Source organism: Salvia splendens, chromosome 6, assembly GCF_004379255.2.
Source record: "Salvia splendens isolate huo1 chromosome 6, SspV2, whole genome shotgun sequence".
In the NCBI taxonomy this organism is placed as follows: domain Eukaryota; kingdom Viridiplantae; phylum Streptophyta; class Magnoliopsida; order Lamiales; family Lamiaceae; genus Salvia; species Salvia splendens.
This window is the reverse complement of record NC_056037.1, coordinates 36,720,216-36,845,142: the sequence shown is the minus strand read 5'-3', so window position 1 is coordinate 36,845,142 and position 124,927 is coordinate 36,720,216. Positions and strand designations below refer to the sequence as shown.

General features: G+C 38.8%; 10 protein-coding genes and 1 long non-coding RNA gene across 12 annotated transcripts; 8 read left to right on the top strand and 3 right to left on the bottom strand.

Annotated features, from left to right (window-relative positions):
- The first annotated feature begins 10,316 nt into the window (after positions 1–10,316).
- Positions 10,317–13,130, top strand: LOC121809774 (zinc finger protein CONSTANS-LIKE 14-like). Its single transcript, XM_042210574.1, has 4 exons — positions 10,317–11,293; positions 11,598–11,798; positions 12,473–12,699; positions 12,793–13,130. Exons 1-4 carry the CDS (start codon positions 10,532–10,534, stop codon positions 12,893–12,895), a joined length of 1,293 nt encoding a protein of 430 aa, XP_042066508.1. The 5' UTR covers positions 10,317–10,531; the 3' UTR covers positions 12,896–13,130.
- Positions 13,131–13,208: 78 nt separating this feature from the next.
- On the top strand, positions 13,209–14,435 carry LOC121809775. Its single transcript, XM_042210575.1, has 2 exons — positions 13,209–13,349; positions 13,605–14,435. The coding sequence occupies exons 1-2, from the start codon at positions 13,338–13,340 to the stop codon at positions 14,292–14,294; spliced, it is 702 nt and encodes a 233-aa protein (XP_042066509.1). The 5' UTR covers positions 13,209–13,337; the 3' UTR covers positions 14,295–14,435.
- Positions 14,436–25,879: 11,444 nt separating this feature from the next.
- LOC121808082 (leucine-rich repeat protein 1-like) lies at positions 25,880–27,653 on the top strand. Its single transcript, XM_042208422.1, has 7 exons — positions 25,880–26,099; positions 26,173–26,305; positions 26,387–26,458; positions 26,841–26,984; positions 27,062–27,133; positions 27,218–27,289; positions 27,370–27,653. The coding sequence occupies exons 1-7, from the start codon at positions 26,036–26,038 to the stop codon at positions 27,440–27,442; spliced, it is 630 nt and encodes a 209-aa protein (XP_042064356.1). The 5' UTR covers positions 25,880–26,035; the 3' UTR covers positions 27,443–27,653.
- Positions 27,654–27,713: 60 nt separating this feature from the next.
- On the bottom strand, positions 27,714–34,050 carry LOC121808081 (uncharacterized protein At2g33490-like). 2 transcript variants are annotated; one of them, XM_042208421.1, is made up of 12 exons: positions 33,968–34,037; positions 33,765–33,892; positions 32,925–32,997; positions 32,120–32,194; positions 31,608–31,669; positions 31,463–31,531; positions 30,897–30,925; positions 30,572–30,779; positions 30,212–30,484; positions 29,975–30,028; positions 28,370–29,376; positions 27,714–27,958 (listed from the first exon to the last, which is right to left on the bottom strand). In XM_042208421.1, the coding sequence occupies exons 2-11, from the start codon at positions 33,873–33,875 to the stop codon at positions 28,393–28,395; spliced, it is 1,938 nt and encodes a 645-aa protein (XP_042064355.1). In that variant the 5' UTR covers positions 33,876–33,892; positions 33,968–34,037; the 3' UTR covers positions 27,714–27,958; positions 28,370–28,392. The 2 variants fall into 2 exon arrangements, with proteins under 2 accessions (XP_042064355.1, XP_042064354.1); XM_042208420.1 differs by having other exon boundaries at positions 33,765–34,050.
- A 13,435-nt stretch (positions 34,051–47,485) lies between these two features.
- On the top strand, positions 47,486–53,140 carry LOC121809342. Its single transcript, XM_042209920.1, has 2 exons — positions 47,486–47,675; positions 52,785–53,140. Exons 1-2 carry the CDS (start codon positions 47,529–47,531, stop codon positions 52,896–52,898), a joined length of 261 nt encoding a protein of 86 aa, XP_042065854.1. The 5' UTR covers positions 47,486–47,528; the 3' UTR covers positions 52,899–53,140.
- A 2,913-nt stretch (positions 53,141–56,053) lies between these two features.
- Positions 56,054–57,227, bottom strand: LOC121809341 (NAC domain-containing protein 83-like). Its single transcript, XM_042209919.1, has 3 exons — positions 56,866–57,227; positions 56,501–56,760; positions 56,054–56,350 (listed from the first exon to the last, which is right to left on the bottom strand). Exons 1-3 carry the CDS (start codon positions 57,038–57,040, stop codon positions 56,117–56,119), a joined length of 669 nt encoding a protein of 222 aa, XP_042065853.1. The 5' UTR covers positions 57,041–57,227; the 3' UTR covers positions 56,054–56,116.
- Positions 57,228–57,232: 5 nt separating this feature from the next.
- Positions 57,233–57,936, top strand: LOC121809343. The gene is made up of 2 exons (XR_006052249.1): positions 57,233–57,370; positions 57,560–57,936. It is a non-coding gene; the product is annotated as an uncharacterized LOC121809343 (long non-coding RNA).
- Positions 57,937–66,169: 8,233 nt separating this feature from the next.
- Positions 66,170–69,633, bottom strand: LOC121809397 (serine/threonine-protein kinase PBS1-like). The gene is made up of 5 exons (XM_042209989.1): positions 69,015–69,633; positions 68,179–68,381; positions 67,484–67,673; positions 66,897–67,288; positions 66,170–66,816 (listed from the first exon to the last, which is right to left on the bottom strand). Exons 1-5 carry the CDS (start codon positions 69,133–69,135, stop codon positions 66,370–66,372), a joined length of 1,353 nt encoding a protein of 450 aa, XP_042065923.1. The 5' UTR covers positions 69,136–69,633; the 3' UTR covers positions 66,170–66,369.
- Positions 69,634–78,706: 9,073 nt separating this feature from the next.
- LOC121807331 (exocyst complex component EXO70B1-like) lies at positions 78,707–80,798 on the top strand. The gene has a single exon (XM_042207553.1). The coding sequence runs from the start codon at positions 78,738–78,740 to the stop codon at positions 80,691–80,693; it is 1,956 nt and encodes a 651-aa protein (XP_042063487.1). The 5' UTR covers positions 78,707–78,737; the 3' UTR covers positions 80,694–80,798.
- A 9,412-nt stretch (positions 80,799–90,210) lies between these two features.
- Positions 90,211–118,038, top strand: LOC121809213 (glutaredoxin-C3-like). Its single transcript, XM_042209752.1, has 2 exons — positions 90,211–90,737; positions 117,815–118,038. The coding sequence occupies exons 1-2, from the start codon at positions 90,272–90,274 to the stop codon at positions 118,036–118,038; spliced, it is 690 nt and encodes a 229-aa protein (XP_042065686.1). The 5' UTR covers positions 90,211–90,271.
- A 1,994-nt stretch (positions 118,039–120,032) lies between these two features.
- On the top strand, positions 120,033–121,721 carry LOC121809212 (serine/threonine-protein phosphatase 7 long form homolog). Its single transcript, XM_042209751.1, has 5 exons — positions 120,033–120,661; positions 120,733–120,820; positions 120,899–121,345; positions 121,426–121,547; positions 121,595–121,721. The coding sequence occupies exons 1-5, from the start codon at positions 120,033–120,035 to the stop codon at positions 121,719–121,721; spliced, it is 1,413 nt and encodes a 470-aa protein (XP_042065685.1).
- The last annotated feature ends 3,206 nt before the right edge of the window (positions 121,722–124,927 follow it).

The following is a 124,927-nucleotide window of genomic DNA, read 5'->3' as shown; positions in this document are numbered from 1 at the left end:
ACGAGGACGAAGCCGGAAGCTCAACAGCGAGGTCTCCCCTACGCCGAGGCGAGCATACGACGGTTGGCCAGAGGATCGAGACAAGACACACAATGCGCGATACTCGAATCCACAATCAACTACAAGAAGACCTAATCAACCACATGTGGGCGAAATTGGGCAACGAGTAGTGTCATTTTTAATTTTTAGGATTTTAATTATGTAATTTTTAATTTTTAGGATTTTAATTATGCAATGTTTAATTTTATTTGTCATTTGTAATATTTATTGTGGGTTTTAAATGAATTTTAATATTATGGAAATGTTTTTGTGTAATTGAATTTTATATTAATTGTGCTCGTCCTTGCGGAAGAGCACAGTTGTGGGTGTTGTGCTCTTGCCAGAGAGCAGGCATGAATAGTACCGCCCGGGCCCACAACCGTGCCGCTGGCAAGAGCACGGTTGTGGATGCTCTTAGGAGTAGCAATTAAATTTTAATTATTAATCAATGTTATTTATATTTAATCGATCTGGTTAGATATAAATACTCTTACTCCATTATTAGTTTTACTAGTGTTAACACCCGTGCTATGCACGGGCCAAACGATTTTCGAATAATGATCTTGAATAAGAAGGAATAAATTAAAAAAAAAAAGAGAATAACATTGGTGTTTATGATAAAAAAAATGTGATAACTAAATATGTATAAATAACATTATAACAATTAATAATATTACAAAGAATAAAAAAAAAGGAAAACGTACTCCTTCTAACTGGTACTGTTACCACCCGTGCAATGCACAGGACCAAAAATTTTCAAATACTGACGATGTATTAATAACTACATATATATTAAAATAAAAAATATAGAGAAAATAATACATAAATATTTTTACGGATGAGATTATCAATGTATATAAAAAAATATTCATATCATTATTAAGAACAAAAAAAATTGTGCTTTCCTCATGATACTGTAAATGAACCATCTCATATTCGGCATACAATTTTATACAATTTGAATGAATAATATGAGTGTAGCAATATTAAATAAAAGAAATAACAAAATAGGAGATGATTGGATGAAATATAATAAGATATACAAATAAAGAAAAATATAAAACATAATCTAAAAGAAGAAAAAGCAAATATTTGAATGATAAAAGAGTTCATGATTTCGTTTGATTAACAAAACATAGTTATTCATAACTGCAAACAAAAAAAACGTACAAAAACAACAACAATTCAATAATACATAAATTTTGAAAAATTTAAAATTTAAAATTGTTTATAAATAAATAGGAACAAACATACTTAAATATAACTATGAAAAATAACATGACAAAAGATAAAATAGCCCAATATAGTTAACATACATGGTCCAATAATTCTTAAAAATAGATCCCTAAAAACAGGATACTCCCGATATAGTTTACAATTATCTCAATATAGTTAACAATTCTTAAAAATAGAGCCCAAATGAGTTCAAAAATATTATCCCAAATTTACATACAATGCTGATCCAATAATAGTTCCACAATATCCCAAAGAGTTCAATTAAATTACTAAAAGAAACCCACACAAAAAATAACATGAAAGTCCAATATCTTAAATTCTCTGAAATGACCCAATCAAAATTGTCTCGCACATTTGAAAAGCCCAACATCACACATATTACGAAACCAACCGATTTTATCCAAAATATTGCACTTAACATTAACTAATTACAAATTATCAGATTAATTAAACATTTTTATGATCTAACAACATATTTTAAGAAAATATATATATACTTTCTTCTGCATTTTCACACGCCGCTTAAGCACCGAAAACCCTAGATCTGCTCCCCTGGTCGCCGATTCCACCACCAAATCGGAGAAAAAGTCGCCATAGACTGCGACTACGACCACACCCACCAAAATCGGTGACGCATTATCTTCTAATCGGTTCTGCCATCGCAAAATCATGGCCAATGCACAAAACTCACACACTCCTTCGACAACGAAAGCGTTTCACACGACGGTGAAATCATATTTTCGACGAACCAAAGAAGGAAGCAATTTTAGGTAAAATTGAAACAGTTCATAAATTTGAAAAAATATCACAAATCGTCAATATTTATTAAGTTTTTAATTATTTCACTAATAAATTTACATGTACAGAGCAAAAATGGATTGTTATCGACGATTCAAGGTAAAGAGGATAAACAAACGGCTTCTCAAAATTTGGCTGTGAGCCTACAACAGATCCAACAACAGATCACAAAGGAGGTCGAAAAACCTACAAAAATTAGGGCGAAATGTTCTGGTCGAAGATTGAAAATTTTAATTCGCTCCAAATTCGCATAAAATTCAATGGATCTACAGACCTAAAAGGTAAAATGTCCTCACAAACTTACTGTAAACAGCCTTACGGTTTATAGAGATATTGCTTATAAACGCTTTTCTAAATGTATTTGGATGTATTATTCTTGATATAAACTATACAAATTTGAGTATTTAGAATGTGTTTCAAACACAGTTTGGGAATTTTTATTCTATACTAACCAACTTCATTTACTATTACAGAAACAGATAAAAAACATCCTTATGAATAGAAGTCCACCAACAATGAAAGCAATAACCAAGGAAAAAAATTTCAAAACCTAATAAAATAAGTGTCCTTAATTTTTTAAATTAATGCTCGAAAATTAATGATCACATGTACTGCAAAATGTAATCTGTTGCACACTTAAACACCCTTTAAGCTTCGCAAATTTCTTTAATTTCTTCATAGAGGAAAAATATTTGAATCAAACTATCTCAAAAATGGAAAATAGATAGCTAAAATAGATATTTACTGGATATAGTAGATTTTGCTTCTGAATATAGTAATATAATTATCAATCACTTCCATTATTTTCAATCAAGATTTAATTATCAATCACTTCCATTAGTTTCCATTAGTTAATTAATGTTGTAACTTGTTTAGTATTACAGTTTAATCATTCCAGTGAATGAATGCAGCAACATTTTTATGCAGGAATGATCTTAAACAATTTCAAGAAGCATGGAATCCAAAGAACACATATTGCATGGAAAACTGGAATAAGAGGTGAGTATGTACATTTTACATAAAATCAAATGCAGAAAATACTGAAAAACTAATGAATCTACATTCTGAATTTTAAATGCAGGGAGAAAAAGAAAAAAATAACTCCTTTGTAGAGAAGCGCAAAGTCTCAAGAATAACAAAAACGGAAGGAATGGCAGATTGAATGTTGTAACTTGTTTAGTATTACAATTTTATCATTTCAGTGAATGAATGCAACAACATTTTTTTTGCAGGAATCATCTTAAACACTTTCAAGAAGCATGGAAACCAAAGAACACATATTGCATGGAAAACTGGAATAAGAGGTGAGTATATACATTCTACATAAAATCAAATGCATAAAACAGAAAAACTAATGAATCTTTATTCTAAAAAAAAGATAAAAATAACTCCTCTGCAGAGCAGTTTTATTATTTTAGTCAATGAATGCAACAACATTTTTTTTGCATGAATCATCTTAAACAATTTCAAGAAGCAATGAAACCAAAGAACACATATTGCCTGGAAAGCTTGAATAAGAGGTGAGTGTGTACATTTCACATAAAATCAAATGCAGAAAATACAGAAAAACTAATGAATCTCCATTCTGAATTTTAAATGCATGGAGAAAAAGAAAAAATAACTCCTCTACAGAGCAGTGCAAAGTCTCAAAAATAACACAAATGGAAGGAATGACAGATTGAAGGTAAGAATACTAAATTAATGGTGAATAGTGCCGAACGCAACAACAAAATGAAAAATCTGAAACAAAATAAATGAAAAAAAGAGTGAGCATTCACAATAGAAAAGATAAAGATGAAATAGGAGATAGAGATCATGGAGAATATGAATTAGGGAAGAACTAAACTGAAATTTTTTCTGTGGATGATTGCTATCTGATTCTGAGAAGATAAATGAAGTAACTGATTATGGAAGTGGTAGGAGAGGGGTATTTATAGGGCTTCCTTCTTCAGCATGGATAACTGATAAGGCTCGTTTCATGCACCTATTTTATATATAAATTCTGTGTTTTCTACGGTGCTAACATGCATTTATAAGTCCAGGTGCGCGAATTATCTGTCAGGCTGAAGAACGAAGAACAGTTACCAGGGCAGAGAAATAGAAGAGAAAAAGTGAAGAAAAATGAGTGAAATCCTCGAGGGCACAATCGTCAAATCAAGAAGACCGTTGCCTTAGGGATTCGAGCCACGCCTATAAATACCAGGAAGATTGCGTAAAAAGGGAGACACTTAGTTAGAAATTTTCCTTGGTTATTTCGGTTCACTCTCTAAATTCACTTACTTAGCTCACACACTTGGTTCAATGGGAGACCTGGGGTAGTTAGTTGGTGTTTTGTTTTGATCATTTGGAAGGTGTAATACCACTCCGAGAAGGAGTGAAGAAACAATTTATTTTCTGCATGTACTCTTATCTCGCCGATTTCCTTGCCGGAAATTCGGCGATTGTTTGTGACTCATTTACAGTTTATGGTTAATCCAGTTCCGTTTTCAGTTCTCGTTTGATTATGATGTTTACTGCTCTGATTTACTGTGTTGGATGCTTTTTGCAATTGGTTTGTTGATCTGAGTTGAGATCGGCGTTGATCGGAGTTGATCTATTGAATTGAGATTGAAGTGGAGTTGGAATGATGTTGAAAGTTGTGGATCTGGTTTGTTTGGTGATGATTCTGGTAGATCTAGCTTAGATTTCTGTTAATTGTTCGAATCTGAAGTACGTGTGTTTGGATCTGCATGGAAAACTCTGTTGCTGGTTATTTACTTAGTCTAGTAGATTAGATCTGATAGCTGGTAGTTTAATTGAAGTGTTTATCGTTCAATCTGAAGTATGCTTTGTTTTCATGTTCTGTTATGTTTATTTTCGTGCTTGCTTGTTGGAGAAGATGAAGTTGATCAGTAGTTATAGTCGAGACGCTTTAGTTTTTAAATTGCAGCTTTCTGTCAGTAGCCAAATAGAGAAATCTGATCTTGTCGTTTACTTTGCGTGCTGTGTGTCTAACTGTTTTAGGAAACTCTTTTACTTGACCCAGGAATTTGGTGAATACTCTCGAGTTGCTCTTGGATACGAAACATGCATGCATTTATGTTTTACGTACTTTCAGTTCTCCAGATCTGGTAGTTAGAATAGACTAGATTTCAATGCCCAAGCCTAGTAGTTAAAACTCAATCCTCGTGTTGCGTGGCAGCAGCCAACCATCCAAAAGTTCTCTCAATGCATTCTAACGCTTCCATCCTCGTGGATTCGATCCCGACTTCCCTATACTAGCCAATAGTGTAGAGGATTGAGGTTTTGAAGCGGAATTTGCTGTGACAACGACTGCATTCTGAAAGTTCACGATCTCCTAGACCTTGTGCTCTAGCGAATCCTTTTGACCTAAGAATTTGCATTAAATAAAGAGCTCTTAAAACACACATCCGATCACCAAGCATTCTCTTTAATAACAAACAATGCATGTTCCCCATAAAAACATCATCACGAGTGATCTTTCAGATAATAATCAGAAATAAATAATAAAATAAAATCAAAAAATAAAAAGAACACCGAAATATCTAATAGAACTATTCTAACAACTAATAATATCTAATATAACTATTCTAACAATTGGTTAAGTAGAAATCATATATTAAAATATATATGCACAAATATATGAGTTAATAACACTTAAATAGAAATCATATATTAAAATAACAAGTCATAAATTTAGCCCATTAAATATTATAAGTTTCCATTAATATAACATAAATTAATGCCCAATTCATTCTCTAATTTTTTAACCTATTATTGTGTTATTTATATAGAACTTAATAAGTCCTATATCAAATCTAAACCCTAACTAATAACAGCAGCCTCTACTGCTCTTCAGTCTGCAGAGAAATGAGGGAGAAGAAGAAGATAAACAGGTGTGTCTCACTCCTCATGGCGCAATCATCATCCAAAAAACATAAATGTCATAGCAGGCGTGGCCTCCCTAAAGCCTTCATCATCCAAGAAGCATAAATATCATAGCAGGCGTGGCCTCCCTAAAGCCTACTCTACTGCATAACAAAACAACAGATCTGTAGAAATAAATTTATCAAGGTACGAAATACACTATCTATGGTAAATGGATGCAGATTAATCGATTTATTTACTAAGATTTCTATCATATATATCCATATTTTTCAAAACTTAGTTAACATTTTTTTTTTCAAATAGTGAGAATCTGAAAATATAAAAAATAAGAAATTCAATAAAAAACTTCAAATCTATTTTTTTTTCAAATCAGTTTACTAATGAGTATATCATTGCTATAAATAATGACTAATGTATATCCAAAACAAAAAAAAATTGTTCTTTAGATGTTAATGTTATAGATCACTATATTGTCTATTGTCTGCAAATTTTTGTATCTGAATTTAGGGTGTTAACAGCTTGACACTCTTTGAGATTTTTTTCAGGGACAAATTGGAAAGGGAAGTAAAACAGCTTGACACTTTTTGAGATTTTTTTCATGGACAAATTGGAAAGGGAAGTAAATCTTGGATGATAAACAATATTATTTCATAACTTCATTAAGGTAATTAATATTTTACAGTTTCTATTGTCATTTAGAAAACGAATTTCAGACATATTTTTTTATTCATAAAATTAAACGGTTTTAAATATCCATTTAACTTATTCCAATTTTCTTTTTCACAAACAAAAATTATTGGAAACTGAAGAGTGAATCATCAGCCGTTGAAGAATGGAAAAAATAGATTATTGTAATAGAATAATGATATTTTATATCAAGTCTAGAGAAGCCAATAGGAATAGGCTGCAATCCTACAGAGGATTATCGATCCATACAAAACTAATCATATATAAGATTCACATTAAGTAAACTAACTTTTACAATAAGTTAATAAAAATTAATCCAAGATGTTGGCAAAATTTTATGATGTTTCCCGCCCAAATATGGGCCCAGTAACCTTTCTGTAATTTTTCCAAACAAGACTCCCTTTAGGGTATCTACTATAGGGGCGGCGCGCTGGCCGCTCCTTTCCCGCAGCCGCCCCGCCGAGCTATAGTGGAGCGAGAGGCCGCCCCGAGCCGGACGCCATTTCCGGGGCGGAACGCCCATCGGCGAGTTTAGTGCGAGGACGCGCCGGTCCCGAACCTCCGGAGCGATAGGCTCGCCGGCCTATAGTGGGGCGGCGGTCGGTGCGCCAGCCGCCCCCTTGAATTTTTTTTTTTCGACATTTTTTGAGAGAGGAGGGGAGAAGGGAGAAGGGAGAAGGAAGAAGGAATTTTTTTTAATACACGTTTTTTGTTATTATTGATTTAATTGGATATAAAATTTCGGGGCTATTGGAAGTGTCCGCCTATAGTGGCGGAAACCTTTTTTCCGGGCGCGGACAAAAAAACTGGGGTTGTGGACAAATAAGGGGGCGGGGCTATAGGGGACGTTTGTCGTATAGTGGATACTCTTAGGGTGTCCACTATGGGACTGCCGCGCCTATAGCCCCGGCGGGGGCGATCCCGGGGTGACTTATAGTGCATGCGACGTCCGCCCCGGGGCGAACGTGCGAAAGGGGGCGGATAGTCATGCGGCGAAACCATGGCGAGGACGCGCCGGTCGGCCTTTCGCCGCGCCTATAGGCGCGCCTGCGCCCCTCGAATTTTTTATTTTTTTATTTTTAAATTAACTATATAAATACCACTCCTCCACCACCCATTTTTCACCACTCTCCCTTCCTTCACTATCTACACTTTCACTCTCTAAAAATGAACGGTGGAGACGACGAATCACCCGGCTCACAGGAATCGGGCTATGGCGGCAATCCTTCACAGCCGTCGGGATATTGCGGCTATCCTTCTCAGCCGTCTGGATATGGCGGCTATCCGTCTCAGTCCTCGGGATATGGAGGGTCTCCGTCCCAGCCGTGGATTTGGAGTCAATCTCCCCCGCCGCGGGCATCGAGTCCCAACCTTCCTCCATCTCAGTCGTGGAGGTCTTCTCCAACACCCCAACCTTTTCAGCGGAATCTAAGTCGCTCGGCGTTTGGAGATTACAGACTCAACCTCGACGCGCTTAACCAGCTGCGTCCGGAGTCCCATTTCCTATCTAGCTAATCTACTTACACCGAAGCAGATCAAGACGCTCTGGATACCATGATGGGTCTGCTCAGTTCCAGCATCCCGGATACGCCTGCAGCACGGGTGGAAATGCCCGTTCCGACCCGAAGCAGTGCCAGGGGCGGTGGTGATAGGGGCGGCGGCCGCGGTGGCGGTGGCTCAGGCAGCGGCGTCGGCAGTGGCGGTGGCGAGGGCTCCAAACGGGGCAAGCTCTACACCAAAGCGGAGTCCATTGCCGTGGCGAGAGCGTGGGATGCCATCACATCGGACCCCATAGTGGGCACCGATCAGACCGAAGGGAGCTTTTGGAGGCACGTCCTGATGGCATACAACGAGTTCAAACCTGCCGGCGCCCGAGAGCGCGACCCAGAACAGATCCGCAAAAAGTGGTCTAGGATTCTACCGGCTACCAAGTGGTTCGCGAGCATATACCAGAACAACCTTTTACAATGTGGGAGGAGTATCTAGTCCTCGCGGATTGTCCGAAATTCAAGGACATCTGCGCTCAAGAGGTCACTGGAGCTCCTGGGCCGAAGCGTACAAGACACAACCTTGCCGGGGAAAACAGTAGCGGAAGCGGCTCGCACTCGTTCGAGCAGAACGACGAGCAAGTCGAAGAGCCCGCCGCTACACACACTAGGCGAAGACGCCCCCCCGGGACAACAGGCCTCTATCCTCAGCGCCAGAGGGGCTAGAAGTGCCTCCCGCCTATCGTCGGCCGCGTCTGGATCCCGCATCCCGCAGCCCTCCCCATTCCCACAGCCCATGGTTCCTGGTCCCCACGAGGTCTTGATGGAGAACCTAGATGTGCAGTTGATGCAACAGCTGCAGGACGTTTGCAGCAAATACCTAGCCGCTGATGACCCGTATATCAGGAATATATACCAGAAGCTCATCACTCGAATTGAGCGTCGTCTAGGGTTGGCTGATGATGCTCCTGGGGCAACCGCTGCCGGCAGCAGCGAGGGAGGAGGAGGAGAAGAAGAAGACGAGGAAGCCGACTCCGACACCGAGTAGACGGTGGCGGAGTTTTTATTTGTATTTTATTTTAAATATTTGTTGTATAATTTTACCATTTTCAATACAACGAATATTCGGTCTCAATTACCTCGTTTTCTAATTATTTACATTGCGATGATTTTAATTATACTTAATTGAAACTAAAAACATTTTAAAATGAAAATTGATTATAAAATTTGGGGGCTATTGGAAGTGTTCACCATAGTGGCGGAAACAAATTTTTGGGGCTGGGACAATAAAATTGGGGCTGTGGACAAAAAAGGGGCGGAGCTATTGGAGTGTCCGCCTTATAGTGGACACTCTTAGAGCATCCACTATAGGCAAAAGGGGCCGACGCCCCGGAGGGGGCGGTGACGGGGCGGTCTATAGTGGCCGGGACGTCCGGCCCGGGGCGGACAGAAAAATGGGGCCAGGACGGGGCGGAAGAGGCTTCGGCGACTAGGGGGCGAGGACGAGGCGATGGCGGTGGCGGGGGGCGAGGACGGGGCGATGGCCGGGCGATCTATAGTGGGGCGACGGGCGATAGGCGTCCGTCCCCTTTGATTTTTTTATTTTTTTTTTACTTTTTTCGAAAATCACCCCTATAAATACTACTCCTTCATCATCCATTTATTACTCCATTTTCACACACTTTCCCTTCATTCACTATCTACACGAGGCCGCAACCGACCCGTACGTCAAAAATATATACTCCGACCTCATACGTCGGATCCAGCGCCGTCTACGCTTGGCTGATGAGGGTCCTGGGGCAGCGGCGGCAGCGAGGGAGACGTAGAAGGCGACGGAGAATTGGCGGAGGAATCGGACGACGCCACCGATTAGACGGTGGTGGCATTTTTATTTATATATTTTTACGTTCGTTGTATAATTTTACCTTTGCCAATACAACGAATATTCGGTCTCAATTACCTCGTTTTATAATTATTTCAATTCTGGTGATTTAAAAACGAAACCTAAAAATTAAAATGAAAATTGATTATAAAATTTCGGGGCTATTGAAAGTGTCCGCCTATAATGAGGCAGTGGAGGAAAATTGATTAGTATAGATTATAATTATTATATTAATAAGTCCACTGTGCAGAGTGAATAATTAATTATATTAATTATACATATAAATAACTACTCCCTCTTCGTCTTCCTCCTCAACTAGCTGCAAATTCTTCCACCAACACTCTCAATTCCAAAGCAAATCAAAGTGCTTTTGCAAATCCATCGATTTCATCTATGTTCCTTCATTTTGTGTCCTTGTTTCGAGGTTTTGGCATAGATCTATTACTGCAAAGTCCACTCTAATCGATTACTCAAATCTTGCGATTCGTCTTTGTTTTTTTCTCGAGAATTAGCGATGGTTTCGTGCGATTTCTGCGGCGAGCGGCAGGCGGTGGTCTACTGCCGCGCGGACAGCGCGAAGCTCTGCCTCTCGTGCGACCACCACGTGCACTGCGCGAACGCGCTCTCGAAGAAGCATCTCCGCTCCCAGATCTGCGACAACTGCGCCGCGGAGCCGGCGTCGTTCCGCTGCTCCACCGACGGGCTCGTGCTCTGCCAGGACTGCGACTGGGACGCGCACGGCAGCCTCCTCGTGGCCGCGGCGCACGATCGGTGCCCCGTCGACAGCTTCTCGGGAGTTCCGTCGGCGTTTGAGCTGGCGGCGGCCTGGGGGTTGGAGATTGAGGAGAAGAAGCCGGCGGAGTACGAGTGGGGAGGGCTGCTGGATGAGCTCATGGTGCCGAACGCTAGCTCGGTGATTTATTCCGACTGCGGCGGCGAATTGGTGAAGAAGAAGAAGAGGAATCCGAGCTGCGGGAAGCAGAAGCAGGTGATTCTGAAGCAGCTGATTGAGCTTTTAGCGGACGGCGGCGGCGGCGGCGGCGGCGGCGGAGATGGGGAGGATGTAGGACCGGGTACGCCGAGCGGCGGTGCGTGGCGGCAGGAGAGTTTTTGCGGACAGTTTGAAGAGCAACCGCAAACGCTAGAGGAAAAGCAGCAGGAATTGGCGCAGGGCAGAGGGTTTACGTCGTTGCTAATGATGCAGACGCCGGCCAATCAGAAGGAGGAACGCAACATGTTGTGGAACACCACAACCGCATGTGATCATAGCGCGCAGGTATCTTCTAGATCTGCTTTTATCTGCCTTTGTTTATTAGTGACGACTTTGTTGTATGCTTATGCTTCTTTACCATCTCCAATTAAATTGGAATCTGATGAAAAGTTTTCAGATTGTGATGGTATTTGAAGCTGCTAAGTTGCATATTATGCCAATTAGACCTAGTTAGCACCAATGTTGTTCAGAATACTGATTTTCAAAGTGAAAGAACATTGGTGCTAACTATCTTACTGCACATGGATGTATCTAATTATCTACTATTATCTCCGGTGCATTGATAATTTTGCTGTGTTTGCTTCTCCAGATATGGGACTTCAATCTGGGACAATTGAGGGGCCATGAGGAGTCTAGCCCTGTTGAGCTAGAATTTGGTGGGAACAACATGTACACTATGAAAAGTTATGGGGAACTACTGAAAGAATCATCCCTAGCCAAGAGAAGAGGGGTGGACGTCTCTGGAGTGAACTGTTCTATTGCCCAGGAAGATAATATAATCCCCTTTAACGTAAGCATTTTTACTCGATCAATCTTTCATCTATTGTTGATGTCCATTGCTCATAAGCATTTGATGCTAATAAGTAGACAATGCTGCCTGTGCTGTCCATTTATTTTAGTCTAGATTTCTGAATGATCGTGCCTTTTGACAATTAGCATTTCTGAATGATCGTGCCTTTTGACAATTAGCATTTAGACTAGGATATATGGTCTGTTTTTCTAATTCATCCATGAACATTACAATAAGAATAAGTGCTAGCATGTTGTTTATCCTTGTCATTGTAAGGTCATCTGGTTATGTGTTTTATATTTTGACATAAGCAAAGAGTGAAGATAAGAACTATGCAAAATCTGGATGTGACTGCCAAATCCTAGTTTCTTCGAATCGTGGTCTTTGATATGCTTGCTAATGGCCGAAAATTGTTAATGCATGCCATTTTTCCTGTTTTCCTGTGACAAACTGATGCTAAACTATGCATCTTGGTTTGTTATGAAATGACATCAGTATAACAGATACCCAAAAGTATCAATAAACTCTTATTCTGCTCTTTTTTTATTTGCTAACATTGTGATGTGATCTTGGAAAAGTGGTGGAATTAGCAGAAATAAAATCATCTTACATTCCTATATTCTTTCTGCTTAAGTTTTTAAAAATTTAAAGTTCTGTATTGTTGTCTAATGTAGAGTGCCACCGATAACCAGACGCCAAGTCAGGGGCCTGCTACATCAGAGAGCAATAATGTACCTGCATCAAGGCCCGAATCCGGTTCCATGGATATTCAGTTCATGAGTCAGTCTATCGTAATGACAAATGAAAGTGCGGCTGCTATGTCAAAGAGTGACATCGAGCTTCTGGCAAAGAATAGAGGCAATGCTATGCAACGATACAAGGAAAAGAAGAAAACAAGGAGGTATAGCTACTTCCTCTCATTCTTTTTACCACAAAGAAAATATTCAAATCCTAGGAAAATTCCATTCTGATATATTATGACATTCTTGTGCAGATACGACAAGCATATAAGATATGAATCAAGAAAAGCAAGAGCTGATACTAGGAAGCGAGTGAAGGGCCGATTTGTGAAAGCTCAAGAAGCACCAGCTGGATGAGTAGTGTTCATAGTTGACATCTAATTTTGTCTGTATGTATGTACTTAGGTGCTGCTTAAGATTATATGTATAATCACCTAACCATCGTTCCGCCCTTCCAAACAAGTTGTTTGTTTTTTTCGCTGTTTTCATAATTTTATCGTGTCGGATTAGGTTGCGATAATAGAGCTAGTGTCAGTCCCAGTTATGGGCATGAGTATGAATATGAATATGATGATTCTTGATTTGGAGCCAACTTAGTTCCAATTTCATCAGACATGTTGTAGTTTCCAACAATCACCCCATATATATTGTAGCTTGAAATTGTATATCTCTCTCCATTTATTTGTTATGGTTGAAGCTTTCTCCTGTAACTATCTTCTCTGTCAATGGTGAATTTTCCCCAGCTTCATTAATGCAGATACAGGAATCCCATTTCTGCATTTAGTCGAACGGCGTCGACATGGGTTTGGAGGTAAGAATTGAATATGCATGATGGTGGTGTATTTAATTTGACATGAAATCTGGTAAGTGGTTTGAAACTTCAAAACTTAGTCATCAAGGCATTCAACAAACTACTATAAATGAGCCTCCCCCATAAGTATCTTGAGAAGCTTTCCTTTTCCTAGAGGTGGGACTTGGGAAACTTGTGACCCCTCTCTCTCTCTCTTCATGTGACTGCTTTTAAAGGCATTTGATGATCTATTTCTGATCCATCATTCATCTTCAGGTACAGGAGAGGATGAGGGAGATGCCATTGTATCTTGTCAACAACTTTCTGGGAGTGAAGATGAAGAAAGGGTTCATAAACTTGTGCAATGGAGAGAGCTCCACCTCTGTTCTCGACGCCCGATCGGCTTGCTTGGCCGAGGGCGAAAGAGAAAGAGAAGGAGAAAGAGAAAGAGAAGGAGAAAGAGAAAGAGAAAGGCAGCCAACTTTGGAGGAGATGATCTTGCAGTTGGAGATGGAGGAGAAGATGAGCAGAAGGAGCAAGGTAGAAGCGCACAGGATGTCGTGTGTGAGCAGCTGCGACATTCTTAGAAGCGCGAGGAAGGCGCTGGATCAGTATCCCCGATTCTCGCTGGACGGGAAGGACGCCATGTATAGGTCATCCTTCGCGGGGGAGATGGAGGCAGAGAAGAGGCGGAGGCGGCTGCCAGCGGTGGTGGGAGGGGAGAGCGTTATCTGGTGCAAACCCGGGGTAGTGGGGAGGCTCATGGGGCTGGATGCCATGCCGGTCCCCTTGAATACGAATTATAGGAGGGAGAGGCTGAGCGCTATCATAAAGCAACAGAAAGAGGCGGAGGCCGAGCGGCGGTGGCGGAGGAGAGGGGTGGTGGGGTCTTGCTCCAGAGCTGGATATTGTGTTGTCAAACCAAATAGTGAAGGTTTGCTTCACCACAAGAGATGGAAGGGATAACTGAGTTTGCATGAGATAATCAGACGTTTCCCTTTTAGTTAGATATCATCCCATGTTAGAGTTTTCTTATTCGAAAAATCCAGTACTTAATAATTGTTGAAATTTTTTACACTAGACCAATAATTAGTTTTCCCACAAAAACTTTGTTTCCAAATTTCGCAATATGTTATTTAGAAATTTAATCACTACTTAGAAAATTAATTATTTTAATAATTAAAATAATTAGTAAGGTAGCCGCGTGAAGCTATAAACCAAAGGTGATTAAAAAGAAGTTCAATTAAGAAGAAAGACTCTCATTGGTAATCAATAGTTTTTTAACAATTTTTTAGGTTTGGTTGGATTGTACAAATGCTTTTTTTTGTTAATTTTATATATATATATGTATTGAATGAGCGCATTGGGCATTGCCAACTAATTTGTAAATGAGTTTTTAAAGTCCCAAAATTAGGTAATAGTAAGTAAGGATTCTCATTGTTTTTATCGGCTACCAACGAAAGTGCATTTACTAACCTTTCACAATATTCCACTTGATATCCCCTTATTTAAAATAAGACTCTGTTTTTCATTTAACTTTATCAACAAATACTTGTTTTTATGAAAAATCTATTTATATGCGAAATTTATTATACAAAATCCCGGAAAATTGACTTTATTAAAAAATTTATAAAATTAGTTTTTTTATTAAGTTGGGCTTTACAATATATAGAAGATTCCCGAATTTGGGCTGGTTTGGGCTTATTTGTGAAAGATACCGCGCCATTTTTTCTCATTCAATCAAGTAATCCACTTAATTAATTAAAATAGGGGTGGACAAAATATTCTGTATAATAGAGAATTAATTCAAATTGAAATATGCAATTCTATTCAGATTTTTGGGAATTTTGGATCGATATATATTATAATGCACGCCAAATCAACGATAAATTCAGTTGGTGGCGATAAATAATAGACTACTATTTCACTTATTCTATAACTATATAAGACCATCCACAACGCGTCTCGCGCCGGGCTCGCGTCTCGTCTCGGAGAGACGAGACCCCCGCGAGACGCATTGCAGCGGCCGTCTCGTCTCCAGCTCGCGACCGGCTCGTCGCGTAGCTCGTCTCGGAGAGACACGAGACGAGCTGTCTCGCCACGCGCCCGAGACACGTGGCACGTCCCCATGCGTGCGTGACGCCCACTCGCTGGCCCGCGAGTGGGCGTCGTCACTGATGACGCAATAATTCATTTTTTTTTAAAAAAAATCGATTTTTAATAAAAAAAAAATTTTTTTTTTTCAAACGGTAATATTACCGTTAAATATTTATTTTCATTTTTTAAATTTTTAATTTTTTTACTCTATAAATAATTCTATTCCATACTCATTTCAAACTGCAAGTAGTCCGCCGCGAAGTGGAGCGCATCCATCTATACAAGAACGGTTGGCTATTCGGGCAAGGACACGCGACTCTAGCGCAACTGCAAGTAGTCCGCCGCGAAGTGGAGCGCATCCATCTATACAAGAACGGTTGGCTATTCGGGCAAGGACACGCGACTCTAGCGCCCACACCCAACTCCAAGAGGATCTAATTGAGCACATTTGGGAAAACTTTGGCGGAGAATATTAAATTATGTCATTTTTATTTTTTTAGAATTTTAATTATGTCTTCGCTTTTTTAATGTTAAGTTGTAATATTGTTTTAATTTTAATAAAGTGTGTTTGTTTAAATTGAATTGGGTTTAAAAAAAATTATAAATTAAATTGAATGAATAGTAATTAAGAGACGGTATAGAGACGGTTAAGAGACGGAGCGTTGCAGCCTCCGTCTCTTAGTTAAGAGATGGAGGAAAAAAGGACAGTGGGGCCCTCAAATAGTGCTCAAATAGTAGTTAAGAGACGGTTTAAGAGACGGTATAGAGACAGCGTTGTGGATGGCCTAATGCTTATTAATGTTATAGTAATGATTATTTTGTAATTATATATTCACTCTCAGCTTTGTGTTTAACACATAACTAATTTTTAACGCAGAATGCTGAATTAAAATGTAGTATGTCATTATAAGAGAACACCAAAGATCGTAGTTAGTTCACTATAGCTATAGGCAATTCATATTTTAAAATGACCTAGTTCATTTTTAAATTGTTTAATTCATCTTGAAATTCAATTTTTCGATAATGAACTAAATTGAAGGAATTATGACTTAGTATTTATTTGGTTCCGCGTTATGCACTTGAGGGGTGTTTTAGCTTTAATACAAAATGATTATTTTGTGATTGTATGCTAATAGTCATGTAACACATAGTATAATGATTTGCCATATATCAGTAAAGTGGGAGACACAATAAAGTGGAAGAGGATATAATAATAAATCAAAGATTCAAAGTAGAGTTTTGGAAGGGCGGGAAACAGTCATTTGAACAGTAATAATAAGTTCAATCATCCATTGTTGGAATTTCACCCTTTTATAAAGTACACTTTTGACTCAATTCCAACCATCACTTTTAACATTGATACTTTATTTAATGCAATATATATATATATATAGGGTCATGATCTATAGCAAGTGCCCCTTAACCCTATAATTAGAGAATAAATCATAGCCACAAGATCAAAAAAATCAAGGGCTAGTATTAATTTTCGAATTTAAGGAGATATTAACTCCCTCAATCATAAATTTACTCCATAATAAAAAGGCGGGGGTATTATGGTCATTGCACATCCAAAATTAGGTCACGTCATTGGCAAATTCAATTCATTTGAAAAAGAAAATGCGTTCTTCTCCTCTTCTCTCCTCTTCCTTCTTCTCCAAAATTAAACCGCGATTCAACCTCATTCAAAATTGAGTAGTACCTCCGACATGTTTGCTCAACTCGGATACAAAAACCGTTGGAATTGGTATAGTGTGCATGAAAGGGAAAAATGAGGTTTTGAGGAGAGAGAGAAAATTGGAATACGCAAAGATTAAGAAGACAGAGTATTGGTGCAGCTCAATCCTCAACGCCCATACCAGATTAATGTTTTAATGTTTTCATGAAGTGGTGAAGTGCGAGTGTTGCGGGCTGAAAGAAGAGTGCACAGAAGACTACATCAACGAGGTGAAGGCCAAATTCGAGGGGAAGTGGTTGTGCGGATTATGCTCGGAAGCGGTGAGAGATGAAGTGAAGAAGCAATCCACCATATTGGATGAAGCTCTCAAAGCTCACATCTCCTTCCGCCGCAAGTACAAAGCCAACCCCGCCGTACTAGTCGCCGACGGCCAGATGCTGCGCCGGAGAACCCATCACCATTAATTACTTACATGCTCTACTTTCTTCTTTCAAATAATACATACTAATATCTTATGGTAATTTCAGTTTGTACACTCAATTCAGTTTTTTGTCTTTTTTTATGTTTTCATGTCAAATTGTTTTATTAGCTTCATCAGATTCTCTACCTCTTAGCTTCTTTACACTTGTGAAGCGATCTTCCTTTTGGTACAAAACTTGGCCTCCTAATTTTGATCAAGAAAAGGGAAAGGTGGGTGGAGAGAATCTAATTTTACATTAAACTACAATCTCAGAAACCGTTTATGTAATAAACATGCTAAGAATGATGTGTTTTGTAAACAAGAGTGATGTGTTTTGTAAACAAGAGTGAAGTAAAATCAGGATAAGAGTGATGTGTTTTGTGAACAAGAGTGAAGTAAAATCCGAATAAGAGTGACGTGTTTTGTGAACAAGAGTGAAGTAAAATCTGAATAAGAGTGACGTGTTTTGTGAATAAGAGTGAAGTAAAATCCGAATAAGAGTGAAGTGTTTTGTAAACAAGAGTGAAGTAAAATCCGAATAAGAGTGAAGTGTTTTGTGAACGAGAGTGAAGTAAAATCCGAATAAGAGTGAAGTGTTTTGTGAACAAGAGTGAATGTTTTGTGAACAAGAGTGAAGTAAAATCCGAATAAGAATGATGTGTTTTGTGAACAAAGTGAAGTAAAATCAGAATAAGAGTGATGTATTTTGTGATCAAGAGTGAAGTAAAATCCGAATAAGAGTGATGTGTTTTGTGAACAAGAGTGAAGTAAAATCATGCTAAGAGTGATGTGTTTTGTAAACAAGAGTGAAGTAAAATCTTAATAAGAGTGATGTGTTTTATAAACAAGAGTGAAGTAAAATCATGCTAAGAGTGATGTGTTTTGTAAACAAGAGTGAAGTAAAATCATGCTAAGAGTGATGTGTTTTGTAAACAAGAGTGAAGTAAAATCATGCTAAGAGTGATGTTTTTGTAAACAAGAGTGAAGTAAAATCATGCTAAGAGTGATGTGTTTTGAAAACAAGAGTGAAGTAAAATCATAATAAGAGTGATGTGTTTTGTAAACAAGAGTGAAGTAAAATCGTAATAAGAGTGATGTGTTTTGTAAACAAGAGTGAAGTAAAATCATGCTAAGAGTGTTGTGTTTTGTAAACAAGAGTGAAGTAAAATCATAATAAAAGTGATGTGTTTTGTAAATAAGAGTGAAGTAAAATCATGCTAAGAGTGCCCACAAATGGCGTTTTTAAGAAAAAAAAAATCATGCTAAGAGAGATGTGTTTTGTAAACAAGAGTGAAGTAAAATCATAATAAGAGTGATGTGTTTTGCAGTTTATTAAAGTGTGAATGGGTGCTGTTTTTTCTTTTTTTGGGAGTAACCATAAAAATATTTATAAGTAACCATAAAAATATTGTTCTCCGCCTATTTCCGATTAAGCGTCATTTTTACAACAAAACTTGTTCCAATAATGTCAAATTTCAAAATTTGATAAAAAAAAGTTTTATCATATTGAAGGATATAATTATCTTTTTCAACTATTAGCCCAATTAATATCTTAAAATAGACCCCATATTTTACTTGAATCAATCTTGATGTGACTAGCCTCCCAACTGTATATTTATTTGGACAATGAAATAATAGCTAATTTAGCTTAGAAAATTCTCAAGTCATACATGTTGCCCAAAAAAAGAAAAAACAGCATCATTCACACTTTAATAAAATTTACTTCACTCATTCACACTTTAATAAACAGTACCCACTCTACGGCTCCATCGACTTCGACTCCAAATCAACACAGACAGATGACAGGCTCACCGACTCCAAGGAACTCGAGATCGAGATCTCCCCACCGCCGTCCGATTTGAGCCCCGAGACACTGGGCACGTTGTTGAAAGCCGACAGACAGGTTAGGCTTCTGCCCGAGGCAGCGGGACATCGCCATCATCACATCCATCGGTGCCGATCGTCGATGGTGCTGATGCAGTTGATCACCTGCGGTTCGATGCCGTTCAGGGACTGTGGGACCGGGAGCGACCACGGGATGGTCGGCGGGCCGCGCAAGATGAGGGCGCCACGTGGAAAACTGGAGGAGAGAATGAAACCGCGTAATTTGGTCCCAATATTTAAATTTGATAATGTAATTTCTGAAAATACCCTTATATTATTAAAATAAATAATATTTGTTCCATTAAGATGTGTGGCTGAGATTTGTTCTCTAGTTATACACTTAAGATTGGTTATATCTTGATCACTAACATATATATATATATATATATATATATATATATATATATAGGAAAATGATCAATACAAAACTTGATCTCAATACAAAATCCAGACCAAATCCTGACCATGAGATTTGACAATCCAATGGTCAATAATTAAACAAAAACACGGAGGGTCATTGTAAAGCAGTTTTAGGTCATATTATAAACTTTGGATTTGAGGTCATGTTAAGATAATTTCATGTCATCCTTACTATAATGACGTAAAAATAAGCTTACAATGAACTAAAAATGACTTTTGTATGCTTGGTTCTGCATTTTTGTATTAAGAATGCTTTTGCATGGATCAAAACCCTATATATATATATATATATGCCTCCCCATCCCTAAAAGAATGTAATTGATCTCTACTTTATATAAAGAGACATGGAGTATATGTGGTGATTAGTATCACTTTTTATGTTAGTTAAAGAAAGGTTGTATATAATGGCCATACATCCTTCTTTTTATCTTTTAATTTCAACTATTCAATGTGATTTTAAATACAAATCAAGGTCCTAATATTCAGCAATTTTCTTAAAAATTAGTAGCATGTAAATGGTAATATTTCGGTGCCCGATCTCACGCAATGATACGTGGCTTATACAATGGCTGATTTAATGAGCCGATTGTCTCTCCACCACTCCACCTTCACGACCACCTAATTTTCTCTTAGGATCGTCCAGAACCACTATGTACGTATCCTAATTTGCAGATTTTTTAAATTTTTATGAGAGCCTAATTTTCTTTAGGGTTGTTCAAAAGCGCTATACAAGCCTGCCTCTTGATTTGCAAATATTTTTAAGATGTCTAACGTGTTGTTTTGGAATTTGTATTCTTTCAATGCATTGTGAAGTTTTAATTTATATGGTCCATATGTATTGTTACAAAGAATAAGAGAAACTAATGTTGGGTTGTTGAGGGGTTGAATAAGACCTTTTTTGCATCTAGAATGATTACACAAAAGCAAATTGGTCAATATGCATAGATTGTCCAGTTTCTTTTAAGAAATATATCATGATTTGTCATATGTGGATAACCCCACTTATTTATTTGCATGCACATGCACCATAATAAACATTTCTTTTATGTGTATGTGTAATACTGTACATTTTATTTAATGTTAAAGAAAAGACTCAAATTAACAATGATAGTGAACATGGGTACAAGACCATTAATAAGAATTTGTTATAACAATAAAAACCATAAACAATTAATAATAAAAGCAAAAAATCAATTTCTTACAAATCCTGAGCTAGTTGAGGGACACTCGATAAAGTCAGAAGCACTCAAGCATTTTTTTGGATTTTCTAAAGCAATTTCACTACTTTAGATGAGACAGTAAAGTGAGAATTAAATCCAAACTTTTCCCATAAGAGTAGTATTAAATACATATCATTTCCCTATTGAACAAAAGTTAAAATTATTTGGTCTCTCACGTAGTTATAATTAAGATTTTAGATCCCTAGTTGTATGGATTTAATGTAACGTGTTTTCCATTATTAATTCCTATTGTGATTTATGAACAAAAAAGGATGAATGGATGGGTTAGAGTGTGTGACTGTATGTCAATTTATACTTTTTTAAAATATTTTTTTTGAAAAAAAGACAAATTAGTATTACAAAATTGTCATAGTTAAATAGGAGTACTATATAATTAAATGCTTATGTCAAATTATTGAATCTTAAAATGAAATCCAACTTATGCAGATATGGAACTAACACAATCTATTGCAGAGTCCCTATAAGAGCATCTCTAATGGTGGCTAGCGGACCGGCTAGCCGATTCCCGGCGCTGGCCGGTCCGCTCGCCGAACCATTGGATTCGGCTAGCACCAAATCGGCAAAAAAATCGGCGAGCGGACGCCGATTCTCGGGCGCTGGCCGATCCGCTCGCCTGTCGGCTAGCCGCCATTGCAGGCTCCTGATCGGCGAGCGATCGGCCAGCTCAAATTTTTTATTTTTTTAAATTTTTAGAAACACTATATATACGCGATTTGCACGTCATTTTCATTCGCACCACTTGTTTTAACGAGTTTTCTTTCCATCTTAATTTCTGTACAAGAGCAACAACGGGAAATGGAGAACAACAACGAGTATATTCCAGTGACGAGCGGGTCTCAAACTCCCACAGTACCCATGGGAGGTGGATGGGATCCGATGGCCGGGTACTACAACATGTACCTTTGGCAGTAGATGATGCCCGAGATGGCAGCCGAGGGTGGTATGCCGGGATGCAGATGATGTCGGGGTGGCAGCCGGGGGGCGGGGGGACAATGTCTATTCCCCCAGTTTTAATTTTTTGACTGCTTCTTCGCACACATCGACCCCATCGGAGACGCAGTTCACTGGGTGTGACACTTTCTCCTTAGAAGAGTTGGGGATATATCTCAAGGATGCGGACACTCCCGTTCAAACGGGGGGAGTAGGGCGGGGTCGGGGCGCACCAAAGAAGAAGAAGGGGAAGGGCAAAAGGGTGGTCGGCGAGTCGTCGCAGCCGGCTGATGACGACAACCCAGCACGGAGGAAGTGGACGGATGCGGAGAACGTCGCGCTGTCCAAGGCTTGGGTGAGTGTTTGCGATGATCCCCTCCATTCGAACAATCAGAGGATCGTCAACTTGTGGGCTAAAATATCAGCAGCCTACAAGGCATTTTGCCCGGAGGGGAGGCCACACAGCGGGGAGGAGTGCCGGAAGGGGTGGGACCGAATCAGGGCTGCGGTCTCCCGATTTTCGGGCTTATACACCAACGCCCTCCGCATGCAGACCAGTGGCCAAACTGGCGAGGACTGCAGGAGGATAGCGGAGAAAGCCATCCTCGTGCCCAGGCTTTATGAGGAATTCACCTACTGGAACTGCTATGAGGTGTTGATGGACTCCAAGAAGTTTCGGGCAGGTGTCGATGCTGGCTGGCCGAAGAAGCTGCGACTGAACTATGCCGGTGATTACAGCGGCAGCAGCGGCGGTTCCCGCGACCTCCCCGAGGATGTTCAGGAGTTCCCGTCCCCTCCATCGTTTACTTACCGCACTCGCCCGGTTGGTCAAAGGCGGGCACAACGGGTAGCGAGGGGGGTCGCCCAGGGGTCCCAGGAGGTCCAGTCGGCATCCCCCCTGTTGGCACATCGCCAACCGAGCTCGCCTTCTTTGTGCGTCAACAAACGCGGGCTCAGATGCTCAAGATCTTAGCTGAATGGAGGGCGGCAACTGACCCGTGGAGAAGAGGTTTCTTCACTCAATGCTCGAGAGTATGCGGGTCGATTTGGATGCCGTCTCGGCACAGTTGGGGGGCTCAGACGCGGGCTCAGATGCCGCAGATTTGGGGGTCCCGGATAGCGGCGACAACGGCGACGGTACTATACCCTAGCCCCTAAGCTTATTAAACCCTTAGGGGAAACAAGAAACGTGTGTCAAACATCATAACATGGTACATCTTATTTGTATGCATTGCAGTTCACATATTGTGCATTATATAGTTAATAACATCCATTACTCGTGACAATTTGGTGAATTATTCGTATCGTTTTATAATTTGTTATTAATGCGTACGTACTATACCCTAGCCCCTAAGCTTATTAAACCCTTAGGGGAAACAAGAAACGTGTGTCAAACATCATAACACAGCACATCTTGTTCGTATGCATTGCAGTTCACAAATTGTGCATTATATAGTCAATTATATCCATTACTCGTTACCATATGAAGATTACATACGTGTCTACGTACTATACCCTAGCCCCTAAGCTTATTAAACCCTTAGGGGAAACAAGAAACGTGTGTCCAAACATCATAACATGGTACATCTTATTCGTATGCATTGCAGTTCACATATTGTGCATTATATAGTCAATTATATGCATTACTCGTGACCATGTGGTGCATTATTCGTAGCGGTTTCCAGCCATTATTAGATTACTATTGTACCCTCATAATGCACAAAATAGGACAAATAATGCAACATGAGATTAATTACCCAATGTTGATCTTGACCGTCCATTTCTCTAATCTAATGGCTGATATTAAGAAGGAAAAAGGAGGAAATATAGGAAAAGAAAATGAATACATCCATATATATATATATATATATATATATATATATATATATATATATATATATATATATATATATGCCTCCCTATCCCTAAAAGAATGTAATTGATCTCTACTTTATAATTTATATAAAGAGACATGGAGTATATGTGGTGATTATTATCACTTTTTATGTTGGTTGAAGAAAGGTTGTATATAATGGCACTACATCCTTCTTTTTATCTTTTAATTTCAACTATTCAATGTGATTTTAAATACAAATCAAGGTCCTAATATTCAGCAATTTTCTTAAAAATTAGTAGCATGTAAATGGTAATATTTATTATGCGGGTCGATTTGGATGCCGTCTCGGCACAGTTGGGGGGCTCAGACGCGGGCTCAGATGCCGCAGATTTGGGGGTCCCGGATAGCGGCGACAACGGCGACGGCCACGATGAGTGAGGCGGGGGCTCGTGTGTGGAAGAGTGTTTTCTTTTTTTTAATTAATGTAATTTTTTTAATTTAAATATTATTATTGAATTTTTCCGTATCTGTGTCGTAAATTTAATTCCGTATTTTGTGTAATTGTTAATTATTTGTTTATTGTGGCTAGCCTATCGCTAGCCTATTGCTTGTCCAGTTGCGTTGTACTGATGATGTAGCAGAAGAAGTTTTAGTCCTGATGATGTGACATGAGGAGTTTATGGCTAACCTATAGCTGGCCTATGACTAGCTTAAAATCATTGCAGATGCTCTAACAAGACGTTAAATTAAATCATTCCAAAATGAAAGAAAATTTAGTTTCAAGTTGGAGACATCAAAACAACAATAATAAAACAACTATTACAAAACAAACAAGTACATCCAAACTTACCAATATCATGACTATCAAACTTATTAACTACAATTTTATAAAAAAAATTTCTCACTTGGAAGTTAAAGGAAAAAAAATTGAATTCAACTTTAATTATTATGAAATTCATATATGTACATGTTGCTAAGGAATCACAACATTTTTTATTCGAATCTCAGTCCAGTATTATTTATGAATAAAAACTTAAATCTTTTTTTTTAAAAAAGAAAAACATGCTCCTTAAAAATGAAGAAAAGGAAAATTTGTGTTGAGACTTGAGACCAACAACTGCATGATTCTTACATAATTATATTTTGCACTCTAAATTTGGTAAGCAGTTAGCCATACTTTTACTCATATACTATGGGTGACACACGTGTGCATCTAATCATATCAGTAAAAAATTGATAAATTGCAAGCACATTTAAAAAATAATAATACTACTAATAAAACTATGCAGCAACATACAATTTTTAAATAGATAGTATGCATTAATTAACAATTCTAATTAATACTCAAACAGAACTATTTAATTGTTTTTATTTTAATAATTTCATAATAGTTTAAAATCTAAATTATTATAGGAGTATGTGATTAATTGCTAGTGAATCTGAACAGGCTAGCTAGATTATATTCACTGCTCCTTTCAACTGAAGAGAAACATAATTAAATGTACAAAGAATCTGAAATCATTGAAGTACTATGCAGTTTTTCAGGGAAAATGGTAAAAATAAAAAATAAAAAATAAAAAAAATCTTAGATTGGCAAAAATAAAGATAGGAAACTGCCAAAGCTCTGCTGTGATTCCTTTTCTTTCGTCATTTTTCACTGTATGGTAAAAAAGCAAAAGAAACTCATACTTAAATAAAGCATGCTTCTTTGGAAACAGATCCTTTTGTATTCTTCAACCACTTGCTCCTCCACATTAAAAAAAGGTCCAATTGTTTTGCCCAAATTGGGAAAAAAGGTTAAAAAGTTAAATCCCAATTAACAAAAAATGAGAATATGCACAATCTTGAATTGGTAAATAAATAGCCATCTATTGAGATTTTTGAGGCCACCAGTAATAATTTAAAAAAAAAAAAAACTCAAAACACACACTAGGGTGTGTGTGAGTGATACACAGCCCCACAGTCACAGTGAACAAACATATACTGTGTGTCGTTGGCTTCAAGAATTGACTAATCCTTTTTAATGGCTCTATAAATTACCCAGCATGGATTAGGATTCCTTGCCTTTATATTCCTCTCTTTCTTCCCAACACAAAAATATAATAGTGACACACACCAGTTCACACTAATCTTTTTCCAAGAATTCAAGAATTGAAGCTACACATGGCTCTGAGGATTCCACTCCATCTGTTTCTCCTGATAGTGCCCATATATGCAAATTTAGAAGGTAAAGATTCAATCTTTATGCAAACCATGTGCATTTGGTTGATGATTTTGATGTTTATTTCTGTTGGGATTAGGGGATGCTCTTTATGCATTGAGGAGGGCTGTGAATGACCCAGAAAATGTGTTGCAAAGCTGGGATCCTACCTTGGTGGACCCCTGCACTTGGTTTCATGTCACTTGTGATGCTCAAAATAGAGTTACTAGGCTGTAAGTACACCCTCTCTGGTCATGGGAGTTTTAATTTCAAGAAAAAGTTTTGATCTTTGAGTTTGGTTTGGCAATTGGCAGTGATCTTGGAAATGCAAAGCTGTCAGGGAAGCTTGTTCCTGAGTTGGGGAAGCTGGAGAGGCTTCAGTATCTGTGAGTGTAGAATTCTTGAATTCATTTTTTAAAATAAAATTCAAGCATGTGTAATTTTCTGGAATTTGTTTGTTCAAGATGATGGATGAATATGCTTCTTAATTAGACCCTTGAATTATTAGAAAGGAGTGTGATACTGTTAAGGGGTTATTAATTATGATTATAAAGATCATTAAGATATTAACAGGAAGAGCTAATACCTCATATTAGTACAATTAACATGTTTAAGATAAGATATAAGTACTATATAAGAGTGTTTGGGAAATGGCCCCCCAATGCAACATTGATGGATGCAGTGTAGTGTTATTATCTGATAGGTATGGGGTCAAATATAGCATTGATGAAGCATTCATTTGATGGGAGTTTTGGTTGGTGGTTGTAGGGAACTATACATGAACAAGTTGATGGGGCTGATTCCAGCTGAAGTGGGACGGTTGAGGAGTCTCGTGAGCCTCGATTTGTATAACAATAACCTCACTGGCTCCATCCCTCCTTCACTGTCCAATCTTTCCAATCTCAAGTTCTTGTGAGTTTCATCAATCCAATCTCAACCAATCACTAGTTGTTTATGCTTCTAACGTTGTGAAACACCGGTGTGTTTAGGCGACTAAACGGTAATAGACTGAGCGGGAGGATACCGAGGGAGCTGACCAAGCTTGGAAACCTCAAGATTCTGTATGTGGTAACTTTTAAAGCTGTTCAAGACACAATGTCTCTAGTTTTTTCATGGATTCTGAGCTGGTTTCCTTCTTTCTGCAGTGACGTGTCGAATAATGATTTGTGTGGTACTATTCCCACATCTGGCTCATTCTCAAAACTAACAGAAGAAAGGTACTGATGCAGCATTTTTCATGTTTGAGTGAAATAAATCTTTGAGGTTGTGTTTCACTAATTCTTCATTTTTGTTGCAGTTTTATGAACAACTCAAGACTAGAAGGGCCTGAGCTGATGGGGTTCGTGAAATACGACGTCGGAGGGTGCTAAGGAATCTGTATAATTATTTGATAGGACTTCGAAAATGCCATTCTAGTTTCTAAGAGTAGTAAAGATGGCCTTGAATTGTCTAGTTTGATTCTCATGAGACCACTTCTTTACTTGTAAGATGCAGTTTAGGAATCTTGTAGATTCTATAAATATATATCATCTCATGAATTATGTTCAGTTTGATGAATAATAAATCTGATGGATAAACAAATGCTGCTTACTGTTGAACATTTTAAAATAAAGTTGAAGCCCAGAAACTGCATTTCTTGTGTAGGAGGAAAACTAGCTCCATTTATTGGACACCATTCATTTCAAAATTTGTTACTCATTCGTTATGTTAAATTCTGGCCGTCTAGGCAACGAACAACGACAAGTTAGCAGTTTCGACAAAATTTGTGGTGCTTTTTACATGACTAGCAAAATTTCAAGGACTAAGAAGAAAGCTATTCACATGGTCTGTTCGCGGAGGAACGCTGCAGCTATCCTCAGTCTCAGGGTGTATGCTCTTCAAATTACCTGTTGACATTCAAAATCAAGAATCATGATATGAAATTAATATTTCAAGGATCAGAAACTTAGCATTTTTCATAAGTTGATGCTATGAACAATACTTCTTATGCCGGTTTGGCAGCCTGCAAATCTCATTTCATACTTGAGTTTCGCAAAATATAAATTGCATTCGACCATATGCTTGATATGAAAATAGGACCATGATTCGCAATGGAAAGTAGTGTAGACAAGAGCATGCACAAGAGGATATATTGTAACTAAATGACATGATGTCGAAATTGTATTCAAGGGCACATTCAACATGCGTCTATGGGTCGAAATCGATATAAATAGCAAATTGCAGAACAAGATCAAAATGCCAATATACAAATAATTTAAAGATGCATGATGTAGCTGAGATGCTAATTTTGCAATTACCTTCGATGTGACTTGCTGGCTAATCACCTAGATGCTGGTTGAGTATTTGTCAAGGAAACTGATGCTGGGGGAGGTGAAGAAATATCTTCCTTCATCTTCAGTTGAGACCCTTCTAGAGGAGAACGCAAGGCTGATTCCAATGAACCTCCAACCGGAATTGAGTAGCTGCGTGATAATCCCTGAGGTGGGGTTGGGAGTTTGGATGCTGCTATAGACGATGTTGACACGCGAGAGGCAGACAGCTCATTTCTTTTCGATATTAAGGGGCCCGAATGAGCAAAGCGATTGGGGTGCCTTGTATCAGCCATATGGGCTGGTGGTCGAGGAAGCTCATGAAGTTCACTTATTTTAGGTGTTGAGACAAAAGTAGATGGAAGAGGTGAAGACGGTTTTGGGTTTGATGTTGGCCGAGGCATTGGGGTGCGCAATAAAGATCCAGAAAAAGAGGGAGGGAAGGCCGATGAGACAATGGGACCACTGGCTGTTAACTTTGGCTTACTTGGCCATGGCTTTCCAAATATTGGGCCAGAGAAAGCTTGTCTTTTAGCTTTCTTAGCATTGGACGCCAAATTTGGATCTAGTTGAGTGAACGAACGGGCTTCTGATAATGGAGGGGGCAAGACACTGGCTTTCATGGTGGTGTTACTCTCTTTGAGTACTGATTGTGTGTCTAAGATGATGGGTCTGGACAATTTATTATTTGCCCCAAATCTTTCATACTTGTTCTGATAGAGGGGAGATGAATGCCGAAGGTTGGAATCTGCTAGTCTTGTTTGAGGAGCTTCACTAAATAAATTCCCAGATCTTGGAGTCTTTGTCTCGTCTGGAGTGGGTAGTGCATAAGAAATGAACTTACGCGATGGAGAAGGTCCCATCTGTGTCATTCGCTCAGCTGAATCAAGTTTTCTTGGAAAGAGAGGTGCGGATTTGCTCACTGCTCCTGTCCCTCTTTGGAGGAGAGGTGCGGAAAGTGAGTAAACATTTTGGCGAGGACCTTGTAAGGGCTCCTGCAATTATCGACAGAACTACGTCATCTAGGGTTGTTAATAAAAGTAATGAAGACCCAAACAGAACTACAATCTAAATGCATACAGAAAATGAAACTACATCCATATCCACAGTCATGAACTTCAGACAGTCGTTCTTTTGACCCAAACAAGTAGATCCAGAAGTTCAATTCACAATTCATCGGGACCAAATCAATAGATATACCCTTATTAGTTATAAACAGTAACAAAAAATTGCATGAACCCTGGCATGATTCCTTTAGCTTATGCGTTCAGATTATTTAAATCATTCAAGGGGTTAATTACTAAAACAGTAAAACTAACCACAATAAAAGGCCTTTTAATCACAAACTTGAAAATGCTTTGTTTAGTTTCCACTTATACATCCAGACATAAATCAAATTTCATTACAATTAACAAAGCAACTTAACAAAGATAAAAATTGAAAGAGAAAAAGAAAACGAGAGAACTTGAAGAATCAAATGCATTGAGCGCCATATGTGATTTTAAGTATTATTCACACAAAGTATCCTGCCACAGTCAGTCAAGTAGGAGACAAGCTACACCATTAGCATTAGCACAGGACAAGAATCCTTACCTTTGCGGGGCCCAATTTATGGTCAGGAGAGAATGTCACATCAGACTTATCCACCTGCAGAAGGTAAAGTCATTGTGTATGTGAGTAACATACAAAGCTATATTAGCGTAATTATGAATAATACTCTTTAGACAAGCAAACAAGTATAACAAGGGCCAAGGTAATAACCATTTTAAAATTCTTTTCTTTTGAGTTTTGACTAATAGGAGTATTATTTTACAGCAGAAGATGTATTACCTCCATTGAGTTTTCTAATGCATGGACTTCTTGCTGTTGAACATTTTGTCGATAATCAAAACTCAATTCTGTGTCATGCATTTCAGAACCATCTTCAGTATCATCATCCTCATCACTTTCATCACCATCATCATCGCTGTCGTCATTAAGAATTTCACGTCCATCATCTTGGATTCCGCTAAAATGGTAATCAATATGTAGCTGCTCAGCAAGTAAACTGACATGTGGCTCAATTGCCTCCAAAGATCTTGCTGCCCTCTTGAAGAAGTATAACTGTTGTGACAGTGAAGGCTCGCTCAAAAATAAGCTTATGGTAGGGAATAAAAAATCTTGAACTTACAATGCAGCAAAGAGAACAACCTGTGCAGCATGATGCCGAGATGCCTGTGTTAGAAAACTACGGGATTGCCCTTGTTTTAGGGATTTCATGCGAAAGACAAAAACATTTGCCTCCTCGTCATATTCATCATGGGCTTCTTTTAGCTGAGGAGAATGAAAATGTTCACTTTTACTGTTCCTTAACCTTACTTTTTCTTTTTGTTTGTTCAGCAAATCATCATATAGTTCTCTGCAAAGTAATGTTTCACAGTAAAAAAAAGAATTGATCAAATGGTGTAATCTTGGAAAAAAGACTGAACAAGTAAACCTCTGAAGCAGATAAAACAAAGAAAGAAGTTAGTTTGACCTTTTTTCATCACATCGCTTTTTCATCTCCTGCACAAAAGGGAAAAAGGACCAAGATAAACAGCTGTAGGTATAAATTTCAAGCTAAAAAAAGGGTTTAAAGTATATAATCGACTGGCTATTAAGTATTAAGCCTAGATGCTACGAGTTACCACAGTACATAATCTAGATAACACTGCTGGTCACCAAATTCTGTCACAACTCACAAACAGTACGCGGCTAAATACATCCAAGAAGGCATACATGGCAGATAAAGAGATATAGCTTACCTAAGTATTAATAACATGCTTCCAGCAATATAGGGGATGGATCCAAGGAAAGTATGATTCGTCTATCTAAAAGAAAAGTATGTCCATTTTCAAAGCACAGTGTCCGGGGATTCATCCATTCTCTATTTCAATATATACTCCAAGATCATACTTTAGGGAATCGGACTGAAAAAGTTCTGAACCAATACAATGAACGGAGCAGCTACTGATGTACAATTTTAAGAGGGAAGTAACTATTAAGAGGGGGACCAGAAACAAGGAAAAACTAGACCATAATAAATTATCTATTGGGGCATACCTCTACTATCTGAAGCTCATTTAGAAGAGACTCTGATGGGATTGTGATTGTCTGAAATATATGTGACCTCTGAAATGCCAGACAAAATATTAGTGGAAAGGCTCAACATATGAATAGAACTAATGTATAGGTTATTAAAACTCACATAACCATCAATAAGCTTCTGAAGTTCAAACTGTACTTTTCCTAGCATTAATAAAACCTTCCCTGTAAAACAAATGCCATCGACTATTTTGAGGAAAGTGTGCCCGCACAGTAATTAAGTGCAAATAATAAAGATTATAAAAAACAGCAGTGAGAAAGAAATCTAACAGATCCGCTACCAGCGCATCGGATGAAACTAGTTCAGTAGATGAGTAAAATGATACAAAGTTGGCAGTCTAATAAGGTGTGCTATATTTCCTTAAAGACAAAACTAAATTAGTTTATAGAAATTTAGTGATGCTACTAATATGTGAGAGAGTTTGTATTCACTAATTCACCCAGAAAAAAATGGAACAATTTGAACTGGGCCTATCTCAAACTGAAGGTGATGACATATAAATATGAAATAGATATTAGTTTTCTTTCAGGAATACCCACATATACACAACTTATAGTTACAGCCATAGTATAATACACTGACCAAAAATTATCTTCAATGTTAGAAAAGCTTACCACTTTCTTCATCATCATTCAGGGCTGTTTTTTCAAGAAGACAATCACCCATCTCCCTTAGTGATTCCGAAAATTCTGAAAGTGCAGGGAGTTTAAAAAGAAGATTACAAAATGCTTATAGAAATTATAATATGTGAAAGAATACCAAAAATCTAAAGGAGAACAAATCATTCAAAGTTTATCACATTAAACATTCCCAAGAAAACACCATATAGAAGCAACAGCTCATAAAAGAGATCATCTATATACATACTGGTCTTACCTACTTAGAGAATGGAACTGAAGTATGAACAAATGGGAGTACTAATGTAACTATGAATAATGCAATTTCATGCTAATTCAGTTCAGTAAACAATACAATCATTTCCCAATAAACCATCAAGGTAACAGTGGCCAAGTATAGAATAATGAAATTGCATGCCTCACGGAGTAGACATCCAGATATAGAACCTTTACTTAAATTTATCCTTTTTGCGAAAAGGAAATAAAATTGCAGAATCGAAGAAACAGCGATGCTTAGGGGAAACATATGGAACAAAGTTAGACATATGAGAAGTAATGACATGGCATTTCGACGAAATCCCTAAAAGAACTTAAAAGTATACTAAAGTACTCTTCCTTGTTCCTGATGCTGAATAAAAAGTAGCATGAGTTTACCAAGTTGCATTAGATATGGACAGTGATATAAATCGTTAATAAAGCAAACATTTCAAAATCAATGACTAATGGATGATCATCAAATTCATAAAATTCCAATGTGCAGCATCTAGAGCACAAAGTGTTCTTTTTCCAATCATTGAGATACCATATACACTGTTTGCAGTTGCGGCTGCAGCAGACAGTAGCCTATCGTAGCAGTCTCTCATATCAATCATGTCCTGGTAAACACATCAAAATTTTCATATCAAATATAGGAATCCTGGTGAGCAAAATAACCACAAGCAAAAAGAATGAATGCAACAAAAACTTTTCTGGGATGGACGCAAAAAGAATACCCACCAATGAATCTAAGCACTGTTTTTCATCACAAGGCCCAACAAAGTGATAAACCACGAATCTAACTAAACACATGTGATGGTTCATCAGCTACAGTTTTCTCCTAAATCAATCAATTTACGGAAATGCCACTGATAATCTACTGTTTTGTTTATTCATCTAGTCTTTCCCCAAATAATCTAGTAAAAGAAAATTAGTTATTAACTCTGTACATAACGGAATTCTTATATCTCCTTTTATTCTATTCAATCAAAAACCAATTCAAATCAATATATTTCCATTTTAAAAGCTGGTATCAGCTTCCTTCTTCTGCCATCTATTGAAACTTATGGACAGACAATAAAGAAGCCATTCACATACCTCAGTACAACTCAAAACACATTCAACAACAATCGTACTTGAGATTGCGGATATTAACTTGTGATTCCAAATTAATGAGCACACAACATACTTTATTAGATCGTTGACCGGTCAAAGTTCGATCCATCAAGTTCGGATTTTCGGAATGCTATGGCAAGCAAAAACAGTCGTAAACAACAAAATTCTCGGACGCCTGGAAATAAATCTCGCAAATCCACATCCACCGCAATTTCCACCAAATAATGCACATCAACCCAGGAATGGAAAGACGTGTGTAGCACAAAAGTACCTGTGTAGCTCGAGCGTGCTCATCTAGAGACACGGATTGGTTCTGCTTCTGCGCTCTTCTATCGTGCCTATGCGAAGCGAATTTTTGCAATTTCTTCAGCGATGTCTTCATTTCGTTCAGTGTTTTGCCTAAAAATAAGTGCAATCAATGAAGCTTCAATCAGGAGAAAGTGAAGGAGTAGAATTGGTAAGTGATGATGAAACCCTAGATCGAATTGAAGGTGTGGAGAGATAATAATGTGGAGAGGAGCGAGAAGGCAGTCGCCATTTTTGGTTACGTCAAAGCTATCGAGGAACACTCGGTCTTTCTATTTTTAATTTAAATTCCTTTTTTAAGGTTTTCAATTTTTATTTTTATTTTTATTTTTAATTTAATTTCAGATGGAATATTGATTTTTGAGGATGGAATCATCCACATTTTATTTTAATTCCACTCCTTTATGAAATACACGTCACTTTTCAATCATTTTAGAAAATTTTGAACATCTAAAATCCCATTTCTTATTATCTCTTTCGTATTTTACATATTTACATGCTCCGTATCTTATTTCATTTTTATAGTAGTAGTAATTTCTTATTGCCCGTATTTGTTGTATTAAATAGAATTAAATATATACTAATATTAAAAAATTTAATTTTATTAAAATAAACTAATTACATAATTAAAAATATAATTGTATGACAAGAGTTTTAATAGAAAGTTGATTAATGTATAAAACAAATAAAGACAAGGTAATTAGGGAATTATTAGTGGAATATGTGTAACAACCCGAACTTTCGTACCTTATTATTATTATTAGCCTAAAGATAAATAATAAGTGATCGTTGTAGTATTCGAAATCTGCCATTTTCATGTATGATAATTTATCTTGGAATTATAAATAATCGTCGCTTCGTTCTCGAACGAATATTTCAAGTAAAAAAAAAAAAAAAAAAAACTAATAACACCAAATAAAAATTTTAATGTCCGATACATCCAACAAAAGTCCAACAAAATTTAATTTATACATCGTATGGAAGCGGGTACTTCAACATGGACGGCCACAAACTTGAACCGATTATACCTACATCAAATTAAATGATTAAGTAAGCAAATACTCAAATAATTAATAAAATAATAATAATAATAATAATTATAATAATAATAATAATAATAATAATAATAATAATAATAATAATTTAATCAAACTTGGTCACCAAGTTTGTAAATCAAGTATTTAATGATTCTTTGATATTTTCCACATCCTTCCCTCTCTCCCATGAATCTCTCTCCCACTCCCTAAATCTCTCCCACGTCTAAACCAAATCATCTTCCTCTGCACAATCAAATTTCTCTTATTTGTTCTCTGCAATCAAGAAACCAAGCTTCATTCTCTCAAGAAATCAAGAACCCAATTCGAAGGAGGGAGCTATCGGTTATTCTCTCAAAATCCATTCAAGGTATACTTCTTTTCAATCGAGATAAATTACACTTAGTAAGCATAGTATTTTCATACATCAACCTCGCATCTAACGTAATCAATACTCCACAAGAACCGAACAATACAACCGACACCCTACGGCAATTAATCGGAAAATATGAATTAGCATAAAAATGGGGTAAAGAACGCATCTTTGGGGTTGGTGGCGAATCTGTTCGGGGCTGTTTCGGGGTGATTCGGATTGGTTTTGGGACGAATCGGGGGCTGCGGAGATGTTTCGGGGCTGCACGACCACCGACGGAGCAGCGGCTCCTGGCGGCGGCAGCAGCAGCCTGACCCGGCGGCTGAGAGGCGACGACAGAGCAGCGGCGCGTTGCTGTTCGACTGACCGGTACAGCAGCAGTGGCGTTGCGTCTCCCCGGCGTCTGGAAGCGACGGCAGACGAATCTGGACGGCGACGGAGCAGCGGACCGACAGCAGCAGCCTGACCGGTGGACGCCGAGGACGATCGACGGTGGCTGGACGCTGAGATCAAATCAGTGGCGAGCCCCGTGCGGTCAGCAGCGACGACGACGACGTCCTCCGGCAAGTCGTGGTTTCCGATCTGGAATTGAGTGAGGGAGCCGACGGGAATTTGGAATTTTCCTTTCATTTGACCGAAAGATAGGGAGAGAGAAAGAAGAAGGGCGTGTAGATGATGGAGTGTGATTTGGGCTCATTTTTTTTATTTTGGGCCTCAAAAAAAAAAATGATGTTTTATTTGTTGGGGCTTGTGTTTTTTATATGGAATTGGGCCTCATTAATTAGAACTTGATGATTTATTAAGGATGGGCTCCATTTAATGGTTGGGCTTTAATTTGTAGTTGGAGATATAAGGTGGGGAAATAATTAAGTCTTAAGCTTTTAATTAAATCTTTGGGCCAATAACTAAATAATTTTTGAGTTAAAAATTAAATTAATAGTGACGAATTATTTAGTTAATTCTCGAAATAATTCGATGTACAAATAATTTATCCCAAGTCTTGAAATAAATATAACTGCGAAGGGAAATAGTTGTGATAATTTAATTATGCGCTTAAATAAATTTTGGGATTTTTGTTCGATATTATGATGGAAAATACGAGGAGCTAACAGAGGAATTATGGGCGTAAGCGGCCGACCGGCATCGCCCCGCGACGCCTCGGGCGGCCGCTAAGGAAATGGAAGGAAAGAGGGAGCCGAAGTTCTTAAGTCACAGAAATAATTATGTTTAATAAAGAAGTGCTATTAATTAAATTTCCCAATTTAATTAATATGCAAGTTTCTAAAATTTTCTAACGGTGAACAAATGATAAAAGAAATAAAGTAGGGGCATGCATTCCTATAAGTATGTGAATTTCTCGAGTCTTATTAGTACGTTGTGTTGTTTCAAAAGGTTATCTCCGCAAGTAAGGTCAGAGTAAGAAATTCAAGTTAAAGGAACTAAACGATCAAGGTGAGCTTTCTTATACTAAAATACAAATCGTATTTTGTGAAAACACAAACACATGTTCGTGGATGTTTTAAAGATGTTGTCTTGCCATAAATGTTTTGTGTATGATGCCTATCTGTTTGGCTAAGGCCAAGTGAATTATGAATGATGATATAAGTCGAATTCGGGTCCCAGTGAGGGTGGTGTCCCCACTCGGACTAGTGTACACAAGCTCCCTCTGCATGTTGGGCAGAGCAGGTGACCGAGGAAGGTGGCCACCTTCCCGGCACAAGGATACCTCTGACATGTTGGGCAGAGAAGGTGACCGTGGAAGGTGGCCACCTTCCCGGCACATGTATGTAAGGTGACCGTGTGAGAACACCATCTCAACGGCACAATGTGATCAGATATGGCTAAGTACAGGATAAAGGGACTGCAGTCCAATGTGATATTTTTAGTAAGCTCGGGTCTTTTCAACAACACCCCGAGTGTTACTATGATGATGGCTTGACAATATTTTCAAATGTATATGTGTAATTTTCAGCAATGTGTTCACTGAGTACTTTTTGTACTCAGCTCTGCATATATTTCTAAATAAGCAGGTTGAGCAGCGAAGTGGTGGAGGAAGTGCTATTGAGACAAGAAATTTAATTCAGTCATATTTTGACTCTCGGAGGTTCATGTCTTCACACATGGAACCGCGGTCATTTGCTTCCGTTGTGCATCTTAAAAGACTCAAGTCTATTTTGTTCAAAACTCTGATTTTAATTCGAGCTATTCCCGTTTGTTTCGAGCTATGGTCGATTTGTGTTGTTTTCCCCTTTCTTCCCCGCTTCTTTAATCCTCCCCTAGTCGCGGTCAACCGGGTTTTCTATCCTTAGAAAATGCGGTCGTGACAGAGTGGTATCAGAGCATTCTTCCTAGTTCTGAACCCGAGAGTCTTCTTTGAAAATCTTTGGTCTAGCCTTGTTCCACTAGACTGTCTAATCGATGAAAATGCTCTTAGCACTCCCACCAATCGCACTCAACGAGGAAAACGGTAACTTATTCTTTTTCAAAAGAAAGTCAAGATGTTTAAAAGTTTGAAATGGAGAAATAACTCATGCAGTTAATTTGAGTGAACAGATGAAAATACTGAGTTTAAAGAAAGAGTTGATATTTCTTGATTTGGTAGCATGCTTAAAGAAAGAGTTAGTATGCCTTTTCTTTGCTAAAGACTGTGAATGCATGAATAAAGAAGTAACTTTCGTAAATGGAAAAAGATACTGAAATATGAAAGTTTAAAGTATACGAGTCTGGTTCCAATTGTTGAAATGATGTCTCTTTTTGAGTTTGTGAAATGATACTTGTTTTTTGTAGTCATTGAATCAGGTTGTTAGATTGGGGAAATCAAAATTTCCAAAGAACATAGAATACTTAGATATGCATTCATTCTAGAACACAATATGAACTCGAACTTAGAAGTACAGTATGAACATTTCTCGCTTTCCCGAGCGACGAAAAGAAAGTATGCGATAAGAAAGAAACTTCGTCACGAGAAAAGAAATCCAGCATAGAATAAAACAAAATGACGTTTTACGAGGATGAACGTTATGACGAACCAAGAGTACCAAGGAGTTATAATTCTCACAGATGGTCTTCTGACATGATCGTAAGGTGAAAGTAGTTTGTGACCAAAGTTTCCCATAACTCAGTTACCATCCTCCATAAAGAGTTAAACAACGGAGTATCACCGTCGTAGTTAACCAAGAAGATTCATCAGCAATGCTTACTGGGATTCCCATGAATTCCATTTTCTCGCACTCCCTTGATCAAAATACTTTTTGTTGAATTAAGATCTTAAATGACTTCCTTTGCAAGGTAATGTGCCATTATTTTCCATCTTCTATGTCAAGGTTGTGAATCACTTTCAGTTTTGAGCTTGCTCCCTCATGTTTTCAGATAACCTCCAGTGACTACGGTCCTTCTTTACTCACTCTGTATAAAAGCAATACTTTGACTCTCTGAATTCTTGCCAACAAACTCCTATTCTAGGAGCTGCTTTATTTATAACCTTCAGAATGAACATGTTTCCGTAAACTATTGCCTCTTCAATGATAATATTCTTCAAAGATCATTAGTAGACCTTTAGTGTTTTCAAATGTGCTTGCTGACACTCATTAATTTATAAAGAATAGTCACCTCTTCTTAATCCCACTATAATTATTCATTCATGCTTTGAGCTCTTTAGCAACTCCAAGTCTAAAGTAATTTGCTCTCTTCCCGAACTAGTTTGCTCTGGTTGTCTTCTCTGCTAGTTAATTTCCGTTATTTGGTTATAAACTTTGTGAATTCATTAACATGATATAGTATCATGATGTTGTTGACCCAAAAGGGTAGTTCCTTGTTATTCTTCTTTCTCAAATCCACTTGAGACCAATCATTTTCAGTCTTACTATTTTGGAGCAGCCATCTGGTGAGACCTTAAACCTCGACCCTTTGTGTTTTCAGACATACTTATTGATAAGCTTTTTGTTTTACATGAGTACTCTCATATTCTAAATTCAAATATGACTATTGTCTCTTGATTTGAGCTTTTCTGCAGCTCCATATGTAAAGCCAGCATATTGCTTCTCCCTTGGCTAATTTCCTCTTGTTGCCCTCTTTATTAGTTAGTTTCCCTGAATTGCTTACAAACTCTAAAATTTCCTTGATATGATCTTCTATCACAGTGTTGTCGAGCAAATTACGATTGTTTGTTTTTCCTATTATTTTCAAATCCATTTGTAACCCTCCATCTCAGGTCTTCATGTTATCATCTGGAGATACTGGAAACTTTTCTACTTCACTGTTCATTTTGATTAATTTATTGGCAACTTATTATTGACATCTGCATTCTATTCATCATACCCCACTTTTGCAATTTATTCCATCTAGCAAGCTCTTCCAACAATAAAATTCCCAAGCTCTATGGGTATAGCTCAAGCCCTTTGAAATTGTATCTTTTCTTTTCTGGAAGTGAGCATAATGAGTCAAATTGAGCCTAGTCTTTGCACTTCATGAAAACCTTTGTTGCAAGCTACTGGTGAAAGTTTGTGGTGGCCCAAACACTCATGTAATTGAAATAATTATAATCGTGTTATTTTCATGGTTACCTTGGAGCCTACACAAAGCAAGAACGATTCGAATATTTCTCTTGGAATCCCAAATCCAGTTCCTATCAAAGTTAAAACGATTAGATCAACTCTATATTTCCTCGCGTGAGACCCTCAAGAAAGCGCGAGACCGACAAAAATCCTACGCCGATGAGCGTCGAACCGAATTGAAATTTAACATCGGAGAGAAGGTCTTCTTGAAAGTATCCCCTTCCAAAGGAATAAACAGATTTGGACTCAAGGGAAAGCTGAAACCACGATTTATTGGACCCTATGAAATTCTGGAGGAAATGGGCCCAGTAACATATCGCTTGGCATTACCACCCAACTTTGGGAACATACACAACGTATTCCACGTCTCCCAACTTCGAAGATACGTGTTCGACCCAAAACATGTGATTCACCACGAAGGAATCGTTTTAGAACCTGACCTGAGTTACGAAGAAAAGTCAGTAGAAATACTAGATTGAAAGGTGCAGCAGCTTCGGAACAAGTCGATTACAACGATGAAAGTTTTGTGGAAAAACCATGGACAGGAAAAAAGCAACATGGGAGCTAGAAAAGAAAATGAAAGAGAAATATCCCGAGCTTTTTGTCTACATACTTTCTAAATTTCGGGACGAAATTCTTTTAAGGGGGGTAGAATGTAACAACCCGAACTTTCGTACCTTATTATTATTATTAGCCTAAAGATAAATAATAAGTGATCGTTGTAGTATTCGAAATCTGCCATTTTCATGTATGATAATTTATCTTGGAATTATAAATAATCGTCGCTTCGTTCTCGAACGAATATTTCAAGTAAAAAAAAAAAAAAAAAAAACTAATAACACCAAATAAAAATTTTAATGTCCGATACATCCAACAAAAGTCCAACAAAATTTAATTTATACATCGTATGGAAGCGGGTACTTCAACATGGACGGCCACAAACTTGAACCGATTATACCTACATCAAATTAAATGATTAAGTAAGCAAATACTCAAATAATTAATAAAATAATAATAATAATAATAATTATAATAATAATAATAATAATAATAATAATAATAATAATAATAATAATTTAATCAAACTTGGTCACCAAGTTTGTAAATCAAGTATTTAATGATTCTTTGATATTTTCCACATCCTTCCCTCTCTCCCATGAATCTCTCTCCCACTCCCTAAATCTCTCCCACGTCTAAACCAAATCATCTTCCTCTGCACAATCAAATTTCTCTTATTTGTTCTCTGCAATCAAGAAACCAAGCTTCATTCTCTCAAGAAATCAAGAACCCAATTCGAAGGAGGGAGCTATCGGTTATTCTCTCAAAATCCATTCAAGGTATACTTCTTTTCAATCGAGATAAATTACACTTAGTAAGCATAGTATTTTCATACATCAACCTCGCATCTAACGTAATCAATACTCCACAAGAACCGAACAATACAACCGACACCCTACGGCAATTAATCGGAAAATATGAATTAGCATAAAAATGGGGTAAAGAACGCATCTTTGGGGTTGGTGGCGAATCTGTTCGGGGCTGTTTCGGGGTGATTCGGATTGGTTTTGGGACGAATCGGGGGCTGCGGAGATGTTTCGGGGCTGCACGACCACCGACGGAGCAGCGGCTCCTGGCGGCGGCAGCAGCAGCCTGACCCGGCGGCTGAGAGGCGACGACAGAGCAGCGGCGCGTTGCTGTTCGACTGACCGGTACAGCAGCAGTGGCGTTGCGTCTCCCCGGCGTCTGGAAGCGACGGCAGACGAATCTGGACGGCGACGGAGCAGCGGACCGACAGCAGCAGCCTGACCGGTGGACGCCGAGGACGATCGACGGTGGCTGGACGCTGAGATCAAATCAGTGGCGAGCCCCGTGCGGTCAGCAGCGACGACGACGACGTCCTCCGGCAAGTCGTGGTTTCCGATCTGGAATTGAGTGAGGGAGCCGACGGGAATTTGGAATTTTCCTTTCATTTGACCGAAAGATAGGGAGAGAGAAAGAAGAAGGGCGTGTAGATGATGGAGTGTGATTTGGGCTCATTTTTTTTATTTTGGGCCTCAAAAAAAAAAATGATGTTTTATTTGTTGGGGCTTGTGTTTTTTATATGGAATTGGGCCTCATTAATTAGAACTTGATGATTTATTAAGGATGGGCTCCATTTAATGGTTGGGCTTTAATTTGTAGTTGGAGATATAAGGTGGGGAAATAATTAAGTCTTAAGCTTTTAATTAAATCTTTGGGCCAATAACTAAATAATTTTTGAGTTAAAAATTAAATTAATAGTGACGAATTATTTAGTTAATTCTCGAAATAATTCGATGTACAAATAATTTATCCCAAGTCTTGAAATAAATATAACTGCGAAGGGAAATAGTTGTGATAATTTAATTATGCGCTTAAATAAATTTGGGATTTTGTTCGATATTATGATGGAAAATACGAGGAGCTAACGGAGGAATTATGGGCGTAACTGGCCGACCGGCATCGCCCCGCGACGCCTCGGGCGGCCGCTAAGGAAATGGAAGGAAAGAGGGAGCCGAAGTTCTTAAGTCACAGAAATAATTATGTTTAATAAAGAAGTGCTATTAATTAAATTTCCCAATTTAATTAATATGCAAGTTTCTAAAATTTTCTAACGGTGAACAAATGATAAAAGAAATAAAGTAGGGGCATGCATTCCTATAAGTATGTGAATTTCTCGAGTCTTATTAGTACGTTGTGTTGTTTCAAAAGGTTATCTCCGCAAGTAAGGTCAGAGTAAGAAATTCAAGTTAAAGGAACTAAACGATCAAGGTGAGCTTTCTTATACTAAAATACAAATCGTATTTTGTGAAAACACAAACACATGTTCGTGGATGTTTTAAAGATGTTGTCTTGCCATAAATGTTTTGTGTATGATGCCTATCTGTTTGGCTAAGGCCAAGTGAATTATGAATGATGATATAAGTCGAATTCGGGTCCCAGTGAGGGTGGTGTCCCCACTCGGACTAGTGTACACAAGCTCCCTCTGCATGTTGGGCAGAGCAGGTGACCGAGGAAGGTGGCCACCTTCCCGGCACAAGGATACCTCTGACATGTTGGGCAGAGAAGGTGACCGTGGAAGGTGGCCACCTTCCCGGCACATGTATGTAAGGTGACCGTGTGAGAACACCATCTCAACGGCACAATGTGATCAGATATGGCTAAGTACAGGATAAAGGGACTGCAGTCCAATGTGATATTTTTAGTAAGCTCGGGTCTTTTCAACAACACCCCGAGTGTTACTATGATGATGGCTTGACAATATTTTCAAATGTATATGTGTAATTTTCAGCAATGTGTTCACTGAGTACTTTTTGTACTCAGCTCTGCATATATTTCTAAATAAGCAGGTTGAGCAGCGAAGTGGTGGAGGAAGTGCTATTGAGACAAGAAATTTAATTCAGTCATATTTTGACTCTCGGAGGTTCATGTCTTCACACATGGAACCGCGGTCATTTGCTTCCGTTGTGCATCTTAAAAGACTCAAGTCTATTTTGTTCAAAACTCTGATTTTAATTCGAGCTATTCCCGTTTGTTTCGAGCTATGGTCGATTTGTGTTGTTTTCCCCTTTCTTCCCCGCTTCTTTAATCCTCCCCTAGTCGCGGTCAACCGGGTTTTCTATCCTTAGAAAATGCGGTCGTGACAATATGAAATGTCTAAAAGATGATTTATGGAGTATAACTTTTATTAATATGAAAATAATTATATAAAAAATCTAAAATTATAAAAATAATTCAATACCATTACGTCTTTGTTAGCCTCCTCATGGCATTTGTTCAAGCGTCCACAAGCAGAGCTGTAGATGGAATTGTTGTTGTTGTACTGCTCAAGACCACAATTTAATCCTTACTTTTGCTATTTGTCGTCTTTATTCGAATCAAATAGCGCATGCTTGGCTTGAAGCTCACGTTTTAGCTTTAATACCTCGGACCACGAGTCATCATATGTTGATATTGGTTGTCCGATGAGTGCTTTGTGTGCTAAGAGCTTCAAGATACGAATTCTCTCCCAAGTTTTGACAAACTTGAAAGGTTTTTGGTTATCTTTTTAACAGACGAAGATGATTTTAAGATATCAACATTATTTGTACCTTAGTCGTATAAATTTGTGGATTTTCGGCCCTAACCGAAATCAAAACATCTTAAATCTTAAACGTGAATAATAGGGCACTTTCCAAGGATATCGAGTTCTTCAATTCAACAACAATCTACCAAAAATATTTTCTTTTTGTTGGTTTCCAACAACCGCACGTAGACACCAAAATTGTACAAGAAATTTCCTGCAAACCTTTGCAAAATTGTTTTTTCAAACTTGTAAATAAAGTATCAGGTCCAAAGTTTCAGGTACGACTCCTTTCTAAGCTTGACTGAAAGTTTTAAAATTAATTAAAAAAAGTAATAGGCTAGATCTTCAAATGCATCCTAATAATAACTAAAGATGTATCATCATTATTTTAATGCAGTTGACTTTGATCAATTATTACTCAAATAATAACTTAATATTCAGCAATATTTTATAATATAATGTGGAAATGATTATTCCACTATATGGTCTCATATGTTGACCGACATGCAATAATATTTGGCGCTTAAAATATTTATAGAAACACATTCTTCTTCTTAAAAAAAATTGCAATTTCGTTACCCTGATTTATTTTAAAACTTTGTTAGGGAATGGGATTGCTCAGGGGATTTTATTCGAGATTATTTATATTTTGTAACTATAAATATTCAGCCCTAGCTAATTATAATTGTGGCCAAAATTCAGTGAAGTGAGGTACAATATCATTTATTTGTATTTCCATCACATATATAAATAAAAAATTAAAAACTATCATCGATACAATTAAACAAATTCCTGAAAAAACTTTGAATTTTTATGATATTATAGTTTGGCCGAACATTATTGATCACGCCTAATTTTGTTAACCGCTTTAAGATGTTTTGCAATTTCGTTCAACTTTATTGGTCAAAGCATAATTGTATTAACCGTGTGTCCGTGTTCATAGATCATAGATTATTTCAGCGGCGGATCCAGTTAAGGAAAAGGGGTACAATTGTATCGCTAAAATTGTCAGTAGCCTACTGGCAAAATTTTCATTTTCCTAGTGCTAGACCCGAGTTCAAATCCCCTTGTGCTCTAATTTTTGGCTATGCATACTTATATTTATGATTTGTGTTTCTAACTAATGTATCATTAAATACAATAATTTATTATTGTCTTTTTATTTGTTTCAGTTTTTTTACGTATGAATGTATCATAGGCCGTAATCATTCAAGTATTATTTATGTCAGGGACGGATCCAGGAATATAAATGAACGGGGCATAATTATATGTATTGGAAATTTGAGAATTTGAGAAGGGGCAAATATAAAGAAATTTCAAAAAAAAATTACAAAATTGACAAAATAGCATATAGTAAAAATTAGGGATGTCAATGCAGCCCGCAACCCGTGGGCTGACCCGAATAACCCGCCAAATTTATAGGGTTAGGGTTTAAAATTTCTAGCCCGATAAAATTACAACCCGATTAGCCCGCACCCGATTAACCCGCAACCCGTTAGGGTCAGACCCGAAAACCTGATGGGCTGGCCCGAAAACCCGATAAAATTTCTATTGTTCTATTTATTTGACTCCTAATTGGACAATTTCATTGATTATTTTTATAATATAGATAACTAAAAAAATAACATTCAATTTTATATTAAACATATAAATTATATATTAAATTTTTATTAATATAATAATAAATAAATAAATTAGAAACTTCTAATTCATTAATAAATATTTAAATTTGTAAAACATGTTTTAAAACATGCTTTAAAATATTTAAATTTATGTTTTATTTTACACAAATCTCAAATATTAGTATTTGATCATGTTTGTGTTTGAGTTTAAGTATATATCTCAAATTTATCATAATTAAATATTTATATTTTATAAATATAACTAATTTTCGTCATTATTTATTGGATTGATCGCATGTTAATTTTATCGGTAGCAACCCGATTAACCCGCTGGGCCAGCCCGAAACCCGAGCGTTTAGGGTTAGGGTTGAACTTTTATAACCCGAAAAAATCTCAACCCGATTAGCCCGCACCCGATTGACCCACAACCCGAGTAGGGTTGGCCCGAAACCCGGTGGGCTGGCCCGATTGACATCCCTAGTAAAAATATTTGAGGAGGGGCATTTGCCCCACCTTATATTAAGGTGGATCCGTCCCTGATTTATGTGTCTAACTAATACATATATTAAATATAATACTAATATATTATTTGGCTTTTCATTAAACGGGGTTGGATATAATCTTTACTACTATTTACGTTTTTTAATTATGATCATATGTTTTATTCAAAATTTTTAAAAACTTTTCCCGAACTTCTAAAATAAATTCTCCATTATATAATAATAATAATAATCTATTTTTTAAATAGTGAAAATTTTTCAAGTAATAAAACACAAAAAATTATGTTTTATATTATATAATAATTTAACTCACTTGAAAATAAATAATTGAGGTAATAGAAAAAAATAATAATTAAGATAATAGAAAAAAATCGTTTGAATATTAATTCTCTAAGTTAATGTAATTATTTATCGCACCTCCAATCTAAAATTTCTGGATCCGCCACTGGGTTATTTGCAATTTCATTGAACTCGATTAAATAATCATGCCTATTTTTTGTTTCTATTTTGAATGAAACTAAGTACTCCTAGATTTTTTTAACTGTAAACGCATGACGGCACGAGATATTGAGAGAGGTCACGAACAATTAGTGTGAGTTCATATATAGATCAATCGAACTCTTTCACCTAATAAATTACTAGTTTTTTGGGGACTGATTCGCTATTTAGATTTATAATAATGGTATCATAGCCATAGCCAACCTTAGAGGGATGTCGCTACAAAAAAAAAATCGCGATTTAGTTACGGATAATTCCGTCACTAATCAGTGAAATTTCTCCTCTAAACATAATTATTGACGGATAAAGTTATCGACGGATCTGTCAATAACAAGCTTGTCACTAAAAACTTTTAGTGACGGATTTGTCCGTCACCAAAGTTACTAACTCACTCAATGACGGAAAAGTAGGTGGCTGCCACATATTAGCGACCGACTTATCTTATCTGATACTAATTAGTGACTGACGAATTTCAGTCATTATCTGTCACTAGTTCTGGAGCTGTTTTCCGCCGTCACTAATGAGCGTTTTTTTTGTAGTGTGTCTTCATAAAATTTGCCTCAATCAATAAAAACATTGAGTCTTATGGAGGTCGATGTAGGACCAGCAGTGACCAACGATGATATTTGGTTTTTGGAGGATCAATGTCGGATCAGTCATGTCCAATAAGGACGTTGGGTCTTGTGAGGGATGTAGGGGTAGTGGTGAGTAATAAAGACGTTAAGTCTCATCACTTATGGAGTATTGAGCATTACAAAGTAAAATTATAAATTCGGGTACCCGAACCAGACTAATCAAGTATCTTCAAACCCAAAAATCGAAATTATTATGTTTAAGATTTATTCTATTCATATAAATAATATTGTGACGAGTATAAGAGTTCTTAGGGTGGTGCTGGTGGCTCATCGGATGGGCCATGAGGTGCCATATACAAATTAAATGTTTTAAACTCAAGCCCATGATTTCAAACATTTGGGCTTCGGCCCATTAAACTAAAAAGCCTATGAATGTGTTGAGATGCATACATAGGAACGATCTTCTTCTCTCAAAACAAAAGAAGCAGCTATGTCGACGGCGTGGGGTGCATTTTTTGGGACCAGAGTGCTGGAGCTGGTGAAGAAACACGATTCCGGCGGCCTTGTTTGGAAGAGAATAAAGCTCACTCCCACCCGCAAAGCCAATGCCAAGAAACGCCTCCGTCGCGTTTGGCAGGTTCAACTACTTCTCCTTTGTTTTTCAATTCAACCAAAATCATCTGCTGTGAAGAATGGTTTCAATTAGGTTTTGTAATTTCTCGAAGAAAGTAATGCTCTTTTATTATTTGAGCTAATTTCTACTCTGCACACGAGCTGTTCGGTGGAAGTCTTTATAAATGACTTCACATAGATAATTTTCTAGTGTTTTATTTTTTGCTTATGAAATTAGGAAATGTGTACGTTCATCGGCTATTATTAGATTTTAGATTTAGTGAACTACATCACTAGTTGTTGCAAGGAAAAATTCTATTTTTGTTCTTGCATGCTAATAGAATTCTATTTTAATGAAGGGCTTTAGTTTTATTCTAACTCAGGGAGTGACGCATAACCGTTATGCGTCTTTATTAATGAAACGTATTACAGTTATGCGTCTTTAACCAATGACGCACAAATATTATGCATCTTTGTGTAATGACGCACAAACGTTTGGCGTCTTTTAATGTGGCGCACAACTCTTATGCGTCGTTATTTAATGACGCACAATTCTTATGTGTCTTTGTAGAATGACGCATAACGGTTATGCGTCTTTGTAGAATGACGCATAATGGTTATGCGTCATCTAGTCGGGTTGTAAGGGGGCAGAACGCTCACAACAACAGAAGCAGCGGAGCACGCAGCAGCCGCGATTTTCAACCGATTCCGGACGTTTTCCGACGGATTTCAACCGTTTCCAAACATATTTCGTTATTGTCTTCAATTTGGCTACATTCATCATTTATTGCTTAATTTGTGCAGGTTTTCCCTAATTTAGCAAAGTTAGGGTTTATTAGAAAGTGATGAATTTACGGTCGATTTTTGGTGTTTTGTTGCCTATTTGTGTCTTTCACATGTATATAATTCAATGGGTAGAAGTAAGTGATTCAATTTTTGTAATTGCGTCCCTTTTTGTTAAGATAAAATTTGAATCTTTATTATGTTTTCAAATTGGAATATAGCTTGTTGTTTTTCAATTGAAGTTGCAATTTAAGTTGGATTGTTGAGTTTTTATGATAAAAATTGAATCTTGGTTATGTTTTACAATATTTTTCAAAAAAAATTTGGGTGAATGTTTTGAAGCAGATGGCATCTTCAAGCTCCGAAGAACAATTATGTTATGGACCTAAGGATCCATCATTACTCTTTTATCAAAACGAACACATTTTAGCCTCATTGTTGACAAATGGCACATCAAATGTTTTTAGAGTTCGTCGGACGGAAAGTAAGGTTTGGGAAGTGCAAATACATGAAAATGTGAAGTATTGGCTTGATGTATGGGGTTTCAAGGGCGTGTTGGAATGTGAAAGGCCGATGAGGATGGACAACGAGCTTATCACTGCCTTGATCGAGCGCTGAAGGCCTGAGACACACTGTTTCCACCTACCAGTTGGAGAAGTTACCGTAACCTTACAGGATGTGCAAAGTCTGTGGGGTTTGAGAGCATACAGTCGTGTTTTCACTGGTCGTGACTACCCTAACGGATATGAAGATTGGCCCAGCAAGTGTCGAGATGTGTTGGGATGGATACCTGACGGAGAAACAGAAACGAAGCAGGGCGGTTTGTTAATGACATGACATCTCTTATGTTTCTTTGGTAACTTTAGACATTAATTTTATGTATAGGTGGCACGAAGTTACAAAAATTGGATAAGAGATGTCATTAACAAACCGCCCTGCTTCGTTTCTGTTTCTCCGTCAGGTATCCATCCTAACACATCTCGACACTTGTTGGGCCAATCTTCATATCCGTTAGGGTAGTCACGGCCAGTGAAAACACGATTGTCTGCTCTCATGCTCTCAAACCCCACAGGCTTTGCACATCCTGTAAGGTTACCGTAACTTCTCCAACTGGTAGGTGGAAACAATGTGTCTCAGGCCTCCAGCGCTCGATCAAGGCAGTGATAAGCTCGTTCATCCTCATCGGCCTTTCACATTCCAACACGCCTTTGAAACCCCATACATCAAGCCAATACTTCACATTTTCATGTATTTGCACTGCCCAAACCTTACTTTCCGTTCGACGAACTCTAAAAACATTTGATGTGTCATTTGTCAACAATGAGGCTGAAATGTGTTCGTTTTGATAAAAGAGTAATGATGGGTCCTCAGGTCCATAACATAACTGTTTTTCGGAGCTTGAAGATTCCATCTGCTTCAAAACATTCACCCAATTTTTTTTTGAAAAATATTGTAAAATATAACCAAGATTCAATTTTTATCATAAAAACTCAACAATCCAACTTAAATTGCAACTTCAATTGAAAAACAGCAAGCTATATTCCAATTTAAAACATAATTAAGATTCAAATTTTATCTTAACAAAAAGGGGCGCAATTACAACCCGACTAGAAGACGCATAACCGTTATGCGTCATTCTACAAAGACGCATAAGAATTGTGCTGCTGCGTGCTCCGCTGCTTCTGTTGTTGTGAGCGTTCTGCCCTTACAACCTGACTAGAAGACGCATAACCGTTATGCGTCATTCTACAAAGACGCATAAGAATTGTGCGTCATTAAATAACGACGCATAAGAGTTGTGCGTCATTAAAAGACGCTAAACGTTTGCGCGTCATTACACAAAGACGCATAATATTTGTGCGTCATTGGTTAAAGACGCATAACTGTAATACGTTTCATTAATAAAGACGCATAACGGTTATGAATCACTCCCTGAGTCGGAATAAAACTAAAGCCCTTCATTAAAATGGAATTCTATTAGCATGCAAGAACAAAAATAGAATTTTTCCGCTGTTGCAATGATAGGCATTCAAATTGGAGAAATGAATGTGAAGATTGAATGCATGTTTTCTTTTGAATCATGGACTGTGCGTTGTATGCTGACTGTGTTTGGACATTTAAAACTAATGTTTGGTTAGTGTAATTATGTTCTAGCTGGCCGTCAGATTGATTAAACTCATGATGAATTTACAACAATGCTTCTGGGAATTTGAGGATATTTGAAAACTAAGTCCTGCTTTTCATCATTGTTCGTCGAAAAATTATGTTGTAATTTTAATTACCACTGAAAGGAAACAGTCTGCCATAACATTTATGAATCTTCCTATTCACAGACAGTTAGAGAACTTCAAGAAGTGGTTATGGTTTCCCATCCTTTCATAATTCTGATGATAATAATGATTATCTATAGCCTGAGAACTATTTGCCTGGTGATCGTTTATCAGTTGTTATATTTTCCTAGTTTGTTCCACCAGGTGTGAGGGTAAAATGCCACACAGAAGTATAGTCGAGGCGAAATGTCATACAAACTATGTAAATCAATATTTGTATTGCAAAAAATATAAATGTTTCTAACGGTGGGATGGGGGGCTACAACCTCCCCATCGATTCATGAGGCATTGCCCCTGACCATTAGCTTATTTTCTTGATTCTACAAAACATTTTATGTGTTTTAGTTGTATTTGTAGATATCTTCTTGCTTCACCTGAGTACTGGACTTAATTATTTGCTATGCACTTTCATGTATGATGTTTTTTTGTATGTAATATTGATTGGTATTTCTCTTGAATGTAATTTCCTGTTTCAAGCTTTTGTTGTGAATTCAAGGGACTAAAAAAACCTCAGGAACTAGTTCTAATATTATTGAACTTAGTTAAGTTAAGTGGGTGGCTTAAACCCTGGATCTCATGTCTGTGCTTAGGTATGTTCAGAAGTCGGTAAATTAAGCTTTAGTAGTCTATACCTGAAGTCTACTTGTACTATTCAAGATTGAATAAACTTGAGCAGCACTAGTGACAGAGAAACAATGAAAGAAGAAGACTTATATCTCATTTGGTATTGCTGGAAAATCAAAGTAACAGAATCAATAATTGAAACAAGCAGAAAAATGCCAACTTTACATGGTCGTGCTGCCCAATTAACTATAGTGAAGTAGTGAACACTCAATTCAAATTCTGTTATATCCAATGACTCACACTATTTGACACCAATAGATATTTGACTCCAATTACAAGGTTGGTCTGCTGATAAGCATATAAGATAGGAAGCCCTAACTTAACCCAAAACCATGGTCAAAGGTAAAGGGTTGACTCCCTATTATATGCTATTCCACACTTTCGTGTGAAACCGATGTGGGATCGTATCAATCCATCCCTCTTTTAAACCGGACGTCCACGGACGGCACACGCCACGGGCCCACCATCCGCTTTACGGCCCTTTTTCCTTTCGGGCCCACGTTTCTTCGGTGGCACCCCTTGGTCACACCTACGGGTAGCCCCTTTCCGTAGGACATCCGGATCCACGTTCACCGCACCAAATTGATAAGCATATAAGATAGGAAGCCCTAACTTAACCCAAAACCATGGTCAAAGGTAAAGGGTTGACTCCCTATTATATGCTATTCCACACTTTCGTGTGAAACCGATGTGGGATCGTATCCGACGTGGATCCGGATGTCCTACGGAAAGGGGCTACCCGTAGGTGTGACCAAGGGGTGCCACCGAAAAAAACGTGGGCCCGAAAGGAAAAAGGGCCGTAAAGCGGATGGTGGGCCCGTGGCGTGTGCCGTCCGTGGACGTCCGGTTTAAAAGAGGGATGGATTGATACGATCCCACATCGGTTTCACACGAAAGTGTGGAATAGCATATAATAGGGAGTCAACCCTTTACCTTTGACCATGGTTTTGGGTTAAGTTAGGGCTTCCTATCTTATATGCTTATCATCTGCCCAATTAACTATGCTGAACAAGGGTGGGCAAGGACATCAACCCCTAAAACATAATTCAGGTTCTAATTTTCCATACATATTGGAACAAAAAAGTAAGGTAAAGAAGGTGGTCAGAATATCAGGTTCTCTATTTAACTTCTGGCTGCATCTTCAGCTTTCCCACACACCAAAAGTATTTTTCTTCCCCTTTCAGATAGCCTAATGGCATCACATAAAGCACCACTACCCCTCATTTGAACACTGAACAACAAATAATTAATCTCCTATTGATCTGTAGGAACTAAGTAATGATTTGTTCTATTTTGCAGTAAATTTGAGTTAGATTTTCTTTCTTTGTTTTTGTTCTAAGTGTTTAGGGGGAAGTTGCTCATGTTATTTAGTTTTAATTTGAGTATCTTCTTTTCAGAATGAGGCTGTTTTGCGAGCATGCTCCGAGACACCTCCCCAGGAAGTAACACAGGCCGAAGGTAGCAGAAATATCGCAAAGGGTAGCCAAAGCTCCCAAGGTCAGACGAAATGAGTAAGGGCCCTAAACAAGCATGACAAGGGTACTAGGAAAGTAATGCCATCTTTGTGCCTCAAAACTGCATAACAAAGCTTCGATATTCTTGATTTTTCGTTTTATAGCTTAGTTTAAGTCAACAACATGCATCAGCTTGTAGTATTTTCCATCTATGCCTTCTTAGGTCTTGTTTTCACTTGCAACCAATAAATTCTACAGCTACTCACTATCTATTTAAATTGGGCTGCCTTTTCTAAGAATTCCGTGATTCATTTGTGCATTGACTGCTAGGGCTTTACTAAAAGATGCCCCTTAAGCTGAAGCAACCTTTAGATATTTACATGCTGCACTTACAGTCACAGGAAGAAGGAAAGTTCATCATCCAACCGAATAAGTGGTCCGTTTTAGATATGACATAGTCAGTGCTGATGGATATAAAACGACCGAAAGGTTAAATTCCATACCAGTCCCTTTCTTTCCAGAATGCTGATGCTAACAGCTTTTATAGTATTTGCTTTGGGTAGACTTATATGTTGATGAAGATTGAAGATGGCCCTTTTATTTGAATGTGGGTAAAGAAATCAGATGTCTCTGTTGCAGAGATTCTAAGCAACCTTCATAAAAACAACTTATTTTTGAGCAAACAAAAAACACTAGCTGTTTGAATTGTTCAACTTGCATAATTGGAAAATTATGCACATTCCTTGTCTGCAACTTCATCTTTATAATTGACCAAACTGCCCCTTCCCCCACATCTAGTGGGCCTACCTTTTATTGCTCTGATTGACCTAATATGGTGGTGCTAGTTTTAATATTTCATTTATGTTTGTGCCCCACCACTAACCTCCCTCCACGTCACACACAGTTAGTCAGCTACACGAATTTTCTTTTCATGATATTATTATTATTATTTATGGTGAAACACCATTTTATAAACACTACTGCCTGCCTCTGTCCGAATACATGAAATTTTGTGTAATGTTGTTTTGTGTGTCACGGGAGAGTGATTAGTGTTTTCATTTTCAGAAATGAGTTATATTCGTTGGGACAGAATAAAAAGGAAAGAGAATCATCTTTGTTGGAATAGAGGGATTATCATTTGTGGAGGAAAGGGCAGTTTGGTAATTGATTACATTTCCCTACTTTTTACAAAAGCAATTGAAAACGTTATGTGGATAATTTGCAATCAAAATGCCACATTTCCTTTCTATCTTTCAATGAGAAAAGACATGAAAATGAAATGTATGGAAAGTGATAATAAACTTATAGAAAGGGTGACGTGAAGAACTCCAACAGCATTAGATAATTCTGCACCACTGTCACAAGGAACTTTGGTCGGCAATTTTAATACTTTGGTGTTCTGTTTTTATGTGTTTTTTATAGTATATTTTTCATTTTTTGCTTTTTTTTTGGGAGATTTTTCTCCCCTTAGTACAATTTGCTTAATAATTGTGATTAATCCCTCCATCACCCACTTGTCACTTACCATTTTCCTTTCATTGGTCTCATCAATCATAAGCCCTTCTGAAACAATCCAAATTATCATATAACATGTCTACTTTGTGACACTGACAAATTTAAAAAACGAAACCCGTGAGAGGTGAAAATTCTCGATCAACCTTCTAAGCAACTAGTAATTTTTTTACTAAACGACCTTAAAACAACAACCTATTCTTTGCTTTTGACATGAACATATCTTGGCTCCCTCTTCGTTTCATTTTGTCATAACCAACCCAACCGTTCACGCCCGGTGATAAGTTTCCAAAATTGATTCTTTGGTGCAAGTATGAGTATGACTTCTGATAAGTTTCCAAAATTGTTTCTTTGGTGCAAGTATGAGTATGACTTCCAAGCATCGTAGTATCAATTTGCACGACATAAAGAAAAAGGTTGAGTTATAGCCTTATAGGCATAGTTATTCTGGGTTATGAAGTTGATTAATGGAATTTTCCAGCAATATTCATGAACCGACAATGGAGTCAATCGATGTGCCTCACAACGTAAAAACACTACTAACGTTAAGATGCTACTAACGCCACGCGATTGTTAATGTATGAAGGGAGTATTTTGGTACTATAATATAAAAATATATTTAAGGTGTGTCAACTACTACTACTATGAGGACTTTGCATGTCCGATGCTTGTACGTAACGTAACAAACTAGACTATTGTATTGAATTCATTAATCAATACTACTAGTATATTATTATAAGGTGCAAAACACAAGAATTAAATTAAACTTTGCCGTGCTCAATTTAGATTTGTGTACAATCAAACATGGCCCAAAGAATTGAAATAAAGGATGGGTTAGCCAATCAAAGTGATTAAATAAAATGAAATAACTTGTGGGAATTGATTGCCTCTCTACTCACCTACTGGTCCTCTGTTTTCAAAGTTTAGTTATTTCTGTTCCCCTAATAAAAGAAGCTTCATTTCCTTACTAGAATTTTCAAATATTTCGGAATCCCAAATTAATATTTGATCGATTCAATGTGGGATTTGATTCTTGAAATGTTTGCCCTTTTTAGGTTAGGTGCCATGGAATCCAATGCAAAGGTTATGTAACATACAATTTTCAAGGATAAAAAAATATTTAGGGAAATTTTAAGAATTTGAGAGAGTATATAAAAAAGAATTTGGTGAATTGGTTAACAAAATGATATGGAAATTTTTGAGTAGTGAAAAATTAGCTACTTTTTGCTACTCCATTTTACATGCTTCAAATTTTTTCCCTATCTTTTAACTTTTGCCCATTCTTGAATAATGTTTTTTGCTTATGCATGGCGAAAGAGTTGAAATGTATTGATAAATTACTAGCTGTTCATATTAACACGACCTCTTTGAACTATCAATTAGAGGAGAACATTCGCAAAATTTGTTTTCGATTGAACTGTATAATCTTTATTTCGTATTCAAAATGTTAAAAGAAGAATTTTTCTAGTATGATTTATATCAATAATAAAGCCTTTTGTACAGTAATTTAAATACAAAAATAATAATAATGTTATAGGAATAAATTTTTTTTGCAGGGCTGACTTGTGTCCGTTAATTAAAAACGTCTTACCAATTAAATTACGTTTTATAATGAGTGGTCTATGTGACTTAATCTGAAGCACAATAATGATGTAATTAGTGGCTAATTAGAGTCCTATTTTTGATGGAGTGCAAGAAAGTTGAGAGAGATTACTTGATTAAAAAAGAAATATTGGGAGGAAAAGAAAATCTATACACTTAAATTAATTAGAAGACTGCTTCCTAGTAAAAGTAGACGGAAAACTACTACAACTACTCCGTTCTTCTTCTTCAATCTCCGAAGAAGAAATCTGCGTGATCCCACTCGATCCAGAGCTACAATTACCGTTCAAATCCGCCCTCTCCTTCGCCATGAAATCGTAGAACACCGGCGCCGGAGCTCCTCCGGCCTTGCTGCCCCTTCTCTTTAAAAATACTCTGCAGAGAACCCAGCTTTCCTGTAATAAAATTAACGTGTCAGGTTAATTGATTCGTATTCCTTTTCGAGATGTCCAAGTTAATTGATTCATTTCCTTTGAAATTTTTTTTTCTTCTATTTTAATTTTACAAAAAGAAATGTCTCAATTAATGATAGAAGAGAGGCTGACCTTGGGCGGTGGGGCGACGGCGGTGGTGAGGAGGCGGTACTCATGCATGATCCAATCTGTCCGGCCGCCCTTGGGCGGCTTACCTCTGTAGAAGACAAGTGTTTTCTTCATCCCGACAACTTGGCGGCTCGTGCCCACGATTTGCTTGTCCAAACCGGTCGCTTTCCAGTAGCCGGACACGGTGGCCCGGTTCGACCGGTTTCCGGTCGGATACTTTGCTTCTTTCGTGCTGAAGAAGTACCTCTCCTTCTCTGAATCTCCTGTAATAATGATAATGATGATGAGGAGGAGGATGATTAGACAGTTTTAATTTATTTATTTTGAGAAAAAGAGGAGTAATAATGATTTATCAGATAATTAATTACCTGGCAAATCCCAGGGGTCGGCCTTGCAGACGTCGAATTCGGAGATGATGGAGGCGGGGATGGGATGGGATAGTACCTTGCGCTTCAAGTATTGTACCACGAGCTCTTCGTCCGTGGGGTGGAACCGAAATCCCGGTGGCAATCTCAACACCTCATGTTTTGTGACTTTCTCCATATTTCTCTAAAGAAGAAAGGGTTTTGACTGATCAAAGCCTTTGGGTCTCAAAGTTTTTAGTGTTGTGAGTAGTTGAAAATGGTCATGCACAAAACATTCAATATATGTTACTCCATCTATTACAAGAAGAAGAAGAAGAAAGAGAGAAGGGGGGGCAGAGAGGGTTGTTTGGTGAGTTAAGATTTAAGGGGGATAGTTGGGGTGCTTTATAGTGATGGGGGGTTGGGTTTTGAAGGGAATAAAATAGTGTGAGGGATGCATATGGCGTGAAGTAGACTCAACCAAAGTTGGAGCTACCCAATAACATGGTTTGTTTTCCTATTCAAAAAGGTTTCACATCTCTTCCTTGACCAAACTTTGCTTCTTGTATTGGAGTGTGTTTGGTGGGATAGATTTTGCCGGAATTAGCTTATTAATCTTGACCAGATAGTGTTTGGTAACCAAGATTGATAAGAAATCGGCTTAAGTTTAATTCATTGTTCCTCTTCTTGTGCTTAATAATCTTATCTCAATGTACAGAGAGGGAGAAGGGGAGTGACATCGAATGGTGGACGGAAGGGGGTGGTGAGGACAAGTAGGGAACTGAGTTGCGTGTGGTCTGAAATGCAGTGACAACCTTAACATGATCAGAGGCGGTGAAAAGTGAGCAACGATGGCGAATCATGCCCCGTGTGTGCAGAACTAAAGCGGCGCTAGGGCTAAAATCTAGTTGTGTGCCTAGTTTGAGCAAAGCTATGCTAGGGGCTAAACGCCTAAACCTAAGTTATCTCGATTTTATTCTAGCAACGTTAAAGTAGAGATTAATATGCTAAAATGAGTCATTTTAGTTGGGACAAACCAAAAATAAAAGTGAATCAGTGGGCGAGAGGAGTAATACAATAACTTATATTTTATCATGTCTATCTTGGGTCTTTAATAGTGTGGGTAGGGAAGGTGTGACACTCTTTATTCAATAATTAATGAGATGAATTAAATGGTAGTAGTAAATGAAGGACAATGGTGGGGGTATATTGGGGAATAGAAGTGCACCCTTTATTTTGTTGTTGCGCAAACCCAATTACCAAATTACAAATTCCACTAGATTTGTCAAAATGATAAGAGTATTTATTTTTCTTCAACAAAAGTTGGAATCAATTTGGGGAGCAGCAACTGTAACTTACGTAAGATACTTGCACAAAAATCGTCCATTTGGACTCATAACTATTCTATTACTATTGTCTATTTAGGGCACCAATAATGATGACATTTTATACTCTACAAAACATGTACATGTACATGTTCGTCGTGTAAATAGTTGTTACGGGTATTTAGATGTGAAATAATTACATAAGTTGGTGATGGAATCATGGAACCAATGGCGGATACATGCTTGAGCAGTGAAATTTTTCTGCGGTCAAAATTTTATTTTATTAAAATGATTTTTGATAGAAATCGAGCTTGCTTTAGTGTTGTTTTTACTTTAATAAAATATGTTTCATGATTTAAAATTTTCATTTGATATAAGGAATACATACATATATATGTTTAATTTTCATTTATATTCGTAAATACGCTGATACGATGTTGGAAATGAGACACGCACCCTTAAAAAGGACTTATAAGGGGGAAGAGTTATTCATACTTAAATAGATGAACTAGGACCATCACCAAGTTGATGTGAGACAAGATTTAAGAGTTTTAACCGAATGAATGTACTAAATTTTTTTAATAACTCTAGTTAGGCCGAAAAGACCAAATATTTGCTATGAATTTTTAGGTTGGCATGTATATGTGATCTCTTGGAATATGATAAAAGTTTTTTCTCACAAAGAAATACTGTTGTAAGCAATTCCACTTTAGGAACATATAATTGATTCATGATTCTAATAAGTGACAATCCAAGATAAGAAAAATAGCTGTAAATACAATAAGTGATTCGTCGACAAATATTTAGTGTGCACGTCATGATTTACCAAGTTATAACATTTTTCTAATTAATAAAAATAATTTTAGTATATAAGTAAAATTTTGATTTTTCTTACAAAGAATAAGGGCAAAGGCAATAATATGCTTTTCCAAGTTGGGTCCTCTTGAAAATGACAATGCGTTTAAGATTCTTCACAAACGGTCTCCCCTTTTATTATCTTATCTTTTATTCAAATGGTGGAAAAGAAAGGGTATTTTTTTTGGGGAACTTTGTTCCCTTCTCCCTTTGCAATTATTGAGTGCACAATAAACTCCAACAGTATTTATAAATCATTGTATTTAGAAAAAAAAACGTTTGGATTTGGGTTTAAGGTCAACAAAACACTAGTGAGAAGTGGTTATAGTGAAATCACTTATATACTATAGAAAATCATCCTTGTTGGACCGATTTCCAGTTCTAGATTTCGTGGAATTAATGTAGAACTGGAATGAGTGGTGGATCCACATGGAAGCGAGGGGTACGTCTGTACCCCAGGAAAGCTCAATAATGCACTGAGACCCATTTAAGACAAAGAAAACTTGGTGATGTAGTGGTAGACCTCTGTATTCGTGTAGATTAGGGTTTGATTCTTGTTAGTGCATTTCCATTTTCTTTTCTTTTTTTCGTTCCTTTGCTTTTTGAAAAAATATTTTTTAATTATTATTAGCTTGTGAATTTAGTTAATTATATAACTATTTATTCTAACTTCAAATCAAAAAATTTGAATACGATTGGGACCGCCGGTCTTTAATTGGAGCGGGTCGGTTTTCATCTCCGTCAATATCCCAAGTGCATCCACAAAGACGGCAGCCACGTTGGACCGAAGAAAAAGAGACAAATGAGGCGATAGCCCATCTCAAGATTTCACAAAATCTTCTTGTCTCACTATTCTCCATCACACTAGCATTATTTACAAACAGACGACAATATGAAATGACTTACATGCCCTTGAAAGGGTAAGTCATTTTCATTCTTATAATAATTATTATGTATATTATTCTTATTATAAATATATATGATTATGATGAAAGTCTGAACTAATTTTCGGCGTCAAACCACTCAAACCTTCATTTTAAATATCGTTGAGCACATTGTGATTTAATAAATTGTCCATGAGTTTAATGGGTAACATTAGATTACAAGTTGGAGATGTGCAAATGTGGATATAACACACTTTTATAGTATATGATAAACCCAAATTATTTTTAATCTTTTCTTAAACCCCTTTTAGTTCTCAATACCTCTTAGCAATAGTGGTGGGTCAGTGATAATGAAATTAAGATAGTTCTCATGTACATTTCTTCTACTATGAATAATATATCATGTACTGATTAGATATTTGAGTAAAAATTAAAAGCTCTACAAATATTCATAAAAGTCAATGATAATTAAGAAGGCTAAGCTAATATTGTGAATTCCTTTTATACAAAAAGTACAAAACTAATCATTTGAACTAGTTACAAAAAGAATACATGACTATCTCATGGGTGTTCATAAGATGCAAATTAATCACATAATATTGTATAAAAATATTTTTTTAAACATATTATATAAATAAACACCAAATTGGCAGCCAATGAAAGTTGTCTACTCCACGCACATACTAAAACAAATTAGCAACCAAGAGAATAATAATGTCGTCGATTGAGTGAAAGAAAGCACGATTATTATTTTTTAAAATAAAAAAGTCCCACATTAAAGTTAGTGAAAAAGCATGATCAAATTCTCCCTCTTTTTTAAGGAAAAAAATTAACCATGTAGTTGAAACAAGAGAATCACTGATGTCACGGGAGATAAGAACTCTTGATGCTCATCTTTTTTATCTTTGGAAACTTACTTGATAAGCAACATGCATGTTCAAATATTTGCAAACAAAATTTCATTTCTAATTTAAGGGATTATCACTATCTAATCTGTCTTTATATTCTTAAACTTTGGTAGTAGTTGAGACGCAAACTAACAAAAGTGGCCAAAAATTCTTCGTATACTAGACAAAAAAAATTACTACTTAAATTGTGGTGGGATAACATTGATTGGATCCCATGTCACTAGTGCATTATTATAAAGTTTTATTATACTATGATACAAAACTCTCAAGAAAACAACTTATTGACAAGGCAACAATTAATCTAATCTAAAATTAAAACAAAAACAAGGGGAAAAAACAAAGGTGGAACAAATTGTCGCTATCCTTCAATCTCCTCCACCAGAGAATAGCAACCTCAATGCAAGTCAAAACCGAATAACAAGTTTCAACAAAATCTCAAAACAAATAACGAGTGTCGTATCCCCAAGCATAAAATATTGACCACACATATTGAGCGTCGCTTATCCAAACATAATAAATTTGACCGTAAAATTTAGAAATTGTTCAAGGAGTATAAAGCCTTAAGAGCGATGCCTAATATCGATGCATTATTATAAAGTTTGAGTAATTTTGAACTTTGAAATGGACCATAAGTTTTCGGTTAAATTTTAGCACTAAAAGTTTTTGTTATATATGTTCAATGAATAAAACTCACTAACAAAAGAAAGAACAAACATCAGCACGAATATTATGAATAATTTTAGGGATTTTGGGATGGAAAATAATTAACTAGGTTGAAATGTAACAACGTGGGACAGGTTGTCATGTAGTTGAAAATTGGCAAGGGTTATTGGTTTCGTGGGGAAAAGGGACACTCTCCATATTCCTATTTCCCGATTCTTTTTTCTTTCTTTGAGATATTATACGAATAAAGTTAACTTATGAGATGATAGAAGTTGTATTCTTAGGGACAAAAGGTGATTCGCTCACCCCAGGCGCCTCCATAACCCGGCCCGACATCGCTATGGAGGGGTTCAAACACGGTACCTCAGCGGCCCATTAGGTGGGAGGAACTTACACTGGTAACCAGCACACAAGGAGCCACCACAGTGGTGAAACTCCCACACTGCGGCTGCCAGCATTCGATCCTGTCTGTTTGGAGGGAGAGAGGCAAAAAGTATTAGTATAAATTTAGGAAAATGCTCATAATATTTTTGGGGAAACATTAGAGTGAGAATCCCACAAGCAAAGAGCACAAAATCACAAAAGCAAAGAGCAAATTGTCGATGGAGAGAGAAATTGCGGCTGAGGGTTTCCATTTACATTTGTTGGTTTGGAGGGGTCAATGGAGTTTGCGTATGGGTTGTTGAAGAGAGAAACACAAACATGAAGAGCATTTTAAGGAGACCAACTAAAAGAAAGAAATGTCAAACCCCATCTAATTATTTGTCTTTTCAATCTCCCTCATGTGAAAAATTAATTAAAAAAGAATAATAAAAAACAAATTTCTAAGAAATATTATTGATTTGAGGTGAGGCCCGGCCGACGCCCCTGTTTGAAGCCGGAGAGTAAATCAGACCTCCGGAGGGGTACGTACAAGGCGTGTATCGTATGTGACACTTACCCAATATGACATGGTATAGGGTTGTAAAAAATTAGCATATATTAATAAGTCAAAGTAACGTACGACTAAACTTTAACTTTGTACACACAAAAATACCCTTCCACCAGCTGAGACAATCATAGATTTTGGTATGATTAACTAGGGCAACTAAAGGATTGTAGGGTCTCAATTTAATTGAAGATATTATTGAGTGAAAATTGCACTAGTAAAAGAGAAAATGATGCGCAAAGAATGTCAATCAGTTAAGCATAATGCTCTTTCCATTGTGTTATCATTACTAGTGTTTCACTTTCCACAATAATTATAACCTCACAAAGAATAAATGATAGTATTTAGTTGGTGGTAGGAGTGGCATATTTGAAATTTTGTTTAAAGTTTACAAATAATTACCATGATTTTAAGTCTTAAAATTATTCGAACACTTAAAAAAAGCATCAACTTACTATTTTACAAGTAATGTTTTTTTAATTAGAAAACCAATTTCATCTGCAAATATTCATTAACTAATAATCAGCAAAAGTTAAATATGCTAAAGAAAATATAAATAAATTAGGAAGACAAAAAAAATGATAAACAAGAACAAGTAAACCACTAAAATAAGGAAATTCTAGAAGGATGAAAAACATTTAATTTCTAAAGTCGTAATGATGCTTTGTTGACCTAAGGTAGCTCTTTATTTTATTTTTTTGATTGAGGCAACGCATTCATGATTATTTTATTTGTAAACATGTAGTGGTAGACATAGTTTAGACAACTAGTAATTTTGACAAAATACATTATTAATTCGTATATAGTATTCGATTTATTGAGTTATTATTATATTTCTATATTTAATCATGATCAGGATTATGGTTCGCTATTTTCGTTTTTTTTTATTGTAAATTGCATCCGATAATTATAAAGTGATATTCACGTCTTTATATCGTCCTACACATCGTTTCGAACTGGATAAACCAATCATATGTTTATCCTATTATACTCATGATTACTTTTGCATTCATTTCTTAACGTTATGCAGCAAATGGAAAGAAAATAAACTTTCTAGGAACGCAATCATCAAAACTTATTAACAACAAAAGCAATATTATTCAATTTATTTATTTTTCAAAAAAAAGGAAAACAATAAAAGTCCCAACATTAACGTACTTCAGTTGTACTGCTAACATCATTGTGTACCTAAATGATTCTTATGAAGCAACACATTTCTTCTGATTTCAGAAAATTGGATTGAAACTCCTAATTATCACAAAAACGAAACAAAAGAGTTGAGTGGCTAATTTATTACATTACCAAGTAGCAAATATTGGTAATCTGTAACAATAATTCGTTTTCATAAAGTTTTGTCGTGATGATGCATTAAAAATGAAGTAAATTGATACTCGAACAATATTTCTTGTCTGATTACTAAGCAATAGTTTTGTTAAGTAAACAAAATTAAAAAAAAAATTCAATGACCCCTCAAAAGTGAAATTTGATTAAAATTCAAGTAAGTTGTATAGGAATATCTTGAAACCAAACATTACTGAGGAACGTTGCATTGCATCGTCTTGATTAAATTTGAATTATGATTAATCTGTTTTAATGTATTTTAATTAAAATAATGCATTATGCATTCAAATGTTTGCCAAAATTATTCAGTACCTTTTGCCCTTGATGGAATAAGTAATTAAGTGGTTACAAACAGGGGCGGACGCAGAAAATTTTGATTGTAGGGGCTTCACTATACTATCTCCGTCTTTTAAAAATAGAAACTATTTCTATTTTGGTTCGACACTTAAAATTAAAAAGTTTCTATTTAAAGAAATTTTATTTTTCTCTAATGAAATAGAATTCATTCTCCACTAAGAATACTTCAATCGCTTTTTCTTTTTTTATCTTTTCTTTTTTTAATAATTGTTCAATAAAACATGTGCGGTTTCAAAAATTTCAATTTTTCACGAAAGTAGTATGCACTCCTATATAAATTTAGTTACAATTTTATACTTAATCCGTCCAATAAATATGAAACATTTGCTTTTCATCACGAGATTTTATGTAGTGTTGTTTTATGAGTTAAAGAAGAGAGAATAAAGTAAGAGAGAGGGAAAAGTAGAGATAAAATTATTTCTATTTTAGGAAACATTTCATTTTGAAATGGGACAACCCAAAAAGAAAAACGTTTCATTTTTAATGGGACAGAGAGAGTACGTAAAACTAGTTCAATACATAAATCAAAATGTTACCATAAAGTAGTAGGTAAAATTAATTCCGTATAATAAATCACAATATCCTATATAAATTTAGTTACAATTTTAATGCACATTTTTTCATATTTTCATTTACTAATTTCACATACTAATTATTTACTAATTTCACATAAGTACATATGAAAATTTATGAAAACTAAACAAAATTTTCCATAATTTAATCGACAATCATTCAATTAAAACTAAGTAAATCAATTTAAAATTTTATGCCCATTAGACAAAAATCTAAATTAACAAATCACATTTTACTTTCTATAACTAAATTAACACAACACATTTATTTCTCCATTATTAACCAAAGCCACATTTAAAAAGTACGACATGACAACTCCCGAGATAATAAATAAAGCTTTTATTATAATAATATTATATTAATTTGATTAGAATTGTCTTCTTCCTCGCGCTGCAGCAGCCATTGTTATTTTTTTTCCTCTGCAACTTTTTGTTCACATGTTATTTCAGCCCTCCCCATCATCTAATTTTCAAAGATTCAGTCTTCAACATCATTAATTTGGTGAGGGTTGGTGATGGTTATCGAAGATTTTGAAAATTTTCGAAGTAGAAAAAATGTTAGAAATTTTTTTTGGGTAAGGGCTTAAGCCCTCCCCCACCTCTTACTAGGTCCGCCCCTGGTTACAAATAAAATATTATAGTAGTAGTTAATTCATATTGGAATTATCATTTATAGTATGTATTTTGGTAACATAATTGTACAAAATGTTTCAAATTTGTGCAGAAGAAAATGGTTATTTGTCGAAATTTATAGAAAGGTATTCCTATACATAAATCTTGCAGATTATTTTACCTGATTTTTATCTATAAAAAAATTGAAATTGATGTTCTAGTTCTAGAGAAAATATTATTTAAGGTCGAGTAGGTTTCCTTAAACGGCCCAAAAATAGCCAGGCCCAACACCCACGGGCAACTTTAATAAGAGGTTCATTTCCTTTTAAATATTTTCAAGAATTTTTATGCTTATTGAGAAAATATGATTCTACCTTTTGATAATATACTCCCTCCGTCCCAAGCTACTCGCACTTATTTCCTTTTTGAGCGTCCCAAGTTACTTGCACTCTTTCCATTTTTAGTAAAAATTTTCACCTACAGCCGTCATTTTTGACTTTTCTATACACTCATTCCTTAATCTCCGTGCCGAAAAGGAAAGGAGCGAGTAGCCCGGGACAGAGGGAGTATGTTATTGTGGATTTAGTCATTAGATGATGGTTATTGTGAAATTTGGATAATTTAGGTTAGAACTAGATCTCATTTTTTTCGGATCTTGTGAATCCGGACCAAATTCGAACTCAAATAAAATTTTTTGATTTGGATACAGATGTGGACTATTGACATTCCCTACATAAACTATAGATATACAGAAGAAGTTGAGATACTACAAAGATAAATTCTCCTATGTGTAAGGATCGTAAAATTGAGATATCATATTACCAATAACCTCTAAAAATCACCTAAATTTGGAGATCTAAAAACTTGAAAACATCACACAAACTTATCCACAAACACTAAATCTTTAATTATTATCTTTTTTTTTTTGCAAAATCCAAAGTCCAAAGAGAAGCAAAAATAGTGGCATGAGACATGAATATCGAAAATTTACACTCTTTCATAGGTGGTGTATCAATGGAGAGATCTCTGAACCACTATGAAGGTGTCGAACACATCGGGCAAGGAGGCGACGACGATGAAGAACTAGCTGTTGTTCGCGTCGAAACTACCACCTTGAGCGCTTTGACGCCTCTTTTCTCTCCAGTTCTCGCCCCACATTTTCGCCTCTGCAACAGCTCGTTCCCTCTCAAGGTCCCGGTTCAACATTTTCGCTGTCTCTCTCGGAGAATCGTCCCTCTCGGACCCTCCCTCCACGTCCCATTTCCTTCCGGACCCAGCACCCTCCTCGTTCCTAAGCAGCTTCCCACCTCTTTCTTCTCTGTTGCTGTGACTAGGATCGTACGAGTGGTTTGCTAGGTAAGAAAGGGCCGTCACCACATCACCGATCAAGGGACGAGCAGCAGCCTGTTCCTGGGTGCACATGGACGCCACGGCCAGGGCTTGATAAAGCCCACGGATCGGGAATTTCCCTTGCAGCCTCGGATCTGCCAACTTCACGTACCTTTTACGGTCGTTGAAAAACGGCCGCACCTGCACGAAAACACGCTAATTCACTAGGGAACGGGAGAATACAGAGCTCGATGTATAAAAAGGGTAGGGGATGGGTTTACCCATGCAACGAGGTTCTGTTCACCCTGAGGTCTGGTGCTGTCGATGGCTTTACGCCCCGTTATGATTTCTAAAAAGACGACTCCGAAGCTGTAAACGTCCGACTTTACTGTCAATTGCCCCGTCATAGCATATTCCGGAGCACAGTAACCGTAGGTCCCCATCACCCTGGTGGATACGTGCGACTTGTCTCCTGTGGGGCCAAGCTTCGCCAGTCCAAAGTCGGAAAGCTTTGGAACAAACCCTTCGCCGAGTAATATGTTGGACGACTTGAAATCTCTATAAATAACAGGAGGATTCGCCTTGTCGTGGAGATGCTCCAATCCTTTGGCTGCGCCGGCTGCTATCTTCATTCTCGTGCTCCAATCAAGGGGCTCTTTGTCCGGTGGAAGATCTGCATAATTGTTCTCGACTTTCTAAGAGAGTAACGATAATGCCTTTGAAAGGCGTTAATAATACATGTTTATATGCAAGCACAGGGAAAGCCTTATGCTTGCTTGCTTCACAACGAGCAATAGGCACGGGATTTCTCAAAACTATTGCAAAACAAAATCGGACAAGAATATAAGAATAGCCAAGGAAGCCTTACCATGGAGATGGTCTTCTAATGATCCCAGCGGCATAAATTCATAGACGAGAAGCCTCTGATCCCCATCAGCACAATAACCCAACAGATTAACCAAGTGAGGATTGTGAAGAAGGCTGAGCATTAGAACCTCAACGAGAAATTCTCGATTACCCTGAAGCCCGTTTCTATCTAACTGCTTAACAGCCACAACCTGCCAAAGCATGTAATGCAATGAAAATGGAAACGTCTTATAGAAAGAGATACCTCTCAACCACACCAAGTCACCAACAACAAATTTACGCACAAAATTCTGATTCGTTCAAATTTATCCCACTCTTTAGAAGTATAGGTTCAAGAGTCTAGCAACGGCAACGCAAGGCTTACTAGCCCGTGAAACACATAGACTTGCATACAAACAATATCCTAACAATGTTAACCCTGATCTTTACTTGAATTCGAGAAAATGTAACTAGGCTGAGCAATTTCCTAAATTTTAAATAAAGAAGCTAATAGAAATTCAACTAACGAAACAGTGATTCAGCTATAGGATATCTGTGATAACAAACAACACCTCCAACTTTATGACTATTTGGTGCAATATTTCAAATGATGAGATAGTTTTAACAAGTAACGGTCTCATTTCAACCAGAAAGTGATGCTATTTTATACCATGATTTCAGAAAAGGTCGATTTGCAGAGATGATGAAGAACTTTACCTGGCCATTATGAAGTCTCCCTTTGTATACACGTCCAAATCCCCCCTCTCCTAGGAAAGACTCTGGCCTGAAGTTATTTGTCGCAGCAGCTAGTTCGCGAAAAGTAAACGTTTGTGCAGCAATCTGAGAGTCAGGCAAGTCCTTCAGTCCCGATGCCTCCCTTCTCGGGCCAACATTGCTCCTCGTCTTCAGCCTATCCCCCCCTGCAAAGCACAGTCAGAACCGCCATTCGTCCATTAGAACACACAATTTAGGGCCAGAAACAACCACACCAGTAGCCAAAATTCAAGATTAAGCGTTCGTCCAATTCTACAGAATAAACGAACAACACTAACTCATCGCAAGCAACACAGTCAGAAATGCCATTCCTCCATTAGATGAAAAATTGAGGACCAGAAACAAGCACACCACATCGAATTCCACAGAATAAAACGAACAAGGCCAACTCAACGCTACAGATATGTCTTATTAGCATCTAAATGTGAGAAAACAGAGGCCTAATTTCCTCCAACATGCTGACTGATCAAGAACTGGATATCATATCGTGTCATATGCAACAGCCACACAATCAGTTCTCTAGATTTATATCAGATCAAGATAGGGATAAAACAAAAATCACAGTGCCCATTGAGATCTAATTCAATAAGTTGCCACTGTTTCTACTCACTCCTATCATAGAGTTATGGGGTCTACAAAGAAACAATTTGGATAAACAATCAATACAAATCATATGAAATCATAGCAAAAAAAGAAATCAACTGTTTGTCAACTCAAACTACTGAGATCAGATCAAACCACAGAATTACACAAATAAAATCAAGAATTGACACACTAACCAGAAGATAATTTTGATATATTGGAAGGGACAGCAATTTGAACTTCCTTGTGATCATCTCTCTCTTTATTGAGATTGGGCTTCTCATCATCTCTTGAATCAAAACAAGGGAAACAGCCCATCTCTCTCTCTCTCTCTCTCTCTCTCTCTCTCTCTCTCTCTCTCTCTCTCTCTCTCTCTCTCTCTCTCTCTCACACACACACACACACAAAGATCAAATCTTCCTTCAACCCTTGTTTTCAAGCAAACCAGATTCACACCAACAATGGATTAACTTCTCTTCAATCAATCCAATCCCACCATAAATACCCCCCAAAAATGAATTGGGTGTGGTCCGAATTCAATAAAAATCCAAGCTTTATGTGATCCTTTTTCTATAGCACAAAAAGGGAGCAAAGATTAACAAAAGAGGGGCAACAAGATGAGAAGACTCAAGATTTTAAAGTTAAAAAAAAAAAGATAAAATTAAGGAAAAAGAGTCGAGAACAAATTTAGGGGATTTTGCAGTAATTCAGTTTTGACAGATTGTAGAATCTAATTGACAAATTTAGCCGGCTTTGTCTTCGGCTTCACACACACACACACACACACACGCACTACGGCAGAAGCACTCCACCACCCCTTTGACTAAATAATTACTCCCATATTTATTTTTTAATAAATATTGTTTGTTATTGTAAATTAATTCTTATATCGAGTAGATTCTTAACAAAAAAAATTGCACAAATTAGGTGATGAGAATCCATTTAATTTCCGAATTTATGTAATTATTCCTAATTTACATTTACCGATATTGAGGAAATTTGGAAAAATATACGATTTCGTATCCGAATTCAACCGATAGTGGAAAAAATTTTGTGGACCTAACAAAAATATAATTGAGATTTTTATATAAAGAAGTAATATTTATATAATCATATGTGTGTTAAAATAATCGTGTGATAACTGTTTATTACAGTTGCTATTATATCTTATGGTTCTGTTATCAGTCACAATTTTTATCTATTTAAAGCCATTAATTATGGTAGCACACATTCCCGTAAATATATAATGTTATTCTAAACAATTATTTATAACATTACTTTAAGGGATATTATTAGAGCATCTCAAGTTGTTCTGGACATGCAATAGCCCTCACATAGTCTTGTCACTGTCACATCATCAGCACTAAAATCTTCATGCCACATTATCTGGACATGCAACTGGACATGCAATAGCCCTCCCATAGTCTATCCACATCACTAATAACAATTATATAATTTAATTTGCAATCGTAGCAACATACGGAATTTAATTTACGAGACAAATACAGGAAAATTGAATAATACTATTAAAATTTAAAAAAGTATAATATTTTTATAAAAATTACATTAATTTAAAAAAAGTACAAAAATTAAAAAGTACAATAAAAATAATTACATAAAAAATCACTCCTCGCCGCCGTCCTCGCCTCCGTCGTCGCCCAGCCCTTCGTCGTCGCCGCCGCCGCCAACGCCGCGGCAACTCCCGCCAGTATCCCTCTACAACCCTTCCAATTCTTCACGCATGCTCCGGAGCAATACGCGAAGATAAGCCTTCTCCTCGGGGTCCACCGCCGTCCGAAAGTCGGCTAACGTCTTCACCATTTGAGCGCGCGTTTGTTGACGCGCGAAGAATTTGAGCTCATCGGTGGAGCTGCCGAGGGGGGATGCCGACTAGACCTCCTGGGAACTCGGGGTGCCCCCCTCGCATCCCGTTGCGCCCGCCTTTGGCCAACCGGGCGAGGTCGGCGACCGAACGAACGAGGGGTCGGGACCTCCTGGGCCGTCTCGGGGAGGTCGTGGGAAGTGGGAACCACCGCTGCTGCCGCTATAATCACCGGTATAGTTCAGTTTCTGCTTCTTCGTCCAGCCAGCGTCGACCTGCCCGGAATTTCTCCGACTCTTTGAGCACAAGGTAGCAGTTCCAGTAGGTGAACTCATACTACTTCCCGGGATCCGGGTAGGCTCTCTCTGCAATCCTCCTGCAGTCTTCCTCTCTTTGGCCACTGGTCCGCATGCGGAGGGCGTTGGCGTACAAACCAGAAAATCGAGAGATGGCAGACCTGATTCGGTCCCAGCACTTCCGGCACTCCTCCCCGGTGCGCGGTCTCCCTTCAGGGCAAAATGCCCTGTAGGCTGCGGCTATCTTGACCCACAAGTTGACGATCCTCTGGTTGTTCGAAACGAGAGGATCATCGCAGACACTCACCCACGCCTTGGCCACCGCAACGTTCTCCGCGTCCGTCCACTTCCTCTGAACCCGGCTATCCTCACCCGGCTGCGACGACTCGCCGACCTTCTTGGCCTTGCCCTACTTCTTAGGGCGCTCCGACCCCGCCCTACTCCCCGACTTTGAATGGGAGTTTCCGGAACCTCGTTAATATCAAAACCCAACTCCTCTAAGGAGAAGGTCTCATACTGCGTGTACTGTGCATCTGTTGGGGTCGATGTGTGCGAAGAACCGGTGGAAAAATCAAAAGCCGGCCAATAGACGTTTTCCCCCCAGGGCGTCGCCTGCGGTGGTGGCATCATCTGCTGCGCCGGTGGCTGCATCCCGGGTGCCCACCCCGACATCATCTGCATAGGGGGTTGCATCGGCGGTACCCCTGCCAAGCCGGCACACTACCCCCGGCGGCCATCGGTGGCATCATCTGCTGCCACGGGTACATGTTGTAGTACCCGGTCATCGGAGGCCAACCACCTCCCACGGGAGTCGAGGGAGTCTGAGACCCTCCCCCGAGAGTCGGGGGAGTCTGAGACCCGGTCGTCACTGGAGTACCTTCGTAGTTGTTCTCCATTTCTCGTTGTTGATCTTGTACAGAAATTAAGATAGAGAGAGTACTCGTTAAAACAAGTGGTGCGAATGAAAATGATGTCCAAAGCGCGTATATATAGTGTTTCGAAAAATTTAAAAAAATAAATAAAAATTTGACGTCGGTCTGACGCCGATCCGGGGCCTACAATGTCACCGTGAGGATCGGCGTCAGCCCAAGAATCGGCGTGGGCACGCCGATTTTGACGCCGATTTCGCCGACGCCGCTCACAATGGTTCGGCGTCAGCACCGGCGTCCGCGAAAAATCGGCGTGCCGGTGACGACGCCGCCATTGGAGATGCTCTTAGTCAACAATTTAATATTTTTCCCAAATAAAATCAAACTAAGGCAAACTTACTGTAATGCCTTAGTTCACGATTTTTGCAACTAGGTTTTGAATTCGTGAAAATTACTAGTTCTGCCAAATTTATGATTCGATTGATCAATAGCCTTTCATTAGCTAAATTTTAATTTTTTTTAAATGATATAAACATTAAAAGATAAAAATAATAATATGAAATTCCATAAAAGTTCATGCCACATTCTCATATTTTATAAATTTGTCTATTTTACAACTTCCATGTAAATTAATTTTATTTTTTAAAGTTTATGTCATTTTTACCAGTGACTTTAAACACCGAACCATATAAATCAATTAGAAGCACTTTATAATCATTTTTATAAGTGAAATGTAGTCTTAATTATTATTCCAAAAAATCACTGTCGCCTCTCTTTCTGCAATTCAAAATGAGAAACTAAAAATAGATCAAAAAATAATACAACCATCACACACCAAAATAAAGAAAATTCAAACATATATCTCAATTACAAAATTGTACACACTATTCCAATAAATGTTGTATTATTGTTCAATCAGTGTTATAATTAAGGGTTAATGATAAAGTTTTGGATGAATTTGATTATTACTGTGCTCTATAATCAGTGATTAAATTGAACCACTATTCGATCGTGTAATGCATGTAAGAAACTAAAAATATATAATAATTGTACCAATGCGTTACACAATTCGTGCAGTGCATTAATTGATTACCCCATCGAAATAATGCGTTAATAATGTTTCACCTAATTAAGTCAATTAAATTATCATTATATGATAAATTAATAATATTTTTTTTCTTTTCTTGTGAGTGTTTGCTTTTGTTTATATTCAAATATCATTAGTATTTTTCATTTATTATATTTATATTTGAACAATTATTATGTTGCTTCTCATTTTTTACTTGAGAATTTATCAATCGACAAATGTAAGTAAATTATATATATAATGAATTAAATGATTGTGTTAATATATATTTGGCTATCGTTATCCATTTAATAAACTCAAAATGTATTTTTTGAGTTAGTAGTTAAAAACTAGGCACTACCTCTTATTATATTTCCTTCAAACTATCAACACAAAATCAGGTGGGGTCAGAGTATCGACCAGCCCAATAATTAACTCCATTTAAAATCTATTTTTGAGTTGAAAAAAATGATAAAGTGGAATGAATATACGATGGGAATGGAAGAGTATTTTCGTGAAAAAGACCTTAGTTTATAGTGCGCATTTCACGCTGCAAATAGACACTATTTTAAATTTCCAACCACTTAATCACCATTCATTTTCTTTATTTTCAAAAAAATAAATCTTCTTTAAATACCATTCGTTACGCTAATGCAATTCATATCATTCAGAAAAAGGCGTTTTATGTTGGCAATTGAAACTAAAAATATAAAACATAACTGTCCCAAATCGGTGTCAAGATAAAACTGAAACTAGTATATAAGTCTCATGGGCCCCTCCTCCTATCACCAATTGGTTTTAGGATGGAACCCATGGATTTCTATCATAGTATCAGAGCGGGTCGCCGACTGTGGGTCAAATTTAACTGACCCAGCAGTATATCTGGGCCGAAACCGAAAAAATGACTGACCCAGCAGTATATCTGGACTTAAAAATTTGGACCAATTGAAAAAAAATTGGGCCGATTGTCCAATCGATTAGAAAAAAATCCAACCCCTCCAAGCTTCACCTTGAAGGGTTTGAGGGAGGATGTTGGCAATTGAAACTAAAAATATAAAATATAACTGTCTCACATCGGTGTCAAGATAAAACTGAAACTAGTATATATGTCTCATGGGCCCCTCCTCCTATCACCAATTGGTTTTAGGATGGAACCCATGGATTTCTATCATTTTATTCCAAATAAATAGAGAGAGAATTGCCTAGTGTGTTACCTAAATTATTCATGGATAAATATACGAAGTTCCATTGTACTCCATATTATTAGGTTGCGTTTGGTTCATTAAAAAAATGTAAAATGTGAGATGCAATGTAATATTGATATTGTAAAGGTAAATTCGTCACAAGCAAAGTTTTTGAATAAAAATAACTAAACAAGAAATAAGTTTAAATATGATCGCTAATTACAAATAAACATGACAATCGAACGATCCCTTCCTTTATGAATTGCAACGCTAGGGGTGGAAGGACAAGAACATAATAAGACTACTCAACAACTTGAAAGAATAAATAAATCTTGTCGGTAGCAAATTGGGTAGTGGAAATTGATGGTAAACAACTTATTAGATTTAAACCACACAAACACTAATGTTATTCCACTTTTTTATTTTGTTTTTAGCAAGGGAATAATAATTTTAGTAGAAGAATAGTGATTAATTGATAACTTCTCTCGTAGTCTACTTCGTTGTTGTTTTTTGGGTTTACCACTCTCATATTGTTAAAATATTATTATGTAAAAAAACCATAATTATGTATTTATTTTCTAACATGTTGACATATAGATTATCCAATGAGTATGGACAATCTCTAATCCATGCAACGTGCTTCTATCATTTATTTAATGAAATTTGAATAATTCACAATTAACTAACCACATTGCGTATATATTAATTATCTTCCTAAATCCTAAGTCCGCGTTGACAGCAAATTTCAAAATTGTAATATTACAACTTTATAAGTTTTCTAAAATTTAGTCTAAACATACATAGGTTGTTACTATTCAATCTTTTTACTTTATGATTTGTATTAATTGAATCTCTTATCCATTTTCTTGTTTATTAAAGTATGCTTGATTAGTTTTTTTCACATTCTATTTTTCTTTTAAATTATTGAGTGTTTGAATTATTCAAGAATGTTGCATTTTTATTTTTATTTTTTGCAAGGGATATTGGTACATATATATAGTTATGTATGCATGTATTTTTTCTAAATTTTTAAATGTACGAGCGTGCATATAATGGAATGTATGTTTGTACACTTTATTGTAAATATTAGTACTACTATATTGTTGTTAGTACATGTCATTTTACTTATTGTTTGAGTCCACTTTGGTATGGTATCTATATCATTTTTTCAATTACTACAGGAATTGAAAATATCCAAAGTGCAAAAATAAAATAACGAATGATATTTATTTGCAAATATTTCAAATAATTCATGATGTAGTAAGAATATAATAGTAATACAACCAACCTAAATAAAATTGATGTTATTCAATTTAAAATTTATGGGCATTATAAACATACGATTTATGTAGTCTTAGTTTAATTAGGATTGTACTTTTTAATCACTACTAACACGATCACAATAATTCCGAATTTCGGCAAGAATATTGGATATAAATATGTCTTGGTAAGTTGACTTTATTTATTCTTCTTCATTTGAAAGAGGCACCTTTTGTTGGAATGGTGGAGCTGGAATATTTTCTTTGGAGGAAGAAACTAGAAAAGGCCACAAATATTTTAAAAGTATATTCTTCGTAAGAAACCTTTATTTTATTTAATTATAAATGTGGGTAATATTTAATCGATATAAAATAAATTTGAAGTTTACTTTGTCTCCAACCATCCATGTTGCAAAAAACACTTTTCGTCACATGTATCATGTTAGGGAGTAGATGAAACAACTTGTCACATTATGATGTATTTAAATTATAGAGTGAATCTCAATTTTTATTTGTGAAAAATGAGGTTTTCACATTTTATATGTTTCTAGAAAATGAAAAATATCACTATATGTCCCTTTTTTTCTACTATTTCGCATTTCAACCTATTAATGACCTATCTTTTCTTTCTCTAAATATTTTAGGTTGAAAATTTTACTACTAGTAATAAGGATATATGGATTAATAATTAATTATGGAAAAATAAATTAGATTTATTTTATAATTATTGAAATGAACAAAGTATTTTACTGATTTTATCCACAACCTTTAGCAATTCAATAATTTTTTCTAGTTACCAATTATGTCTCCATCTATTTTTTAAATAATTTTTTCAGAAATGAAAAAAAACGTAACATCCTTGTATTTAACATATTTCTGGAAGAAAATAATAGGTTATTCTGACATATCATGTGATGACTCAACGTTTGGTGTGAAATTTTGATGATAAAATATAGATACATGTTAAAAAGATTGTGATAGAATTGACAAGTTGAGAAATTAGGATATCAAAAATTAAATATTGAAATAAGATTGATACAATAACTATAAATTGGGGTGGGAGCAATCTTCTATATATCTTTGAACAAATAGCTAATCTTCCTTATCATGAAATAAACATAGTATATTCAAAATAAATCAAAACACAATCTAATATCTAGGTCGTAAATTATTTTGAAAAAGTGCCTATCCCCAAATATTAATTATCTCCCCAAAGAAAACTCACAAATTTCCCAAAATTGCAAAGCAAAGATAGCCTAGGAAAGTGGGGAAGAACTTAGGACAAAGAAGAAAAAGAGTGCACTTGCAATTTGCAAATGTTGCCATACATATATTTGTGTTTAATAATGTTAGGCATATTAGTTAGCATGGCTAGGGCATTGGTACCAAACCGTACGGTACATCAAATGAGGTAGGAGTTTATGCATATTGACAATTTTGTATTTATACAAGTGGCCCTTGTCCCTTCTCAAGAGGTCCAGATGTAGATTCAGAAAACATAACTCGTAGGGTCTGACACAGTAAAAAGGTCGTCGTTGACGTCGAACAACAGGAGTGGTGTGTCAGTTGTCACTGATAAATGATAATACATTAACAAACGAAGAACGAAAGTGAACCTCAACCCGAATGATCGATGATAGGATCGATCGATGCAGACCCCACCTAAATCTGTCATTCCACTAAAGGCCTCATCGATTTTTGTAAATTGACAAAAGATTGAGAATGAAAAAGTTGATGTATTTGAAGTTATGGAGGGGTAGATATTGTTCACCGTGTGATATAAATGAATCATCAATTTAGTGTCTCTATCCATGTAGGGCTAAAAAGACACAAGAAAGTACTCTCCTTTGTAAATTTTACCATAATTGAGTAAATGAAGGATGTACTCTGTTTCTTAACTTGTTTAAAACTTTTGTGTTTTTGTTCATTCACGTGGATGGAATAAAACATTTAAAATAATTATCGTATGTTCAAAATTTATTATTTTATTCTAGTACTTTTTTTATCATTTGAGCAGTTCTAATTTTTTTTTAAATATTACTACCATATTTTTGTAAAATTAACGTTGACGTGTGATGATATATGCAAGTTTTTTCGTGACAAAATAATTTCAGTTATGCTATATTCTTGTTAATTTTTCGTGGTTCAGAAATATAAAGGTTATTATGTGTAAATCGTTAAAATAAATCATGAAATAGTATCAATCTTTTATGTCTTCTACTTTTAAAATCTGAAAAATAAATATATAAGATGAAACTTTCACAATCATCTTATTCTTTCCTTTTTTGATGAATTACGCGATGATGTGACAGTCGATTTAAAAATTAAAACACGCGGTGTTCGGCAAACGACATGTTTTATCCACGTGTTTTAAATAGGTTGTCATATCAACGCATAATTTGCCCAAAAAGAGAACGATGATGAGAAAATTTCATTTTATGTTATATGTTTTACAAATTTTAAAAAGTGTGGGAGAAACCAATTATTGGTAGTTTGCCTTATGTATAATTGCAAATATATGTTGTGAATTTAATCAGCCCCATTGAATGGATTGACAATTTGATAGTATTTTGGTTAGCATTCACAAGGCCGTATTTGGGCCTATCTGACTAAGCCCATTTCTAATTGGGCTCTTTGGGCTATGTAATATTTACATTTATAAAGTTGATAATATACTTCTTCTACTTTTAATAGGTCGAGGATTCTTATTACTGAATGTGAATTTAGAATTATTATTTGAATCTCTTCAAACAACATAAAGATAGACACTTCTTTAAAGCTCGACCTGATGTACGGGTTGTGGGGTGTGTTGCGGGATTGCTAGGCCGAGAGTTACGCTTGCAATTAATAATAAATAACCTAAAATAATCGCAGTTGTTGAGTCCTTAAGAAATTATGTTTTATTGAGTTGGGTCATTATCAGTTTGACTTGATAATTATTCAACTTTCACGATTTGCTATACATATTTTATCTTTGCAAATAATATTTTATTTAATCTTTCTCCGTGATATTTTTATTAAGTAATTTGTTTACACTATAGAACCAACCAATCCATTTGAATATGCAAGTACAATTCCAATTAATGATAAAAACATGAATGATTAGTTGTTTCTAGGGTTGAAAATGTGAAGTTGTGGTTGCCCACACTCAGACTCAGTGAAGTCGTGGTGAGCACCACCAATCACTAACCTACCAAAATCACAAAACAATACTCATTTAATTTTTTAATTCAATTTTTTTAAAAAAACAATATTCAGTTGTAACGTATTTGTATCTTTCTCCAAAAATCATGCATCTCCCTACACCATCTTTTCCCTCCGCTTCTCTTCTCATTAATTACACAAAACAAAAACGAAAAATAACGGAAATCAGTTACTATTAACACAAAAAAACTCCCAAAAAGAAAAAACCCCGCGAAAATCAATGGAAGAAGAAGCACATCTCCATAAACACAACAGCTTGAGCAAAATCTCCCAAATCACAATCAGTCCAAAGCCTCAGAATTCGGTGGATTTATCCAACGACGATGCATGCGACGATCATTCCGCGCATCACAGCCATGAAATCGCAAAGAATGTCGATCAATTCATCGATTCGATCGCCGCGATTGAAGATAAATCGTCGCACACGCCGGAGATCCCCGACTTCATCGAGACCTTCTCGAAAATCATCGAATCGAGAGTGAAGAAGTACAATTCCAGCGTTGCAGGAGCCAGATTCGGTAAAATGGCCGAGGATGATATGATGTTCATCCATTCGGTTAGACGGATCTCGAAATTGACGAACGCGTTGAGCGAATTTCCGCCGGATTCGAGCGTGAATCCGTCGATGAATCAGACGAGTGCGGCGCTGCAGCGCGCGATGGTGTTTCTGGAGGAGGAATTCCGCTCCTTGTTGGAGGAATCGAGCAATTCAAAGAGCGATGACGCTGATAATTCGCTCAGATTATCGGTCTGCAGCTTGAGGAGTCAGGGGGATTATTGCGAGAAGGAGGATTCTGCTCCGGCGGAGGACTATCCTTCGTATTCGGAGGAGGCGGTGGCGAAGATGCACGAGATCGCGTCGACGATGATCTCGGCGGGGTACGAGACGGAGTGCTGCCAGGTGTACTACATTTCGCGGCGGAACGCGATCCGGAAGCAGATGGCGCGCCTCGACTACGAGATCATGTGGAACATGGACGACGTCGCCAAGGCGGCGTGGGAGACGCTGGAGGCGGAGATCTCGCGGTGGATCAACGTCGTCAGATCCTGCTCAGATCTCATCTTCCCCGGCGAAAAACGCCTCGGCGAATCCGTCTTCGCTCACTACCCTTCGATCTGCCAGAGCTCCCTCAGCAACATCATCCGCGGCGTCGTAATCCAGCTCCTCGATTTCGCAGAGGCGACGGCCATGGCGAAGAGATCCGCCGAGAAGCTCTTCAAATACCTCGATATGTACGAGGCGCTCCAATTCCTCCTCCCTACCATCACCGGCGACTCCTGCTGGGGAGATCTCGTCGACGAAGTCTCCGACGCAATCGACCGCATCGGAGAATCCGCCGTCAGCAATTTCTGCGATTTGGAAAATTCAATCAAAGGCGACGCCGGTCGAGTCCCGGTCCCCGGCGGTGCAATCCACCCCCTAACTCGGTACGTAATGAATTACCTCAAATACACCTGCGATTACAAGGACACACTAGAGAAAATCTTCGAGAAACACACGAAATTAGCGAAGAATTTCTCCGAATCAATCAGTCTAGATCTGGAAAAGGAGAGCTTAAGCCCTCACAACTTCGAAACCATGGCCGGAACGACGCCGTTTTCCATCCAGGTAGTAACGGTGATGGATCTCCTAGACGGAAATTTGGATAAGAAATCGAAGCTCTACCGCGATCCGGCGCTCCGCCACATCTTCCTGATGAACAACGGCAGATACATCCTGCAAAAGGTGAAGGGCGCGAGTGAGATCCTCGATGTCATGGGCGACCAGTGGTGCCGGCGGCGATCGACGGTGGTGAGGCAGTACCACAAGAACTACCAGCGGGAGACGTGGAACAGAGTGCTGCAGACGCTGAATCAGGATGGGCTGCTGGTGAACGGGAAGCCGAACAAGCAGCTGATAAAGGAGAGGTTCAAGGTGTTCACGGCCACGTTCGAGGAGATATACCGATCGCAGACGGCGTGGATTGTCAGCGACGAGCAGCTGCAGTCGGAGCTGAGGATATCGATCGCAGCCGTGCTTATCCCGGCGTACCGGGCATTCGTGGGGAGGTTCCGGCAGTATATGGATAGCACGAAGCAGGCGGATAAGTACATCAAGTATCAGCCGGAGGATGTGGAGACGATGATCGAGAAGCTTTTTGAGGGGAATAGTATTTCGATGATGAGGAGGAAATAGGTTTCTCTTTTTTGGGATTGGATTCGCCATTGTTGATAGCTAGGGTTTATTAACTTTGTATCATATTTTTTTCTTTGTTTTTAGGGTTTTGAGTTTTTCTTTTGATCTTTGTTTCCAGTTCTTGTCATGTACTATGTGGGACTATTCATGAATCGAGATGGTTGGGTAGTTTTTGGTAAAATTCACTTCATTTTAGTTTTGTGTAGTATATTAAAAATATGCTTCTCAAATACGGAGTATCGAATTATTGATTTTTTTAAAAAATTTTAATATGAATCAAATTGAGATTCTGATGACTTAGTTAGGGGGCACTATAGGGCGTCAACGAAAACGTCGTATTGTGAACAACATAGCGACATGGTATTATACTAATTTAAATGTATTTTTATTTGTTGTATTGTCTTCCATCTTGTTTCACGTTTTCTCAATATAGTTTTTAGTATAATACGGCTTCATTTCTTTGTCCACAATATGTAAGGTCATTTGGTTATGTAAGTGATCAGCCAGATGTGCAACATTTTAATAATTTGTTTTGATTTATTAGAACCATCCAACCCATTTGGATATACTAGTATTTTAAATCATACAGTAAGTTTTTCCTTATTTGAAAATATTTTGTACGTAAATTCCTAACTAAACGTAAATATATGCATGTAATAAAAGGATTAATAGCGAGCCCAGTAATTAAATTGAAATGTGTTTGGGAGACACATCGGCATAAGAATAAGCAAATAATGGGCCTTGCTGTTCATTGCGTGTTACAAACTCACAACAATATTAGTTTTGGCCCAACAAACCAATCTAGGCCTTCCGAAATGTATAAAAATTGTCTTAAACAAACCAGTTATTAGAAAATACGAGTGTATCTTTAGGATCTTAAACAAACCAAATTAGGCCTTTTAAGCAATTTTTCTATCCTCCGGTGTGACAACTCTGATTCACTTCCATTTCACCTGTCATCTATTGTAAGCGATGACCATCATAATGTCTCTTCCTTTCGACACTATCGACAATCTTTTTCACTATGTTCGACTCCACAACTTTCGTTTGGTGGATCCTATGTTAGGCCACGCCTTCACACGTGCTGTCTAAGACCATCTCCAACCACACTCAAAAAATGAGTTTTGGTGTAAAAATCTTCTCCAACCATACACCAAACTCAAACTCATTTTTGGTGTTTTTTATGAAACAACACCAAATATGGTGTTACTACAAAACTTTTGAGACAAAAATTCAAAAATGGCGTAAATTTTGAATTTTGGGTGATGGTTGAAGTAAAACTATTTTTTGATGTGACGTATACTCGAAAATGAATTTGAGTTTAGTGTAAATAGTTGGAGATGGTCTTAGGAACCTGAAACAAGGTGTTACTGCACTCACACACACACACTCGCACTATTTGCAGAAGGCGAACCGGATCCCTCCTTAAACTAGATCAATCCGTACTGCAAAGTTGATTAGGATTTATGTCTAAGATGGTTTGAAAGGTCACGATGACAATGTCCAACCCCGAATGCCATCTCCCAGAATTACTGATCAAGCTCCTCACGAAAAAAAAATTGAGAATTTAGGTTTTGTTTTTGATTTAATTATTTCTTTATTTCGCTCATGTAATGTAGCTATTCAATTATGAAATTTTTAATCATTTATTTTTGAATTTATAATTATCAAAATTTCAATAAATATGATGTGACAATTGAAAAATGAAATTGCTATAAATTCGTGGCTGAAATATAGTGTATTGATAAGGATGTACTTACGCTGTGTTTGCCTAAGAGCATCCGCAATGGCGGACTTCCGCGCGGATGTCAGACCAGCGTGCGCGATGTCCGCGCGGGACATCCGCCAATGTGCAACTGTTCAACGGATACGGACGTTCGATACGGACACCGCATATCCGCGCCTTTTTGCTGACGTCCGCCATTGTGTTGACTCCCACAGACGTCGGCGCGGAATTCCCGATTTTTGCACAAATTTTTTTTAAAAAAAATTCTATAAATACGTCTCATTGCACTTCATTTCAATCGCACCACTTGTTTTAACAAGTTTCTCTCTCTCTCTAACTAATGTGAATCTTAAGGATTCAAGAAACATATGTTGTCCGGATTTGTTCTTGCAATAATATCCAATAACCCAAACAAGAAATATGACAATAAAAGGATGGAAAAGAAGAAGAAGAACATGATGATAAGTGTTATGATTTAGATTCAAGCTCAAGAAAGAAAACCCAATGGCTACTTTCATAAACAAAACCTAATGGCTCCACCAACTAGCAACACAAGACTAGCAAGCATACCTTAACAAATAATCTAAGCCCGGCATTAGATTAAATGCAACCACAAGGGATTTTGGATAAATCTTCAATGATGAAGATGGGTGCTCACAATGGAGTCTTTGTTCTTCAATAATGTTCAAAGTCTGCCCACAAAAACCCTAGACATGGGTATTTATACAAGAGACTAAAAGTGCTAAAACGGAAAGACAAAGAGAGTCCAAAAACGCAAGTCGCGCAAAAAAGCCCGGTCGGGCGTTTTTACTTATGCAAAAAGCCCGGTCGAGCGAACTCTCTGGAGTTCGCGACCAAAAACTATCAGAACGCTCGGTCGGGAGTTTTCCCCTTGCAAATCGCCCGGTCGGGCATTTTCTCTGGAATCCTCCAAAAACACTATCTTCGTCTTCGAAATGGCTTCGCGTGAGTATCTTGCACGCCCCCATCGGAGTCCGGATGAGAGAGTTATGGCCATTATACGAACTTCGTGCATTGAAGGGCGGATGACTCCAAAAGACATGTCCTGACGGGCGTCGCTTCCGTTCCCTCCTCCCACGAGGCCTTGAGTACCATTTTCAGCTTCCGGTCACCCCCTACTCGAGCACTCTCTTCGGATGAGCTAATTCCACGGATGAATGTGCTTAAAGCTTCTTGCATCTTCTTTGTCATTGTCCTCGTCATTGGTCGATGAATGTCTTTGGTGGGGTTGATCAAATGATGCGAGACTTGTGGATTCGCATCACTAACACACTTTTCATTCGAGCGACTCACTGTCGCCTTTTTTCCCATCGGCGGGACGGCGCCGATGTCTGCCGCGATGCCCCAACTGCCGGGGATGATGCCCCAACCTCAAAGGGGGGGGGAAGCGGCAGCGGATCCACCGAGGCCCAATCGGCAGCACCCACCCAAAACGATCCCGAGAACCCCTCATTCGCCCGCATCGCGGCACATGAAACCTTGTTACGTGCGATGGTTGAATGGCGCCAAGTGACCGACCCCCATTACAAGCGGAAGCTTAAACCTCTCCTCAACAGTATGCGGCGCGATTTGAGGTTCGACGAGATGTCGGATAGCGACGGCGAGGGCGACGGCGAGGGTACCGGCGGCGGGGAATTCGAGGAGTGAGAAGGCGGTTTTTTTTATATTTATGTAATTTTTTTATGTATTTTTTTTAATTAAGTATGTTTTTTTAAATAAAGTGTTCTCATTTTCTCCATATTTGTGTCGAAATTTTACTTTCGTAAATTGCTTAATTCTGTAAATTGTTAAATTGGTGAATTTGTGAATGTTTTTAATATGGGAAGTCTGTCGGGATGTCCTTGGGGATGTCCGCCACTGTGCAGTGGGGTGTCCGTATGACGTGTCATCCGCAGTGGGAAGTCCATATGACGTGGCAGGAGATGTTTTTGGGATATTCGTATGGATATTCGCCGGGACATCCGCACCATGCGAATGCGCTAAAAATATTGTAAGAGTAATTGAATATACATAAAGGATCAGATGAACATGCATGACCTGCTAAACCAAGAACAGAGAATGAAAATATTCTGTATTGAGTCCAAAACTTTGTCTCAATTTCAGTCAACCCCCAAAAGAGATGCATGCATCGCTCTCTCAAAAGAGGTAAAAAAGGCAAAAAAGCGAAAAAGTTGGGGAGACGACAAAGTTATGGAAACTTAGTTTCATGTCGGATTCCACCGCTTCCGTACTGTCTCCGCCGCCACGCCGTCGCCGACTCAGTGCACGCGCGCCTTGGAATTGCCACTTTTGTCCCTTCTTTGGGGGGCCAAACTGCAAAACTACACATCCATATATCTTTTTCTGCCCCTATAAACTCTTCATATTATTTTCTGGACCCCTTTTATTAAGCCTGCACTACGCCCACGTGCGCCACTGCTCACTGGAAAAACTACTTCAATATCATGACGTCATGCAGGTCCACGAACATGCATCATTTCCGATGCCTTCCTTTTCATTTAAGAATTTGAAAAGAAAATGTAAATCTATATTTATTACTCCCTCCTTCTAGAAAGAATATGCATTTTAGGTTTTAATGCAAATTGAGTAAAATAAGAGAGAGGTAGAGAGAAAAAGTAATAAAATTACTCCCTCTGTCCCACAAGAATATGCACTCTTTCATTTTTAGTCTATCCCACAAGAATATATTGTATTTTTTAATTTTGGAAACTATTTTCACTTTAATGAGGTGAGACTCATTCTTCACTAACACTACTTTAGTTACTTTTTCTCTCTAACTCTCTCTTACTTTTCTAATTTTTTATTAAAACTCGTGTCGAACCCAAAATGCATATTCTTTGGGGACGGAAGGAGTATTGTTGGTGGATGAGTCTCACACCATTAGAAAGAAAAGAGTTTTCAAAATTAAAAAATACTCCCTCCGTCCACCATTAGGAGTCCCATTTATAGGCGGCACGGGTTTTAAGAAATGTTAAGAAAAGTGGGTGGAAAAAAGTTACTGAAATAGGGGTCCCACTTGTATATATTAATTTTAAATGAAATGTGAGTGGAATGAGTTAGTGGAAGGTGAGACCCTATTACCATTTATGGTAAAAGTGAACCGGGACTCCTATTCGCGGACGGACTAAAATGGAAAAACGGGACTCCTATTCGCGGACAGAGGGAGTACATATTATGGGACGGATTAAAAAAGAAAGAGTACATATTCTCGTGAGACGGATGAAGTACACTCATTTAGTCATGTCATGTGTATTAAAGTTGGCTATGTGTAATTTGTTTTTGGTATGAAGTCAATCACTAATTCATATCAGCTGCTCCCACCATTCCGTTATACTCCCTTCACTGGAGGCGTTTCTTTTTTAAATACTCTCTTTATTCTATTAGAAATGAAACATTTTCCTTTTGAAATTATCCCATTAAAAATAAAATGTTTTACATTTTCAATTCTCTTACTTTACTCTCTCTCTTCATTAACTCACAAAACAACACTATATAAAAATCCGTGCTAATTTCAAATGTTGCATATTTAATGGGACGGATGGAGTGTAATTTTTAAAAAATTGTGTTAAGTCAGTTAATTAAATGAGGAATATTTTTAAAAAATTGTGTTAAGTTAGTTAAGTAAATAAAAAATAAAGTAATATATGAAAAATGTAGAAAAATGAAGAGATAATAAAGTAGGAAAAAAAAGAAATATGTTGACTCTTTCAAGAAAAGAAAATGACTCTCTACATCGGAATGTACCAAAATGACAAAAGGACTCCACTACTTCAGGTTGAAGGGAGTAAATGATAATGCACTTTTTTAGGTACGATATTTAAAGAGTTAGGTGTAGAGTAAAGTAAGAGAAAGTAGAATAGTGGAGAGAATAAATGTTTCAGAGAATAAGTAAGAGATAGGAAATGTACTCTATTATTTTTTGATCAAATTTTGATCAAAAAGACAAATGTCTACGCTTATGGTGGAACACTAAAATAAAAAAAAAAAAGTGGCTTACTTATAGGGATATATGAAGAGGAATACTACTACTCCCTCTGTCGCACAAAAGTATATGCATTTTTGGTTGGACACGGATTTTAATGTCCTATTGATAAAGTACTAAGGCCATTAGCAATGGGGCGCCCTAAGGCGCGCCCTATGACGCACCACGTCATCAGTTTTATCCTCCTACCCCCACCTGCAATGGGAAGCCATAAGGCGCGCCCTATATGTTATTAATTTAAATGTTATATTATTGTTTTGTTAATTAATGTAAATGTTTTAAAAAAATGTAATGCAAACTAAATTAAAAAACACAACGATTAACTAAAAACCAGCGAAGATTGCATTCATTAAACAAAAGTTACACGTTTTGAGTTGGCTAAAATCTACGCAATTCCCAACTTCCGGCGCAGCTCATCGATCAACCCCCGGAGATATTCGAGTTTCGAGAGTGAAATCGTGAAATGAAACGTTAGAAATGAAGGTGGGGTAGGGGTATTTATATAAAAAATTGAAAACGCGTGCCATTGTCCCCGACCATCGGCCGCCGATCCCGCAATGGGGCGCCCGATGGCGCGGACGATGGTCTATCGTCCGCGTCATCGTCCGCCGATCCTACAATGGCGCGGACGATGGCGCAGACGATAGGCCATCGTCCGCGACATAGGGCGCGCCCTATGGATCGGCCGCGGACGAAGGGGACGGACGATGGCGGGCACCCACAATGGGGGCATCGTCCGCGCCCGAGGACGATGGACGCCATAGGGCGTGCCATCGGGCGCCCCATTGCGGGTGCCCTAAAGTGTTTAAGTATTGTTAGTAGAAGAATGGATCTCACCTATTTAGAGAGGATTTTTTTAAAAAAATAGGAAGTGCATGCATACTCTTATGAGTGTTAAAGATGGTCATTTGCAGATTTGGTATGTAGATATAATAGAAGGTTAATTCATTTGAATACACTAAATTTTGTTGCACGCAGGTTTGATATGCTTGTATGAATTCGATCGATTCATATATATATAGTAGCATATCAAGTTTGGACGCATGAAAATTACATATGAAAGATAATTCACATTCTCATATCAAACATGGTTTGATACGCTAGTATGAATTCCATTAATTCATACATATATTGCAAAGTTGATCGCACGTAATTTCTAAGCCGTAGAAGAAACAATCTTCCAAAATTCAAAAATCAGAAATATTTTACCGAATTTAAGATCATATCTAACTAGTTATTTTTCACTTGTCATTTTGACTAGTTGGTTGTTTTACCTTTATCTATAACTCTAATTATGTACGATAGAAAATTGATTGAAATATCTGTTTAATTGATAATTTTAATAGGAAAGTGATTTTATATTAATTACATGGACCTGTGTGGCACATTAAATTCTTTATGGACCAAAATATTATTACACGGTGGACATAAGTCATGAGAAACAGTGTTGTTTCCATATATTGCCTCAACACTGAATCTGTAATGCAAAAATATTGTATGGCTTTTTTTCGTTATCCGCAATTAATATATGAACCCCAATATTCATCAAATATCCACCCCAATAATGTAGAGGGTCGCATAACTTTATTTTTTCTTTATATGATGTCACTACAGTAGTTGAACTTTAAACATTCACAATTACTGCTGGATTTTGAATTAAAAGGCTTTATATTTGTTAAATAAGAATATGTTTTAATTTCTATTTACCTAAAAAAATGTATTACTAGGTCCCATATTTGAGTAAGGCTCTCATCCTGGCCACGGTCTATTAAAATAAGGGCGGAAAAAAATATTAAGTTTAGTCAAATTTAGGTCTCCTGCAACTTTGAATATTAATCGGAAAATTTATGAAGATTGATTTTGTTCTCAATTATTTCATGATAATTTTATTGGTTAAACTGTATGGAACCTTAGAAATCATGAAGCGGTGGCGAGTTTAAACGATGTCGTCTATTCATGAAGAAAATGACGTCATTTGTTTGAAAAATATCGCTGATATATTACACATATATGACCAGAGTTATTTTGGCGTGAGATAGTTGAAAACAAATTCAAATTTCATATTTTTTGTGGCGGATTTTAAATTGTCGGAATCAATCAAAATATATCCAAATTGCATAGGTTTTTAAACAATTTTCAACTAAAATAATACCAACTCAAAGAAATAATTTAATTTTTGTAATATCTGCCTGAACGTTAAAGGTTTGATATGGAAGAACACTACAATTGCTTTAACAAAATATGCCAGTACGTTGTTCTGTTTTATTAATAGCAATTATTGAGAAGGCGGCGATTTATTACGTCATATTATATTGCTCCAAATTTAAGTTGCATAAGTATTTTTTTGAAGTCGCTGCATAGTAAATTACTTAAAGAACACACTGTTTATGTCATCACTACCAAACTAATGCAAAGTCCTAATAAAAATAATATAATTCAATATACACCAGACTATTCTCACTCGATATGTTAGTTAAATTAGTTTGTTACGTGCACCTAATTTTCAATATAATTATATACTACTGCATACTGTAATTTCATTTTGTAATATCATAAAAAATGTTGTGACAGAATAGAGTAGTTGTGTAATCGAGACCAACAGAAATATAAAGAAACACAGAATTTACGTGGTTCACCAACTGGTTACATCCACGGGCAAGAAATAGAGAACATATTATATTCAGATTGTGGTTACATATTTCATATTACACAATTATGTGTCTTACTTCCATATAAATAGGCACACATAAGATTTTATCCCAATTCGAAAACATAATCCTATCTATCTCAATTCAAAAACATGATCTATACAGATTTAAGGCATAATAACCAAAAAACACATGCGTCGAATTCATAGAAAATACATGAACTTTTAGGTTACTATTTAAAAATCCCCCAATATACATATTAGCTGTAAAAATAATTTAGCCAAATTAAATAAAAGAGGACTGCCCACATCATAAACAATAGCTAATTATTTTGTCCAATATACGTTGTCTCCAAAGAGGAGATTTAAAGTAGTTGGGATATTGAGCATTAACTAATAGTCTAATACACTTAAAGACCGTTGGATAAAAAACATGGGTGTTCCATATTTATGAGTAAGCCCATTATTATAAATCCCCCACACTCACAATTACATTATTATATTCTATTTCTAATTAATTATTTTTTATTATTAGTATTATTACTCACCCACTATAATCCCTAATTGATTGATAGGCCAATAAGTAAATCCATTATCTCGTGCTAGATGTAGGTTAAAGCAATTGGGTCATAATACTTGTATAATGAAAATATATTTATTAAGTATTTAATAAAGGGTTATCAACTTGTAATATTACAAAGTTCCGTCACATTTTAGTTTTAACTAGCACTACACGTTTCAAAATTTGAAATAAATCATGAAATTCTAAAATTTCCAATTGTTTAAGACGATTAATTTAATTTGGCTGCTAAGTTTGGTCATACATGTACATATCGGTGATATAGATAATGGTGTCGCATATGTGTATTCATGTATCCCCAAATTTGATAAAATGATGGAATTGAAATTTTCATTTATTTATCATATGAATTTTATAATGAATAAAACATTCTTCTAATTTTACGAGAATTGCATTTTTCTCTCACTTGAAGTATGTACGGTATGTTGGTAATGAAATACACACACAAACACACACACACACAGCGTGGAAAAATGGAAGGACAAAATTACCCCTCTCCCTCAAACTCTATAAATAAATCTCATTTCATCAGACTTTAGTATCCTCGGACTAAATCTCACTCTCTATAAATAGAATTCGTTTGGACCACTCTAAAAGCATATACACATCATCAAAAATCAAAATGCAGTACCAATCAGATTCGAGCAACTCCTCCTCCTCCTCCGCCGCCGCCGCCGCCGACGCTCTGGAGAGGGTGGTGTGGCTGGCGTCGGGCAGCGCGGTGGTGATATTCAGCATGAGCACGTGCTGCATGTGCCACGCCGTCAAGCGCCTCTTCTGCGGGATGGGCGTCAGCCCCACCGTCTACGAGCTCGACCACGATCCCATGGGCCGGGACATCGAGGCCGCGCTCTCGCACCTGCTCGGCGGAGCAGCCGCCATGCCGGTGGTTTTCGTCGGCGGAAAACTCGTCGGGCCGATGGATAGAGTCATGGCGGCGCACATTGGCGGCGCTTTGGTGCCGCTGCTGAAGGAAGCCGGGCGCGCTCTGGCTTTGAAGTCAGCGCGCTGGCTTCCTCTCTTTTTTTGTGGTGAAAAAAAGGAATTAAATTTCTTGTGTTGGGGAATTGATTTTACTAGGAGGAGTAGTATGATTTTGTGGTGCGATAGTAGTAGCAATTATGTCCTTTGTATAGATGATATGAAGCTTAATTATTTTCAATCTTCTTTAACATTTTCACTGTTGATGGATTTCGATTTTTACTATTTCTGTAATTTCTTATGTTAATTTATTCAGCATATATGGAAGTCCAAAATTGGGGGGATATGTGAATAAAAAGGAAACCATGATGAGAGGGCCGCTATTAATAGTTATATCTCACCACCAATATGATTATAGAGATGAGTAATGAAAGAAACTACATATGTTTGTTTGTTCATAAAAGTAATAGTAGTATATGCATTGAAAGATACAAATATGTATATAAAAGAATACAAATATAAATATGAATTATAGATGTATATAAGAATGAAGAAATTAATTAATGTGAATTATAGATAGAGACAAGAGTAAGAAATTATACAGAAATTGTTGTGATTTAGACACACAAGGCTTTCACACACTCAAGAAGATCACACACACACTCACTGTTGTATGAGATCACACAATGCAGAAACACACACACTCACACTTTGAGTATTGAAGATGATAATCTTGGAGAGAAACTGGAAAACTCTTTATTGATAAAACTCCTAAACTACATACACGGTTTATGAGCTATTTAAAGCTCTACAATCAAGTAGCAACTGCTACTAACTAGCTACAACAAGAATCAAGAAAACAAGAAGAATAACCGCTACATCTCAGCTAACTAACTGCTGCTCCAACGGCTAGTTCGGCTAGGTTGCTTCTTCCTTCTCGGCTCAAGACCGAACTCCCTTCTCGGCTCAAGACCGAACTCCCTTCTCGGCCGAACTCCCTTCTCGGCTCAAGACCGAACTCCCTTCTCGGCTAGTTCCAGCTCAAAGCCGAGCTTCCTTCTTCTGCCTTCTTCTTCTCGGCTAGTTCCAGCTCAAAGCCGAGCTTACCGAACTCTGCCTTCTTCTTCCAACTGAAATGAGCACTCCATTATTACAATTCTCCACCTGAGGGCTCATCTCAGTTCTTGCACAAACATTGATCAACTTCTTGCAATGATCAAACTTGTCTCTACCTAGAGACTTTGTTAGCATGTCAGCCGGATTGTGCAAGATGTTAATCTTAATCACCTTCACTCTTCCCTTCTCAATATAGTCAGTTTGCAGCATCCACAGCTTCTTGCAGCCTCTATCTCTCTGAATATGTATGCCTAGGATCTTCCTTGACTCTCCTAGATCCTTCATTTCAAAGCTTGACTTCAGATCTTGTTTAACTTTCTGAATTTCTGTCATAGAAGGCCCTGCAAGTAGCATATCATCCACATAGAGTAATAGGTAGGCAATGGGAGTCCTGCCTGCCTTCTTGATGTAAATACAATCATCATATTCTGACTTGGAGAAGCCAATCTTCTTCATCTGTGCATCAAACTTCTTATTCCACTGTCTAGGACTTTGCTTAAGTCCATAAAGACTTTTCTGTAACAGGCACACCTTGCCTTCTTCTCCAATCTTCACATAGCCCTCTGGCTGTTCCATGAAGATAGTTTCCTCTAGATCTCCATTGAGGAAGGCTGTCTTCACATCAAGCTGTTGTAGCTCCCAGTCAAGCTGATTCACCACAGCCAATAGGATCCTAATTGAAGTGTGCTTCACAACAGGTGCAAACACTTCATTGAAATCGATTCCCTCCTGCTGTGTAAAGCCTCTAGCCACCAGCCTTGCCTTGAACCTGACTCTATCCTTATCAGTGGTCTCAATCTTTCTTTTAAACAACCACTTACAGCTTACCAGCCTCCTTTCCTTACCATCTGTACTCAGCTTGGATTTGTCCACCAAAATCCATGTTTTGTTCTTGAGTAAAGACTCTATTTCCTCATTCATGGCTTCAATCCATCTTTCTCTATCTTTACTCTGCATAGCTTCTTTATATGTGAGTGGATCTGCACCATCAATACTTTCAGCTGCACACAGAGCATAATACACAACATCAGAGAACTTTGTTGGTGGCCTTGTTTCTCTTCTAACTCTGTCCCTTGCAAGCTGATAGTCTCTGATAGAGTCTGATATAGACTCACCAGCCTGGTTGCCCTGAGTTGGAGCCTCTTCTTTATCTGAATCAGACTCACTCCCTGAGTCAGTGACTCCACCTGCTCCTAGGCCAACCCCCACAGGCTCCACCTTGAAGAAATCACCCTCATCTTCACTGGAGTCCAGCTTATCTTTCAGGTATGGCATCTGATCCTCCAAGAACACCACATCCCTACTCACCAAGACCTTCTGCTTACCGGGCTCAATACACCAGAGCCTATACCCCTTAACACCCCTCTGATACCCCAACATAATACATTTCAGAGCCCTAGCTTCAAGCTTGCTTTGCCTAGCATGAGCATAGGCCACACACCCAAACACCTTGTACTTTGAGTAGTCACTATGAGCTCCATACCACATGTAATCAGGAGTTTCAGATTTCAGGGCAGTAGATGGGCATTTATTGATAAGATAGGCTGCTGTATACACAGCCTCACCCCAGAACCTGCTGCTCAAACCAGAACCAAGAAGCAGGCACCTCACCCTCTCTAGGATAGTCCTATTCATCCTCTCCACAACACCATTTTGCTGGGGATTACCAGGAACAGTACGGTGCCTCTTCATACCCTTCTCTTTACAAAACAGATCAAACTCAGCAGACAAGAACTCTAGGCCATTGTCTGTTCTTAAGCATTTAACACTTCTACCCTTCTCTAGCTCAACCTCCTTACACCATATCTTGAACTTTGTGAGTGTTTCAGATTTTTCCTTAAGAATATATACCCACAACTTCCTTGTATAGTCATCAATGATAGCTAGATAATACTTTCCTCCACCAATTGAACACACCGGTGAAGGCCCCCAAAGATCACTATGTATGTAGTCTAAAGGGGCTGTAGAAGAGTGAATACCTGTAGGATAGGGTGCCTTCTTTGCTTTTCCAAGTATACACTGCTCACAGGGGTCCATCTTGTTGAAATCTCCAGAGATCAGGCCCTTCTTGATGAGTTCTTTCAAGCTTCCTTCTGCTGGATGGCCCAGCCTCTTGTGCCATAGCATTAGGGAATCATCTGACACAGCATTGCTTTCTCCATCAACAGCCTTAGCCTTCAGATAATAGAGAATATGCTCTCTGTCAGCCTCCATCATCACTGCATCTCCAGATTTAACAAACAATTTTCCTTGACTCATCAATATGGTGAACCCTCTCTGCTCCAGCATTCCCAATGAGATGAGATTCCTCTTCACTTCTGGAATATACCTCACCCCAGTTAGGATCTTTATAGAGCCATCTTGTAGGCTTAGCTTTACCTTCCCTATTCCTCTGATCTGACAAATGTGATTATTTCCAAGAACAACCGTACCCGATGCTTCTTGAAGATCATGAAACCAGCTTCTATTGGGGCACATATGGAAGCTGCACCCCGAGTCCATTATCCACCTGTGACTGACCCCACTGTCACTAATATTCATAAGTTGAGCCGGGGGATCAGCACTCTCCACACAATCAGATTGGTTGTGTCCCTCAGAGGCCATCTTTCTCTTCCATGCATGACAATCTTTCTTCAAATGTCCAGGTTTCTTGCACCAATAGCAAGCTCTGGTTTCCTTCTGAGCATCAGAACTTGAGGGTTTAGGGCCCTCAAACTTCTTCTTGAAGTTCTGCTTCTTGAACTTCTTCACATTCAAGGCCTCTGCAGCTTGAACATTGGAGCTTGCAGAGCCTCTGTTGGCTGTCTTCTGGAGTTCTTTGGCCATCAAGGCTGAATAGACTTCTGCATAGGTGATAGGTTTATCTCTTCCATAGATAATTGCATCACTTAACTGGTCATACGAGCTAGGCAAGGCATTCAATGTGAGAATGGCCTTATCCTCATCTGAAATCTTGACATCAACAGATCCCAGGTCATCAATGATCTTGTTGAACTCCTCTAGCTGCTCAATGATGGACCTATCTCCAGAAAAACTATAGGCATACAGCCTCTTCTTGAGATACAGCCGGTTAGCCAAGGATTTGGCCAAGTAAACTTCATCCAACTTGTCCAAGATCTCCACCACAGTCTTGGCTTCTTGAACATCCTTCAAGACCTTATCTCCAAGGCACAGAATCACTGCAGAATGTGCCTTGAGCTGCATCTCCTCCATCTTTGCCTGAGCTTTATCATCAAGCACTGGAGCCTTTCCTTTCTCCTCTGGTTTTGCAAGAACTGCGGCCAAGCCTTGTTGAATCAAAACCGCCTTCATTTTCATCTTCCACAGGCTATAATCATTCTTGCCTGTGAACTTTTCTGCATCAAGCCTTGCTGCCATCTCTGAAACCGTTTGATCCTCTGCAAATCAGCTTCAATATCCCTTCCCACAGACGGCGCCACTTGTTGTGATTTAGACACACAAGGCTTTCACACACTCAAGAAGATCACACACACACTCACTGTTGTATGAGATCACACAATGCAGAAACACACACACTCACACTTTGAGTATTGAAGATGATAATCTTGGAGAGAAACTGGAAAACTCTTTATTGATAAAACTCCTAAACTACATACACGGTTTATGAGCTATTTAAAGCTCTACAATCAAGTAGCAACTGCTACTAACTAGCTACAACAAGAATCAAGAAAACAAGAAGAATAACCGCTACATCTCAGCTAACTAACTGCTGCTCCAACGGCTAGTTCGGCTAGGTTGCTTCTTCCTTCTCGGCTCAAGACCGAACTCCCTTCTCGGCTCAAGACCGAACTCCCTTCTCGGCTCAAGACCGAACTCCCTTCTTGGCTAGTTCCAGCTCAAAGCCGAGCTTCCTTCTTCTGCCTTCTTCTTCTCGGCTAGTTCCAGCTCAAAGCCGAGCTTACCGAACTCTGCCTTCTTCTTCCAACTGAAATGAGCACTCCATTATTACAGAAATAAGGCTAAATAAGAATTATTCAGATTCTCAACAGATCCAATTTAAAGAATGGGTTGAAATTAACATTTCATCCGCGAAAGTAGTAACAAACATTTCCTGTTGTTGATCCATTGTAGCAATCATCCTTTTTGTATTTTGAAGCTTGAATCATTATAAACAAATCAAACACAAAAAATCATTAACATTCATTTGCCTACATAACCATCAAATTTCAATGGTGACCAAACTAAGTAAACAAAGGGCTAACCTCATTTTGCAACTCTTGCACCATGATATCTGATGGGGTACGTACTAAACAAGCCCAATAGCAGTGACGGCCCATCAGCCCAAAGACCAAGGAAGAGAATCAGTTCGGCATTACCAAAGAGTTCGGCCCAGCCTACAGCTCGGTAAAAGCCGACCAATCAAGCTCTACTCTCAGATCGGCAAAAGCTGCTCGGCAATAGTTCAGCAGTTCGGTCTCAGTATTCGACCGAACTGGGAGATAGTGGACCCATGCAGAACCTCCACGACCTCCACTACACGATCTATTTCGTGGTGGACCCATGCAGGATCTCATGACCTCCACGACATCCACGACATACTTAGTGGTGATGTAAGCCACGACCTAGTTAGTGGTGATGTAAGCCACGACCTAGTTAGTGGTGATGCAAGCCACGATCTTAGTTCAATGTATAAATAGAACTTAGATCAGAAGTTCTGAGGGAGCTCTCTAGACATAAAAGATCATATAGCAAGTCTGTATTGTAAGCTGTAGAAAACAGATCAAGCAATACAACTCTACCCTCTTTTCTTCCCGTGGACGTAGATTTACCTCAGTAAATCGAACCACGTAAATCTCTGTGTCGTGATCTGCATTTTCCTGCATTCATCACCATCAAAAATTCGCCAAGCCATCACTGGCGCCGTCTGTGGGAAACAGAGAACCAAATCTGTGATAAAGCGAATTTTTGACCCTTTTTTCACCACAAAAAAAAAAAATGCATACTAGATCACATAACACCCGTGCCTCCGTCCGTGATAACCATGAGGAAGCTAGTCCAGCAGCCCATAGGCCTGGAAAGCAGCCTCGTGAGAAATCTGTCTCCAGTCCTCACGGTGAAGGAACAAGCCACTCCAGAAGTCGTCGCACCGAGTCTTCTCAGCAGCCTGATTTGAATGAGGCTGTCAAGCTGTTCTTGGCTGAGAAGCAGGATGAGTTCTTAGCCTTCCTGCAAAAGAGCCAACAGCCGAAGACGAAAACGGTGGATTCTCCTTCCTCATCCAGACATGAAAGTCACTACCGCAGTAGTGCCGTGTCTTCCAGAAAGAAGAATCCTCAACCCCGACATGTTCCTGTTCCTCCTCGGTACCGGAATCACAGGAGATCTCCATCTCCTCCATACCGAAGAGATGTCGGGTTCGCCATGTACGGAGCATTGAAGACTCCGTTCTCGGACGATATCACCCGAACTCCCCTTCCACAGAACTACCGAACTCCGTCGATGACTTATGACGGGTTGGTGAATCCTCATGACTTCCTGGGACGCTATCAGTATAACATGGCGAACCAGGGTCTCAATGAGGTCCACATGTGCAAGCTGTTTCCCGAGCTGCTTATCGGGAACGCAAGAAGGTGGTTCGATAGCCTCCCCCAAGGCAGCATTAGATCTTACCGAGATCTAATGGATGCTTTCCACAGGAGGTTCTTTCAGAAAGTGGAAGCCCGAATCACTTCGGCTCAGCTGCTTTCTACACGTCAAGGTCGCGACGAAAAGATCAGCGACTTTATGACGAGGTTCCACAAGGAATGCCTACAAGTAGATGATCTCAATGATCTACTTGTCATTTCGGCGTTCCAAAATGGAATCCTGCCCGGAGCTCTCTACAGAAAGCTCGTGGAATGCAGTCCGCAAACAGCTCAACAGATGTGGGACATTGCGGACCAGTTCTCCCGTGCCGATGAGGCAGACCGTCGCAAACGGTCTTTAGACAGCTCATCCCGAGGAGACAGGAGGAAACCCGATCATAGCGATCAGGGACAAACTCGCCGAACTCCTTTTGGCGATCAGGGACATCCTCGCCGAACTCCCTCCCCACTAAAGGAGGGATAGCGGTCATCTGAGGTGATCAAAAAAGAGCGAGTGTTTGCAGATTGCGCTTAAAAGTGCCGAGCAATCAGCTCGGCACCATCAAGCATAGCAATCACAGCAGCCGGAGTCAGAGGCCGGCGAAATGACCGAAGTCACACCGGAGCCGAACTCGATGGTGTACGGCACTGAAGCCGTGATTCCGGTTGAGATCGGCATACCCAGTCCCTGAACTCTTAATTTCTCAGCAGAACTGAATGAGGACGGACTGAGAGCCGAACTAGATCTGGCCGAAGAAAGAAGAGAATTGGCCTGCATAAAAGCAGCCAAGTACAAGGAGCAAGTAGCCCGGTATTATAACCAAAGGGTGAAAAAGCTGCAATTTCAAGTGGGAGATCTCGTCTTGAGAAACAACGAAGTAAGCCGAGCAGAAAAGCTGGGCAAACTCGAACCCACATGGGAAGGTCCATATCGGGTGCCAGAAGTCCTCGGCAAAGGGTCTTATAAATTGACTCACATGTCAGGAGAACAAGCACCCCGAACATGGTACGTTTCCAACCTCAAGAAGTTCCATTTGTAAGAGACAGTCCGGTCAGTCAGTCTTGTGTCTAGTTCGGTCCTAGGGGTATGTGCTTGCTTTGTTTGTCTATGTGCGTTTTGTTTGTCTGTACGTTTTGTCTGTCTATGTGCGTGTCGTCTCTTACAAATGTTACTGAGGTATCTTGTTCTTCAAAGGCTGATCCCCTTTTTAGAACATATATAAGCCAACGATTGTGAGTCCAAGCTTCTAAAGAGGATACAAGACCACAATTCGGCTTAAGAAACAAGCAGTTCGTCTGAAACGAACTGCAACAATAAGCCAACGATTGTGAGTCCAAGCTTCTGAAGAAGATACAAGACCACAATTCGGCTTAAAAAACAAGCAGTTCGTCTGAAACGAACTGCAACAAATGGATAGTCCGATCCACGCGATAAAACTCGCCGAATTAGGACAAGGGAAAGTCCGATCCAAGCGATAAAACTCGCCAAATTAGGACACAAGCTTAGTCCGGTCAAAGAAATTTACTTCATAAGACCAAAGACGAGTCCGGTCAAAGAAGCTTACTTCATAAGACCAAAGACGAATCCGGTCAAAGAAGTTTATTTCATAAGACCGAGGACTAAGTCCGGTCAAAGAAGTTTACTTCATAAGACCAAAGACGAGTCCGGTCAAAGAAGCTTACTTCATAAGACCGAGGACGAGTCCGGTCAAAGAAGTTTACTTCATAAGACCGAGGACGAGCACGATGAAATTTTTTCGCTGAGCTGTAAATACGCAGTGATAGAAGCGAAATGAAGATTTCATTTATTAAAACTTGTTCGGCATACAACTCCGCTGCCCTACGAGAAGGCGTTACGCTATTACAAAGGACTATTCTACTGTCCCTGGTTGCTAAAGTTGAGCCATCTATTCACAAAATCCTCGTGAAGCCGAGTTCGGGCGTTCTCGGCAGCTGAAGAATAAGCAGGTCGACGAGATGCTCTAATCGACCTACCGCCTCTTCCCTGAGCCCGGGAAGCTCTAGCACCTCGGCGGCGAAGAGTCTCTTCACGAAGCATTTGTTGATCTTGCTCACTCATAATCACAGCTCCTCTACGAACTTCAGTCCGTCCTTGTCTTGACGTTTCCGGTTCCTCCTGAGTCCGTTCTCGTCTTGACGTTTCCGGCTGTTCCTGAGTTCGTTGCTGACTTGGAGTAAGGTTTTGAGCAAGTGAATCAGGGGTTTGAGCTGGAGTGTGACCATCTGTTGACGGGAAATGCCTAAGGAATCTCTCGATTGAGGGACGCCGGGAAAGAATGATGTCGTATCGAGAAGCCCAGCGCCGCAATGATTTCACGACTTGTTGGCAAGCCGAGCTCTCCAGCGCATTGTTCCTCCGGAGTACATGATATTCCTCCCACAGTTCGTCAACTCGTTCCTGAACTTCAGAGATGGTCATTCCCCCGCGCCTGCAGATGAAATCCTCATACGCAGTCCTCTCAGCGACGGCGGTATTCAGCTCGGCCTCCAGATCTTTCTTTTCGGACTCTAAGTCCTTATTGTCGGCCTCCAGCTTCACTGAACGAGCCAAGAGTTCGTCATTCTTCACCTGGTCAGCTATGGCTCTTTTCTCAGCTTCGTCTAAAGCCGAAGAGTACAGCCGCTTCCAGTGAAGTACCTCCAGCTCCTTAAGAGTTCAGAATATAGAGCAGCTATGTCAGTTCGGCATTTCAGATTACTGAGCAGGTAGTAAACCACAACAGGAGTAAAAGAGAGTACGAAAGGCTATACGAAGACACAAGAGCAGAAAGAAGAATTTTTTCATTCATAAGAAAAAATTTTTTCTACACAAGGGCTTCAAGGCCGTTTTACAAGAAGGAAGAAACTAAACTAAGAGAAGGGAGACGAAATCATACTCCGCCAGCTTCGTCTCCGCCTTCTCGGTGAGGTTCAGCTTCCTTCTCGTCTGCTTCAGCTTCAGCCTCGGCCTCCCTGCTCTCCCCAGCCTGCTCGGCGCCACCGTAGCCGATCTGCTGCGCCTCCTGCTCGGCCTGCTCATCGCCGGTCTGCCGCTCATGCTGCTCGGTCTCACCCTCTCCATGGAAAATTGGAGCGGGTGAAACTGACCCTATGGAGGCAAAGATAGCCTCCATGTTCTCATCGCGGTCAGCTCGGCAACTACGAACTTGGTCTGCAGAAAGCAGGACCGAGGACGAAGCAAGCTCCTCAAGCACCGGCAGACTCTGAAGCCGAGCTGCTATCTCTCGGCCGTACAGCGGCAGGATGACTTCGGGACCCTGCTCGGCTTTATCGGTCATCAGTTTCAGCAGATCACCGACAAAGGCTGAAAATTGGTTGCTCAGAAAGAGTTTCTCTGCGAAAGCACGGAGAACCTCCCCTTGGGCAACCACGGCGGCAGCATCCCTCCGTTTCGTCTGCTCTCGCTGGATGACGAGCTGGTTTTTGGCAAACTGAGCTTCATCCTGGGCCGAAATCCTAGCAGCTCTGGCTTTCTCAAAGTTTGCCTCAGCTTGCTCGGCCCGGTGACAAGCAGCCGCCAACTTCCTCTGCATCTCAGCATAGTCGTTGGACGCTTTGGAGAGTTCAACGGCGACGAGCTTGGAGAGCATATCGTTCCTCTGAAAATGGAAAAAGCAAAAAGTCAACAGAGGGGCCACAAAAAATACAGGAAAAAAGCAAGGCCAGAAAATCAAGAAGAGAATTCACCTCGGCGAAGTCCGTGGGCCATAAAAAGGGCTCACAGATATGTTCCGAAGGAGGCGCCAAGACCACGTCTTTCTCTGGCGCTCTCGGGGGCTTCTGGGTCTTCCCCTTCCTACTTGCCGAAGTCGACTCCGGCTTCTTCGGATCCGAAGAGGTTTTTTGCCTCTTCGGAGTCCTCTCGGCATCAGACGCCGAGCTGGTGATTTTCGGCCTCTCCGGCTCCTTGGACTCCGAAGATTTGCGGCTCAGCTTATTCAATATGTTCACTACCGAAAAACAAGGAAACAAGGTTAGTTTTCGCCGCTAAAGCAGTAAGGCATAAAAAAGAAATCCTCACCCTCAGTCTCTTCGTCCGAAGACGAGATATTGAACACGAGGTCGCCCTTGACGAGCTCAGTTTCCGAGTATTGTTTCCTAATCATAGGAATCTTATTGAGCTCGCCCTCGAGCTCGGCCAACGGTTCTAACCGAGGATGGGGAATCACGGACTTCGGCCCTCTCCAAGGAAAGCCCGGAGCCGAAGTCCTATTATAAAAAAAGAAACGGTTTTGCCATTTCGGCCACTTGGTTTTGCAGAAGGCCCTAAAAGGCTGTAAGGGGATCAAGTAAAACCAAGATCCCTTCCTTTTAAACTGGAAAAAATTAAGGATTGCCCGCAGAGACAGATCCTTATCTAGCCTACGGAGTTCGGCAGCAAAAGCCGACAAGTGCCTCCAAGAATTCGGAGTCACCTGACCTAAAGGGAGTTGAAAAAAATCAAGAAGCTCTACAAAAGGTGGGGGAAGAGGGAAACGAAGCCCGCATTCTAAGCAGGCTTCGTAAACGGTGGCATAACCCTCCGGCGGGTCGTTAGCCCTATGATCATCGTCGGGAACCACCGCCTTCCCCCCGGGAAGAAGATATTTTTCGTGTAGAGATATCACGGTGTCCTTACTCAAGACGCTGTGAAAGTATTCTACAGTCTTCTCCCCGGACTCTTTCCGGCTAGAAGACCCCTTGCCCCCTTTCCTACCGCTACCTAACTCAGAAGAAGAAGAAGAAGACATGGTTCTTACTCTTTGCAAAATCTGAAGAAATTCTGAAGAAATTCTTGAAAGCGGAAGGAAATTTTTACGCAAAAGAGACAGAGTGCAGAAGAAGCAATAGCAAAAGTATTCAAAGGATGAAGAAAGGGCGTATTTATCAGATTCGGAGAAGATTTCAAAATCATCGCACCGTTTCGAATCTCACCTTTTCAGGATTCAACGGCCGGATTTTACTGTCGCATTTAATGCAGTCACGCGCAAGGCACGTCCCCTGACGTCAGCCTCCCCCGTACCTTTATGCCGAAGTGACTCGCTTCGCCGAAGTGATTCACTTCGCTTTTCGGGGGGGGTAGTGATGGGGTACGTACTAAACAAGCCCAATAGCAGTGACGGCCCATCAGCCCAAAGCCCAAGGAAGAGTATCAGTTCGGCATTACCAAAGAGTTCGGCCCCAGCCTACAGCTCGGTAAAAGCCAACCAATCAGTTCGGCATTACCAAAGAGTTCGGCCCCAGCCTACAGCTCGGTAAAAGCCGACCAATCAAGCTCTACTCTCAGATCGGCAAAAGCTGCTCGGCAATAGTTCAGCAGTTCGGTCTCAGTATTCGACCGAACTGGGAGATAGTGGACCCATGCAGGATCTCATGACCACTACACGATCTATTTAGTGGTGTCAAATCATGCAGGATCTCATGCGGGATAAGCGGACCAAACAAAGAGGTAGTGGACCCATGCAGGATCTCCATGACCTCCACGACATGGAGATCCATCATTAGTGGTGATGCAAGCCACGATCTTAGTTCAATGTATAAATAGAACTTAGATCAGATAGAAGAAGGTTAAGTTCTCTAGAGATCAAATATCAAATAGCAAGTCTGTATTGTAAGCTGTAGAAAACAGATCAAGCAATACAACTCTGCCCTCTTTTCTTCCCGTGGACGTAGATTTACCTCAGTAAATCGAACCACGTAAATCTGTGTCGTGATCTGTATTTTCCAGCATTCATCACCATCAAAAATTCGTACCTAACTCAGAAGAAGAAGAAGAAGACATGGTTCTTACTCTTTGCAAAATCTGAAGAAATTCTGAAGAAATTCTTGAAAGCGGAAGGAAATTTTTACGCAAAAGAGACAGAGTGCAGAAGAAGCAATAGCAAAAGTGTTCAACTGATGAAGAAAGGACGTATTTATCAAATTCGGAGAAGATTTCAAAATCATCGCACCGTTTCGAATCCCACCTTTTCAGGATTCAACGGCCGGATTTTACTGTCGCATTTAATGCAGTCACGCGCAAGGCACGTCCCCTGACGTCAGCCTTCCCCGTACCTTTATCCAGAATGCCGAAGTGACTCGCTTCGCCGAAGTGATTCACTTCGCTTTTCGGGGGGGGGGTAGTGATGGGGTACGTACTAAACAAGCCCAATAGCAGTGACGGCCCATCAGCCCAAAGACCAAGGAAGAGAATCAGTTCGGCATTACCAAAGAGTTCGGCCCAGCCTACAGCTCGGTAAAAGCCGACCAATCAAGCTCTACTCTCAGATCGGCAAAAGCTGCTCGGCAATAGTTCAGCAGTTCGGTCTCAGTATTCGACCGAACTGGGAGATAGTGGACCCATGCAGAACCTCCACGACCTCCACTACACGATCTATTTCGTGGTGGACCCATGCAGGATCTCATGACCTCCACGACATCCACGACATACTTAGTGGTGATGTAAGCCACGACCTAGTTAGTGGTGATGTAAGCCACGACCTAGTTAGTGGTGATGCAAGCCACGATCTTAGTTCAATGTATAAATAGAACTTAGATCAGAAGTTCTGAGGGAGCTCTCTAGACATAAAAGATCATATAGCAAGTCTGTATTGTAAGCTGTAGAAAACAGATCAAGCAATACAACTCTACCCTCTTTTCTTCCCGTGGACGTAGATTTACCTCAGTAAATCGAACCACGTAAATCTCTGTGTCGTGATCTGCATTTTCCTGCATTCATCACCATCAAAAATTCGCCAAGCCATCAATATCCAAACTAGAAGAGTAAGGTTATAAGATTCCCAATTAATACAAGTATGTATAAGAGGATATCTTAATAATTTATACATTTATACCTCTCTCTCAAGCCTTGATTCTCTTGCTTCAAACTCGAGGAAAGGGCTGCTTCGTCTCCGAGCATGACTGAACTCGAGGAAGGGGCTTGTTCTATTTCAAAAAGGGATGAATTAACAAAGCAAAAACATATGTAGTACAACCTTAAATACCATCAAAACATGATCCTGCATTCATACCTTAACATCATGTTGTGTTGATTGAGGCTGTTGGCGCGGAGTAGTAGCACTACTAGATTGTGCCTTTCGATCCGAAACTCCATTGGCAGATGGTCCATCTTCTCTTGCTCTTTTCGGCTTAGGCTGCATCTCACCATCGCCATTACTAGCCCTCTTTGCTGACCTTGGCTCGGCTTCAGAAGAGCCGGTCTTATCAGGAGAAACGTTTCAAGTAAATATATTCAAATATTGGTTCTAGAGTTAGTTATTGAATTTGATTTGATATGCTTCAAATATTATGTACTACTCCTATGTGGTTGTGAATAGATTTGGAAAGATTTGTATTAGTCTTGAAAGGAATGTGAGAAAATAATATATTGTTATTTGTGAAAGTTAATCTTATTGGGTAGTTCAAAATATTTAATCACTTTATAAGGAGTATTATTTAGATATGGAAGATTATGTAAATCATGATAGAAAAAAGAAATTTGATTTCTTAGCTTTTGTATGGAAAAGTAATTTGATTTGAATTTTAATTAAACTAGGAAATTAAACAAAATCCGAAAAACAAGGAAAATAGTACAACTTTACAGGATTATAAATCCTAACTGTTTTTATGTATATTTTTTCCCAATTTAACATTCTTACATATGTGGGTATTTAATAGTGAAGTATAATCTTATACAACTATTATTATTATTATTATTGTTATTATTATTCTTAAATAAATATTTTTTTAAAATAATATTAAATTATGAATCAAACTCTACTTAATTTCATTATAGTAAATAACTATGATTACACAATACTTATAATAAAAACAGTTATATTATTATTATAATATTTATAATTGTTACTATAGTAATTATTATTTTTTTAAAATATACTCCCTCTGTTCCCTCATAGTTGAGGCGAAACTTTTCAGCACGAAGTTTAAGAAGAATTGTTGAGTGTGTTAAAAAAATAGATAAAAAAGTAAGAGAGAATAAAGCAAAAAATGAATATTTATGTATCATATAGTAAATAATAACACTATTAATACTAAAACATTATTACTATTTTATAAATTAATAATTAATCAACAAAGCTTTAATGAAATTTTAAATTTATAAATTCAATTCAATTATAATATCAATAAATAAAGTTGTTAGGAATCATATTTCAATGATTCATTTTCCTATGAATTATTTTCCTTGCAAACTTTAGTTTCCCAACAACCAAACATGGCTGAAGAGTAGGGCTGGGAAAATATACCGAAATACTGACAAACACAGATTTTGCATGTTTTTAAGGACTAGATTTGACTTATTTTAAATGTCAATCATGCAAATTATGTTCTTAAATTGCATATGTTATACATTTGGTATTTTTGACGTGTTTGTTGATAAATGATAGAAAAACATAGAAAAAGGTGAAAAAAGGCCAAAGTGCAGCAGCCTCTATTCGAGCCCATTCTGGAAGCGATTTTGAATTCCAATCAGTGCCTACTAGATACCAATCTCTTCGTCTTCGAAAGACCTTCGCGTGGATACCTTAAACATCTAAATCGGAGTTCTGTGGAGAAAGTTATGGCCATTTTACAAACATCGCGCAGTGCAATCAAAATCTGGCGGAAATTAGGCGGAAATTCACGGAAGAAAAGAAATTATTATATTGTGAAGCCAAATCTCTCATATTTCTTGTAGGGCACGAAATTTATCAAAAATAAACCTTTTTCCAGTCTATAAATACCTCTGAACCTAATTCATAATCTTTATCTCAGAGCATCCAATCCTTCTCCATCTCTACACCTCTTTCCATTCCATAATACACACATAATTCATCCATCTTCCATTGGAGCGGAGCTCTGCAGATCCAGGCAAGAGAAGACTGAAGATTGAAGATTCAACCTTGGGTTTTATCAATTTCTTTCATGTCTCGTACTTTAATTGTAGTTTTTACTTGTCTAGGAGTAGAACATCTTTTGTAGAATTTTTGGTATAGATATTCGATTGATTTTCCTTGTTAGCTCTTGCAGTTATTTGATTTATCTGGTGCTTTCTATGTTCAATTGATTAGCTACCTCTTGAATACATGTTAGAGTTGATTAGAGTACTCGGGAGACGAAATAGTTGACTTGGAAAAATGGATAATTCACACCTTAATTCAATAGAACTAGGGAGAGTTGAGGTTTTGAGTGAGGTCTTTGATCTTATATGCTTTTAGGAGTCAGGGGTTTAAGGGTTAGAAGGGGACTTCAATCCTATCACCTAATCTACAAGTTTCTCACATCGGGAGGGGGTTTAATCTATAATTGTGATCTACTTAATAGCTCTGGAGACCGTAATTCAAGGAAGTCGATTGTGTTTTTGGATCCTAAAATTCTACATTCTTAAGCCTGCTTTGTATTATTTCTTTTTATGTTTTCCATTTTTTTGTTTATTTCTTTCAATCTAGTTTAATTAATCAACCTAAAAATCACGTGTCTCTAGATAGTATATGACGCTTAGTATATGATAGTCAGTTGCAATCTTATTCCCTGTGTTCGATATCCGGTACTGACCTTTAGCTATACTAGATCTACCCTGTATGCTTGCAGGTATTTTTAGTGCTAATAAATAGTGCATCAAATACCGCACTTACCGTACCGAAAAATACCGCAAATACCGAATTTTCGGTATACCGTACTTTTCGGTACGGTATGATACCGTACCGACAGTTTTAGGTACGGTAAAGGTATGCATTTTGTATATACCGCGGTATACCGCGTTATATCGCATCATATCGCAAATAACACGGTATATACCGCAATTGCGGTATATACCGAAAATCACGGTATACCGCATATTACGGTATACCCAAATCACGGTACGGTATACCGACAAAAGCGGTACGGTAACGATATCTAAATTTTGGTATACCGCAATTGCGGTATACCGACAAAAGCGGTACGGTAAATGTATGATTTTTTGTCATACCGCATGGTACGGTACGGTACGGTATGCGGTATGGTCATTTCAGCGCGGTATACCGTACCGTTCCAACCCTACTGAAGAGTACTCCCTCTGTCTCACGTTAAGAGTCACACTTTTCCATTTTGGTTCGTCCCACAATAAGAGTCACACTTCATTTTTTCCATAAATGGTAAGTATGTCTCACATTCCAATTCCTCGCTTCACTCACATTTTATTATAAAACCAATATAAAAAAAATGGATTTTATATTCCACTAACTTTTCAAATCCACTATTCTTTATATTTCTTAAAATTCGTGATCATAATAAAAGTGACTCATATTGTGGGACGGAGGGAGTATTATGGAAAGGAATTGGTTTTGTATTTTGTAAATTTTACATCCAATACATTAATACATTTTGGGTAGTAGTAAATTAAATCAAGAATTAATATAATATAACTGAAGTAAGTGGAATTTTTTATTTAAATAATAGAGTTTGTTTGAATTTTAATTAATTTCATAATTTTCAAAAGTAACGATTTACACATTAACTGTTGAATCTTTCCCAATTGTCTCATATAAACAAAATTATATTTTTGTTATGCCTTTATATCTTTTCCCAATCTTCACTACATACGTAATAATCATCTAGAAATCGACAAGTAATGAGAAATTTGTTCATAAGTCAATTTAAAAATTATTGTTGAAATAACAAATTTGATTGAATTATTAATAGTAGTTAAATTTGGTCTATGTTGTAGTCTATTAATTGAATTAAATTAAATTAAAACACTTTTAAAAACATAGAATAATAGTGAAAGAGGGAAATATATCTACATTTAAAATATTTGTGATTCTAAAGCTACTTACTGTCTCAAATATTATGTGTGTAGTACTTCAAATATTATGCGATGTTTATTGTGAACCTTTGTATATGTAGTTCAAAGTTTATAATCACTTTATAATCATGTAGATATCGAGTTATTCATATGAAATTTGAAAAAATATGGGAAGATAATTGATGGAGTACGTACTAAACAAGCCCAACAGCAGTAAAGCCCAAGACAGAGTATCAGTTCGGCATGACTAAAGAGTATCAGTCCGGCGTGACTAAAGAGTTCAGTTCGGTACAACCAAAGAGTTCGGCCCCAGCCTACAGCTCGGTGAAAGCCAACTCATCAAGCTCTGCTCTCAGGTCGGCATCAAGCTCTACTCTCAGATCGGCAAAAGCTGCTCGGCAATAATTCAGCAGTTCGGTCTCAGTATTTGACCGAACTAGGAGATAGTGGACTCATACAAGATTTCCACCTCCACTACACCGACGATCTATTTAGTGGTGTCAAGCAGTCATTAACTCATGCAGGATAGTGGACCCATGCAAGGTCGCCACGATCTCCACGACATCCACTACCTAATAAATGCTGCATGCCACGATCTTAGTTCACTGTATAAATAGAACCTAGGTCAGATAGATAAGGTCTTCTGCTTCTTCTTTTAAACTCTAAAAAAGCTCTCTAGAGAGAATATCATAAAGCAGGCCAGTGTTGTAAGCTGTAATTCGCAGATCAAGCAATACAAACCTGCCCCCATTTCTCCCCGTGGACGTAGATTTACCTCAGTAAATCGAACCACGTAAAACCTCTGTGTCGTAATTTATTTTTACGTGCATTAATTACCATCGAAAATTCGCCGCTTCATCACTGGCGCCGTCTGTGGGAAACAGAGAACCAAATTTGTGATAAAGCGAATTTTTGACCATTTTTTCAACCCAAAAAATGCATACCAGATCGCAGAGTACCCGTATTCCTGCCCGTGAGAACCAGGAGGAAGCCAATCCATCCCATAGGTCTGGAAAACAGCCTAGGGATAAATCCACCACCAGTTCTCATGGCGGAGGAACAAGCCGCTCCAACAGCCGTCGCACCGAGTCTTCCCAGCAGCCCGATTTGAACGGGGCTGTCAAGCTGTTTTTGGCTGAAAAGCAGGAGGAATTCTTAACCTTCCTGCAGAGAAGCCAAAAGCAGCCGGAGGCGAAAACGGCGGATTCTCTCTCTCCCTCCATACGAGACAGTCACTACCGCAGTAGTATCATGTCTTCCAGAAGAAAGAATCCTCGGTACCGGAATCACAGGAGAACTCCAACTCCTCCATACCGAAGAGATGTCGGGTTCGCCATGTACGGAGCATTGAAGACTCCGTTCTCGGACGATATTACCCGAACTTCCCTACCACAGAACTACCGAACTCCGTCGATAACCTATGACGGACTCGTGGATCCTCATGATTTCTTGGGACGCTATCAATATAACATGGCGAACCAGGGTCTCAACGAGGTCCACATGTGCAAGCTGTTTCCCGAGCTGCTAATCGGGAACGCAAGAAGGTGGTTCGATAGCCTCCCTCAAGGCAGCATTAGATCCTACCGAGATCTAATGGATGCTTTCCACAGGAGGTTCTTTCAGAAAGCGGAAGCCAGAAGCACTTCGGCTCAGCTGCTTTCTATACGTCAAGGTCGCGACGAAAAGATCAGCGATTTTATGACGAGATTCCACAAGGAATGCCTACAAGTAGATAATCTCAATGATCTACTTGTCATTTCGGCATTCCAAAATGGAATCCTGCCCGGAGCTCTCTACAGAAAGCTCGTGGAGTGCGGTCCGCAAACAGCTCAAGAGATGTGGGACATTGCGGACAAGTTTTCTCGTGCGGATGAGGCAGACCGTCGAAAACGGTCGTTAGACAGCTCATCCCAAGGAGACAAAAGGAAGCCCGATCAAAGCGACCAGGTGCTTCCTCGCCGAACTCCTTTTGAAAGAATTCAAAGGGCACCAGTACAAGGCAGATTGGGACCACGTCTCAATCCTGAGAAGCCGCCCGCTCAGTTCGTACCATTAAACAAGTCAAGAGCGGAAATTTTCGAACTACATTCCGATATGTTCGAAAAACCAAAGCGGATGACGAAATCAGCCGCACGGCGACTTCAGGATCAATATTGCTCCTTCCATCAAACCCACGGTCACGATACCGAGGAGTGCCGAGATTTGGCTGCAGGTATTGACGTTCTTGTGAAAACAGGAACGTTAAAAAAATACCAAAGCAAGCAGCCGAAAAAGAACAAAAGGCAGAGAAGTGCGAACTGCAATCCTCAGGATCCGAAAAGACATGAGGATCCCGAAGACGACGACGAGCCGCAATACGATGGAGTAATCCTGACTATTGATGCTCTCCCAGCCGGGAAGACTAAGTCGTCCCTAAAAGCAGAACGCAGAGGTTCCAATCAAGAGGAACCAACACATAAAAGGCTGAAGAAAGACGAAGTGATTACATTTTCAGATGCCGATCCCGTCCCAGCCATCTCTCCTCACCAAGACGCTATTGTCATCCAAGCCGGGGTGGCAAACAAACTGGTCCACAGAGTATTTGTGGATACAGGAGCGTCAGTCAGCATTCTTTTTAAAGAATGTTTCGATAAAATGGAAGTGGATCCAGCTCGGCTCAGTCCGGCTCCACTTCCTCTGAAAAGTTTCGCCCAGGAGGACACCCGCCCTGAAGGTATTATCAGCCTTCCGATCACGGTGGGAAAAGCGCCTACAAGCTCCAATACGATGATCGAGTTCTTTGTGGTGAAAGCTCGGTCTCCGTACAACATCATCCTGGGGAGGGACTGGCTCAACACAGTTCGGGCCGTTTGCTCTACTTATCACCTCACCATCAAGATTCCCACTAAAAATGGGATAGCGGTCATCCGAGGTGATCAAAAGAGAGCAAAAGAATGTCTGCAGATTGCGCTAAAAAGTGCCGAACAATCAGTTCGGCACCATCAAGCATAGCAATCACAGCAACCGGAGTCGGAGGCAAGCGAGATGACCGAAGTCACTTCAGAGCCGAACTCAATGACCGTTCAGTTATACGAAGATGATCCATCCAGAACGGTCAACGTCGGCTTCGCAGGAACGCCTCTACTCCGGGAAAAGACCATTCAGCTCCTCAAGGAGTACAAAGATGTCTTTGCATGGTCTCCGTTGGACATGACCGGAGTGCCCCCCGAGGTAATCACTCATCGGTTAAATATTGATCCTTCAATCCGGCCAGTAAAACAGAAGCAAAGACTCTTTGCGGCAGAAAGAAGCCAAGTCATCCATGACGAAGTCCGCCAATTACTAAAAGCGGATGTACTATTCGAGGTGAAATATCCTTCTTGGGTGGCCAATCCTGTGATGATCAAGAAAAAAGGAGGAGGATGGCGGATGTGCATAGATTTTACCGATCTAAACAAGCACTGTCCAAAAGATTGCTATCCCCTTCCGAATATAGATAAAAAAGTAGAAGCTTTGATCGGCTTCGAAATTTTCTGTTTTCTTGATTTATACAAAGGATATCACCAAGTGTTGATGGATGAGAGTGACGCTCCGAAAACAGCTTTCATCACCGATTTCGGCATTTTCGCTTATAAAAAGATGCCATTCGGTTTAAAGAATGCCGGAGCCACTTATCAAAGGATGGTAGACAAGCTTTTTCGGCACCTAATCGGGAAACAGGTTGAAGTGTATGTCGGCGACATAGTTGTCAAAAGCAAAAGCACTTCGGAGTACGAAGACAACCTCAAATCCACTCTCGACGTGCTCCGGAAAGCCAACCTCAAACTCAACCCCCAAAAATGTACCTTTTTGGTAGATTCAGGAAAATTTCTGGGTTGTTGGGTTTCAAAGGACGGACTCAAGGCAAACCCTTCAAAAGTCCAAGTCATTCAAAACATGGCAATGCCGAAGTCCATACATGACGTGCAAAGGCTAACCGGATGTCTAGCCGCACTGAATCGATTCCTTTCCCAAGCAGCCGAAAAGCAACTGCCGTTCTTCAAAGTGTTGAAAAAAGCACCAAAATTCGAGTGGGGAGCCGAGCAGAAAAAGGCCTTTGACGAGCTCAAAAGTTATCTAGCCGAGCTTCCTATTCTCTCTGCTCCAACCGAAGCCGAAGTAATATTCTTATACTTAGCGGCATCAGATCAAACCATCAGCGCGGTGCTTGTACGAGAAGAAGGCCTAAAGCAGTTTCCCATCTACTTTACAAGCCGAGCATTAAGAGGTCCAGAAACAAGGTATCAACCTCTGGAAAAAATTGCTCTGGCGTTAGTAAATGCAGCAAGGAGACTGCGGCCATACTTCTATGCTCACAAGGTATGTGTTTTAACCGATCTGCCTCTTCGGCAAGTTTTGACCAAGCCAGAAGCATCAGGCAGAATCGCCAAATGGGCCATAGAGCTGGGAGAACACTCGATCGAGTACCTACCTCGGAAAGCCATCAAGGGACAAGCCTTGGCAGATTTTCTTACAGAGGCCAAGTTCGATCAAGCAATCCCTGTCATTGCCGAACAGAAAAAGTCTGCCAATGCCGAACTTGCACAGCCCTTGGAATCCGAAGTAGAGCCGCCAGACTGCTGGAGCGGATTCGTAGATGGAGCTTCAAACAAGATGGGAAGTGGAGCTGGTATTTTACTCGTCGCTCCCGACGGACACGAGGTAACCTACTCACTTCGGTTCCTATTCCCCACTACTAATAATGAAGCCGAGTACGAAGCCCTCCTGGCCGGACTTCAGTTAGCGCAAAGTCTGCTCGTCAAATCTCTCAAAGTCCATTGTGATTCACAAGTCATAGTAAATCACATGTTGGGTACCAGTGAAGCCCGTGACGAGAGAATGAAGAAGTATTTGGACAAAGCGCAAAGCATCAGCCGAAGTTTCTCCTATTTTCGGATAATCCGCGTTCCCAGAGCGGAAAATAGCCGAGCAGATACCTTAAGTAAGTTGGCCTCAGATCCGAGCTCAAAGGCGGAAGAATTAATGCATCGAAGCATTGATGAAGCCGAGGTACATTCAATATCCAGCTCGCCGAACTGGATGACGCCGATCTTGCAATATCTGGATCAAGGACAATTGCCCGAAGATAAGAGAGAAGCTCGGAAGATCACGTGCCGAGCACTTCGGTACGAACTTCATGAAGGAGTCCTCTTTAGAAAGTCTTACCTCCAGCCGTTATTGCGGTGCGTAGGACCAGAAGAGACGGACTACATCCTCAGAGAAGTTCATGAAGGGTCGTGCGGTAGCCACATCGGAGCTAGAGCTTTAGCTAAAAAAGTTCTAAGATGGGGATATTATTGGCCAACCTTGGTACAAGAAGCAGTGCAGCTCGTCAAGACATGCCCGAAGTGCCAAATCCATGCAAATATCCCAAGAATGCCGCAGACCGATCTATCCACTATGCAAAGCCCTTGGCCTTTCATGCAATGGGGCATAGACATAGTGGGACCACTTCCTCAAGCTCCTCGGCAAATGAAGTTCCTAGTCGTTGCCGTGGATTACTTTACGAAGTGGGTAGAAGCTGAACCATTAGCTACGATAACGAGCTCGAAGGCATTGGATTTCGTCTGGAAGAACATAGTGTGCCGATTTGGCATACCCCACATCCTCATCTCGGATAACGGGACTCAGTTCACCGACAAGACGTTCAAGAATTGGTGCCAAGAGCTGAATATTCAACAGCGGTTCACTTCGGTCTCTCATCCACAAGCAAACGGACAAACGGAGGTAACAAATCGTATCCTGGTGAAAGGGTTAAAAGCTCGGTTAGAACAAGCCAAAGGACAATGGGTAGAAAATCTCCCTCAAGTCCTATGGTCCTACCGAACTACACCCACAACCTCCAATGGTGAAACTCCATACAGTCTGGTGTACGGCACTGAAGCCGTAATTCCGGTGGAGATCGGCGTACCCAGTCCCCGAACTCTAAATTTCTCCTCAGAAATGAATGACGACGGACTGAGAGCCGAGCTAGATCTTGCCGAAGAAAGAAGAGAATTGGCATGCATAAAAGCAGCCAAGTACAAGGAGCAAGTAGCCCGGTATTACAACCAAAGGGTGAAGAAGCTGCAATTTCAAGTGGGAGATCTCGTCCTGAGAAACAACGAAGTAAGCCGAGCAGAAAAGCTGGGCAAACTCGAACCCACATGGGAAGGTCCGTATCGGGTATCAGAAGTCCTCGGCAAAGGGTCTTACAAATTGGCTCACATGTCAGGAGAACAGGTACCCCGAACATGGCACATTTCCAACCTCAAAAAGTTCCATTTGTAAGAGACAGTCCGGTCAGTCAGTCTTGAGTCCTGTTTGCTCAATGTGCTTTATTTGGTTTACTTGGTCTTTATTTGTCTCTGTGCGTTTTGTTTGTGTGTTTTGTCTGTCTCTGTGCGTGTCGTCTCTTACAAATGTTACTGAGGTATCTTGTTCTTCGAAGACTGATCCCCTTCTTAGAACATATACAAGCTAAACAATTGTGAGTCAAAGCTTCTAAAGAGGATACAAGACCACAATTCAGCTTAAACAAGCAGTTCGTCTGAAACGAGCTGCAACAAGCCCACGATTGTGCGTCAAAGCTTCTAAAGAGGATACAAGACCACAATTCAGCCTAAACAAGCACTTCGTCTGAAACGAACTGCAACAAAAGTCCAATTCTCGCGATAAAACTTGCCTGAATTAGGACTAGGGAAAGTCCGATCCACGCGATAAAACTCGCCGAATTAGGACAAGGGAAAGTCCGATCCCCAAATTAGGACAAGGGAAAGTCCGATCCCCAAATTAGGACAACGGAAAGTCCGATCCGAGCGATAAAACTCGCCAAATTAGGACACAAACCAAGTCCGGTCAAAGAAGAGTTCACTTCATGAGACCGTGGACAAACATCAACTTACCCCATACTTTTTTCCAGAATGCCGAAGTGATTCACTTCGCTTTTCGGGGGGGGTAGTGATGGAGTACGTACTAAACAAGCCCAACAGCAGTAAAGCCCAAGACAGAGTATCAGTTCGGCATGACTAAAGAGTATCAGTCCGGCGTGACTAAAGAGTTCAGTTCGGTACAACCAAAGAGTTCGGCCCCAGCCTACAGCTCGGTGAAAGCCAACTCATCAAGCTCTGCTCTCAGGTCGGCATCAAGCTCTACTCTCAGATCGGCAAAAGCTGCTCGGCAATAATTCAGCAGTTCGGTCTCAGTATTCGACCGAACTAGGAGATAGTGGACTCATACAAGATTTCCACCTCCACTACACCGACGATCTATTTAGTGGTGTCAAGCAGTCATTAACTCATGCAGGATAGTGGACCCATGCAAGGTCGCCACGATCTCCACGACATCCACTACCTAATAAATGCTGCATGCCACGATCTTAGTTCACTGTATAAATAGAACCTAGGTCAGATAGATAAGGTCTTCTGCTTCTTCTTTTAAACTCTAAAAAAGCTCTCTAGAGAGAATATCATAAAGCAGGCCAGTGTTGTAAGCTGTAATTCGCAGATCAAGCAATACAAACCTGCCCCCATTTCTCCCCGTGGACGTAGATTTACCTCAGTAAATCGAACCACGTAAAACCTCTGTGTCGTAATTTATTTTTACGTGCATTAATTACCATCGAAAATTCGCCGCTTCATCAATAATTATAAAATTAATAAATTTTGAATCCACTAATAAAATAACAACTAGCCCCTAATTATTAATCAATTAATAATTTATGTGTCATGTGTACATGTGCCGATGTGCGATTTTGTTAGGGGTTCTTAATCGATTATAACTGATCTAATTGTCGGTTGTAAACGGCCGAATAGTCTGTTAACTAAAAATAACAGAATTATATATACAAAAAAATTAATGGGTTTTAGTTTTTTATTAATAAATAAACAGAAATTTAAAGAGCTTAGTTTGTAGTACACCCTCCATCTTTTAAAATTTGTCATATGTTGACCCGGTACGAGTTTTAAGAAATGTAATGGAAAGTGGGTTAAAAAAGTTAATGGAATGTGAGTCTTACTTTATATATTAGTTTTATAATAAAATGTGAGTGAGAATTAGTTAGTAGAATATATGGTCCACTACTAAAAATGGAGTGAGACAGACGAAAATAGATATAAGTGACAAATTTTCAGGAATCTAGTACTTATTTTATAGTGAAGGGGGACTAGGGTAAGATAAATGGTCCATCAAAATAAGAATATTGGTTTTATAACGTGTGTAGTAGTAGTAGTTACGTGGAGAAGAAAACTTGTATTTTAATTATTTAGATATGGTTCATGTGATGTGTATAGGACTTGTCCACTACATTTTTCTGGACTTTTCTAAAATTATTTTTTAGACTATAGCATGTAGATTCTCTTACAAGTACATAGAAGTTTTACTTTCTACGATGATATATTCAGCTCCTATTTCATAAGCGCCACAAGTTAGCAACAATAATTCACCTTAACTAACACTTAATCCCTTTTATTAAAAATAATCATCCTCATTAATATTTGTAATTACTCGCAGTTAATGGGCGCTGGCTAATGAAGGTTTTTGTCGTTTGTTTTACATAATAGTTAATCTATATTCGATAATTCTCTATATTTGAGACCTAATTCTCTATATTTGAGACCTTTGTAATTTTAGAAAGTACACCAATTTAACAAAGAAATACCTTAGTTTTACATAATAGTTAATCTATATTCGATAATTCTCTATATTTGAGACCTTTGTAATTTTAGAAAGTACATCAATTTAACAAAGAAATACCTTAGTTAATTTGAACTTCTTTATAATTATTGAAAGCATATTAATTTAACAAAAAAATATTCAACTTAATTTGAATCCTAGTATTTGCCTCCCTCTCCTCGTGCCTGCCCACCACTGGTAAATTATTAATTTAGGTAGCATTGATTTATAGGCATTGGAATATGAATGAATGTTCACCATTTCAACCAGAGAAATATCCTTAGCCTCATATATCTTATAAACCACTTATCCCTTCATAATTGATGTAAGTATAGGCTGATATTAAAATAAGATCATCATTATTTATTATTCACAAGTTGACTATGTTGTGTATCAAATTCGAATCCTTCTAAAAATACAAAATTCCAATTTTATGAATGTAATGTTGGGTTACAAACCTATCCCACATTGGATGAGTGAGGGAAGTTGGAAGGTGTATATAATTCCTGTCCAACCCCAATTAATTTGAGGCCTTTTGGGAGTGACCCAAAAACAAATCCGTGCTGGCTTGATCCAAAGCGGACAATATCAAACTAATGTTGCGATCGACGATCTTAACAAGTGGTATCAGAGCCTAGGTGGCTATGGGTTGTGCCTGGATGAGCCCCGGTTAGGGTCGGGCCCAGGATGACCCAGGGGCCAGGGTTGGAACGACCCATGTTTGTGTCGACTGCGTTCCCGATGTGGTCTCGGTTTGAGGGGAGGTTTGTTGGGTTACAAACCTATCCCACATCGGATGAGTGAGGGAAGTTGGAAGGTGTATATAATTCTTGTCCAACCCCAATTAGTTTGAAGCCTTTTGAGTGTGACCCAAAAACAAATCCGTGCGGGCTTGACCTAAAGCGGACAATATCAAACTAATGTTGCAGTCGACGATCCTAACATGTAAGACCTATCGATCCTTAAAGGAAAAAAGAGCACAGCCTTCTTTTGCATTTCTTCACACTTAGTCAGATTCTATGCACATCAACTTATCATCAGAGTAAATTATAATATTTGAAGCTTACACTACTTGTTTATAAACAAAGAAAAATCATGAATTTGTCAAAAGGCTTCTCCAACCTATGGAAGAGGTGCAAATCTATTAAAAAGGGTGGTTCCTTGATGAAGAGCAAATCTTTTCCTCTCAATCTTGAGGAGAACAAGGTGGCGCCGCCAGGGTATCTTCCAATCTACGTCAGCCGGGACAAAAAGAGGTCCATGATCAAAACCGAGCATTTAAACAATCGCCTCTTCAAGAGTCTACTTGAAAAAGCTGAATATGAATCTGAATAAGGATATTGTCACGAGAGCCTCCTCACACTACTTCCATGCAAAGTTGATCGTTTTGTAAATGTGTTGAAGGAGATTGATTGATTATTGTTGTGATCTGAGATACCAGAGCCGAGGTTTGATGGACCTATGTGGCTCGGGGTTCGATCAAATCAAGCGTCGTACATTTGTGTTATAAGATGGATTCAGAAAAAGCCCACTGGGTGAGCAATGGCCCAATCATATTCTATACCCGTATTTTTAATTTTGTAGATGAATGCAAAATACTTACTATACTACTACTAATATCTTTTTAATTACAAAAGTTAATGGTAGAAGAATTAAGAGAATTGTTTTATAATTGACGCGATGCATCTGTATCTCGGATTAAAACATCTGGATCATGATATTTTTACGATATACAACCAGACTCAAATTTTATCCGCCACGTCACGGTCACACTCCCCGGCCTCCGGCGACGATCGCGTCAATCCGTTCCTGCAAACCGATCGCTTTACGAATCACAGCCTTCCGGCACGCCCTCACCCCGAGATCCACGCCGCCGATCGAATCCAGTTTCAGCAGCAGAGACATCAGCCTCTCGCTCATCCGTAACCGCTCCTTCGCGTCCGTCTTCAGCAATTCAACGGTTTCGCGGCTCTTCAGCCTCTCCTCGATCTCATCCACCTCGATTTTGACGTCCTTCACCTTCCGCAGGCTCTTCCTCCCTAGAAACCCCCTGAAAACCTTCTGAATCTTCACGGCCGACTCCGTACGGTCTAATCGCTCGGATCCTGCAGATTGAACCCGAATCCGAACTACTTTCGGCGCTGCGGCCGTCTCCTCCGTAATCGGCTCGGCGACGGCGTGGTAAACGGGGTGAAATGGATGGTAAGTCGGGTAGGGCTGCTGGGGTTTTTTCTTCTTTAGTTCTAGAGTACATTAATCATTCCTCGTTTGTACTGCGTTTTTTTTTGTTCCGGATTTGGGAGAGACGCATGACCCTCATGCGTCTCTTTTTAATGAAACGCATGACTGTCATGCGTCTTTTATAGAGACGCATGAGGGTCATGCGTCTCTCATTTTTTTTCCGTTTTATTTTGACGACGCATGAGAATCATGCGTCTTAGAAACAGACGCATGACGCTCATGCGTCTTTTTTTTAAAAAAATTTGACTGGAGACGCATGATGCTTATGCGTCTTAGGAAGAGACGCATGAGCGTCATGCGTCTCTACTTCGAATTAAACCAGCGGCGAAGGCAGTAGCTCCTCACTTACGAACGCAGACAGCAAACACTCACGGAGGCGGCGATTTCTTCCTAGATTCGGCGAAAGAAGACGATTTCGACTTGTTTTCCGGTAAGTTTCGTTCAATCATTCTACTTGCCTTCCTTATTTGTTGTTAATTTGCATAGATTATTTAGATTTCCCCTAATGTTTGTAAATTAGGGTTAAAAACGAATAGCTCCAATTTGGTTGATTTTTTGTTGTTTAGTTAAATGTCTACGATTTTAGTGGCTAAATTCATTCTATTGTATAATATTGGTATGTTTTTGATGATTGTCGTTGTGATTTTGTATGTTTTTTGGTTGTGATTTTGGTTGTATAATATTGTATAATATTGGTATGTTTTTTGATGATTGGTGTTGCATAGATTATTTAGATTTCCCCTAATGTTTGATGATTGGTGTTGTGATTTTGGTTGTAAATTAGGGTTTATAACAAATAAGCTAACACATGTCAGGGTTGAGTTTGTAATTGTTGTTTTGTGAATATGTACTTAGATTAGATGGCGACTTCAAGTTCTACTGGACATTTATTGTATGGACCCGAAGACCCGTCCGTGTTAAATATGCAAAAAAATCACATTTCAAATAAACTGATGAAAAGGGGAACAACCCAAGTATTTAAAGTCCGAAGGACTGAAAGTAAGACTTGGGACGCCGTGATTCACGAGAATGTAAGATATTGGCTTGACGTCTTTGGTTTCAAAGGCGTGATCGATTGTGGGAAGCCAATGAAGGTCGACAATGAGCTGATCACGGCGTTGATTGAGCGTTGGAGGCCGGAGACACACACATTCCATCTACCGATCGGTGAGACGACGATCACCTTGGAAGATGTGCAAGCCATCTGGGGCTTGAGGGCGGATGGCGTCGTTTTCACGGGTCGTGACTATCATGACAACTTTCCAGATTGGACCAGCAAGTGCCGCGATCTGTTGGGATGGATACCAGATTCTTCCACAGAGACAAAGCAAGGCGGTTTGCTGATGACCGCGCTGATCAACCAGACAAGGATGCCTCTGGGTGATGACCTGCCTACTTACGTATACATCCAAAGAGCACGTATCCATGCCCTAATTTTATTAGGAGGTCTCATTCTACCGGATACCACGGGGTGTAAGGTGCCATTTATGTGGTTGAATGGGCTTGGGGATCCGGAAGAGGTGAAGAATATAAGTTGGGGAAGCGCGGCATTGGCTTACCTTTATCATTATCTATGCGAGGCTTCCATGGATAAGAGAAAAGAGTTGGGCGGCCCTATGATCCTCCTGCAGCTATGGGCGTGGGAAAGAATGCCCACATTGAGGCCTGCGTTCATAGGACCAAAGGTGCACGAGCCATATACACCATGTGGCGCCAGGTATATATCGAAATTTTTATTTATTAATGCATATTGGGTGAATTTTTTTCTTACATCAATTTTATGTATAGGTGGAGAGGAACAACGCAGATAGGAAATGCTCCAAGACACTCGGTTGAGCATTACCGTGACCAATTATCTCTGATTAGACCTGGCCAGGTGAATATTCTTTCGGTTTAGACTTCGTTTATGAACTTATTATGAAATTAATTTGGCATTTGCAATGTTGTTTTGTAGTTTATCTGGACGTCGTACGCACCTTTCACACTGCCTGACTACTGCAATGATGTGAATGGATGCTCTTTGTGCGAAACCTACTTGGTATGTTGGGCCTATGTCGAGGCCCATGAGCCTGGAAGAGTACGCCGACAGTTCAATCGGTACCAGGATATACCGCAGTCCGTAGACAGGATGCTAAGGAACGCCGATCATTTGGGCAAAACTGATCGGCGTGGCAAGAAAGGCAACAACTGGGCAAACACGCATCAGTTCTACATTGGGGAGTGGGACATGAGGTTCGAAAGGTTCCAAGCTGCCCAGTATGCCGCATCGATGTCTATGGATATCCCCATGAACCCGGGGTATATGGCGTGGTATAACAGGATTACCGTGACGTACATGACTCAGCCGGGGACACGGGCCACTACTGGGATGAACGAGTCGGCTGCTTCGATGAGACTATTTGTAAGTTTGTTATATTAAAATATATGCTTTCATGTGATATAGATTGTTTAGTACTGATAAGTGTATCATTTTGTGTCTAGGTTGAGGGGTTTCAGCAGGTTTTCCATTTAACTACGGAAGACGAAATGGACCCACGAGTGCGCCAGATTCGGGAAATTGTTAAGAATGTCCTCGAATCTACGAACAACACGGATGTCATGGAGTACCCCGCTTCTCAACATCAGGATGTGGTCATGCCTTATGAACCAGAAGTAGTTCCACGGCGTCGTGGAGTGCCTGGTGTTCGGACTGGGGGACACGGCTACACAAAGCAGTTCAGGATGTCCCAGCCGGTGCCCGATTATGTAGCACCAGAGACGCAGTATCAAGTGCATGACCCACCCCAGTGGTACTCATACCCGGCGCATGAGTCACAGTCACAGTGGGAGCGTCCCCAGTATTCTCCTAGCCAGCCTGAGCCCGATTGGCATCGTCGCCCATATTCACAAAGCCAGGACGCGCCGCAATGGAGTGGGGCCCGAGCCTCGGTCGATTCATTCTTCCAGAATTATCAGGTAGTGCCTCCTGTACAAGCTGAAGAAGAGGATGATGATGAAGGAGTAGAAGAAGATGACAACATTGTCGAGGCACATGAGGAAGAAGACGTTCAGAGCATCTGTATCCAACCTCGACCTGCTGCAGAGGGTTCATCACGAGGCGGGGTTGGGAAGCTCGTGAGCAAAGTGTACAAGAGATTGTCCTCCAGGAAGAATAAGGGGGTTGAACCGTCAAAATATACTCCATCAGCGTATAAGTAGCAATTTTTCAGGTACTTTGTTTATTTAAGTTTTCATATCTATGAATCTTCAATTGGTTACTAATTTCATTAGTATCTCCATTCCAGGAAGTCGGGCAGTGAAGAATGAGGGTGGAATTGTCCCAGGCATGATGGTGGAGTTGCTCGAATTGATGGAACTGATTGTGCATTTGTTGCATATGACATGATATTTGGATATGTATGTTATGGTTTGGTGCTCAAATTCATGTTATTTATGTTCAATTATGTCATGTTTATCTTATATTCTTCATCAAATGGAAATTATTTATATCAATTCCACTGAATAAAATAAAAATGGAGGTATAGTTGAAGTATAATCGCCCGATCGGGCGAATTCTCTGTACTCTGCCTGCTGAAAAGTTAGAGACGCAACAAGTTTGTCCCTCGCCCAGGGGGTCAACCGACATTCGGTTTGTTGTATTTCTGTCTTTCTATCTGCCCACCATTCAACTGTTCGCCAAAATGTCAGATCAACCAAAGCTCTTATTGGCAACTCTCTTACACCTCTCAGTACGTTGTTGTAGCTCTCTGACATGTTTGTCGAGGGCACCCCCCATCTCAGTTCATCATCGTAGCAAAGAGACCAGTTCTCTTTTTTGGCTTTGTTGAGCTCGTGTATCGCAATAAGACTTTCCTCCCGTAGTGCACGTCGCCTTCTCACGTACTTGCGTACTTGAGTTGTGACACCCAATGCCCATATCATGCCTTTTGCTTTTCCTCCCTTACCCTTTAGTTTTGTCAAGATATTTTTCCTCATATGGATCAAACAAAATTTGTGGTGACATATCGGCGGCTTTTTCCATTCATCTGAACGCATAGCCTTGAGGATTCCTTTGTGCCTATCCGAAATGATGCATACCTCCCTTTCGTACTTCACCACATGAATTCTGACATGATCCAAAAACCACTCCCAGCTGTCGCCAGTTTCTTCATCAACAATAGCATATGCAATAGGCAGACATTTCTTGTTTGCATCAACACCACAAGCAACAAGCAGCTTACCTTTAAATCTTCCTCGGAGGTGAGTTCCGTCTATTGTCAAAACTGGTTGGCACTCCTGGAAAGCATGTATAGCAGGCCCAAGTGCCCAGAACACGTAATAGAAGACTTTAGTACGGCCCTGGCTCAACAACTCGTTGTGCCTCCACTCAACAATGGTGCCTGGATTCCTATACTGCAGTTCAAGCATGTAGCTTGGCAAATCCCTAAATGACTCCTCCCATCCACCAAATACAATCTCTAAAGCCCTCCTCCGTGCATACCATGCCTTCTTATAACTGACTACCACATGAAATTTGTCATGAACAAAATTTCTTACGGCGGCGGCACTAAACTCGGCATTTTTTAGCAACTGATGGCGAATACACAAAGCAATCATTGGTGATGAAAAGTTAGCATGTCCTCTATCATTACGATGACCTTCACAACTATGGCGTCCCCGCCACTTCCTAATCTCCCACATATCATCATGGGCCATGTGTGTAACAGACACTTCCCACCGACATTCATTCGCTTTGTCAGCGTCGGTCTCGCTGATAATAGCTGTCCCATCTTCTGTCCTCCCATTTGGATATTTGCACACGGCATGCCACCTTCTTAATTTACTCTCAACCACCCTAAATTGCCGGTGTTGCCTCAGACTCCACATAGTAATAGCAGTCTTCACATGCAGCTTGCTATCAAATTTTGTTCCACCATTAATCCGATATGGGTGTTCTTCATCCCAATACATGGTACTGCGTTCATTACCAACTTCAGGTACCTCAGTACGACCACTTGGCAGTTTGCGAAAATATTTCAACCCAGTGTGAACATATTCTGGAAGTGGTTGTTCACCTTGTACGACGGGTTTATACACTACCTCCTCATCACTAGAGTCAGCACCGGAATCATCACTTAAAATAGCATCAGACGATGATGACGACAATTCTGGATCTGCAAGGTCTCCTCGTACAACATCAACATCAGCATGTTCTTGTACATTCTCTTGAGTATTCAATCCAACATCTGCAACGTCTGTTTGCTCATTCATACCGCAGTCGATGCTCATAGGTTCAAACCTCGTAGATGAACCAACACCATGATCAACAATTGGTGGGATTAAGGCATTTCCAACAGACGAATACTCAACAAATAATTCAATATGCCGAGTAGAATTTAGAGCCGCATTGAACATATAAAACACACTTTGATCACTGTCAACCGCAGTACATACATAACTCGTACCGGTACCCAAGAAACAATGCCTCCAAGATATTTCGATGAAGTGTTGGTTGGAATCTATTCTTATCTTAGCACATATCATTCCTACTAATTCAGATAATGAAACACATGAATCCAATACGATGGAAGCTCTCGCACGAGGAGGATCATAACCACCCCAATATAAACTCACGAATACTTGCATGATTTCTGCAAAAATAAATATACAAACCAACAACAATTAAAGATAAATTTTTTCAATAAACCCTAAAATAGTAAGTTTACATAAATTTTTCAAAAACCCTACTAATATGCAAATAAACAACAAATAATGGAGCAGTGTTGAAAGATTGAAGGAAACTTACCGAAATATGACGGGAGTCGCCAAGAAATCGCCAAGGAAATCGCAACCTTTGCTGTCTGCGTGCGTGAATGAGGAGCTACTGCCTTCGCAGCTGGTTTAATTCGAAGTAGAGACGCATGACGCTCATGCGTCTCTCTCTAAGACGCATGAGCATCATGCGTCTCCAGTCAAATTTTAAAAAAAAAGACGCATGAGCGTC

Excerpts from the sequence above, each read along its gene's own strand:
- LOC121809774 (XM_042210574.1), top strand. The coding sequence starts at position 10,532 with ATGGTTTCGTGCGATTTCTGCGGCGAGCGGCAGGCGGTGGTCTACTGC. Across the intron at positions 11,799-12,472 it reads ATAATATAATCCCCTTTAAC|AGTGCCACCGATAACCAGAC; the intron begins GTAAGCATTTTT and ends TGTCTAATGTAG. Across the intron at positions 12,700-12,792 it reads GAAAAGAAGAAAACAAGGAG|ATACGACAAGCATATAAGAT; the intron begins GTATAGCTACTT and ends ATTCTTGTGCAG.
- LOC121809342 (XM_042209920.1), top strand. The coding sequence starts at position 47,529 with ATGTCGACGGCGTGGGGTGCATTTTTTGGGACCAGAGTGCTGGAGCTG. Across the intron at positions 47,676-52,784 it reads GCCTCCGTCGCGTTTGGCAG|AATGAGGCTGTTTTGCGAGC; the intron begins GTTCAACTACTT and ends TCTTCTTTTCAG.
- LOC121807331 (XM_042207553.1), top strand. The coding sequence starts at position 78,738 with ATGGAAGAAGAAGCACATCTCCATAAACACAACAGCTTGAGCAAAATC.
- LOC121809213 (XM_042209752.1), top strand. The coding sequence starts at position 90,272 with ATGCAGTACCAATCAGATTCGAGCAACTCCTCCTCCTCCTCCGCCGCC. Across the intron at positions 90,738-117,814 it reads TGATTTTACTAGGAGGAGTA|GCTTCTCCAACCTATGGAAG; the intron begins GTATGATTTTGT and ends ATTTGTCAAAAG.
- LOC121809397 (XM_042209989.1), bottom strand. The coding sequence starts at position 69,135 with ATGGGCTGTTTCCCTTGTTTTGATTCAAGAGATGATGAGAAGCCCAAT. Across the intron at positions 67,674-68,178 it reads GGAGACTTCATAATGGCCAG|GTTGTGGCTGTTAAGCAGTT; the intron begins GTAAAGTTCTTC and ends ATGCTTTGGCAG. Across the intron at positions 66,817-66,896 it reads AACAGAACCTCGTTGCATGG|GTGCGGCCGTTTTTCAACGA; the intron begins GTAAACCCATCC and ends GTTTTCGTGCAG.
- LOC121808081 (XM_042208420.1), bottom strand. The coding sequence starts at position 33,875 with ATGAAGACATCGCTGAAGAAATTGCAAAAATTCGCTTCGCATAGGCAC. Across the intron at positions 31,532-31,607 it reads AGAAGCTTATTGATGGTTAT|AGGTCACATATATTTCAGAC; the intron begins GTGAGTTTTAAT and ends CTGGCATTTCAG. Across the intron at positions 30,926-31,462 it reads ATGAGCTTCAGATAGTAGAG|GAGATGAAAAAGCGATGTGA; the intron begins GTATGCCCCAAT and ends CCTTTTGTGCAG.
- LOC121809212 (XM_042209751.1), top strand. The coding sequence starts at position 120,033 with ATGAAGGTCGACAATGAGCTGATCACGGCGTTGATTGAGCGTTGGAGG. Across the intron at positions 120,821-120,898 it reads CTCTGATTAGACCTGGCCAG|TTTATCTGGACGTCGTACGC; the intron begins GTGAATATTCTT and ends GTTGTTTTGTAG. Across the intron at positions 121,346-121,425 it reads CTGCTTCGATGAGACTATTT|GTTGAGGGGTTTCAGCAGGT; the intron begins GTAAGTTTGTTA and ends TTTTGTGTCTAG.
- LOC121808082 (XM_042208422.1), top strand. The coding sequence starts at position 26,036 with ATGGCTCTGAGGATTCCACTCCATCTGTTTCTCCTGATAGTGCCCATA. Across the intron at positions 26,306-26,386 it reads CAAAATAGAGTTACTAGGCT|TGATCTTGGAAATGCAAAGC; the intron begins GTAAGTACACCC and ends GGCAATTGGCAG. Across the intron at positions 27,290-27,369 it reads TCAAAACTAACAGAAGAAAG|TTTTATGAACAACTCAAGAC; the intron begins GTACTGATGCAG and ends TTTTTGTTGCAG.
- LOC121809341 (XM_042209919.1), bottom strand. The coding sequence starts at position 57,040 with ATGGAGAAAGTCACAAAACATGAGGTGTTGAGATTGCCACCGGGATTT. Across the intron at positions 56,761-56,865 it reads CGACCCCTGGGATTTGCCAG|GAGATTCAGAGAAGGAGAGG; the intron begins GTAATTAATTAT and ends TCATTATTACAG. Across the intron at positions 56,351-56,500 it reads CCGTCGCCCCACCGCCCAAG|GAAAGCTGGGTTCTCTGCAG; the intron begins GTCAGCCTCTCT and ends ATTTTATTACAG.